Source organism: Ptychodera flava, chromosome 18 (assembly GCF_041260155.1).
Source record: "Ptychodera flava strain L36383 chromosome 18, AS_Pfla_20210202, whole genome shotgun sequence".
NCBI classification, from domain to species: Eukaryota; Metazoa; Hemichordata; class Enteropneusta; family Ptychoderidae; genus Ptychodera; species Ptychodera flava.
Window position 1 is genome coordinate 23,019,577 of NC_091945.1, and position 143,238 is coordinate 23,162,814.

At 36.1% G+C, this 143,238-nt stretch overlaps 3 protein-coding genes across 4 annotated transcripts; 2 read left to right on the forward strand and 1 right to left on the reverse strand.

Annotated features, from left to right (window-relative positions):
• Positions 1-52,212: 52,212 nt before the first annotated feature.
• Positions 52,213-73,619, forward strand: LOC139117185 (GDP-fucose protein O-fucosyltransferase 2-like). 2 transcript variants are annotated; one of them, XM_070680075.1, is made up of 8 exons: positions 52,213-52,403; positions 54,886-55,136; positions 61,239-61,491; positions 62,854-62,920; positions 63,954-64,083; positions 66,393-66,569; positions 66,953-67,085; positions 68,864-73,619. In XM_070680075.1, the coding sequence occupies exons 1-8, from the start codon at positions 52,249-52,251 to the stop codon at positions 69,021-69,023; spliced, it is 1,326 nt and encodes a 441-aa protein (XP_070536176.1). In that variant the 5' UTR covers positions 52,213-52,248; the 3' UTR covers positions 69,024-73,619. The 2 variants fall into 2 exon arrangements, with proteins under 2 accessions (XP_070536176.1, XP_070536175.1); XM_070680074.1 differs by lacking the exon at positions 62,854-62,920 and adding an exon at positions 63,018-63,084.
• Positions 73,620-76,540: 2,921 nt separating this feature from the next.
• Positions 76,541-102,868, forward strand: LOC139117186 (excitatory amino acid transporter-like). The gene is made up of 12 exons (XM_070680077.1): positions 76,541-76,679; positions 82,535-82,841; positions 83,731-83,842; positions 84,592-84,793; positions 85,799-85,841; positions 86,732-86,843; positions 96,407-96,533; positions 97,358-97,591; positions 98,229-98,420; positions 99,330-99,464; positions 100,572-101,803; positions 101,866-102,868. Exons 2-11 carry the CDS (start codon positions 82,719-82,721, stop codon positions 100,801-100,803), a joined length of 1,512 nt encoding a protein of 503 aa, XP_070536178.1. The 5' UTR covers positions 76,541-76,679; positions 82,535-82,718; the 3' UTR covers positions 100,804-101,803; positions 101,866-102,868.
• LOC139117669 (somatostatin receptor type 2-like) lies at positions 79,933-80,613 on the reverse strand. Its single transcript, XM_070680911.1, has one exon. It carries the CDS (start codon positions 80,611-80,613, stop codon positions 79,933-79,935), a length of 681 nt encoding a protein of 226 aa, XP_070537012.1.
• Positions 102,869-143,238: the final 40,370 nt, after the last annotated feature.

Genomic DNA, 143,238 nt, shown 5'->3' on the forward strand with positions numbered 1-143,238 from the left:
AATTGACCTCTTTAATCTAACAATTCTCTGGTGGTTAATAAGCTCAGAACCCCCGTAAATTATATATTTTAGGAAAGTCTAGATATAGGGAAAGATTTTAGTAACCCCAGTGTTACCATTGTGTACATAACTATCACGTGACAGGTAATTTGCATAACCTTTCAAAAATCGGTTTTCCCTGTTTTGTCGCAATACTTCAAAATATCCAACTCAAACTTTCTGGAATGCAAGCTGTTACAACGCTCTTCCAAAGTGTGTCTCAGATTTTTTATATCTTGCTTAGTTTTTATTTGAGCACAATTTTGAAGAAATCAACTAGGATTAAATTCACCGCTCTGGAAGTTTTTCTGGCGTAAAATTTGTTTAAGAAGGTTTAAAAAATTCTGAGACACACTTTGGAAGATCCTTGAGACAGCTTGCACTCACACAAATTCGGCCACATATCTCAAAGCATTGAAACAAAACATAGGGAAAACCGATTTTTGAAAGGTTATGCAAATTACCTGTCACATGATAGTTATGTAAACAATGGTGACACTATTGTAACCAAAATGTTCCCCTATATCTAGGCTTTCCGAAAATATATAATTTACGGGGGTTCTGAGCTTATTAACCACTAGAGAATTGTTAGCTTAAAAAGGTCAATTTCTTGTCTTGGAACCTTAAATTATATTTAACAATTCTTGATTTGAATTTTCTCATTTAAATGAAAAGAAAACTTTGTGTTTGCGATATTCCTCCGTAATTTTGGATAAGTACAATAAACTTTGTCACTATACAAAAAAACTTTATCAATTTGACCAAATCGTACGCAGATTTGAATTTAAACACATGTAGTTTTCGAACTCTATGCTTATCCATGCATTTACTAAAACCAGCGCCAATATAATCGAAATCGAACAAAGTGATACATTTAAGCGAATATATATATATTAGGAGGTTATCTCTCGATATCACCTCTTGGTGGGGTCGTATTGCTGCGAGTGCGGTTGTGGGCCGCATCACACGAGTCGAAGACGAGTGTGATGCGGCCCACAACCGCACGAGCAGCAATACGACCCACCAAGAGTTGATATCGAGGGATAATCTCTTTATCATATACCTATGCCCACGTTATTGAATGAATAAATCTCGTATATTAAAATATGATACGTTTCACTGTGGTTTTTTTTGATGGACTACATTTGTTTGCGTCATCTTGCTACGGCGGATTGATATACTAGCGTCTGACGTAATCTATCAGCTGGCTCATTGACAATTATTTTACGGTTGAGCAGAGAAATGCTTGAACTCTGTCATCAAACATGTAGGATATCTACCGAATCCGTACGGTACATGCAAGTGTTGTGTTTGGTATTATTTTCCAGAACGCATTAACCATGAATACATGATATTTTTGAAAGTTGTGCTTTTGAATTTGCCGGTCCTCCGACATGTCCGATAGCACTTTTGCTTGTCGTCTGCGCGTCTGTGCTTATGCACGGACGGAACAGCTGGTCTGTCATCGATCTGTCAGTGCCCGTACGGTGTGATGCTCTGCTCTTTAATTTGTTCAAATTGGTAGCACTACTAGCAGGTTAATCCGATATCGACACATGTGTTTTATTTAGTTACCCCGCATTTCCCTATGCTTCAAAACCCTGCCACTTTTGAAGATCGGACATAATAATCGTAGTCAAAGTGAAAATCATAGACGGGCACCATGGTTTGTTGTGCTTAGGGCGCCACCATGTAAGTAGTCCGGTATGCAAATCGACAGGCCGTATCAGGCTTTGTTATGTAAATCAGCAGGTCGTATCACTTTTTCATATGCAAATATTCAATTGAATGAAAGAAAGGCGCGCTGATCATTCCTTTCATATGCAAATCAACAAGGCATATCACTTTATTGACATGCAATCAACATGATAAATCATGTCACTGAACTCAGTACAGACACAATACAGGGCATAGGTATATGATAAATATATATATATATATATATATATATATATATATATATATATATATATATATATATATATATATATATATATATATATATATATATATATATATATAAAGTGTAAGTACCTTTTACTTCAGTTCCATTCATCTCATTTACTTCAGTTTCATTCATCTCGCAATCTGCAGACCAGCTTTTCCTTGGGTCTTAGGTCTTTACTCTCATTTAAATGGATAAGAGTGCCATTATACCATGGATCAATTGAATTCATGTTTTAAAAACAAAATTTACTTAACTTTCAGCATACCAACCCTACTGCGAATTTACTTGTGATTAACGTTTTAGGTAAACCCATCATTTTTTTCGCATAAAAAAAATTTCGCAAAACATGGTTTATTTCTTTGTTACGTTTGTTCTAAATAAAGTGATCCGCGTTGACCGTTAACGATTATGCAGGGAAAGAGGTTACAACAGTGTTCGCACTAGCGCGCACGACTCTCACTGGCGTGTTTGTGAGTAATAACCCCCTAGATTTACCCGAAGTACGTCCCTTTTCCGTAAATTTGCTGTTGAAAAACCATCTAATCTAACTTATCACATTCAGTCCGGTTACTCTATCGGGCTTAAGTGTATGCCCGAGCTTTTGTGTTGCGGTTATTCTATACATCTCTTTGGAAGATTAGCATACTTAGTAGTTAGCGGAGTATAACTATAGAGCGGAGCGAAGTGCTTGGTACGCAAATTTAAAGACACAATACGGATGTATCACACGTATTGCTTGTATAGCAACCTAGCTATCATACAAAACGTGTGTGAATTCAATATACACAACAGAGAAAACGTTCAATTCAAAGGCTCCTGGTCTATTCCGTGTATAAGCATGTAAACATCGTAATTTTTATGCATACGTCTTTCACATATAAAACTCTACGAGATCTTAATTGCAGTATTAATGGTGCGATGTGAGATGCTCTTCATCATCTGGTCCGATGGCAACCTTTTAGTGAGGCACTGCACATCTTTTTGTGTTTTTTTGTTTCCTTTTTTTTGTTTTTTGTTGTTGTTTTTTTTGTAAATCTATATTCATTTTTAGCCTCAGCAATGTTCAATTAAGGTAACTTGATGTTGATAAACTAATGAGATTTCCTTACACGTCCGAAAGACTAAGCTGCATGTCTTCCATCTTAGATGTTCAGTATGAAGATACAGAACGTTAGAGAGATAATAAGACGTTAAGGTATAACTACAGTTACGTTACTTACGTTCAGTTTGTAGAAAACATTTCTTATCCTGCTCCAAAATTATTATTGTGTCCCAGTTATCAACACAGTCGATATGTGTTAATGTACAGGCAGTTAGATAAGGAGCACAAACATCATTTGCTGTATTTTTAATTAAATTAATAAAATTAATTATTAAGATTTGTTGTGTATACTTTCTGTTCTTATATTGTTATTGTGCCAGAATAACTATAAGGAAATTCACCCAGCTTATGATTGGCCTTAACAAACATCACCCTGTGAAAATATCTTGAATTTCCAATGCTTGTAAAAGCTAAAACTTCCTTTAAGATAGAATGTGACTCGAACAGAGATATTCAGACTCTCAAATTTGTCCAATGCCTCTCTCATCTACCGCCTTTTGGGCCTCGTTTTGAACCTCTTGGAGTAAGAAAGAGTGTCACCTTCTTAGTGTTTTCAAAAATCGAACATTTTACTTTTTTCCATAAGCTTAGAGTTGACACAGGGGTGGCTGTCTTTTGAATTTAAAATATCTGTCAATGTTAGGTAGTTTATCTCTAATACCAAAATTTGCATGGTGATCACTGATTTTTATTCTTGATCAGGCAAGACTACGGTTGACAGTTTTATTGAGGAAAGTTTGAACAACAGTTTAAGTTTTTCACTTTCGAGGCGCTTACTATCTTTAGACGAGCAATTTGTAAGTAAGGCGATATACCACGGCTGGCATACGCGCGAGCTCTCAGCTTGAGTAAAAATTCGTTTTTGATGTTCCACGCCATACTGTTATGACATAATAGCAATAAATCACACCAAGCGACAGTATATCACTCGATTTTGACCAGCTCACTTCATATATGCACTGGCTATCGCTCGTGCATATATGTCTCGAACTGGTCAAAATCTCGTGGTATACCGTCGCTGGGTGTGCTTTATTGATTAACCCTTTGAGTGCTGTAATTGTGCCCACTAAAATTTTAGTGCAACATTTTTACCAATTTTTATGAATTTTTCTGTAGTTTTTAAAATAATTTTTGATCAAATGGACATCACATTTCATAGTCTACAGTTGGTTATCAAAATTTTGACAAAAATCTGAAAAAAATTGACTGGAGTATATTTTCTAAAGGTGACAAAAATTGACTTTGGCGCTCAAAGGGTTAAATTTACATCAGCACTTCCTGTAATTGGGACTGGGTTCGACTTCAAACTCTGCAAAGTTGCTTAATTAAGATTCCTTCCTGTTCCCATGTGTTATTTTTAGCATCGTATCCATGCCACTTTATCAAATATTCGCGCTTTCCATTACGATATCGATTTTTTTCAGGTTTTTCCTATTCCGGAATACTGTTTCTTATCATTATAAGTTCATTCGTCATCATTCCATAAATTAGGAAGCCGGCTGGAAGGTGATCCACTGTTCTGACTCATCTTTATGAGCGAGCCATTAATATCTCTGACGTTGCTGGTCGTATTTGTTCTAGGCTTACAAACATTTCAAACTTCTTCAGCGATTTCTGTCAAAGTATCAATCTTGATCTTAATGCGTTCAGTAACTGAAGCTAACATATTAAGATGTCGGTTGTAAGCACCTCTTTAGATATTTGTTATACGACGGAAAACGCAACATTCCATGTCTCGAATTCTCTGTACAGTGCACATTATCTATCAAGTTATATACTTCTAAACTTAAATTACTGAAAAATTATCATCATTAAACAATGGTCCTCACGTGGAAATGTCCGTCAGTCTTTGATTGTTTATTAAGATTGAACAAGATCACACCATGGAATATTCAGCTCTCAAATGTTCTCATTCAAGTTTTTACTAATAATGAATTAAAGTTGTGACGCTATCTCCTTCTCGTACGATATATAACCAACCAAATGCCTTGGCCACGTGAGCGACTCTTCGAGATAAAATGCTTACAAGAGAGAGCGTTGCGATGTCAGAGTTTGGCTTTGGCCGGAAAAAAACATCCTTCGATCAAGAGGCTGAAACGTAGGTATTTATCGAAACTAATTGGTTTATCTTGTTCAGTGTTGTCACTAATGTGATGAGACGGGTGTTTTCAAGGACCTGTAGCTGTTACTTTGGATAATTGCTTTCCGAATGTTTTTGTTTGGTTTTATGTCAACTACAGTTTCTTGTTCTACTTCTCAAAACATGTTGAGATACACACTATTCAGCTCGTCAACTCGACCGGTACTTGGGTGAAATGCAATGTCATTGTTAACAAGTATCTGCTGGTACAGACAAGAATTCAAATGTAAATAAAACTGAGCGTTACAAGTACTCATGTACATGTAGATACTCTGTTGACAAGATAAATATTGGGTGTTTCAACGTGCTTTCGGGAATAGAACTTGCAAATGACACATAGAACAAACTGTTGAAAAATCATTAAACGTTACAGTACTGTAAAGCATGAACAAAATTTACAGTGATATTGTCCCCTTTGGAGCTGTCCTACATGGATTGTATTAATCTTGTGCTTAGTACTAAATTTAGTTTTAGTATGTTATGTACTATAGGGTTATTCACAAAATACGGCCCTGTATGGACGAGGGCTCAGTGAGTGACGTATTGGACGAGCCGAAGGCGAGTCCAATACGTCACTCACTGAGCCCGAGTCCATACAGGGCCGCATTTTGTGTATAACCCTATTATTATACACCTCCCTCCATTAATCGTCCGTGTAAACTAATTCTATGGTAAATTTTGAGGGATGCGGCACGCGCGATATGAGTAGAACGCGCGCGATCTACTGATCCGTCCCTTGCGTTGGCACGAAGCCAATTAATTTTCAGTGCAGTACAAGCAAACTTCGCTGAATGTTTTCAATTTAATTAGTTTTTTAAAATAAAAATCAATTGCATTTAGACTCAGTTTTGTGTTTAGCGTGTTTTAAACCTTATACTACGAATACATTTTGGTGGAAGTTGTTATTATGTCTATAACTCACCGTAAAATAGTTTGTTTACATCCGATAATCGCTAGGTCAAAGGTCAAACAGGCGCGTCTCCCGTATTCGGGACTCCGCGTACTATACAAAATACGGAAAGTTATTGGACGGTCAAACTCCCATAGGTTACGGCAGTAGGTGTATAATAATTGTAATTACTCACTTTTTATATAATTTTCAAATTCTATGACTGGTCCATATTTACTCATCCTTTCCATGTCAAAAAAAAAGATCAAGGTAGTTTCATTTGATCAAGATGATACGATTGCCAGTGATATATTCTACCCCAGGGCAGGCAGAACTAAAATCAACTTTTCCTTTTCCTAGAGTCGTTTTACCCTCATGTAGACATATTGCCTTATATTAAAGCCTTCACCTAGATTAACATTGTACAACACGAACTTGTAAGAAAAGTGATGCAGATGACTATTTCTATCAAGAACACCTCACATTTCCCAGTAAGGAAAAATGCAAAAAATCTTTAGTGTCTTCGTAGAATTGAGTGGTACATATCAGTTAACATTTGATTGTTCACCTACTTAAGAGCGTATAGCAATCCTACCTGAAAACAACACTTTCCCACTAGAGGCCAGAGTCATCCCATACTACCTCTTATCAGAATTTGAAATATGCAGAATCAAATTGTTCATAATGAATTCTGGTCCCGACTAGAATCCGAATTTAAACAATAACATTGCAATCTGCATTGTCTAGACGCTGCGTTGGCACGCTAAATATAGTTTGTGTTTTAATATGCTTTTGGAAGTGGAAGAAGAACTTGCAATTGACTTACACAACAGTAACTGGCCCTTCAAACGGAGCAAATTAAGACCAAAGGTGAATTAATTATGCAAACGAACTCAGCAATAAGGGCAAAACAATAAGAGAGATGGGTGTAGACCAAAGGTGAATTAATTATGTAAACGAACTCAGCAATAAGGGCAAAACAATAAGAGAGATGGGTGTAGTACATTTTTGATAGGCAGAAACACGCTTCCGTACAAAAGTGTCCGTACAATTCACAATAAGGGCAAACGACAAAAACTTTCCCCCATAATCCCCCAAAACAATCTAAAATGTGTTCCTTAATTGACTAGTAAGCCTCATATCATGATACATTTACCCCTGACAACAGTGAAATATTATGTTTGCTAAAACGCCGTGTGAATCCCGCACCATACCATTTGACCGCTACGAGGCACCCCATGTGGATTTCTTTGAGTGTTCACCTTTAGACTATTTTAAGGGACCCGAACGATCGCCAGGACTTGTCACTGTATACGTCCTATATTAGCGCAGCTAGTAAAAATTGCCAGATATTTTTATGACAAAGCATGAAAATGGTCACCACTCTACCTATTTAATGCCTCGGTCACGAATGCATAATATTATGAGAGTATGATCAAACTATGAACGAGTCTAGTATGCAGCGCCAACGTTTAGTATACTCATGCATATTTTGTGGCAGTATTATAAAAACACAAAGCTGGAGAAGCTATAGTCCGATGTATCCCAATCACTCTTTAAAATCGGACAGAGGCTGATAAATGCTTCCCAAGTTCCATCACTAGATTGGTTTAGTGTAATTCTTTTTCAGTTTATTTTTGACTCAAGTGTAGTCGCTATGTATTCACAGACATCATATGCAAGATTCGATGACAATGAACGCCTGAAACATGGCAAAATTATGGGATTCTGGGACCAAAGACGGCACGTCCGATCAGTAGCGTGGCTTTTTTACATTTGCATAGACTTACTATAATTCTGCTTTTTTAGGGGAAGTTCCTGTTTAACATTATTGAACGAAAATCTGATCATTCACCTTCGTTCACTTATTGTTTATATATTTACGCTATCATTACAATTGAGTGAACGCGACATATAAGTATTCACATTTGCAAAATATAATACTAAGTACCGTTTGAGTTGCAAATCAGAGACAATGATCTTAAGCTTTCATAAATGGAGTTCATTCGCTTCGTGTGAATAGTGCAGTGTTTAGTGTTATTGCGTGTGCGCCCCCTCCTGTAAGTTTCATTGTGTTGTGGGTCTTGAGGTAGGATGTTCCTAGCATACTGTAGCGCTGATGGTGACGTGATCGCGAAACGAAGCGATACACTTCGGTAGACTCTCGCGCTGATTGTAGCGTGAAGAAAAGCCAAGCAACTAGTGGGCCAGCCTGGGACGAGATATGTAATAGCAAGACGGAAGCGCTTTCAAGTGGTTGAAAACCTGATAGCTTGTCATCCCTTCGTTGCCATGTAATGTGACACCTTCCATTTTCTAATTTGCGAAGGGGTTGGCACAAGTCTGGACTGTCTTTGCTTAGAGAATACTATTCAGTATCTCAAAGGCATTCGATCATCTTTTATTTTACAATTATATCAGCATATGTTGGCCTTTCTCTGTTGTCAAGGCAAAACTAAGTCTGCTACAATGCTGTTTGGTGTTTCTGACCAATTCTGTGTATAAACACACCTGTTTTATCTGGGAACTGCCACCTTTTACCTAAGTACTGAGTTTTTTTCGATTTGACTTTACTTGTTTTCTTTCTCTGTTTTTTTTCTGTTACAATCAAATTACTGAAGTGAATAAAACTATAATGTTCTCAACTAGTTGACGGGTATTATACCGCTAGTACGTTGGGAGACAATTCTTTAGCCCCTATAACTTTTTCACCAAGTATCAGATCTAAATAACATCGCTCTCAGGTTGGTCTGTCAATTCACACCTTACGTCCATGTATACTAGGAGGCACGAATACGAAGACAAGTACATGTATATTGTCTCGCCCCATCGATCCATCGGAAATTTGCTGAATAATAGGACGGAATACTCCTTCCAAAAACTTTGCACTATAACGTATACATAATTTGTCTGCCAGAGCTGATGCTACTGCTATGAATTTTAGAGTATATGCATTCAGTCCGAGTAACACGCAAGTGTTATAAATATTGGCGGTATGAAATGTAACGTAAGTATCATGGAGTGTCACGATGATGTAGTGACAGTCGGCCCTCCATTCTGCTTGGTAACTTCTAGGTAGTTTATATATAGCAACGAGCTTCGACTGTGACTGTAACAGTGAACGATATATAATGCTAATGAAGACGACAATGATGATGATAATTTTTACATGTAATTTTGCATTACGTTTTAACGTATTCAATGGGATGTAAGACGTGATGATGATGATGATGATGATGATGATGATGATGATGATGATGATGATGATGATGATGTTTATTATTATGTGATGATGGAGGTGGTGGTGGTGGTGATGGTGATGATGATGATGGTGATGGCGATGATGATTATGATTATAATGACGGTGTTGGTGGTGATAATGATGATGATTTCGGTATGTTGACTGGTTCAATTATTCATTATAAATAAAAAAAATATTGAGCGGTAAACACCTCTAAGTCTAAATAAAATGACATGAAATCAACATATAAATTTGATTGTCCGTTTGTAATCTCCGATTAAATTTCTCATCATTGTGACTGTTGTCAATTTGTCTTAAGTTATTCTTGTTCAAAATACAAATCACTGGCATTTCCTCGACCTACTTCCTCAGTATATTGAGATACCCAGGCTTCTCCAAACGCTTTGAAGATGAGAAACTACACTGAAAGAAAAGTGATCGATACCGTTACATGACTAAATACCATTGAGTAAAGGCGAACCGTCTGGCGATAAATCTGTCAATGTAAATGGAGACAACTGAGATGTGAGGAAAATTCATACTTGCAAAAAATATTCTTCAAGAAAAAGCTACCATAGCTAAGCTATGGACAAGGAGATTCTCATTGAAATACCCCGTAAAATCAATGAAATGGATCATGTATGTATAGTAAGCAACCTCGAGTGTCTTTTTTGATGGAAAAGTTGAGACGTTGGGAAAAATATATCTCAAACAAGAAAGGTGACAATCAAAAAAGAAAATACAGGCAGCAATTCAATCAAGGCTCTCTGATTTCTGAAAAAAAAACAAACAAACAAACAAACAAACAAACCAGGCAGACAATTTTATTACAGCGCCCTCTCTCCGTTGGATATGAAACATTGTTTACAGGTGTCATGATTGGAAGAGATCAATGTATAAGAAGCAGTAAAACAAACAGCTGATTCAATACTGACTTATGGACGTGTATATTTAAGCAATAGAGGACACCCAGGGACGGTAGGCTATACCACGAGATTTTGACCAGTTCACGGCATATATGCACGAGCGATAGCGAGTGCATATGTGAAGTGAACTGGTCAAAATCTCGTGGTATACCGTCGCTGGGTGTGATTTATTGCTATTATATCATGACAGTATATTGAAATTCTTGCATGGCAGGTCACAAAAAAAAATCTCTGCTCTTGCCGAAAGCTCGCTTGTGTGCCAACCGTAGTAAGCTTATATCGCGAATAAACCAATGTTATATTCACGTCTGCACCAATCAAATCGCTGCATCAATATACTGGTATGATATAATATTGATTGCCAAATTTGTCAGGCCGATTTCAATATTTATCCGCCTAAGTGTCTATCACTGTATACCAAATCAAGTCGATAGTTCGTCATTGATGGGCAATGATTAGTAGCTTAGACTGATATAGCATGCTAGGTCCTGTGGAGAGCAAGGTCTTAAATCTGTATAAGTCAGCATGAAAGTAGTCTCATTTAAAGTGTCTTCACACAATGACGTCGACGTTCTCAATATCACCGTAAGCCTATAATCCTCCACAGAGATCTTAACTTTTTCGTTGGCAAACTCAGCAGTACTGAAATTGATATTACAACTTAAGACCTTTTTATGCAGCCTTCACTCATGTTCTGCAATCCTTGGTCACGGCCTCACATTGCTATTATTAGTTCAGGAACATGACCTAATAACCTTATGAGAGAATATGATCAATCGGTCAATATCGCCCTGGAGGAGACCGTTGCTGATTAACATGTGTCTCTATTGAAAATATTACAAATTGTAAAGATAGAATAGGGTCATTCTCCAAGGTCGATATCCCAAATGGTTATGCATTGCTCATGTAAGAAGACAGCAAAGGGTTTGTCACGCCTATGCTGCTGAGGCACATTGTTAATTGTATCGAACGTCTCTTGTGCAACAGCCTTGTTTCCCTTTGAATCACCAAGTCGTCAGGTGCACAGGAGATAATTTGCTGTTCACAAATCATCATTGTGTAATAAAAGCCAACCGTTCAAACAAGACATTGATGGACAAAAATGTTTCAAAACTTTCACTTTTTACAATCTTTACCTAGTTCACCTAGATGTATCTTTGTTTTCACATCTTCTCTTTCATGGAAGGATACATGTGTATTTCTGTCTTGGATGCAGGTACTAAGCGCTAAGGTACTCTCTCTGTTCACGCCATGCAACGTCCTATACACTGTGACTTTGGAATTAACTACCGTTGTTGCCTAACATTGAATCGGTCTGCAATAAATCTTATACACATATAAGACCGATCAATTCATTGAAAAATTGGTTTCAAGAAACGCTGTTCCCTTGCGACCGATTTACATCTCGCAATAGTCGTTCAGTTATATCACACAGCTTGGGAGATGTGATTTTTATCAGACTATTACAAAAAAAACACTGCAAAACATAGTTTCTCAACATCTCTTTCTCTAAAAAAGCATGCATATTTTCTTTGCTATGATTGACTGTCAGGAGTCTATGCAAACGCTAGTCACCTAAGGATATATGAGAGCATGAATGCAAAGCCGCATCTAGTTACGGTAAAATGACAAAGTTCGTCCACTCTCGCAAAGACTTGTCAATTCTGGCGGACAGCCGATGACTATTCTAAAATCCACACTGATTATCCCTGCTACTGACAAGGATCTTCGTCACGGCCACATCGCATAGGCCAACGCGAAATCGAGCTATCCAGCAATTTCGCTATTTTCTAAAACCATACAAACGATCTTACGTGATACTTGTGTACTAATTGGCGGATTAAACTCTCAATTTTTTTTCTGTTTGAAAATATCATATCACAGCTGCTTTTAATATCACCAGTCTTCACGACAATGTTGTTCATTATCCATGGTACATTTACCCCATTTTAAATTATTAATATCTACTCTCTGGGATAAATCAATGGAGAACACACTTTCTCTGGTCAACATTTTGAGCGTATTTGCTTCAATATTATACACGCGACGTTGAGCATAAATGGCTTGATTTTGAAGCAGTCGTTTGTGAATAAAACACGACAAAAATTGATCTACATGCAAATATGCTAAAATGACGTTTCTGAGAAATTAACACACCGAATTTCACTTTCGGTTCCCGTTCAAATTATGAACAGTTTTCCGCCAAAGATTACTCTAGATTAATCAGTCTAGTGCATTTTATAAAACGGGATACCCTTGTTATCTGATGAAACATATTATGATCGGCAGAACCCCGGCGTTTATTTCCTACATCACTGCGTACATCATATATTATGAAGAAAAAATTAACAATTCTAATACAGCACAAGTGTCCTGCGATGTATCGTTCAACAATTTTACAATTTGACCGCAAAATGGTATTTCCATGCCAAAACACGCGCACTGTTATATTCTCATTCCAACATATGTATGCTATATTATTTAAAAATAAATGCCTGAAAGTGTAACGCAATACTGTGACATGGTATACGAAACGCGTGTGCGTCTTCTTAAATATTATTTACTGCACAGTCAAAACATGTGTACAAACGTGAATTATCACACAACATTAAAACGCGAAAAATGATATTCATGTTCTTTAATTATTTAAAATGTTTGAGGCAAATTGACGACATTAGAGACAGAGACTTTTGTCCGGATTTGAAATCTCATTCATTATCTCGTCTTCAGTCTTTTATCAGTCCGGTATGTCTGCAAACGACGCCTCGCTTTACGACAATAAACGGAGATACCCTGATTCACGCAATTGCAGGTCTTTCATTGGAGGTGCGCCACCAAGCGTGACGGTATTGATACCTCCTTTTACCATCAAAATTTTTTTGAGATCACCGCTGAGGGTGCTATGCTCAGGTTTCATACTGATGAAGGATCATTGCAACACGCAATGTTTCGTGCATCATGACAAAAGTAAGGTCTTAGCAAAGCGTTTAAACTATTTAGCAAAGGTTGCCTATTAAGCCGTAATATCGACGAAAATGTTAGTGTTTTTTCTAAGTGGATTTCATTCGAAAGCTTTGCATGTGACATTCCACATTTACAGTTGTCGATAGGGGACAACAGAAATTGAATGTGATTTTAAAGAGAGATTTGACGATAAAAATTTTACATATTAGGTTCTTTAAAATTGGTATAAAATACCAATTCAGGACTCGGTCATGACATTTGCTCAGCAGTCAAGAGCAAATCCCTATCTTGAATAACACATAAAAAAATAATAATATTTATTTCTTTAAAAAACGCCTTCCATGTCAATGATATCTCAAGGCGCGATGCACATTTAGAAAATTGAATTACACTTTTAAAGAGAACAGTAGAAGAGTTTAAAAATTGCATTCAAAACCTTTTCTAAAAAGACGTGTTTTACATAATATTTAAAAGTAATAAAATTGTTAAAACACCGGATTCATGGCGGAAGCCCATTCCATAGCCGTGGAACACAAATGGAGAAAGATCTACTCTCATAAAATGACGTATTGCCTATTGGCTGGTGCAGGAACTGAAGGGTCTGGCCAGGAGTGCAAATGCGTAAGAGCTCTTTCAAATAGCATGGAGTATTGTGACACCAAGATCTCAACAACAGGTGATAAATGAACAATGAATGCTGAAACTGCCAACTAGTATATCACAGGGACGCGAATGACCCCCATCAATAATCTTGGAGGAAAAACGTATCACTTCCGTTTTGCTGCTATTAAGGGCTGGCATGTTATTGCACATCCAATGACTAATCTGATTAATACAGTTCTCTCTGAAATGAGTTGTTGTTGTCTTTGTTGTTGTTGTTGTTGTTGTTGTTGTTGTTGTTCCTTTATTCCTCCTTCAATGAGAAGAGTTACATCAACAAAAACGTCTACAGAAAGAGAAAAATTAAATTAATAATAAATAAATAAGGAAATTAGCACTTGAAACAAAGTACCTGGAAGCTCTATGCTAGACAAGATTGAAATAGTTCCATAGCAGCGTGGAGAAGAATTTCTCTTTCACTCAATTGGAATAAGCGAATAATATTAGTGTTACCAAGCATAACTGAAACAAGGTCCTTATCAGTCAAATTGTATAAATGGACTGTAAACTCTACACTGGTGTTGTTAATAAGTTTTGACCAAAAGTAGTTTCTGTGGATCGCTGTCAAGGGACAAGTAGTGGCAATATATGCACAAAGAGATTATTGGTGTTTTCATCACACTTTTGGCAATGTACAGGTTCAGTTTCAATAATGACTCTCAGTATTTGTAACGCAATATCTTTGTACTCATAGAACGTTTTAGCAAAAACATATAACGAAAGTGGTTCAAGTTTGACGTGAATAGCATGAAAGAATTCAAGGTCTTGTCTCTGTTCAAGCCTAGCTCTCCAAAGGTCATTTTCTCTCTGGTAAACAGCTTCCTTAATAATAGATTTCCATATCTCTTTAGATGGAAAGAAGCCGGAAATGTAGAATCCATCTAAAAAACAAAGCAAATCATACTTTGAGAAAATTCTTACAATATCGGGAATGAAGCCCTTTTGTTTTTGAACGGCAGAAATTTTGAATTCACAAAGACGAATTAAGAAAACTTTCTTGCATACTAGGGTACTATTCAATCGACAAAGAGTGCCAAAGAATCTTAATTTGCATAGATCTAAATATGCTTCAATGGAATATAAACCAAGCGTGCTTAGAGGAATGTCTGACGAAGTTCTCGCGGGCAAACCTTGTATCAACTTAACCGCATAACGTTGACATCTTTCAAGCATTAGAAGTTCTGTGTCGGAGATGGTCCAAAGTTCACAGGTATTAAAAACTGCCGGAATACACATCCTTTTCCAAACATCTGCGCTGATAATAGGTTTGAGACCGTTTGGGCCGATACCCGAGCTACGAAGAGAGTTGATGATGGCTCTAGCTTTTTTACAGGCAGTAACAGTTCTCTCCATGGAAGATAAAGAGCTAGTCAATTTCATGCCAACGATTGTAATGGAGTCCGTTTCGGTGACTGCTGTATTGTTCAGGAGTAAGGTTGAATGGGTTGGCCTAGATTTGCGCTCAACGTTCGATTCTCCAAAAACAATTAAGCTGCATTTGCTTGTGGAAAGTTTTAGTCTCCATAGTGAGCAGAATTCACTGACACAATCTACATGTTTTGACAGCTAGACAGGGTAGGAGCAAGAATTGATATGTCATCTGCTAGTGCGGGTGCACCAGCAAACGATGATCAAACAAATCAGCCAATTTCATTAGATACTAGTTCGTTAAATAAATCTTCAATACAAACAAGGAAGAGTACTGTAGAAAGTACACTTCCCTGTCTGATTCCCTGAAATATAGGAAAATCTTTCGAAGTATATCTGCCAATGGCGATTCGGCAATTTTGGCCGTGGAACATCGTGCGTAGGAACCTCCAAAGTTTTGAATTTATGCCCAGTCTATAAAGTTTCGTAAAAAGTCCATTCCACCAAATTGTGTCAAAGGCTTTGTGTATATCTAAGCTGCACATGAAGACATGAAGACATGAGTGCAGAGTCAAGAGAACAAGTGACATAAAGCTGGGAACTTCATCAGCATAAAACATACTATCTTAACCATGCACTGTTATGAAGTCCTCAAGAGGTGCAGTATACAGACTGAATAACACACAGAGCTAAGGACTAACCCTACGGAACACCACAATCCAGCAACTGAGCATCCGACAACATCAACCCAACACTGAAAGTACATTAAAGGTGCACATTGTGTACTTTCAATGGCTCCCGCTGTAAGCATATTTCTTACAAAGTCGTAAATTTGAATCTCTGCAAAGGCAAACTTCAACCCATTATTAAGATTGCCAAACTTTTGCCTTAAAGATTGTAATACATTTTCTCTGAAGAAGTATGATAGTACGACAGTAAATTTGCCTCCTTTGTAAAGGTACCTGGAATGAATTTTCTTGTACGCCATTCCTTACTTTTGAATGGGCGCTAATGAGAAGTAAACATAAAAGGTAATTTTCTCATCAATTTGTGACTATTGAAGTGACACTCTTTCTATTTCTCTGGAGTTTAGCTTACGCTAAATACTATCCTTTGAACATTTTTTTCTCATCGTCTGTGTGCATACCATTTGAATTACGGTTTGTGGAGGGACTGCGCTTGAATGCAACTTTTGTCGTATCAGAGTTCGTTGCATTATGGGTGTAGAGAACGAGTGCAGTAACAGAGCTATCATCTTCAGGGGTGTGATGAATAAACCAAATGGATGTTTTGGACTACTCATGAAAGTACCCGTGTCATACATTTTATTCAACATACATATTGGCCCTGTCAGTGATTCTGGCGAATAATCTGAATACATGTATCCAGCGAATAAACTGAATACATGTATCCAGCAATAAAACGGGATAGTATAGGGATAGTTCGCGCGAAAGGGAGTAATGCCACGTGGATGCAACAATATGCCATGTGGGTAATGCCTAACCATGACCCTTTACACTGACTTGCCACTGTGAAACCAACACAACATAAGGTGCCTTAATGACGTCCCCGAGACGCGCGTAGTTGTTATGTGATGAAACGAGATCTATAGTGCTATAGATGAAAGCAGTAGGGCTAGGTCTAGCTATTAGTTAATTAATTATATTGACATTTTAGAAAGACAATATTCCTGTGGCTAAATTGATTTTAAGTAACTTTAAACAAAAACTATACTACGAAAACTATACTACAGAGACAAAAACTATAGACAAAAACTATATTACAGAGAAAAGGGCATTTCCGTGTGCGTGTTGCATTGCTACATAACATGTATTTCTTCTCTGTACATGAGTATTTTTGGTTGTATCCTTGACACCAACCATCGAGAATATCATTTGTGTTCATAAATAAGTGTCGATAAGCAACATTTGAATTAAAATAGACTCAATCAGATCATTGTGACGATTAAAGCGGTATACGACGAACTTCAATTTTTGCATCATTTCAACAAATGACAGTACAGTATTACTGTTTTCAAGTGCATAATTCAGTAAACTGCAATATTCATCGTCGTCTACAGTCACAGAGAAGAGATTAAGAGATGAATATTTTGACGTCAATTGCAGTAGGACAGTAACTTATCACGTAAATTCAGCGTGCGTAACATCCATTGGGTGGGCAGTGTAAACTTGCTCATGAGCAGAGCGAGCAAATTGTTGATGGGCTCTCGACGTCAAATCTTGTCGCCTAAATATCAAATATTGAAATTTAAAATGCAATTATCGTCTGCTTATGGTTTGTAAATATCTGAACATACACAGAGCTGTAAGAGAACTTTGATCAGAATATTTGATCAGAATATATGAGCATTAACCTTTTCCCAATCACTCAGGGATTTTTGTATTCTTTCTGTAAAGGTCATTAATACTACAATTTTTTTCACACGGTTTTGGGAATGGTTTGTTAATTTAAATCGATCTCTGAAAACTTACATTCCTGAGAATATCTTTGCATTTCGCCGATAAGCATAAATAAAACTGCCAGTTTTCCGAACCCATGTGTCACTTTCAAAAGTGACAAAGGAGCTTCCTGGACAGATGGAGATATCCAAACACGTTAAAGTTTAACCAAAGGTGAAACCATTGTCGGGTGTCGTTCAAGGTTATCGTTAAGAAGATGAAGGTCTTAATCTATTTACAAATTCTGTTCAAAAAGTGATTGTGCACTCTCAAAACCATAGAGTCATCACTTTATTTCAGTACGGAGTTTTTAATATTTGGTCACTGTATTAAGCTACAAAAGATATGTCCATAGGCTTGACAGGTCATATTTTAGTCATATCTGTATTATTTTAGGCATCAGTTGTGTTGTCTTGAGACAAAGAGTGTAAGGCATCTGTGGAGCGATTGTGAAATGTTGATTCAATCCCCGCCTTCTCGACTTTCTCTATTGCTTGTTAGCTAGAGAGTAGTGGCAGTTCTTGGTACCTGTCAGAAATGCCAAGCGGTAACAACCATGCAGATGTGACAGTGATGTGAAAATCCTTGCAAACAGGACGGCCCGATAGGGTCATCTTTCATGCAAATCGCACGACACACCAATGTTTGCGAGTTCATGGCTGGTTTCAGAAAGTATCTCTCAGTAACAACAATACAATGTCCTATTTATTTGTGACAATGGTGCATGTTATGTTACTGCGCTTTCCTTTCAGTTTGACTTTGTTGAGAGCTTTTTGTTTGTGGATCAAAATGCAGAGAAAGGACCGGTCAGCCTTACATAGCCTTCAATCACTACGAACAACAGTAACGACATCCCTTCCTATTTTGTCAACGCACAAGACAAAGAAAACAGATTTTCAATGATTGGTAACCATGAAAACATACGAATTACGGCAACTCACTGCTTTGAAGGCCACGCCCTCGTATATAGCAGTATTTTAATCGATACCAAAAACAGGATTGATCAGACATCCTTCACAATTTGATAGTAGTTTGTATAAAAAACTGCAATAATTGACAGTAAAAGTTTATACAAATACGATTCAAGATAAAACGGCTAATTGAGCCGAAATTTACACCTGAAGATCACCAGACAACATTTGCCTTATGATCGAAATCAGTGCTTGTCTCAGGGTTCCTCTCATGGTGACGAAATACGAATATGCCACTTAAGGTAGAACGCACCTCGGGGACAGACATTCGGACTCTCAAACTTTTACAAATTCTCTTCTGATATACCACATGTAGGGGTTCATTTTAAAGCTCTCGGTGAAAGAAAACTTTTCACCGACTTAGTTTTTCGAAATTCGAAAATTTTATTTTCTCCATAGAGTAAACACAGGGATAGCGGCCATTTTGAATTTCTAATATCGGTAAATCTTGGGTAATTTGTTTCTCTAGTACCAAAATTTGCACGGTGACCCCCTATTTTCATTCTTGATTTTGAAAGAGAATGATTGAAAGATTCCTTGAGGAAAGTTAGAGCAAAAGTTTAAGTCTTTCACTTTCGAGGTGCATACTACCTTACTAGAGTACTGCGGCTATAGGCATGGGCCGAGTATTTCGAGTCTCCCAGCTGTCATTATGCCTATGAATAAAATGTAGCAATCGCACTGCCATGCCTGAGATTACCAGAAGTTGGCAGATTCGTAAAACTGGTTTACTTTAAGGTAATGAGTTATAATCGAACAAAGCGCTCCAGTAAGTGACAAGGCACTTCCTGTGAACACGACGTTTTACGGGCGAGGTAAACACGCCGTCCAATAGGGGGCAGGTGTCCAAAACAGGTTAATTATAGTTTAAATGTCAGCTTCTATTTGACGCATCGCTTAATACTTTAACATCGGAGAAGCGGAAATCGCAAGATTTTACTGTGAATGTTAGAATCGACTGTATCCGTTGACTGATGCTTACGCTCGTATTATAACCTACATGCTGCGGGCCCAGAGATTGATGTATTGGAGGGTTTTTTACTTAGTGATAGGTCCCTGAGAAGTGTGACAATTTGGTGGGATCGTTTGAAAAAGCATAAAAAGAAGTCACAGGGAGTTTACCAATCCGCTTTAAAGATAGCCAACAATTCTACTGACTCTTTTAAAAAATACTATTTTATAGTTTGAAATTACAAACATTCGCAATCATATTTCTTTAATATTTAGACAAACGTATTTAACCATTTCCCCGAAAGAAGTGTTCAAGGTCATCGGTGGAAAAAACTTTCTCCAATAAATAATCACTTATCCAATATTCAAAAGTCATGGTCATATGAAAAGAGATATTTACACATTCAGTTAACACACGACAAATCAACGCACATAAAAAGAGGCATACAGTAAAATCAATGTAAGAAATCTATACGGTTATATGATAAGATTGAATGTCGGAGAGATGTGTTCGGTCATGGTTATGAAATATCAGGTATGTTGTAAACCATTTCTTAAGACAGCTTTTTGCGAGATGGTCCTGGAATTATTTCGTCTATTGTTTTCAGAATGAAAAGATTTTGTAATTTCGGTGGTTTTCCGGGTAATGACAGGCCTCCAAGCTCACGCCAACAACTATCGAAACACGTCATTTTAAAATTATAAATATATAATTTTAGGGAAGGCTCTCGCACAAGCGCGTGTCGATTATTCCTTCGCTTTCGAGAGCGTGACATCAAGTATTTGAATTGACAGGTGAAATACGCTAATAATTAATCTGATTTTCAAATCTTCCTTATTTTACCGCTCACTTTCTAAATGAGCAAGCGATACGGTAATGTAACTACCTCACAACATTTCAGACTCTGTCGCAGATTGTGCGAAGATATTGGGAGGCATCGCACATACACTGTGCGAAAGTGTTTGAATTTCGTTCATCGCCACATACTAATTCAATAAACCTTCGTATTGATAGAATGTAAACTTTACAAGTAAACGTTGTTCCTTCATGTCGACACAACCCGTTTCTGTGATTAGTTGGCGCCTCTAAACTGAAAGACTTAAACTTTTGTCCAAATTTTTGTCAAGGGAACCATTCCCTATCGATATCCAGAATGAAAATCGGGAGTTGCCGTCCAAATGTTGTACAAGCGAAACAAATTACATGTGCAAAATATTTACCAACACTTTAATTTAAAAATTGCCGCTATCCTTGTTTCAGTCTATGGTAAAAAAACAACTAAAATTTAGATTTACGAGAATAAGCAGATGAAAACTTTATTTACTACATGCGCTTCAAAATTATCCCATAGGTGGTTGACTAAAATGACACTTGTGTTTGATTGTAAAAATTTGAGAGTCCGAATATCTGTTTCCATTCTACCTGTATAGAACATGTTCCAACAACATATAGGACTAAATGTACTAACACATACAGGAACTGATGGTTTTCCAAAATCTTACTGTCAGCTTAATTATGTGAAGCATAATTTGCTCAGGAGTTCAGTTCGACACAGAAAGTTTTCTTGGAGAGAGCTTCCAGCCGGGCAGCTAGTCGATGACGTCATTTCCTAAAGAATGCTTCCCTGACGACTTCATGGCGGCTTACCCACCTGAACTAGTGATGTGGGCAAAAAGGTATGTACTAATTAGAGTGTTAATTCACTGAAAGATTTTAAGTCAAAATCTCTAAATAGATACTTTTTGTACTAAAACTTGTTTCGATCGATTAAACCTGCAGAGAAAATGAACTTTTAAGCGTTATTTTGTGAATAATTAAAACTTAATGTTTCCACTGCAGAGGGATGGAGATTTTAAAATACAACCAAGTCTTCAATCTCTAATCCAAAAACGTGAGTGGTGGGCTCTATCCCTCTTGATTGTTATTTTGATTATGCAGAAGAATTGTTAAGATCATTGTGATGACAAATCTGGACCAGGTAAAAGCTACTATGAAAAAGGTTAATATCAAAAATAGCTCTCATGAGAGTTCATCGACAGCAATTTAACATTTAGGGAATTTAACACATTTAACACTGTGGCTTACAATCAACGTAATGGTCTTAATTTGCTTATTCTGCTTTACATGACTTAAGGTTAACTTCCTTGGGTTTCTGGTGTTGACGTCATCAAGCATTCTTTATTCAACGAACGCGTGGCCGTTGAAATATTGTGTTGACGATATAACTATCGGCGCAAGCACAGTCGATCTTACGCCAAAAGAAGCCAACATCTTGCATTGTTGTGAGACATCATTTAGACATAAATCTTTCTTTCACGACTTTGTGTACTGTGTGCCGGTACTTTGTTCATAGTCTGTGCTGTACTGTGTTGTGCTGTGCTGTGTTTGTCGGTACAATAATCATGTATTGTGACTGTAACCTATGATTTGTGGATTGCCAATGGGTATGATTGCTATCAATACACACGGTACGTTCAGTTTCACAAATATGTTGTCACAGCGAATGGCGTCCTCTTGCCAATTCACCCACTTTCATCATTGCAATACGATGCAACAGTCACTTACCCATATCTTTACACATCACGTGTATCTTAATGCTGAGAATGTTAACTCCAATACTATAGGGGTTATTCACGAACTACGTACGGTAATGTAGAAACAAGGGACCCTAAGTCAATTGTGAATAATCCTATTACTCTACACCTTTCTTCTCTGAAAACAAAAATGCCGAAAACTGTTTTTATGAAAATTGGCAAAGGGAAGGGTCTATGGTGTAGCATCGTGTGATTAGAAACAGGAATACTTATAGATGTGCGCCACACCTGAAAGTGAAATTGCTACTGAAATAATTTCCATACTTCCGAAAATGGAGTTTGAATTCACGCATGCAACCACGTGATACAGAATACATGTTGGCAAGATTCAAACTTGCTTTTCTGACTTCGGGTACCGACAAATATTCTTATCACTTTATTCTATATAATGTTATGATTTAAACGATAATTTGTGTACCCGGGGAAATTATATGATAAGGTTCATCCGAAAATTGCGTGCGTATTGACTCTTGCATATTGTACAAAGTACGCTGTGACGTACTTTACGGATCGATCTCCATTGATAAATACATGCACACAACTTTATTTAGTTTTCTTTGTATCTGTTGTAAGGTTTAGAGCAAAACATTGTATGTACTCTTACGCCGGCTTCCTGACGCGTCTTGTACAACTCCGTAATCCAATGTGTGTGAGTATATTTGCCAGCAAACACGGCGGAAACACCGTTTTTCTTTGCTTACTGAACAAGGCAACAAATGCTTGTTTGTTTCGTGCTACGAGGATACTATTATGCACATGTCATTACACTTTGCAAAATTCAAAACTAAACATCGAATTTGTGACTGTTGAAGGTGTCTGCCAATCGATAGCAAACACATCATTTGCAAGCAATCTATTGCCCTGCTCCAAAGAAAAAATGCCCTGTTTTTACCCTGTGATCAATTGCAAATGTGCTGTTCTGGAATTTGAGGCAAAATTGCAGAAAGGGAAAAAAGAGGTCACTTTAATGTTCACTGAAAGTATTGCACGCCGCTGAAGTCAAGTTCGTCGTTGGCCAACACATGCACAAGAAAAACCAACGATAAGAACTGAGTAACAAGGAAATACCTATGCAAAAGACAGTATGGCATTTTTTATTCAGTCTATCATCCGACAGGCATTGTCCAATTACAGGATGAGGTACCCATAACCCACTACCCAATGGAGCCTTACTCAAGGACACAGCACCGTGTTATAGAGACTCGAACCTCACCATCCTCCAACAGTGAGTCCGTTACTCTGGACATACAGCATGTACGAACTCACCATCCTCTGATAGTGAGGCCGGTAACTTGACCATTGCCCCACGGTGCCTCCTCAATGTTACGAATGATCACGGCAAACAGTAACTGTCTCACCCCTATATGTTGTTTGAACATGTCCTACAGGTAGAATGGTCGAAATCATTCAACCTGGAGGACACCTATTTATCCCTGACTTATTAGCAACGTTGGCTTCACCGCAAAGTTAAATATGTCTTTCAGAACACACTTAGACGAATATGTTGAATGACATGACACGTCCGTACTTCGTTCAGCCCATCAACCTGCAAAAAAAGCGACGGCTATTCCTGATTTCCCCCTTCAAAGAACTCGAGCGAAGTGCAGCGTCCATTTCTATTGACAGTAACCAATCTGATCAGAAATAAAAGACCAAATACTGATTTGGAAAATAGCACTCCCGACTGAAGCAGGTGGCATCATGACCAATTACTGACTGTCAAGATTAAATGACTGCTGGAAATAAGACGGATAGGATCAATTTCGTCTCGGATGTTTTAATGAAGATTTTGCCGTGAATTCACTTGAGAACGGTGATAAATATGGTCGTAGGAGAGAGATTGGAATTTTCAATATGTCGTTTTCAGGAGAAACATGACGATGGTACAGTCGCCAGGATAGCACGGATAAATACCTAGATACTTTGCAGAGACAGGCAAGAGCTCTTTTATGTAGTGATGAATTGCGTCTAAAGAACGCTGACAAAGAATCGAAGCATTTCTGATTGGGCGCTTGAGATCGTACATTCATGCCGAAAAATTAAATTTTATCCTTTGGCTCAGATTCATTTGATCATCGGTGTAGAGTACTATTCTTCCTGTCATCTAAGTTAATGGCCCTTTCAGACCACAAATTTCTACAGGTGGTAATGACTGCTTCTTTAGTTGGAGACACGTCCGCCGAATCAATTTCACATCTCAGGCAGGGAACGAGATTAAAATATCAAATCCAGGACTAGGCAATACTGCTCTCATAATTTATTCTTGAGTCATTTGATATAATTTTATAATTCGCAAAGTTCGCGGAGAGCGTAATATGTAACTTATTACTTCTAAGTGAGTTCTTAAGACAGCTATATGATGTCATTACTCAGAGTAATACCGTTATGAATTATGATTTACATAAAAATGTCAGTCCTACTCCCGTCAGGTGGATATTCTTCTATCAAATCATATATCAATGCTTTTTTGTCATCTGTTACAATATATTCATTTTGGGGGGGGACATTAGTGCACTGTTCATTCTCGTATTACGTCCGCAGGAAGACTTCATTTATGCAATCAAAATTGAACAGTTGCGCGTTTTGACTTCCTCTGATTCTTGGATTGAGAAAAGCATTCACGTTCACATAAATGAAGAGATTGTTACAGGTGACAAAGAAGAATTAATTGCTAATGACGTCCGACTTACCACAAATTCATTAGCCACCATTTGCAACATTGTCGATTCGTTCAACCGTGAACGAGTTCTTTCGTCAGAATTTTATATAATAATACCTGTTCTGAGTTTTGTCAGAAACTGTGTTAAATTCTGTGTTAAATCTGTGTTAAATTCCCACTGAAGAAAACAGGATTGACGTTTGACATTCTAACCTTGAAAGGTGATTGGCACACTTTGTTTAAGTGATGCAAAACCGCTAGATATGGCGTCAAAGGCAAAAGAAAAATATCTTAGACCAGGGCTTCGGTCTTTTGCCTGCATGTTTGTACGCCCCGAAAATCCTCGGTGACGTATCATATCACCTTTGTGCTTCTTAAGGTAGAATGCACTTTAGCGACAGATATTCGGACTGTCAGTTTTTTACAATACTGTTCTATCGACCACAAAATGGGGTCATTTTGAAGCTCACGGAGTAACTAAAGCTTTCAGTGGCTTATTTTTATGAAAATCGAAAAATTAGTTTTTCACCATAGGTTAGTGCATATGGCAGCCATTTTGAATTTCCAATTGTTTGTAAATATTTGGTCATTAATTCTCTAGTACCACATTTTTTACGGTGATCCCTGCATTTTATTCATGATTTCGAAAAGGGAATGGTTAAAATTTCATTGAGAAAACCAAAAGCTAAATCGTTGAATTTCAGGGGACGTATCACCTTAATGCTAAAGGGCATGTAGAGAAAGTACATCTCAGAGAGAGAGAGAGAGAGAGAGAGAGAGAGAGAGAGAGAGAGAGAGAGAGAGAGAGAGAGAGAGAGAGAGAGAGAGAGAGAGAGATCTTGTTGTGGTGGGCGGACACCTCGGAAAGATATGAGCAACGTAATTCAAGCTTGTGCGAAGTCACTAGTAAACAAATAATGTATCGATATTTGAAATTCAAACTTGCCGCCATCCTTGTGTTAACTGTATGGTGGGAGGGGGGATTATATTTCACAAAAATAAACACTTGGAAACTTTAGCTACTTCATGAGCTTCAAACTGAGCTCTCACAAGGGATAAAAAGATACATTGTAAAGTTTGAGAGTCCGAATATCAGTCCCAAGGGCAGATTCAACCTTAATTAAGAAAATTATACCGTATGAACGATAGCATCAAAGTCTTGCAAGAAAATTACAATTTGACCATCTAAACAGAAAATTTTAAACTTAAATTTGCTACGACTTTCCCGCGTGAAACTTTACATAACCCTGTTTCATAATACATATTAAACGGCACAATTTGGAATTACAGAAGCAAATGACCTATAGAATTTACCGATATTTGGTATTAAAAAATGGCCGCTAACATGTGTTGATACTTTTAATTAAATTCGGTTTTCACAAAAACAAGACCCTGTAACTTACATTTACTCCGTCGAATTGAAAACGAGTCCATACCAAGCGGCAAAGCAAAAAAGCATTTTGCAAATTTCAGGGTCGGAGAATCTATCCCCATTTGAAGTTAATAACAGAATGCTGTCATTGTACGTTCTTTGTGTAAATCAAACGATGTCGTAAGACGCACTTAGTCACCAAAATTAATTCATTAATGGAAACATTCTGGTAAAACATCAGCTGTCTTTGTGGATAGCGTCCATTTTGTTTGCAATTCGACTTGGAATCCACATATAATAATGGCATTTTAATTAATAATATCGGTATTTTGCATTGATAAGTCAATGACTGCTAAATGTGTGAACCTTCGTGTAGGTACTGAACATGACATGGGGGATTGAGTTATCTCCTTACCAGAGTAAATGAAGTTTGTTTTTATCGTTTTGTTTTTGTAAAAGTCGAAATGCAAGTTAATCTCATAGAGCTAAAACAGGGTATAAATCAACCATTGTGAATTTCAACTGTGAACAAATTATAGGCAAGTTGTTACTTTAATCTAAAATAATTGCACGGGAACTTGATATTTATTTGTAATATGAAAGATAACAGTTTAAACATTCCCGAAGGATGGTTTGAGCAATAGTTTCAAACTTTCAGTTTCCAAGCTCACCTTTACCTTGACATCACAAATTAAAGAACACAGTATACCATTCCCATACGCATTTTGTTTTGTAACACAAGTCGTTCAAGCTCTACGTAGCTATTTTTTATTTTACAGTCACCTGGTATGCATCATTTTGACGCTGATACATGAAAAGAGCAAGTTATTAATCAACATTACAGTTTTCAAAACTGTTATTAATAACCGTTTAACAGTTCGGAAAATTTTAAACAGTTGACAGGGAAGTTTGAAGTGCCGTCTACGCATGTGTACATTCTAGAACGCGTAAAGAAGATTGCAATGTCGTCTGCGACCGAGAAGAGTGACGATTTTTTTGCGAGAAAAATGGGTGAGGTGTGTTGCAAAATATATATTGACGAACCATATTCTGGTAACAGCGTACGTTTGTATTGCCTCAGGCCTGATAGTTGCTCAAAACAGTTTGTTTCCCTGGGCCTACGGTCTCATGCAACAGACTATTTCGGGGCGACTTTCAGGCCATCGGGAAACATACATGTGTTTACCCTAATGACCAGTAAATATAAGTATACTGTTACATGTATTAATCCGAAGGTAATAACGGTGTCAGTGTACGAATAGTAGACAAGTGCAATCGAAATGCAAACTCTATATGAAAGTTTACAGCTGTTCGTCCCGATTTTATGATTTTTTAAAATCAGGATTTCATGTCGGCCTTGTGTTTCACCAATATTTTTTCGTCTTATATCTATGAATATTTTAAACGTTCCGCTATATACTTGTTGCCATGCAATGCATACACTGAACTTGAGTCACGTTATTTATTTAGGACGTACCACAGCAAACATATGGTCTCGGTCACTTTTCACCGTCTCTTGAAAGGGCTTAAAAGCTCAGGGTTTGACCGTGTCTTCAGTAAATGTTTTTGTCAAAATTTCAACAGTAAAATTAAACCCGTTATTATTGACTTTTCATGTTTACCCTTTCTAGAGTTTCTCACTAAGAATGGAGACACGTAGAATTTTACGGATACCGAGACATCCGACGATTGATTTCGAAAACCGAATGTGCCATTTTTTCATATCCATGACAACTTCACAATTTCCAGCCAGGCATACCATCTCAAGTTCTTCCAGAAATTAAACAGACGATACTCTTTTTTGAATCCGTAAACTTAGGAGTCTCAGACAATAAGTGGGTATTAAGTTTGTTTTTTCATGACATCGTAAATAAAGCAACAATCTTGATATAATGACAATAAGAAGTTTAAATAAAGCGTTAATTTTAAGAGAAAAGAAAGTTGTTTAGATTGTCCAAACACTATTTGAAAATTGAAAAAAGTGAGTAACAACATATAGTTAACATCAGACTTGGAATGTGACATCGGTTACTAGTTTTACGAAAGTAAATACCAAACAACTCAGGTAACCTAACGTCATAGGTCCAATTGTCTCTAATCAAATGCTTCATTATCATGACTCGTGGGCAACGGCGATGTCTAACGGTAACGTTACTGTATGTGGACGTTGTAGCAAAGTATAAGGAAAAATTAGAGTGACACCCCCGGATGGGGATTCGGTGAAGTGCTGATTCACAGTGCATTTGAACATATTTCTATGTTTTACGCAGAGGCCAATGTCAAATTTCATTTCTTGAAGATAGAATTTTTCCGATGGCGTGGATTTTTCGCACACACGGATATGTTCCTGTTTTATAATTGAAGAGGAAAAATGGAAATGAAATTCCATTGAACGGACGAAAGTAACTGTATCGCTGTACGTAAGACACTGACGCATTTTGTGTTGGATTGAATATTTACCGTTTGAGGTTTTGCAAATCTGATTTGACGTCATCAGCTATCAACGGGCGCAGATTTCCTGTATTTCGTCACCGCGTACCACCCGAACCAAAGAATATGATTTGTTACAGTCACAATTTCCCCCCAAAACGCAGTGGGCCAATCAGCGATAACAGCTAAGGTGGAGTAGGTGTATGGATCAATCATTGTATATATCACATCCTATTGTCATGGAGTTGTCACTTTACAACCTTGTACATTTGCATATCAATAATGCCTCGGTTTAAACCCACACTATATAAGCCTAGCTACAAGCACCAATTAAAGTAAGATTTGCCGCGTCTTATTGGCAGCTTTTTTATATTGGTCTTCGCGCACCGCTTTCACCAGATAAGCTCTAAACTTCAGACAAACAGGACGAAGCTTAACCATAGGTAGGTAAGTCGCCAACTTGTTTGGATTGTTTTTCATTTCGCCTTGACTTTCTCCATGCACAAGCATAATCATATCAGTTTTAGTCGTCGCTTTCTCCCACCTTGGCTTGGTTATTCCAAAAAATCGACTCAGTATGGGACTGATGAAACATCCTATCGACAAAGTGGGAGTTATAAAATTTCCAGTAAGATCATGACACCGTGCAATATTTGAAGTCGGTTTTAGTGTAATTTTACCTTCGAGCACAGAATATTTGTAACAAAAAGAGAAAGAAATATTTCTTCCGATCAGATTTTGGTGTTTTGACGGCGACGTTTGGAACGTGAGTAGGGAGGTTGAATAATACTATTGCCCGTAAAAATATATCTCTAGCGTGAACTGAGCAAATTGAAGGACATTTTGTATTTGTCAAGCAAGAATTTAAATGATAAGATTTCATCCGATGAAAATGCTAGATATGGTTATTTACTGCTCGGGAAGGACGGAAGATATTTGCAAGATTATTGGAGCGAGCATGATGTATATATGCCGTGAAATACCCTGGAGTATTGTTGAAATATTCTAATCGTTATTGGAGGTGATATTATCTGTGAACGATTGATGCAATTTAAGATAATGTTTAATACGTGCCATGTAACAACGATGTAAAATATTTACATCTCTTAAACTGTCTGAATTTGATATTTTATCCGCATTGCCGTAATCTTGTCGCTTCAATGAATAAAGGCAAGTTACTTCTATGTTAACCAGACAAAAAAGGCGAAAAAATTGTAGTTAGCAAACAGGGATATTGTCGAAAGAAGATGCACAATTTGTTCGGGTTATGTCCGTTTATTGTGCCGTCGGGAATCTTTCACAGTAAGTTTTAGAGCGCTTGCAAGGCAAAATGTAGGTACTAGATGATATGGAGTGTTTTCGTTTATTGTGAGTATCCAATAATTGTGTGAGGTTCAGCAGATGTAATGGAAGGTAGGTTTCCTTACATTAGTAATATTCTCATGTTACCTAATTCGGGATTTAATTGGTTTTGCCACCTCACTTACTGTACTGTAAATAGCAATGCAAGTTTGCCTTGCTACATTAGCTTCATGGGATACATTCATGATAATTTGAGTTACAGATTCAATTGGTCACCTTTTCTTCTCCTCGATTTGTGCCAGACTTTAAAATTCAGTTCGCTTGCCATTTGCTGACTACCATCTATGAAAATTGCCTTTACATGAAATCAGTTCAGAGAAATTGTCAATTAAAGCATGCCTTTCTCAAACTTCAAAGTGCAGCACTATCCCCACAATTCTTTTTTTCCTGGGATCAGTGTTGGTCAACGTAGGTCTCCAAAAACTGGTTTCTTAATAAGAAGCATAGTTTGAAGATGACATCTGCACGCTTGGCTAAATCCATGATATCTGCGTAAAATTTACAAGTACGTCTCTACGAAAGATCATGGAGACAGAAGATCAGCAAAATGATTAAGTACTGTTATCGACACAAACCAGCCCAAAATGCTCGATAGCGTTATACGGTAAATCTAAAAATATTGATCTCAAAAGTATTTTGTAGAAATGATTCCAACACAAATATGCGTATACCCCTAGATAGTATGATAGATATAGCATCGAAATAGACTGCTAAGAGTATATCCAGTATGGTATTCCAGTCATATCACTTAGTTGTCTCTGTTGTAATCAAGTAATTAACTTAATCAGAACAGCTTAGTATTGTTCAAACGTACGCAGCATGAAACACAGAAATCCCAAAGCACATTAAAGTGCAATTTTCTACAGCAGAATGTTCTATAATAGCAATTTACAACACCGACAATATGTTAACATTGGAACTACGGCCATTTTGGACCACTTCTACTATCGAAGGCAATTGTACTATGTGGAGCGAGCGCAGGTGTTGTGCCAATTTAGATATTGTAATTTACGATGAGTGTTCCGCGGGCTCAGGGATATATTAAAGTTAGAGACGACATGCGATTTAAGATATTTCCCCTGGTAGATTTCGTACCGTTGTGAAGATAAGTACAGTTCGAACAATGTCAAATTGTGGTAACCAACAGTTATAGCAAATCGAACAAAGATTGATCTAGAAGCAAACCCATTGGAGGAGACACAAACTAGTAAAATAAGTATTTCGATCACCGCCGTTTTATGAATTACCGTCGAATGTTAGATGCTGATTCCGGAACTTTTGAGACAAAGGCCAAATCTATGAATCTAGACTGGTTTCATGCATTTTATTGTGTCACCCTCTAAAATGTTTTGTATGCATTATCTTGATTGCGTATGTAACTTTTGCCAGTACAAAGAGTTTTATAATATCTGTATCACAGCGTTTTTCGATGCCTAATTTACTGGGGAGCGACAATCAAACATGAGGAACGCAGCCTGGCATTCAGCTCATTTAGTACGCACACCCATACAGTCTTCAAATTAATTGAATTGAAAAGCACGGAAATCTTGTTAAAGTCATCAAATAACATCAAGGGTAACCTAGGGTATCCATCTTGATATAGCAAGTTCAAAATTTTACCGCAGGTAGTTCTCTTACCTAGATATCTGCAAAAGCTATATTATGATTTTGTGGTGTTCCGACAAAAGAGGACAGGAAGCGGTGTTACTCTACAAGGATAATTGTCAGTAAAAGGTGTGGAAATATTCAGAAAGCCTTCAAACAAGCGTCTCAACGCTAAACTCTGTCGGTTGGACAGATATCAGATGAAAAATGTGTGCACAGCGTGAAGGTCTGACAAATGGGTTATAGATTATTGAAATTTCACAAATATTGTTCGGCATTTTAAGAGCAGTGGCATACAGAGGAGTCTGAGAACAAATGTAAATTGATTTACGTTTTATGATATGGACTCATGCTAGGTTCTCGCCGTATATTTGTATTATGATTTGTATTACCTCCGCGTGTACATTTGCCTTATTTCCTTCGTACAATCACGTTTGAAAATACTGAAGTTCATGCCTTGTGCGTCTAATGCATATTTTATCGTATGAAAGTTAATTTTGCGTTTTAAAGAGAAGGTCCAGCATTGAGCTCAGCGATCTTCACTTCGTACGACACATTTACCAGGCTGCGAAACTCAGCTGTTTTTCTCATCGAAGCAAAGAGACACGACATATCAAAGGGGATGATTTTCTCAAATTTAATGTGATAATTTTGGCTATGCAAATAAAAAGGATGACAACCTCCTGTGTCGAAAATAAACAATTTTTAGTATGCCGATACAAGAACGCGACTCCGTGTTTTTTCTTTATTCTTTTGGCCTCAAGAAAAATTAACTATTTTTCTTTGTTTTGAGTCCAGGAGACTCTATTGAAGAAGCAGTTTTGTACATTATCTTTAAGCGGCAAATTCGAAGTACACTTACGATATTATTTGGAAATCTGTCGTTCGACATGTCCAAGACATTATGGTGATAGAAAATATCACGGAAAATATTGAACAGCATATGGCCAGAGACACTTAATCGTCGAAAATTTTACGCTCCAGTACTTTAACATAGAATACAAATGCGACAAGAAAATCCTTCATCAACTTCCTTTTCTTAATCCTACCCTCTCTTCTTCTGTATTTGCATTTTATCCTCTTGCGATGTATAATTCATCAAAAGCTGTCAGACATAAATTGTAAACAGCATTTTTGAATCACTGTGCAGTAGTCTTCCTATTTTAAATCTCTGTAAATATCACATGACTGTATGACAGCGTTTGTCTTTTGACGACAGTGTAAAGTTACTTCACAGTATATTTGCTTACTTTGCAAATCGTAGAACTGCACACATCTAGCGTATGTTCTGTGAGGACTCGCACGTTCTTTACTCGTGCAAAATGAAACATGTGTTATCCGTGTACATCATATCACTATGCCAGTGTACGTCTCTGGCAAGTAAAACTAAACAAAACCAAAACGAAATCCATTGACTATTTTTCCGTAAATTCTGCCAAATTAATGAAGTGCATAGCTTCAATTCTAGCCAGATTGAGAACTTTGAATAGTTCAACGTAATCATGATAAATTTAAGTTTGCCGATTTTGAAGAAGATCACCGGTAATGACATTCTCGGATTATGACCGAGTAGAGTTCTAAAATCTGCCATATATTAAGGAATTCAAAAGAAATTTATGGCCACTTAAGTCAAAGCAGGCGAGTATTATAATTTCAAATGAGTAGCAGATAATGTACAAGTTTGAATAGTGTTATTTGCCAAAGGATGTTTCGCCTGGAACACCGCTTCTCAATACTTGCTTGAGATACAAGGAAAATATAAGTTTCAAACTGACGCTAAGAGATTAAATTATTAAACAGCAAGATATATGCGGTTGTGTGACGCCAGCGAAAGCAATCTCACCATAATTGGGTTGCTACATAAAAGTCTAACGGACTTTATACCTTCCTTCTTAAGGCAGATAGAACGGGTATCAGCGGTGTCACAATGAAGAACTGTCAGGTAATCCTCGTAGTTTGCGTCAGCTTATTTATTCACCAAGTAGCCTCTACCATAGTCTGTGGCAAGCAACCTAAAAAGGGCGCCAAACAATCCCTCGCAGAATACGTCTCAGATGTCGTCAGCTATCTCCGATACTGTGGTAAACAAAGGTGAGTCGGCGTTCCTTTGTATTTACTTGTTGTACCTTTCAACACCGATTAACTAGTAGTATTGTCAAAGAGGAGAGGGCTGCATCTGCGCCTTGCTGCAGTGATTATCCCTAGATGGATTGCGAGCCATCAAACATTTTCCACTGAAAGTTAGAATTCTCTGTTCCCCTACAATGTATTTATCCTTCATATGGGTGAAGGATTATTGATCGACGAGACAGATGTCACATGACAAATTAAAAATCGTAAATTCAGTGATTACTTTGCCATATGTAATGGATGATAAGATTTCTGATCGCGTATTTTGTGCCTGTCCCAATTGGACCCATCTGCTGGAGCACACATTTTAAACGAAAAGCGTCTTCATTTTCTACAGGAACAGGTGAACCTCTAATTGTTTTTTATTCTCTCGATTTCCACCGCATATTTCCATGACTGATATCGATATATTACCGTCGGTGATGTTAAGCTTCAACTTTCTTCTCCAATCTTTCGGAGGATCGGTTATTTCATAACGCTGTCAACTTTTACTCGATTTCCTGCGACGAAACATTTCTCTTTATAGCGGCGCTTGAATACTTCATCGCAACAGCTGTGTAGAAAGTGTTCGAGCAGGTAACACATATTGTTTGCCTAAGGATGTGTGAAAATGGATATTTCCCTTCAGATGTAATGTGGAAAGGACTGTTTCAAGTCGTTTCCCATTTTCCTTTTACTTGTTTTTTTATCACTATGATTTCTCGTTTCATACATGTGCATCCAATAATAAATTATCAAAGTCACCGATAACCCAGCCCCCAATCGTTAGATTTTATTTCATTTTCTTATTTATGCAGTTTTCAAACTATACAAACAATTGAAATCAGCAGCATGAAATTTCTCAAGAACTCTAGACTTTCTCTGAAGTTTCAAACTACACGTGCCCTGCCCTGAAACAAAGCAGTTCCTGTTCGTATTGTCTAATGGTATGGGAATGTTTGCTTCCGGCGTTAAAAGCTGAAATCCTTGAAATTATCATTTTGCGTGTGCATCGTACAACTCAACTCAATTCAACTATACAAAATGGACATGCTAAAACATCCGCTGACGGACGCACGAGGTCATGGCAATCATTTTCAAAAACCTAATTCGTAACTTGGTCACAAATGATATTCACAGCTAAATTTACATTAGGCAATCGATTTTCGATTAACACCGTCAACGGCTATCTTTACAAACCTACTGACATTTTTGGGGTGATCTGATTAGTGTACATTGAACGACAGAGATTCTAAGATCTGTCAACAGCTTTATCGTTAGACGATCTTCTGAATTCATCCGAAGACGTACAATTATTTCTAGACCAGGATTCCTTAATCGCATTTTTTGAATGTATTTTACATTCTTACTAAAAAGGGCAGTTTGGTGTATTTGTGTCTCGTCGATATCAATAAATGAAATACTTCAACGGGCTTTCTGAGGATTCTTTCAATTGACTTTTGATAACAAATGACGTTTGTTTAATAAGGGATCTCCTGTCATGAGACGATTCTTATGGAAACTGTACAATATTTTAAGATCTATCGTTTAGGTCTATAGTCTATAACTTTACTGATGCAGGAGATATCCCTAATCATGGAGAGATAGTGACATGGCCGTTGAAGTCTTTCCTATGACTACTCAGCGACATATCTATATTACTAACAGACAAGTGAATGTGATTATGTTGAAAAATTATAAATGTTCTTCTAAGACTTGCATCAAATAACTGACTACTACTAGTTTGGAGAGATATAAACAAGCCTTAGGCTTCACCAGGAATGACGATAATCATAAATCATCTATGCATAATTTTCTTCCGGCATGGGGCAATTCACTTCTGCCGTAAATATGTCACGTCGATGAAAGCCTACGGCATTCGGGAAGCACCTGCTAATGCTTGATACGTGATCCTGTATAACAAGTATACCCTATCAAAGTTTGATATGGATGACGGACCGGAATAGTACCCGTTACTTTCACTTCAGGAGAAACACGTTTGTCTCATTACATTTTGTTGGAACTCACAAGGTTTCCTGATATAAAAACAGCTTACAGATTGCCGCATATATTCTTCGAGCCTTCTTTTATCGATTTCTGATGCAGAAAGGTTTTACCATTTTAACACGTGCAAATGGGGATGACGATGTCACCAAAGCTCCTTATAGCTGTTGTGTTCCTTTGTCGTTTTATTATAGGTACGGCAGATCTTATGAAGGTCCATTTCAAGATATAGGCTATCCCTCAGAAATGGACAAGGATTTCGAAGGTATTTATCATATGAAAAACGAGCACTAACACTGTTATTATACGATTGACATTTCGTGAGACGGTATTACACATGTGAATGTCTGAGACTCAAAACAATTATAACTTTACACAATGTGTTAAAAACTTGCGAACTACCTTTTTCACATAAATAGGTTTAGAGAAGTCTTGTTTGTTACAAGTTTAACACTGTAAAATTGTACTCCAGGCTCCATTGAGTCAAAATACGTCCTTGTGTATGTGTAAAGGTGAAAATATGATACACTTTGAAATCATTTCTTTTCGACTTCATTATGTATTTTATGAAGTTAACTTTTAAGGCGCCTTCAATTAAATTCTTTGTTTGCTTTCACCAGATTTTCCTCAATTCTATCCTCCGGGCAGGTAAACAAACAAATAAATAAAACAGAATGGAAATACATACACCAATTTTCCAATTATTTCTCTTGGGCAGGGTAAAGAAACTAGCTATTTTTGATTTGTAATACCTTATACACTTTATTTGTTTTCCATCATTTTACGTGAAAACCTACCCGCCCACGGACGGCAAGCCAAATAATTTTGTAAGAGGTGTCTTATGGGCAAAACACAACCATAATTCTGGACTCTTTGTTGATAATATCCCGTGGAGCCTGGACAACCAACCCTTGCACTGGGCCTACAATAGCAATCTTTTCAAGACATCGTTGTCCACTTGGACTACCACATAAAGTTTATTTCGAGCGCTGATGATATATTCAATCTTTTCAGAAACATTGCTTTTTTCCAGACGCTTTGAATTAGACTAGCGAGTGGTATAAACTTTATAAGAAAAATTTCAGCACAGTCCCTCTATGTGGATAGAGGGACTGTGATTTCAGTAACTTAAGTTGTTACGTCTCTGATGATATAAAATACGTTAACAAGAAGGGCGATATGATCGTGAATACTTTCCTAAGACTCTTGTTACTTTCACTTTAATCCTAGTGATCATTGTCCAGACAGAACTATGAAAAAAGGGAGAATGTTCCTATTTGGCCATGCGTAGAAATTCTTCTTCGCCTACATTATCTTGTTATGTAGCTTCCCCTACCAGTAAATCAGATTTTCACGTCTCCCACGCGTATGTTGGTCCCCAAAGCGACTGTCTGAAGTTTAGCGTTTTTGCCTTTTCAAATTGCACCACTTTAAGCCTTTGGGGGCTTAACGTGCCTTTCAGAAAATCCCCTAACCGTGGAAAGGCATTAATAAGGGTAACCAAATTCTTCTTGACCGTCGCACTGAAATGGATATTACACAAAAGGTGAAAACAGAGTTCAATGTGGCATTTAAGGTAGAACGCACCTCGGGGACAGATAGTCGGACTCTCTAATTTCTTCAATTCTTTTCTGATGCACCACTTGTGGGGGCTAAATTTAAAACTCTTGGAGAAAGTAAAAACTTTTACCGTCTTAGTTTTTTCTAAAATCCAAAATTTTATTCCTCCCCATAGAGTTAACACAGAAATGGCGGCCATTTTGAATTTCAAATATCGCAAAATGTTGGGTAATTTGTTTCGCTAGTTCCAAACTTTGCACGGTGACTCCCGATTTTTATTGTTTATTTGATAAGAGAACGATTGAAAGTTTCATTCAGGAAAGTTTGAGCAAAAGTTTAAGTCTTTCACTTTCGAGGCGCATACTAACTTAACTTAACAGTGGGGCACCGTTTGCAGTTGCCCTTGCCGGTGCGCTAGGAATCATGGGAGTTCGAAATCTAGATATCTAGAAGAGCGTTATAATAACACAGAGCAGAAGGTCACAGTTATGTATTATACAACGGAAACACATTTTCGTTTGTCCGGTATCTAGCCGCCATTTCTGAACCTAAACCTGCCGTCCAGCGACTTGCACTCGGATTTTTCAAGTTCGAAACGGGAGATTTGATATAGCCTTAATTTTTAAGTTGAATTAAATCTATATCCTCATCACTTATTGAAAGTATCAATCTATACCTCTAAAGAGTTTTTATGTATTTTACGAAATACCTAATTCTATTTTTCTCTTCATCTCTGAGAATAACAAACACTTTCATTGGCACTCACACATATGCGATCTTATTAGCCGATAGAACTGCAGTGGGTGAAGGTGTATACGCTAGGGACATTGTTTCTCTGTTGAAGGGAAATCTTGCATTAAGACGAAAGTTATGCGGTAGGATGACGTTTAAAATGACCCTTACAATATTTAGCATCACCTTGCTGATAGGATCTTTTGTCATATTTACAATATTTAACTTTGCAACAATACCTGCGATACAGTGAGGAATAGATAAGCAAACACAGGGTGAATAGCAGTACATTGATTGCACATCATCTGATAAGTTGGCCATATAAGCATTAAAACACAGTGATTAATTTACGACAAACCCTCAATAATCACTACGCGAGTGCATAAAAAGTCGTGACGGTTTTCTGGTTGTGAATCACAAAAATGTATGATATGTCTATTTTTCTCGGAGATTAGTCTTAATTAATACAATCACACACTTCCCATTAGCAAGTTCTGGGTGTTTCTCTGTGTATCATGAGTTTTCATATTGGATGTAATTTCGGCCTTCACGCCAATACTTACTTACGCGATACACTGATCATATAACTACTGATTATGTACAGGCGAGTTGTTGCCCGATGCCTTACCGCTGTTTGCGTCTACTGAACTCCCATGGTTCTTTGTTGGCTCGGCCAGTTCACAAGATGCGCGATAATCATCACTGAGTAACATCCTACATTAGCCATAGTGGGCAATGGTCGTATAAGAGATAAATCTCTCGCATGGCTTCTTGCGAGTGAATTAAGTACTTCCTACTCTAGATCTGTCTATACTTTTGCACAGAAGATAAGTCAATCTATCAAATGCAAATGTTTTAATCTTTAGGTCTGGAGTTATTATCGGTTCTATCTTTGTAGGTAATTGATTCGCCAGATTAAAAAAATCAATATAGATGTTAATGAAACAGTAATACACTGAGCGCTTATATTGTGCGCCTTCATTCAGGTGATGACCAGGAAGTGAGAATAGGGTAAAGCGTTTTATCACTAGCTTTGAGTAGTTTTTAACAAGCGTAAGGAGCAGGACACGGAACGTCAGCAAGGTAACTGTGATCTTTCAAAGGGACAGAAAACAGACCTGATTTCCCCATTTGCTGCACCAAATAGCTTATTTTTATAACTTGCGGTCCTGATCGTAAGGGATCTTAATCGTGCAGCAAATCCAAAGTATTTAATATTAGTAGAGGAAATTTATAACGCGCCTTATAAAGTTGAACTTTAGAAGACATACAATCAGAGGCTACCATTTCCTGCATACTTCTGCAGGCGACTTTTGTAACCTTCTACTCCAACAGTTACTTACCTGTGAGTTTTTTTTCTATATTTTCTTTCAGATCAGTATGACCGCTTTCTTCAGCAGTTTTTCAAACGGTACCAGTGAACAATGCAGCCCTAAGACCGTGATTTAGGAAAACTATAGTGCCGGACAAAATTGTTGTTATTATTTTTTAGAAAATAAAGAATGGTTTTAATCTTATATTTCGACGGTTTCTGGTCATGGATAGTACAGGTGTTAATGTATATTTCGGATGTTTCTGGTTAAGGAACTTGAACACAAAAGGGGAGACTGCTTAATAATTTCGATGACTTTGCGTAGACAGCATTCAATTTTGCGGTACTATGTGCTGATCGGGAAACCGCCCCTTTCTTTGAAACCTACTCACCACATAATTATAGAGCAAGAAGTTGCGGATATGTGAAGTATCGACAATGTGCGCTTGGGTACTATGTGGCCTTAATCGATTTATTCTGCGGTTACACAAGAAAATGTAACGACGGCACGATTTGCGGTTCCCCATGCTGTGTATTATATAGTCATCGATGTCAGGACAATGACTTCTGTTGAGTGACTTATTAGTGTAAATTTTACGTGTTAATACACCGTTATTTTAGTGGTAACAACGAGAAATTAAAGCCACTTCAAATCTAGTCTAGTCATTATGTGTTACTTGTTCTGCTGGCGTTTATCAGTACACGGTTGAACAACCTAGTATGGAAGATTGTTAAGCTTTGAGAGATCAAAATAACTACTCGCATGTCCTTTCCGAGGTGTTGATGTATAACAATTTAATTAGGTATGTTTCATATTTTGCGGGAAATATTCTAAAATTAGGAAAATGGAGTCTTGCACAATGCAAAGATTTCGCATTGCACTTTCTACAATGCTAATTACGTATCTATTGTGTCGAATGGATAATGGGGAAATTATCCACCCTGAACTCTGAAGTAAAAATGATAAACTTTTTAAGCAAATCCTTGGTAAGTATCTCGGAAAGATCTCAGATTCATTCGTAAATTGAAACACCAGTCTACGTAACAAAACGTAAGCGGCATAATTTGAACTTTAACATTCGTCTGAATTCGTCTTTTCCCGCCCGATTACTTGTTATAATCAATGGACGCCAGGAACAAACTTACCAAGAAGAATGAAGCGGCAGCAACGTCGTATCTATCTATCTATCTATCTATCTATCTATCTATCTATCTATCTATCTATCTATCTATCTATCTATCTATCTAAACTCATTACAACCTGCCATATAACGTAAAGTATTAAATAACTGCATCTCATGTCCATACCACGGTACCGCCAACAAAATAGATCAAACAAAAAGACGTCTGATTCTGGGAACCCGACCTACCCAATATGAAAACCTCCGACTTGAAATAGTTTATTTTTACGTTTTTTAAAAAAATCACGTAATATGATGATGTTGCTAAATTTTAATTTTGATATTTTTATGTTAGCTCACCATTAGAATAAACAAGTTTGAGACCGACCTATCCCATTTCATGAAGGCATGTACACATAAGTCACATTTTTGACAATGTACGAATAGTACGAAGCCAATTCTAATCACTAATTGCATATATGGTAATGAATTCATTGTTCGTCATAAGACACGTTTCATCCGTCCATCCATCCGTCCATCCACTCATCAATTCATCCATCCATCCATCCATCCATCCATCCATCCATTCAACATAAGTATACATGTACACACTTACATACACTTACGCATGCTGCGTACACACGTGCACGCATACATGCCTACTTACGTACGTACATCAGTCATTCTAAGCCAGAACGTCATATTTACTTTGAAATTTGGAGACAAGCTATGAAATCACTTGGGTCGCTGTCATCTTTGTGTTCTCATATGCGACTGCGTCGGATGAGATGAACCGAGATGCGTTTATGATTTCGTCAGTGCCCTATAACATGTATGTTCCCGGAATGTAGGTATGATCGATCCGCACGTGTTCAACATTGATTGGCCCGGCCAAATAAAAACATGTGTTTCCGGCAACACGACCTATCTTAGACATTTTTTTCGCATTTTCAAAAAAACTCGAATACATTCTTTGAATGTTAAGGTATTTCATGGGTCTCAGCCAACAAACATAAAAACAAAAAATAAAAAATGTCCTCAGTCCTACCTTTCCTCATTTCCAGATGCATGTTACCAAGTGAACACATAATATTTTTATTCGGCCCCAGCTGAACGCCAAATTGGACTGTATTGCAAAAAATTGTACATGTCACAATAATGAATCACGGCCGGCTTCCAAATGTTGTTGTCTATTGAGTATTAGATAACCGAGCAGAGTTTAATTCAACCCCTTCGGGCATGTCTGAGGAAAGATGACATCAGACGCATGGATGGACGGAGCTTATATAAAACGCCCAAAGGAAATTAAATGGTTGTTTAAGAAATGTACCCGTCCAATGACTGTATCAAAAATTTTCTAGGGTAAATATTTTATTGAGAGAGCAAAAATATACGATAAGAACACACAGACCTCTACAGAACAAGTGTTAATTTACATACCCTCGGTCAATGGTTAGGACGGAGCCATTTCTAACCGAAACCTTGTTAATAATAATTGTCTATTCTCTGATGCTTATTCCGTCGATCCTAAACGTTACTCGAGCGATGTTAGAAAATGACAGGTCAAGAAAATGGCATGTTTTTCGAGGCATCTTGCGAGATAGTAACTCGTAGCAGAATTATACGAAACCGTCATGACACGACATAACACTCATATGCGATTCAATCAAATTGCTTATTAAGACAATTTCGCACAATTACCTTGTTTATACCTTCGGCTTTGGCGGCCACAATACATATCCATACTTTGTCCATCACTACAGAATATATCAACCACAAAACCCAAATAACTATCAACAAATCATTGCATAAAAAATCAATGACTCACCCCGAAAGGCATACATGCAGTGACCCCTAATCCCTTGCGCAAACAATAGTGATCTCCCCAATCCCCCAACTTCCCCGTAATGTCTATCCAGTCCCCCGCGGGTCGTAATTGATACTTTCGATGTAATACCATCAGTTTATGAAAACGTCTTGAAATCAGAAACGAAGTATAGGTAAAAAGAAATATTTGATAATTTGTAATACACTCTGATCTTCATAAATTGCTTTAAGATGCAGTCCAAGGGCGTTTAGTATTCACCATGGCTATAGTGTTCGTCAGATGGTTGATTTCAGTCTCGACACAGCTGAAATGAATTTACAAGGCCATCAAAACATTGTGAATAATGAAAAGAGGTGATGTATCAGACAAAATGTGTCAATGAAGAAAAAACAATGGGTCATAAACATTTTGATTAGGGCCATACTACATCAACAATACGAAATATTACTGACTCGACTCTATGGCATTGATTACCATCACCAATCATAGCATTCTAAAATAGCAGGTCTTTTGGGGGTAATAATGCATGTCGTAAAAATTAAAATTATTGATTTAGATTAGAGTAACATGTACTTCTACAATCTTGTGGCTATTTTTGTCAATTTAGCTCCAGTTTTTGATGTATTTTTAGGGAATGTTTATTCTGTTTGTGTAATAAACTTTTTGTTCGGTTTCTAAATCATGCAGAAGTGCGCAGTGTTCAACTTGTTAGAATACAATATCCAATGCTGATATTGTGCACGATATCGAATGCTGATCATGACGTTAAAAGTGGATTTTAGTGAGTCTGGACCAGAATTTATTTGTCTACAATATCATAAAGGTATGTGCCTCGGGCACACATATTCGGACTCCCGAATTTTCACAAATTTTTTCTGATCTAGTACTTTTGGGGGCTCATTTTAATGCTCTTGGTAAAAGAAAAAAATTCACCGTCTTAATTTTTCAGAACCAAAAAATTCCCCAGTTTGGAAGAGTCAACACATGGGTTGCGGCCATTTGAAATTTTAAATATCCATAAACGTCAGGTAATTTGTTTCTCTAGTAAGCTTAGTACCAAACTTTGCACCGTCACCCCTGATTTTTCACTCTTAATTTGGTAAGAGTATGATTGACAAATTCACTGAGGAAATTTTAGCAAAACCACTTTCCAGGTGCATAAAATGTCATGTACTACCCTAAATCGCACATTTTACCCGATCCATTGTCTCGACAAAGGTGATATTTTGTATTCCCGCCACGGCAAATCTCTGTCTTTGTGTTCTGTTCGATTTTCGACGAAAGCTTAATATTTGTTTAAATAACGATTATCATATTTGCAGTATTTCAACATGTATTTCGTACCTTGGTGCTTTCGTGTCGTCATGCATTGAATATATGTAAAACACACCTGCTTCTTTCTCGACGTAGCTGAGAAACATCGAACGTTCATTTATAGATGTTATTTTTCGAATCTAGGACTCAAAGGCACGCAAAATATGTTTTGAATAAATGAATACTGACTGATTCAAAATCATTCTATGCTTGAAGAGAGTTGTGCATTTAGTATACAATAACTCGCCAACAAAGTATACTGAGAGAGGCAAACAAACACTACGAAACACTGTCTCTTTAACTGTTAGGTCTAAGTTTATCGGGTCATTAGACTTAAATATAAAGGACACATAACCCGGAACAAATTAGAAATATTTGAATGGGACAATGATGGATACATTCTAAATGTCAAGGTTGTGATACCACGTGACATCATAGAAGGAACACAAAAATTAAAACCAACTGACAAGAACGCTTACAAATAAAAATAGGATAAATTCATGCGCTTATGATACAGCTCTGCTGAGTTACGCTGAACAATTCCTTGGCAGCATGTCTGACGGATATATATATATATATATATATATATATATATATATATATATATATATATATATATATATATATATATATATATATATATATATATATATATATATATTATATATATATATAAATATATATATATATATATTTCTGGTTGCGTGGTATACTATCATGCATGATAGATTGCATTCATTTTTTCCTTAAGAGCTTTCTTTGTTTGTATTCTAGAGCTGTATTCCTGAGGGGGTCAATTTTGAATGATAATGCAAACTGTCCAACCGCTGCGGTGTATCGTCATATTGCACTGGGTACTGATATCCTAATCTAGCTTTGCTCACATCGGAGTCAGTGGATTTTCAGGCATATTTACTGTTCGAGAAAATTGCTGCTCGTACAGTTTCAAGATGTCTGGGATGGTTCCCAGGGGTACAGGTTATTCCAACTCGCAGAAAGTACTGCTTTTTACAGTGATTTGTTCACACAATATAGCTAATGTTTTACATCTCGCTGTCATTTTATCATGGTTCTTTACGAGATAGTAACGACGAGTCGTGTCTGATTTATTGTGACAGTCGAATGACTTGCATGCTCGATCAACAATGTTGATAGTTTACAATTGAGTAAATTGGGGTCCAAAGAACTATTCCTATTTACGTGCTTTCACCAACGTCATGGGATCCCAATATGACAGACGTGCCGATTCTGCTATGAGTCAGTCTCCCTGTTACCTTATTCAATAGTACTTTGGCTCTTTTGAGTAAATCTGTTAGAAAGTACGAAGCTACACAGCTGCAGTCAAAGATGACATTATTTTTTAGGACCCGTTCTTCCGGGTTGATAACCTTCCTATGCAGTATCGTTGTCTTGAAAATGTATTATTTTAAGTTTCTATTTGTACTTTCATTTTCGCACATCTACAAAAATCAAAATGTTGTTTCTAAGCGCCACCAAAATGTTGTTTTTAAGCGCCATCAACATGCAAAATTCACTTACAGAATATCTTTCCCATTTCAATACATTATTAATATAAGTCTTATGGTCTTACGTATATTTATCAAATCAAATATCAATTTATCGCTCATTCAGTCTTCGAAATAACCTGATGTCCAGCTGTCTCAATTGTCCAACTACTATTCATTATGTAGGTAGACATAACAATCATTGCGTCCTTTTGAAATCAAGTGATTGAAAGTATTCGCTCTGCTGTGAATGGGAAGAACTAACTGTAAATTATATCTATCCATAACCCCAGTCCCTCCATCATGTCTGATGCCTGCAGGCTACGCATTAAAGGTCGTTGTGGTAATATCAGCTTTATATGAGTAAAAGAATTAAATCATATAGATCAATCGTATCATTCGATTTAGATATGGCTCGAGTTTCCTAGGATTATCTCACATATGTATATATATAGGCCTATATATATATATATAAGCTTAGGCCGCGTTCATAAAAAATTGGTGAGGGGGGATTCGAAAATTTTGGGGGTAGTCGAGGGGGGGGCTTGAAAGTTTTGCTCTGCCTATAAGGGGGGGGGACCTGAAAATATTGTGACTCCCAACATTTTGATGTCGTCCAATGTTCTAATGTTAGTAATAATTAAACAAAATCTAGAACCGTTTTGTCATATTTTATGTCTTTAATCTCAAAAAAGTCTAAAACTGTATGAATGCCATTAAATTTTCGTAGAACAAGTTTGCCTTGTAATGGGGCAGGAGCTACAACTGTTTATAATTTTTCAATATTTCTATGCAATGTATATATCAAACACAGTTCTTGGTGTCTCTCTACAGCATGCTGAAAAACACAATATTCAGTTTGTCAACAAAGCCCGTTGTCTAAATATTGGTGATAATTGAATGATGCAAATGCACGGTACACGTAGGCTGTGTTGGCAAGCTGAATACTGGATAGCTCAACATTCTGTAGGGAATAGAACAAGAACACAATTGTATAAACTGAATAAAAATGTTGTCAAAATAAAAAGTTAATACAACTACTGCCCTGCTACTACATACTGGCAGTGAGAGTGATACATGTAGTAGCTCTGACTCTGATGTAGTTTAAAAAGAGTTTTGGTTATAGGACACTCAATTGACAGTGAAACATACATCTACTTGTACACAAGATCCAGCCAGAGAGCAACACATAGAAGACTAGGGGACTAACAGTTACCATGGATTTTTGAATTCTGGCATATGAGAACAATAAAATATTAGAGAAAAAAGATGGGGTCACCATAATTGATCTTATACAAATATACGATGAAAAGTCAGTTTTTCTAAAATCACTTAAAATCAATATATAAAACCATTCATTTCAAGTTTATGCAGTGAATGAAATTTTCACATCTCATTGTACCAATAACACAAAAGTAAAACTTTGAATAGTAAAGACTCTAATTTAATTGGAAAAATGTGTGACTAAATGGAATCTTTTATTTTTTATCAAATTTGTCATTATTACACCCAAAATTTCTGAGATTAAAACATTAATTTCATGGAATATTTTAACCGTCCAATCCAGTATTGTCAATTTTGTAAAACATTTTATAAGTGGCATCTAAGTTGTATATGTCTTGTACTTTTGAAAAAAAAATTTGGTAGGTCACTGTGCTCATTTTTTCACAATTTGGTTAAATGTAGCTAGGAATACATAATTTTCATACTCTCTCATGATTGTCATTTTGTGTGCTTTTCAGCTGGTGCCATTGAACTGGCCAGAGTTGGATAAACTCAAGTGGGCTTAGACTGAGAAATCCAAAAGTTCACTGATGCATTTAAAAATGAATCAATTTAAGAACTTGCCCTAGGTATATGGCTCTACAACCTGCTGATAAGAGATAGTGTTGAACATTTGCGTGCAGAACGACACATTAGGCTACATGTTTTTTTTACTCTGGGTGCATTCCTAATAAATATGCGGCTATATGGTAATTTGGGGGGGGACTTGAAAATTTTTGAGGGTATTGAGGGGGGGACTTGAAAATTTTTGAGGGTATCGAGGGTGGGATCTGAAAAAAAATAAGATTTCAATCGCGATTCCTCCAGCCCTCCCCCTCACCATTTTTTTGAACGCGGCCTTATAGGCCTGTACGCTCTGTGCCCAAGTTCAGAGGTTACCATAAAGCCATTATGGGGATAACCGGGAGGGCACATTGTATACATTTTGTGACAGAAAATGCGTCTAAGACAACAAAATACTCATATTTGGAGGAAAGGGGCAGTGAATACACTGGAAACTCGAATAATATGATTTGTACTTTTCAAAGCGTCAAAACTTGAAGTCTTTAGGCCCTGACGGCTGTTGCAAGCTAAACGTGCCAAAGTGGGTTTTTGGTCCAATGCCCTATTTGATGTTCTATTTGAAATGTAAATGAAGGTTTATTTTTTAGGGATTCCTATGATTTTTTACTGGAGATAATTTAAATGCCAATGTGTAATTAATTTTTTTCCTGTACAGGTTCAAAGGTCACAAAAATGGTGTTTTTCAGTTGTAACAGCTGTAGAGTTTTTCCCATGACTTTTTATTAAGGTCACCTATACTTGAGGAATATGGAACAATTTTTTTTTCTGTGTCCATTGTGTTAGACAGTTCAAGGTGTTCTTTCAAAAAAAATCAGGGTCTGTTGAATTCATTGTGTGTGTGCAACAAATCACCCAAGTGCAATGTTGTATGTAATGTGTAACAAAAAACAAAAAAAAATCATGTTTGAAAATCTGTGAGATCTCATTTGCTTTGTGACCATGGTGAGTGAACATCAACCAAGAACAATGGTAAGCAGTCATGTTTCTTTTAGAATTTTATAAATACTCCTTGATCCTGAGCTATTCTCATGTTCATTTTAGGGCAAATGTAATCAAATCTATTTTTCCGAAACACGGTGTCAAATTGAAAAATGCTATCTGAAAATCCAAGAAAGTACACTGAGATAAGAATAGAAATTGGTTTGAATTCGGAGTGATGTCAAGAGTTGCTGTTTGTAATATGTAAATGATTTACATCCATAGACCTGAGTTACAAAAGGAAACCGAATTCCGAAACACAAAATGTGTCCCGTCCGAAGAGCTCTTCGGACGGGACACATGTTGGAATACCAGCTGGTTCTCCATGATACAATCCCTGTAAATATATCATCACAATTAGCAATTGCACATTGGTAAATAATTCAACATAGTTATAGATTGCTGAATTGTTTGTAGTTTCTACAAGGTTAGAATTATCTAGAAATTTAAAAATGTCCCGTCCGAAGAGTGAAACTTTATTTTGTCGCCTATACGCTTTTGTTTATGCATTTCAAAAAACTTCACCATGAAAAAAAAATACTATGAAGTGATAAATAATGCTGCATACATAATATCCTTGTGCATTGTTTCTACCTTGTAAAAATTAAAATTTATTCAAAAATTCAGACTGTCCCGTCCGAAGAGCAAAATGCACATAATACAAAATGTTAAGTAACACCAGAAAATTCATCCAAATTTTAGAAATAAATCACATTTCATGATAAACTATTGTTGTAATAGCTTTACAATATCTTGCATGGTTTCATAAAGTGGCATGTATATCAACTGTATTTTCTTAATCACTTGCCTGAGGCATTATGAAATGTTCAGTGTTCATCTTGTGAACACACCTGATATCAGCATTGTTATTGTTGACATTTGAATTTTAGTCCAGACTAATTCAATTGTAAATAATAAAAAATTTATTGGCTGAAGTAATAAGTTGAACTCTGGGCATTTCAAAACAATTTGGGAACCTGAACCAGGACAAGGATATGCAGTTGATTTACAGAACAGAAATATTTAAAAACGTCATCAAAAATTACATCAGTTCTATGTCCTTCAAAAGGCATTTGCAGACAATCTTTGAGTAAAAGGCATTTCCACTCACAGTGTAATGCCCAGAGATAGACTCTTGTGAATATAAGGGCCATTTCTTTGCCTTCTTATACTGTAGTTTTTGTCAAATGAACACTTGTCATTCTCTTTCTTATTTATAATTTGTGATGAATTGTTGTTACAGCTTTCATATTTTATAACTAGAATTGATCGATGTATTTGTTTGTTCGTACTTCAGATGAAAAAAACTTTTGGTGTTCTGATGTGCCACTTTCATGACTTTGTTGTTATGAAAACTATTTTGAAATTAGAGCAACATTATTGAATTCATATCACAAACAAAATACACGCTCATTAAGAGCTGAGCTCACTCAGAGCTGAGCTCACTCAGAGCTGAGCGTCCCATCCAAAGTTACAAAATATTGCTGAATGACTCAACTATTGTATGGATGATGTCAAGTAACCAACTTAACGAGACAAAGCCACTAACTTTGGACATTATTTCGGTCCTTTTAGTTTACTTGAAACATGCGTCATTCACAGTGTTGCCACCAGGACGCGCCCTTGCGACAATGTCCCCAAAACGGAACCTGTTGTCCCGCATTCTTGCTTACTGCGGGTCACCTCGGGCGCACTCGTGTGTCGACTGTGATGGGTGTAGTCTACAAGTAATATCTGTTACTAAACGATGGCCTTTGTTTTGCATAATTATTTCCAGGCTTGCACTTTAAATACGTACTTTCGGAGCTAGCCATGGTTAAAAGTAATTAAAATGTTGCACTTGATATCATAATTTGCTTGACCCTAGTCCGTCTGAGTTCTGATTGGCGACAGATACGGAGATACGGTAGGCTGCTACAATCGCCTGAAACTTAAGCATACTGACGTGGTCCTAGTAGCTTGAAATTTGTTCATTGAAACTAATTTGTTGTAAAATAATACAAAATTTGATTGATAACTGACGCTTGTCCCCAAAATGTGCAGAATGTCCCAAAAAATAATCTGTAGGGGGACACAGTGTCCCCTGACTTAAAATTCCTGGCTGCAACACTACATTCAGAATGACCACTTTGGTGTAGCACCGGTGTTGGCCCTGGGCCAACGTAAAATAACCAATGTGGAAATGCTGCGTTAGCCTAGGGCCGACATAGTTTGGTCTCGTCAAGAAGGGGGTTCCGGGCTGACACAAAATTTGGGCCGACGCAAATTAGCGTGTATGGACACTTTTAGTCAGCCTTGGTCCCAGTTGACCAGTTCTCCGCAATGGATGGAAGTTGAACTAGTCATCGTGTTCGCACAAAACAAACGACGTCTAAAACTAAAGTTTACACTTATCATCAGTTTTCAATCCAACTTTATCATCCCATGTACGCAGAACTATATTTTCCCATCAACCTTTGCTCCACAAGTGAGACCATATGTCATTCGATTCACAGTGCACATAAGAGACACATTGGTTAACAACGATGTCAAAAATGCCGCGCACTGATTATTTCTCCACCGCCGTCTTAAATATACCCTACGCTCATCCAATAGATAGTGAAGATCTCTCCGATGATTGAAAGGGCAAGTGGTGGTCATATATGCCCTTCTTGTGCATAAAAAATGCAGGAAAATCATGAACAGTAGAAACTGCGTGCTATTATTCAAATCCGCCATTTTGAACTTTGACAGGCCAGAGGTCTCAAAGGATGGTAAAAATTTATTTTGGCCCTAATCCTGGTACCGGGAAGTGTGGATAAGTGCGGATGCGGCCCAAATCTATTCCCAAAAGGACGATTATTTTACGTCGGCCAAAATTTCAATGGATTGCAAAAGTAAACAACTATATTCTCCTGTTATCTCTTATAGGCTCAATTACCAGTTGTAACAATTCACCTCACACCCCATACATGATTATGACATGAACAATGACATTATACACTTTTTACAATAAAGCAAAATATTCAATGAGTTAATCATGCACAATGTCCATTAAAGGGTGTGAGTTGAGTTGTAACAACTGGTCTTTGAGCCAATTTCAGTGAATAGAACATAGATAAAATTAAAACTAAAATAAACACAATAATGTCAAAAGTTGGCAACTTTGTGCCTTTGACATTCATCAGACATCTCATTGTCCCGTCCGAAGAGTTGAGTGTCCCGTCCGAAGAGTATTTGTACCATTCATTTCCTGATTGCAGTATAACTTTGTTATGAATACTAAACAGGTTTTTCACTAATTTTTGTTAATACTGCTTGCATTAAAGTTTTTTGACAGTGATTGATTTAGCAAATGTGCATTTTTGTGTTACTGGAACAAATGCAACAACGTGACACTTATATTTCCTGTGGATATATCTTCCTAAAATTGTTACATTATATTTTTATCATAATGAGAAGCTATCTACATTGTCTGAAAAATGGATTCCAGCCAAGACAGAGATATTCTAATCAAAATCACAATAAAAAAATAATTAATTTAGGTTTATTTTCGCTTCTCAGTGGAAATTTGTCCCGTCCGAAGAGTTCTTCTACCATCAAATGTTAATACATGTATTCCTATTCACAAACTATTTAAACTATCTTTTCAATACCCAAAACATGTACCTGAAAGACTAACCTAACAGATTTTATAAGTAGCCAGTTTGTTAACTGTTGTTCATTTTTCATGATTTTGACACCCATTTAGGCACGTTTAGCTTGCAACAGCCCCTATGCTTATAGGCCTAAGCTTACCCTACTTCATCGCTACGTGTGAATCGATATATATATACAACTGTGAATCTACAGCATTGTCACACTATATGGGTCCTGGAAATACCAACTACTTGGGTCGGATCGTGATGTCAAGGCCTTATGTGTTTGATAGCTAGTCATTTTCTCTGTTGTAATCGACCTGAGATATGAATTCCAAAACCGAAAATAGGCCTACGAGAAAAGTTCTTACGTCATTCTCGATACCTTATGCTATGGAGGACGTTCATTGAACTTTAGAATTGTTTACACATGCGAAATCATAAAACTATATAAATTAAACCTACCTCAAAGTCTGAAAATATCTCCATTCATTTTGACGGTATGCCCTCCTTTATACCATCTTAATCTACTTTGAATTTCCCACTGCGGGCAGACGACAATTTTTATGCTTCTTCAGTGCCTCATCCTCATTGGCAGATTGCTGTACGCAAGCGCAGTTTGAAGACAAAAAATTCAAGATGGCTTCCTTTGAGCCGAGAGTCTTCGGTCAGCTACTTTCGTTTGTGTTTATGCTCGCAATAGTACTTGCAACAGCTCATAATCCTGACCAAGATTTAGCATTTCAAGCAGGAAGTCAACAGACGCTGAAGGTTGGCGTTGCAAAACCTAAAAGGTGAGTTTTACAGTTGTGCACTGTTGTCATTCATACGCACTGCCTTCGTTCGACGTCGACTGTCTATAACTATGAGTGAACGAACGTGCACCATCGCAGCTACGTGGACGTGCACAGATGCACAAGCTCAACAACTGCATCTCTCTATAAGCGTTGATTCAGATTAGCAAGCCTGAACACGAACACAACCAGGTCTCAGATCGTCCCTGTTAAACGAGAGTAACTCTTAAAAGCTGAGCTGACATCTGTACGGCAGGTGATCAGACATGCATATTTACCAGTGCACCACTGCCAGCCAGTACTATGAATGCTATACATGTAGGTGTGAACAATAGGCCATAAGCCGATAGCGAGTATGTCTTTGCTTAGACTGTCTGTGGACCTTTAGAATGGACGTATCTTATTTAACTCCATGAGGGGACGAAACACGTCAGCTTTTGTGCTCAGCTTACAGGCTTTACCGCTTGGGAAAGCCAGCAGCTGAAATCGATGGCTGTTGGCCGCAGCGTAGACGATAATCTTTATTGTACCCGCGAGCCCCCAGAAGCAGTACGTGGCATTGATTAATCTCTCTGTAGTAGGGTATTCTTCTATTCAAAGTTCAAAGTTATGCAATCATTGCCAAACCTTATTTCCGGTATATAACAATGTTTTCGGTTTACTAATACTATTAGTAATAGCCCTGCGTACGATGCTGTGTGTTCCGCTACAGCTAATAGCCCCGTCACCACAGCCCTGCAAAGACCCGTACGTAGAGTTGGTGACTTCAAATCCATTTTGGACTTGACGTAAAAAGCCAAATTACTGCCGAAATTCAGCGTTCTTGGGCCAAGTCGTATCCCTGCCTACCTCAGCTACTCGATCGCTTCCAAAAATGCCAGTCTTTTATTCTTTTTTCGTAAATAACCGTCGATGTCGGCAACTCTCTCGCTAGCCCTGCGTACGTACGCAGTGTACGCTGTGTGTCAGGAACGCACACAGGGAATGCACAGCGTACACTGCGTACGTACGCAGGGCTAGCGAGAGAGTTGCCGACATCGACGGTTATTTACGAAAAAAGAATAAAAGACTGGCATTTTTGGAAGCGATCGAGTAGCTGAGGTAGGCAGGGATACGACTTGGGCCCAAGAACGCTGAATTTCGGCAGTAATTTGGCTTTTTACGTCAAGTCCAAAAATGGATTTGAAGTCACCAACTCTACGTACGGGTCTTTGCAGGGCTGTGGTGAGCGGGGCGATTAGCTGTAGTGGAACACACAGCATCGTACGCAGGGCTATATTAGTAATAGATCAAGTCTGTTGTTGTACCCAGACAAAATTCTGTCACAAACTGTGAAAAAAGTCATAGGCAGAGACTACCAGTTGCATATACCAGTATAATGATAACGCATAATGTTTAGTCTTTTGCACCGCAATTATCAGACATTTTAATGATAATGTGTTAGACCATGTGCCGGTTCATTTTAATGATTGATTTTACAGCTGTTTAATGTGTAATTTTGTACTTTCTAGGCTACTGTATATGCATTTCTCACTCTGGCACACTCCCCAAAATTCGTTGTAATTTCTATTGTAAAGTCCTATCATACTCATGTAAAGTACTTATTTATCTCCACCTAAGACCCACCAGACCTGTCCTATCAGTTCCAAAATATATTTAGTACTCAAAATGTTGTCTCACTAAATATCTTATCAATGAGCAAAATATGCTAAAGTCTTTGGCTAGGCTATGCATGTAGCATTTCTTCTTACAGTGGAACCACATATTGTGGAGCAAACTCCATGATACGATATACAAAATATATTTGTTAGCTCCATCGTTAGACATACTTTTTGAAAGAGCAATTAATTTGAATTACATGTACTTGTAGAAGAGTGCTACTTTTAACAAAATAATCAGTGATAATAAATACAATAAACAATGAAATGTGAATTCAGTACCTGCCATAGATACCATTAGCAGCAATAAATAACAAAAAACTATTGTCCTTGCTCATATTTTTGTACAGATTTAAAGGGCCAGTAGCTGTAACTTTACAGACTCTAAAGGTCTGTGCTATTATCAGTGATTTTTTTTAGTATTTTTGTTAGTTCTTGTTTTACTTCCAAAAGTGTGTTGAAGCATCACTAATTAGCTTGCCAATCAGCATCTACACATCTAGAATGCAATGTTATTGTTTAAGTATGAATTATGGTCCAGTCCAGAATTCACTTATGAATAATTTAATTCTGTATATTCCAAATTCTGATAAGAAGCAGTATGGGATAACTCCGGCCTCCAGTGGAAAGTACCATTTTCAATAGGATGACCACTCTCATCAGTGTTAACTGATGTGTGCCAATCAATGCCACTAAGAGACTAAAGATCCCTTTTGTGCACTAGTCGTTGAACTTGGAAATGTGAGATGTTCTTGATACGAATAGATTGACAGATACTGTCAAGATATGTGTTCAGTTTACACTCTGCGTCAAATTGCTTACAGGTTCTTGTTGTACGATGTTAATCCTGGTGAAGGCTTTAATTTGAGGCGAGACGTCTACATGAGAATTTCGAATTTGGTGAAAAGGCTCCGGGAAAAGGAAGAGTGGATTTTAGTTCTACCTCCCTGGGGCAGAATTTATCACTGGCAATCGTATCACCTTGATCAAATGAAAATCCCATGGTCATTGTTTTTTGACCTGGAAAGTATGAGTAAACATGTGCCAGTCATAGAATTTGAAGATTATATAAAAGGTGAGTAATTACAAGTACAGAATACGCTAAAGCTAAATTAAAATTATCAATAGTACAGCTCTTAAAGTGGCAGTCCTCAATCCCTGTTTCTCACATTAATGAATATAGACATTCAGTGATTATATAATTTCAGTCCTTTATCCTCCTCTGAAAGTTCTGCACAGCTAGTCAATTTGCTCAGAGATGAAGCTGATTAAAAAATGTGCCCCTTTAAAGGGACAAAGTCGGCCATTTTTCATGAATTTTGTTTGATGCAAGATACTTCTTATATTGTTTGACATGTTGAAAGATACTGAATAAATGGGTGACCATGCATATATTCGACTCTGATTTTAGACAAATGAAACCATCGCGAAAATGAATTAATGGTCATGACCATTAATTTATTTTCGCGATGGTTTCATGTATCATGTATAAAACTGCGGTCAAATATCGGCATGGTCACCCATTCATTCAGTATCTTTCAACATGGCAAACAATATAAGTAGTATCTCGTATCAAACAAAATTCATGAAAAATGGCCGACTTTGTCCCTTTAAGGGGACAAGAACTGTAACTTTTGATAATGCTCTCATTTTTTCAATGTGTAGAAAGTTGGACAAAAGACACCCCAGGCTGTGTTGACAAGTAGAAAGTTAGGTACATGTACATGTATGTCAACAAGATTTGATCTTGAAGAGTAGAACAAGGAAAAGCATTTCACAAGTCACAGTCAGAAAAAAATCATCAAAGATACAACTAAATTAAACAACAACTAATCAGCTTCAAGTTACACAACCACTATACTTGCAACAATTCTTACGAATGGCAAACTTTAATGTTTTTCTTGTTTAGGAATCACTACATGTCAGCAATACAATAAACTGTGTCAGCTATTTTATTGATTATGTCATTATTGTTTGCATTTTTCATACAGCTAATTTTCTGATACATGTTACATGTACTTTATTACAAAATTTGCAACAACAGTTTACCCTTGAGTACACATGGCTTGTATATGTACATTTGTGAAATCTTAATAGTCAATATGAGATTATTTTTGAGAAAAGTTTTGCATTAGGCATGTACATGTATACAAATGTAGAGGAAATTGAAAACTCTTTTCATGTATGAGAACATCTGAAATGCATAATGTACTAGTATTCAAGCCTCCATGTATAATGGATGAAAGCAAACTCTGCATGACCTAATATACTAGGTGAAGCCCAGTACATTATTGAGTGCAAAGTTTGCTTTAGTTCATAATGGACTGGGAGGAGATACATTATTGCTATTATTTTATAGTTTTGTTGATGCCAGTGAATTACGGGTCAGTCACAATCAGGGTGCGCTAGAGTGTGTCACTTAGGTCAAAATTTCAAGTTCATGATAACTGTCCAGTTAAATAATATGTTGAAAGGTTATGGTATGGGGCATATCTTCCTAAAATTTGGTGAAGCAAACGTCATTAGTTTTACCACAGTGCACATTGTTTTATATGGTCGACGCAGTGTCACGGACGCTACAGAAATGTTGTACATGAAACATAAATGTCATAATAAAATTTTAAACAATGATTTGTTAATGCTTTCTAATGTTACTACAATATAAAAGATGCATATTGGCATTAAAATAAGCTATACTTGGTATGATTTACTTAATTTTTCCATGAATAAACACAACCTCAAATTTAGTGAGAAATACAGCAATATTGATCATATTTTTTAATAGGACTTTCAACTTCTCTATGTCCTTCCGCTGGTATGCTGTACTTAAAAGTTTTATTGTCATGAATTAACCATGCTATAGCAACAATATTAATACCACTCAGTGTAATCAAAATGAACTTCTTTCTAAAATATTTTCTGTTTAGTATGACATGTAATTTTGTCACGGACGCTACCTAAATCAAACTTAAAAGTTAGGTCAATTTGAAATATAAAAGCAATCAACAATCTGGTTTTTTCTTTCTCTTTTCTCCAAAACCTTTCACTATCAAATATTTAAATTGTGAAAATTGTGTCAAAACATTGACAATTTCTTAAATTAAACAAGAAAGCTATAGCAACTACTGCAAAATCAGTTGGAGTATGTGAAAAATGTCTATACCAGTAATAAACTTTCAATATGTCAAAAAACACAGAAGTTAATATTGCTTGTGCCTTACTTAAAGTGTAAAACCAAGATAAAACTAGACACCTAAATCAGAAATCAGGCTAGAGCGACAGGTCCCACAATAAAATTTGCTACAATGTATCTGACACACCACCCAAGAAACCAAATGGCTTGCAGCTGTTCTAACACCTGTCAGGATGGGGCGCACACACACCTAGGTGAGGCTGGAGATCAGAGACGTAGTCTGCCAACCTTTGACCTCTGTTCTATAATATATCTGTACTCTCTGACGAGCGTAAAGTTGGCGTCATACTCATCCTCATCCTCAGCCTCAGAGGTCACGCGAAAATGAGGATGAGGATGACGCTACAGCGTCAGCTCCACCGGCGTCAGATTTGATTATTCCCGAATGCGTCTGATGAATGATAAGAGTAAAAACGACTTTAAAAATGTGCTTCAAGTTTCATATCACTGTAAATGTTAATTAAAGCACAGTGGGATTTGCATTTCATAATATTTAGTTACCTCTCCTCTCAATATCCGTTTCTCACGATGTAGTTATAACGCAACATTCTTAGCCCTTAATTTCCTTAAAGTTCAAAGGTTGTATGTTTAATACGTTGACTTTTCAGGCCTCAAGTCATAGTTATACCAGTTAATTGTTTTATATGTCCTCTGAATAATTAGGGCTTGCATATCGCCTCTCATGGTGGCAATTTTTACACATTTCAGACCATGTATACCTTTTTTGCACTAATTTTTGGAAGATCCTTAACGCAAGAGTTGAGAGGATACCAACAAACACATCAGCAGATGCATGGACTGAAAATTACGAACATTTCAAAAAAAACTAGTCTATATGAGATATTCTAACAATAAAATATTACCTGCGAACTAGTTTTACGATTCAAAAGAAAGTTGAGAAAGAATGGAGTTGTTATTTTCTTAAGTTATGGGCGAATTTTATCATTTATCCGTCATCGGGTAGCATAACTTCGGCAATCTTCAGATACGACGCTGAAGCTGACGCTGAGTAGCGTCATTTTAGCATCAGCTAGAAAGGTCACCTGAGGATGAGGATGACGCCAACTTTACGTTCGTACTCTCTGCCTTCATAATATATGAAAGTGGTGGAGACAGAGTTAAGGTGGTTGGAAAGGCTATTTTTGCACCAATTCTTTTCTCAGAGTTAATGTCAAGTTTCAGGTGTTAGAATCAAGATATTTAGTTCAAATTTTCAGGATAACTCCCTCAGTTAATATTTTCTCCAAAGAATATAAAAATTGTATATTTGCAGCCATGATTTTGAAATATGACACCAGTACATATCAAAATTTAATTTTTCATATTTTTTTTACATATTTGAATTTAATAATAATTGGATAGTATTAATATTACCAAATTAGTTATAAATATGTTGACACTATTTATTGTAAGATTTGTACGGCAGGATTTGTAAATAAAATTTGTTTTTATGATTTTACATGGGTTTATATATCAAAAAATTATTAAAAATTCTTTCAAATTTCAAAATGTGATTTTTCAAAAAGTACTTCAAATACAGGAAAATTGTGCCATACAAATCTTATCTGTAACCTTGTTAATAGGCTGTAAAAATTCCATGTCCATATCTCATTTCAAAGTTGGATTAAATTGGTACACAATTTATGTAGGAAAACTATTATTCTGTCAAAAATGTTGAAAACAAGCCATACTTGCACCCCTCTTTTGAAGTCATAGAGCAGTTTTTTTGGTTAATCTCACTTTTGACACCTCTTTGACACTCAAAGAATCTAGAAATGCATTTACAATAGCAGTCACTCACTCTGAATGCCAGCACTGCCTTGTCAAACTTTCCTGAAAAACAGCAAATAATGACTTTCCCTTTTCAAAGATTTTATTAAAAGTTAGGGGACCTCTACCATAGTTAATACACTAAGGACTCCCCAACTTCTTCTTATTTGGTCAGTTTTTCAAAAGTTTTAACAGGCTATAACTCTGCAATGCCTTTGTGCCCAAATGTCTAGTTTTTTTTATTCCACAGAGAATATTGACTACTTTTATATTTTAATAGTTTTGTTGAAATTTATAACTGACGCTCTAGCCTTTCCAACCACCTTAACACAAATGTCATTTCTTATCCCCTTGATTTTTTAAAATTCAAAATGTGATAACAAAACAATAAAATGTGGTGGTTATTTCACATTTAGATTGGCTTATAATCTGAAAAATAATGTTTGCATTTTATTGTAGCATCCGTGACATAATGAATTGAAATGGAATACACAATAATATATGCATATACATGTACAGCACAGAATTCATTGTTCTTTTCACTAGAATTCTAATAACATATTCAATATAATTACTGCATTCTTAAAAAACACCAATCTAAGTGTTAAAGTTGAGGCTCAACATAACTTTTTGAGTGTTTTATTACTTTTTAAAAAATCAGTTTTGTGCAAATTTACAATTTTATGCCTTGAAGACATTTTGTAACCCAACTCCATGTATGTACACACAATACACACTAGTATTTATATGTTTCAGTGGATTAACTGCTTTAAAATGTTTTAAATAGTTATTAATTATGACTATGTAGTAAACACCGTCACGGACGCTACACCGTCACGGATGCTACATTTCCATATTTTAGGAATATTAATAGTGAATGCAAGGGACAGTAATTATATAATTTGTTTATTTAAGGTAGGCACCTATTGACACTTAGGCCTGTGACATCAGATCTTTTATAACTCCTGTTGTCCTTAAGATATGAGTGTGTCACGGACGCTACAAGAAATTCCGACCACAACGATCTCCATTTTCATTTATTCACAAAACAATACAATATGCAATTTTATTTTAATTTTGGTGTATAAAATGCTTGCCATGGATGTTGAGGTTGGAATTAAATTCAATATTACAATATTTTACCCATTTTTCTACATATAAACTAAAGGTACATGTATATGTACTTATGGTCATAAAACACAAAAAACATCACGATGTTACAGTTTTGGTAAAAATACCACAGTTTCTGTTCTGATGCACATAATCACATGAAATAACTTGTGAAAGAAAGATTAGGTATTCTGCAATAACATATGTAAGCTAAAAATTCCACAATTTTAACACTGTGTTCCCAAAAAACATTTTGAAATTAAGTACATTTTGAAGTGAAACAGCATAACGCTACTTTTTACAGTTTTTAAAGGCATTTTTGTGGATGTACAACCAAACCTGCACAATATATGCAATATTTCTTTATGTGACCAAGTTAGTTACAACTATTACTATTTATTAGAAACAAATAAGCAATATAATATCAGTCTGAATAGCAGATATATGTCCATAACAAATGAAAATCATCTAGCGCACCCTGATTGTGACTGACCCGTTAGTATATGTAGAAAAGATGCTAGATAATCGGATACTTTATCAGTGATAATCTTGGGGATGATGTCACAAAATTCACTGTTATTGCCAAAGATATAATACATTGTATGGCTATTAATATTAATTTACCAATTGGCAAGGGGTCTGTTTACAGACACCACAAAAAGCAAATATAACAATTAAAACAATGAACACAACAAAGACAAGTTAGATAAGAACAATACAGCTAAGCATCAATATAGACAACTATCAGGGCATAAGGATACATTGGAACAAGTCGAAAGGATATTTTTCGAAGTACCGCATGTACATCATGAGTTAAACCTGAATAAGCTACATCAGTATGTAAGTTGGCTTCAGAAACATCATTAAAACTACTTCAATATCCTAAAACAACAGAGTACTTCCTTAAGTGACAGTCATAAATACACAAAATAACATGTTGATACAACTGGCTCAGTAAATATAAGTCACTGAACAACACTTATCCATCAACTATTTGAACAACAGTTAGGACTTCCGCACACAACAAAAATTTCATGGCTGCTTTGCCAGGGTGTGTAACTTGTACAGCATATTCACAGAGGAACTCGTTTCTTTTCAATTCAGAAACTGGAGAGCCAGCAATAGATGAGCTTTACTATCTACAGCGGTACGAAGAAGGCTGGAAGGATGGCAAATGGGAGGAAAAGTTGGATGAAAGGGAGTGTATAAATCCACCAGTATACAGAAAAGACTCTTCTGGAGTCTACAAAGGATTTTTCTGGGGATACAAGGATGCGTATGCAAGGAATTTTAAATGTATTTCAGTCCAAGGGTTTGCAGGCATTCTTGCTCCATTCCTCCTGAACACAACTGCCAGGTTAGTGCAACACAGTTTACTGTTAAGGTAATATGCACCTCGAAAGTGAAAGACTTAAACTTTTGCTCACACTTTCCTCAGTGAAACTTTCAACAATTCTCTTACCAAAGCAAGAATAAAAATCAGGGGTCACCGTGCAAACTTTGGTACCAGAGAGAAAAATAACTTGCGATTTCTCGATATTTGAAATCCAAAATGGCCGCCATCCCTGTGTTAACTCTATGAGAAAAAATAAAATTTTCGATTTTCGAAAAACTAAGACGGTGAAAACTTTTCTTTCGCCAAGAGCTTCAAAATGAACCCCCACAAGTGGTAGGTCAGAAGAAAATTGATAAAATTTGAAGGCCTGATTTTATGTCCCCGAGGTGCGTTCTACCTTAAGGTGAACTTGTTTCCAATGTTAAATTTTCAGAACTTTAGAAATGTAAAATGAATTTTGTATCGTGGTACACACATGTCATTCAGTGAGTCATTTATCTTTTCTCAGTAAAGTTTGTTTAACCCTTTGAGCGCCAAAGTCAATGTCTGTCGCCTTGATATAATATAACCAATGAATATTTGTTCAGATTTGTAAAAATTTTGATCAAAAACTGTAGCCAATGAAAAATGAGGTCTGTTTGGTCCAAAATTATCAAAAAAATTACAGAAAAAATCACAACATGTGGTAAAATGTTCCACTAAAATTTTGGAGGGAAAAATTACAGCTCTCAAAGGGTTAAGTACATTTACCACTTGAAGTTTAGGTAGAGAAGTATTTGCCTTGGGAACAGATACATGTATTTGTTTCCTTGTTTTCTGCTTGTGTACACTCACTTTGAAGCTTGTTGGGTAAATGAAGTTTGCACCGTCTCATTTAGGTGGAAATCGAAAATGTAAATTAATTTTCCTGTAGAACTGACACAGGGATGGCCTCCATTTTGAATTTCAAGTGTCAGTAATTGATAGGTAATTTGATTCTCTTATACAAAAATTTGCAAGGTGCCCCTTGATTACTATTCTTGTGTTTGAAATAGAATGATTTAAAGTTTTTTTGAAAAAAGTGTGAGCAATGTTTAGTCTTTGCTTTTGAGGCAAGGAAACTTGTACATCAATAAATATTCTGAATGAAATAATGCATGTTTATATGATATGCATATACACCAGCCTTTTTACTTAAGTTTCAGAAAAAAACTTTTAGATTGACCACAGCGTACTTACAGCAATAAGTATTTTATCGTTGAAATTTTTAGATTATTGTATGCTTTGCAACAGAACCCACGCTTTCTTCCTTTCAAATTATACAGAATGTGTACGCCATACATTAAACGAAAATGACATTGTTTCTGTTTCTTGTTGTGGCTGCTGGACCAAAATTTTCCACAGATCCGTCTTTATAGAAAGAGGAGAGGTAGTCCGTCATGACACATTTGGAGGCCAGGATTATTGGACTGTAAGTTTGCTGACTGTAATATTAATGCTTTTGTTTTGTTTTGTTTTTCTTTTCTGCTTTCCACAATATACCGGCACTGGTATCTCTTCTTCCTTAGATCTGTATTCATTGAACGGGCTGAAGAAGTTTTACATGATAGCTATGGCCAAAAAGATTACTGGGATGTAAGTCCTTATCCTCAAAGGATATTCCAGTTATTTATATCTTTGATTTCATTGCATGACATTGTCTTCGGAACCTGAAGTCACTTGCCATTTTAGCAATTGAAAGTTGGTCTGAAAATGATGTCTCAGAGGACAGAGACAGAGTTGGGGCACGTACCGCATAGTTTACCTTAACCTGTTCACCCTACTTCCCTGTGAACAGGTCCAAAGTGACCATTGATAACAATGGGTTTGGGCCAAACCATGGTGGTGAAAGGGTTAAATTGTAAGTTTGACTGTATTTGTTTGATGAAATAAGTAGATTCTCATGTTCTCCTCCCTTGAAATACAAAGCATTATTCTTACCAAGCACATTCAGTGCATTATGTCTTTATTTGTTGACAAATGAATCTTGGTTTTAGACTCAAATTCAGCTGTCAACAATAATACAGGATTATACTCATGCACAGCTTGTTACATATGGCAAGTGAAAAATGAGTCCATTTTATGTGATTTTAGGTGTATGAGGAGAAAGTGCATTTTACAAACGAAACAAAAGTAATGAAGAAGACATGAAAATTGGCAAACAGTGAAGCTTCAAGATATGCATATTCCATTCCTTGACCTTGAGAGTTAGAGTGGCATGCGTGTGTCTTCCATTTGTGAAATTTCAACTTGACGATGTTTTTGGAGACTTCTGATCACTGATGGTCAGATGCCAAATCATTCCTAATCAAAGTATTCTGTAAAGTGTGACTTTAGTACACGTGAGCTTATTCATTCCGTTGTATACATGGCATATTTTATTTTGTTTCCTGCCAAAACACTTTTATCTGAAATACATGTAACTTTTGAATACATGTCATTGAACATTTTGTGGTTTCCTTTAGGCAAGGCGAAGCATGAGGTTCTCCGAACCACTCAGGGATATCGCTGATGCATTCAGGAAACAGTACTTGGATTCAGATGATGAAAGAGACAAGACAGTACTGACAGATGATTGGCGTGACATGAAGGCAAGTTTACCACTATAAGTTTTTCTGTCATTTCTCATTACATAGGCAGTGCATCGGTCCGTGTGAATTACATAGTGTAAGGTTGATTGCCTTAATCTAAATCAATACAATGCAGTCCTCTCCTCTGAAATAGTTTCATAGAATATTACTGATGTGCTTAAATTTTGTTAACACTTTGAGCGCCAAAGTCAATTTTTGTCACCTTTATAAAATATACTGATTATTCCTCGTAATTTTTTTTCAGATTTTACCAAAATTTTGATGAAAAACTGTAGCAAATAAAATATGATGTCTGTTTGGTCCAAAATTATCCAAACAATTGCACAAAAATTTGCAAAAACTGGTAAAATGTTGTACTAAAATTTTGGTGGGAAAAACTTACAGCACTCAAAGGGTTAATATTTACATAGAAAGTGAGGTCTACCCTTATCCTGCAAAGTTCATGTGTCATCATCATGTCAAGTTGGTTAAATCCTTGGAGCCATAACAGGTCCAATATGTTGTATGTTATAAACAAGGACTTGAAAGTTTGAAGGCCCAGAAACAAAGATACTGTAAACATGATTTTTACTGACCAAACCTGCTGTAACACCCCTTGCCAAGCAAGTGAATATGCATAGATGTTTTGTTGTAGTTCAGTGCCACTTTTCATCGACTTGGCATATCAATACTACTTGGGAGGATAAGGTTTAGAGAAGTAAAATTTCTTTCACAAAGTTAGTTCGTTTTTTAATGGGTACATGACTCTTTCATCATATTTCTCAAAAAATCACTTAGCATTTACAAGTTCCACACCTCTTAGAGAGCAAAATATTCATCTTTTCAATGAAAGGACTTCTAATGCAAATCTTGTCAAAAAATACCATAAAAAATAGAAATCATGATAGATGTCCAGTTGTCACATTTACAATTGACCGTTATTAAAATCTTGGAAAGGATGTCTACATGTTGGAAATTTTTGAAATGTTACCACAGTAAGCCTTGCTGCTTTCTTCAAAAAGACAATTTCCATTTATAATGACCAACAGATGTAAACTGCCTCATGGTTAAACTGGCTAATGTTTCCATGATCGCAATTTTGAAGAAACACTGTTTGACTCTACAAGATGTTGCATGGCTATAATTTTTGCAGGACATTACACTGTATATGTGACAAACACAATATCTCTATACAGTTTGAACTGCATAAAGTTGAGTTATGGTCAAACTGTAAAAATATCAACTCTTTCAAAAATTGATGTGGTGCATATGGTCGGCATTTGACTTATACATTTGCCTATATGTCTTCCAAGACCTCTCCAGCAAAAAAATGCCTGTATTGCTTGTTTCTATGAAGGCTGGTGATTGTTTTTAAAATTCCACAGTATACTGATCCACAAAGATTTTTGTGTTCTACATTTTACACAAGACTTTGCAAACCCTTGTTTGTCAGTGGCGACATTTACTACGTTCAGACTGGAAAAAATCGGAAACGTTTCTGTGACACTATTTGTGATTTGCAAACAGAAGGAATTTGATACCAGTAGTTTGAGTCCGCTTCGGTCCGCACACACAAAATTGAGTCTTTGTTTTGTTGTTCAAGCCGGCTTAATGCGCCCTCTCGAGTTCAAAACGTGTACCCGGGGTATACAGTATGGCCAAGCATACATCGTTGTAACAACATGGCGGACATAAACGATGTCATACTGTTGTACTGCTTGCCACTTGTTGCTGTCAACAACTTCTTTGTACTTACATGTAAGTTTCCGTGCCTTAATCTTGCAGTGGTACTAATCATCTGTCCAGTTTTAACCCTTTTGTAGAGCACTTTCAGCACTTTTTTGTAAACGAGGTTGTCTCTACAGGTTCTGTTCAGCATTCTCTGTACACTTTTGTCCGCCCAGACTGAGATAAACAGACTGATGTCATCGTCAGATCAGTTATTGCCACGAGATGTAATGCTCTGTTTGGCAGCCATGGTAAAAGGAAATTGAATGTCAGTTGTTGTTTGTTATATATTACAAATGCCTGTGGCACGAGGGCATTTAAGACAGCTCTGAAGCTGCTCAGTCTGTTCATACAGCGAGTTGCGGATAGAGTTAATCCCTATACTGGCTCAGGTCTGGCCGGCTAAACCATCTCAAATTTGAAAACGTTTCAGACCCACTTCGGAGTGTCCACACATAACTTTTTATGCCAGTATTGAACCAGAGCCGTTTCACAGTCATTTTAATGGCTTGTGTGTGAACTGCGCTATCGTAGTCACCATTACTGTGGAGTAGGATTATAAGGATCACATCGTTGATCAAATCTCTTTGTCACATTTCCAGCCAGCAGAAGGATCAGCAAAGGGAGGTCCATACATGGCTGTGCATCTCAGGAGAAAAGATTTTGTAAGCAGCCACAGAAAGGATGTGCCCTCACTCAAAGAAGCAGCCAAACAAATCAAGAAAGTTTTGAAAGCGGAAAAATTAGACAAGTTGTTCGTAGCCACAGATGCACCAAAGGAAGGCAAGTGTACATATGTTGTGTTCACTGATAGCTGCAAATATCAGGGCAGTCAGTTAATCTATCAATTAAACAGCTGATGTTGTGATCCTCATCAATTACATATAGGAGTCCTAAATGCTGTTTCTATTTGTATCGCTGTCAAAATAGGTTGGCATTTATCCATAGATTATTAAAATACTTAACGGTTGAAATACATATAGTATTTAGATTGTATCATGTACCCTACAACATCTGCAAGCTATATCACAGAATTTACCAAGTTCACTGTGTATCAAGTCAGGGAACTCATCAGAGCTCTTTGACAGATCTATATAATTTCATTTCATAATCAAGTAAACACACTTTGATCTCGTTTTCCTGTCTCCTCTTTTCATGATTTGTAGAGTTAGATGAGCTCAAGAAACATTTCAAAGGCAAAACTGAAGTGTTTAGATACATGCCGCCGACTGAGATCCATGAGAAATACAAAGACGGTGGAGTGGCTATCATTGACCAGTGGATTTGTGCTCATGCAAGGTAAGGTCATTTGCTAGGCATTCATGAAAGTACTTGGATTAAGGTAGTACGAGCCTTGAAATTGAAAGACTTAAAACTTTGCTCAAACTTTCTTCAAGGAAAATTTAAACCACTGCCTTTCAAAATTGATTATAAAATTAGGGGTCATGACCACTGTGCAAATTTAGACAAAAATTACCATTATTATACTGACTTTTGAATTCAAAATGGCCACCATCCTATGGTGGAAATTAAATTTTCAATTCTTACAAAAATGAACTGGTGAAAACTTTATTCACTCAATGAGCTTCAAAATGAACCCCTACAAGTGGTAGACCACTACCATTAATTGTAAAAGTTTGAGAGTCTGAATATCTGTCCCCGAAGTGCATTCTACTTGAAAATAGAAATTAAGTCTGTTTCACCTGAGGCTGTTCACAGAAAAAAAGAGGCTCCAGACTGTTTGATTCACATCACTGGTGTGATGTGTTCTGTAAGAACATGGCATGTGTTAATATGATAGTCTGTGGGAAAGACTCATACAAAATATGAAATTTGGATTTCCATATAAGTATCTGCAGTCATTAGAGCTGTGTATTTTAATTGGATTGGCGTCACCAAATAATCATCAATACAATACTGTGTGATTTTTGTTTTGATATTTGAAGTTAATGTAAATATAAGCAGCTATTTTCCTTTAAGAATATAACAAACAATCAACTTTTGTCAGATTAGTTAGGAATGTATGCTAAGTGTGGGTGGTAGGTTCTGACTGGCCTGATGCATAAAATTTTTTTATCATATACCTACATTCATTTGCCTGTGTAAAGCTATGGGAGAAAGCGCCCTCAGATCCCAGCATCACGCCCTGGCCCGGTGCCCAAATATGGCAATTGCGTGCATTTTTGAACTATCTCAATTCTGGTTACAACGCGCATTGCTATCCACAGACGTTCCATTCGTACACAAAGCCAGCGCGAGATTAGGAAAACGTCTGCTCGCTCAGATCGTAGTTGCGCGTGGCGACAGTGGAGCCGCGCTGGTGACATCGGCTTTTATTTCTAAATTCTAGTGAAATCCTGTCTATACTAAGTGCGTGTCTGTTCAGTATAAATTACAAAAAATTGACATCACGCTTTTGTCCTTCTTACACCTCGATTTCAGCCTGGATCTCTGTTGGTCACGTAATAGTACGCATGCTGCTTTGCGTGTTCTAGAATTCTGCAGGTAAACAAATGACGTCATTATGTATGTCAATCCGCAATGGGAAGCGGCAATCGTATTTATGAAAACTTACACAAATGGCGATGAATTTTTGATATCGCACGCATTTTTATCTCCTAAACAATGTTGAATATTATGTAAACTACATATTTATCATTCCATAAGGTATATGATAAAACCTTTACGGCCCTGATACGGCTTTTGCGGCCCTTGGTCGTACGGTGTACAGGCCCTCGCACGCTCGGGCCCTTCCGCCATACGACCTGGGGCCGCAAAAGCCATATCAGGGCCGTAAAGATTAGTAGTCCAAGGCTCATTAGCATACCGAACTACTGTATTATGTAGACCTATCAACACCTTGATCAGGGCCTTCTCCAACCAGCTGTCTTGCAGCCTGAGATAATCTTCACTCAACTAATGCAGTGCATAGTGATACTAATTTTTTTAAACCCCAGCATAGATGGGGCAGTTTTTCTCATGACAGGCATAGATTAATATCAGATATATTATTCAAAATCAAGAACTATGCATATTGATATCACGTAGACGTTTGACTCTTACTCCTTCTCTTGCAGATTCTTTATGGGAACATCAGTGTCAACATTTTCATTCCGTATTCAAGATGAGAGGGAAATCTTAGGATTCGATCCCAAAACAACGTACAACAGATTCTGCGGAGACAAACAAAGCAAAGAAGAGTGTGAGCAACCCACCCACTGGAAAATTCAATACTGAAATAGCTTTAAATTCAGAGACGGTAAAGGCCTTGTCTGATGCTTGTTTGGTGTATCACATACATGTGCCATTTTGGCAAGATATGAGAACTCTGGGGCCGTACCAAGTGAAAGTACAATTCAACATTATCCTCTATGTGTGTATTTATTTATCGCAAAAGGCACCCATAAACAAATGCCAGTGTCTGTATGCATCTAGAAAGTCCTTGAGTTTCAAAGCCTTCTGGAAAAAGCTGGAAAAATCCTTGAAAATGAAAATGTGTCCTGGAAAATTGATAATCCATCCACCATTTTCAAATATGACTAGATGATCAGTCGTAATATTGTAAAAATGATGGGTCATGTGATATATATAAAAACTTTACATCAGAGAGGTTTAGTTACACGTAATTATGTTCCATCAGATTGCTTAGTGTCTTTGACGTTGCGTACTTGTAGCACAGACGTTCAGAACAGCAAATGACACTTCTACACGTAGTCATAATTACATGTTGTATTTTTTAGATGTTCTTGATTCTTTCTGTGAATTTCGACAAGCAACCTTGTAAAGTATCATTATAAATTTAGCAAACATTAGATTCTATGATATCAGAATTTTTCCTGGAGTTTGCACCAGTACAAGAAGTACTTTCTATGATTTCACGACATGAACGAAATGTTAGGTCTCATTCCACTTTTATCTGATTCCTGGACAAAATTTCTTTAAACCTTATCAATGAGTGTACCAGAGAAATTTGCTGATTTAATTGTGAGGTAGAACGAGGTATAAGAATAGTTTTCATATAAAGAAATTAATTTTTGAAGGAAATTACACAAATTCCACATATTTTTTGATAAAAAATGCAGCCAAGTCATCAGGAACGCACAACTAAACCAAACAATTCACATGTAAGCATGGAGACACGTACACCACTGTGCTGACAGACGTACCCATAATGTGTGTAACTGATCCTCTCTATTGTAAAAATGATGTCTGGAAAATGATATTTTGGATGTTAGAAAGTCCTTGAAAAATAGCTGATAATGTTCTTGAGAATCCTTGAATTGTAAGTGACTGTGAGTGTATGATCCCTGTGTGTACTGATCAATGCCATTGGCCAGTAGTAGTCTGAGATGTGCCTTAATTTGCCACACTGTGCAGCAGAATCTGTTCATTTATCATTATTGAGCCTTTCAGCTCAGCTGTACCCCGGTATACCTGAAGTGGGCGATACTATTGTTGGCAGTGACTGTCCATCAGGATTTAAGTCAGAGTGGACAATGCATTTATACTGACGCATGTTGTACTTACAGGGCCGACACTGTCTTCAGGCACGGCATTGGATTAGTCATTGTGCAAGAGGCATACTTGCAGCTGAAGTCAAAAACATTGTTCAATGTCAATACTTTTGCCAGTATTCCCCTTTACCCTAATACATGAGCATTAGCCATCTGTCAAGTGCATCGGCCATGAAGTTCAATGATAAACTTCAATTAACAGATCAAGATGCTAGGGTGCTGTTCACTCTCAAAAATGGACGTTTGAGATTTTTTAACAATTATTTTAAAGCAGGTTTTTGGATACACACTGTTTCCTGAAGTAGAGATTGGCATCTATATTACTCTGAAGGATGATCTTTTGGGAAATACCCGAATAATTTTTTTATATTATTAAAGAACTAATTGCCAGGTTTATAACATATTCTTTCCATTGACAATGTAGGAGTTAAAATAATTAGTTTCTGTCAAGAGTGAAACGAACTAGCCGTCCCGTATGATTTTGCTTCTGAAATATGGCACAAACTATTTTAGTCAGAAAAACATTGTGTTGTTCAGAACAACATTGAGTTGTTTAGACATCGTCAAAAGGTGACTAACCACTGCGCTCTACTGTATTTGTTTACACATCTATTTGTTGATTACAGTGTTGTGTTGAGCAAATGATCCTTAGTCAAGTCACAATGTCTACCAGCTTAAAATTATTATTATTGTCAATCTCCTTCCTTCCCAGGAATCTCTACATTAGTACAAAGCAAATCTTTCATTTGAAAGGAAATTACAGCCTTGCAAGCACAGATGTGTTATCTTTTTATTCCATTTTTAATTCCAGAGCTCATTTCACTCACCGCACCAGTGAATTCCTACATTTGAAAACAATGAATTTATTGTATATTTCTGTAACCCATCTTCCATGAGTACAGCTTTTTTCATTGCACTTTCTTAACTTTTGATGCAACGGTTTTTGTATAAAATCAAATAATTAGCATGGCGGTCTCTATTTTATCTGCATGACACAAAGCTAGATAAATTGTCCTTAGATAATTCAGTGACCATCATTGTAGCTGTTATAATACTGTTGATTTCAAATTTGTGTTTTTTTTTTAAGTTTCTGAAAACATCTTGTTTTACATTCAGAGAATAGCCTATAGATTTCATCAGTCTCATATTTACTTTCAAACGTCAACCAAGAAATATCGTTAACATTAGTATGTGTACTGTCTCTCTGTTGATACTGTTTCCATTTACGTTTGATTTTTTTATCAATCTCTACCCTACCTCACTTGACAATAACATTTTAACACTGAAACTGTAAAGATAAAATTCCTCACAAATCAATCACTGCCAAGTTTTTGCATAATCCTTTTTCTGACCATAATCTGCCATTGAGATTTCCATTTCCTTGGCTTAAGAGTCTCAGGGTCTGGTCTTCCATCTCCAAAGGGCACTGTATGTACTGTACTGTACTCTGACAGCTGTGACCAAGAAGTGTATACGGTACATGTACATGCTACTCTGAAAGAATACTCTTTCATCAAACAGTCTATGTATATAAAGGATCTAGCAGAGCCAAGTAACTGTAACATCTGATGATTTTTTTTCACTATATTTGTTTTGTGCGTCAGTTACAGCAAAAAGCATGACGAGATACACAGTATTCAGCCTATCAACTCAGCTTGTACATGTGTAAACGGCATTGCTATTGCAAACATGTGAATTCTGCTCCAGACTAGAATTCAAATGTAAACAATAACAGTGCATGTTACAGGTATAGACGCTGCATTCACAAGCCACATAGTAGGGGTTTCAACATGCTTTGGGCAGTGGAACAAGAACTAACAATTGACATACAAATAAAAAATAGTGAAAAAATCGTCAAAAGTTACGCGCAGGGTTAATTGTTCTTCCCTTTTTTTTCACAAAAAAATACATCTTTAGCCTGCTAATGCGTATCAGAAGTTATTTTGCCAGAAATAATCTTCGGAGATGGGTAACTTTAAAACTGAATTGTATTAAAAAGTGAATTTCCACTACAATGAACTTGTGTGTGAAAGCCATAATCAAACTTGTGCCTTGCGACTGTAATATACAATTTTTCTTACTATGTAAGTTATGCTTTCCAAAGGCGGTGGGCTTCTCATGATGTACATTTGAAGATGTTTCTCTCTCTAGTTGCCAGTTAATTGAAATTACTGTACATACAGACATTGTGTGTGATATACCAATGATGACTTTATAAGTTTGCTTTCAAGTACTTACAATTTCAGAGGTCTTTGAAATCAGTTGAAATTTTCAGCAAACTTTTCCAGTGAGTCTTGTATAAATACATGTACTGCATATGCTTTGCATCAAAGATTTCTTCACCACAGAGGGTTTATGCATCATCATGAATGCGAAAAGTGCTGACTGTTCATTTTTGACCCTAGTCAGTCACCTCACCAAATGCAAATTTGATACTTGAGTCAGTTGACAGATATTTAAGATCTCTTTCTTCCACTCAGAATACATTCTCTTTTCCCACAAAACAGAGACCAAACTACGGCCAAGAAAAATAAAAAGTTTGTTTCTCATCCTAGACATATTTGCAGAAATGATGCGGTGATGCCTTTTTTTTCCTCTCAATTTTTTTATTCTTAAACCAACAACAACGTGCAAAAAAATAGGAATGCATGCAGAGATAAATGCACAGCAGTGTTGCTTGAGTATTTTTGTATAGCAACATTTGTGCAGTTTGACGTTTAGTGCAGGAAAGTAGTTTTGACAGCTGAATATAACAGTGACATATGTTTACAGTTTTAAATAGAATGTTAGTGTCAGTTATTTTGTTTACAGAACTTTATTCTGTTTTATACAGCACTTTGTTATGCACAATCGTCATGTAAGTTTGCGTTTCTTTTTTTTTTTCATTTGATTTCCTCATGAGCAGAAAAAGTTGAAGCGGAGGGCCTGAATTGATGCGCATGAGGATGAGAAACAAACTTTTTTATTTTTCGTGACCTAATTAGCATTATTGCATAAGAGTACAGTTGAATGTTTTTTTCAATATCATGAATGATGTGAAGGCAATTGAGGTATACATGATAATGATATTGTACCTGCATACATTGTTCATTCCCAGTTTGAGAATTATAATTTTGTTTAAGTGATAATGGGACAACTCCAAGTAAAGTTTGTTTGTCAATGAAAAAAAAAATGAAATTGTTAGTCTTATGTAAATGTCTGTATGAGATCTACCAGGTCTATACGCAAAACATTTTCTTCCAGAGCTTTTCCTTGTGTCATTATTTACAATTTTACTCAAATAAACTTGTTGGCAGTTTTAACCATGGTCTGAAAGATAGTTTACTAGTCCCTTGCTGTATTTATTTCTTTCAAATCTCTCCATTTTCCATCCCCTTGATGGTTAGGGGTGGACTATTTGAAATCTGAGGGTTGGGGTAGTAGATTTTTTGGGGGGCAGAGGGAATTCCAAGAGGTTGCCTTTAAAAAGAGACATATCACCACAGATGGGAAGGAAAATGAGAAAGATTTAAATCAGACATAGTAAAAAAGTAAAAAACATAATTCACCTACAGATACCTTTCTTTTTTCCTTATCATTGGCACCCATTTCATAACACCTGACGTCATCACATTTTCACCAGACCTTAACACCCTTTTTTATGATCAATATTTTAACCCATACTTCACTTTTGTTTTACATTTACCTAGTTTTTTCAATTTGACATTTTTAGTAGTATTATTTACTTGTGCATCTGCCACAGTTTCTCTGTCTCCTTCCCGACTGCAGTATGCTGTGATACTCATTATTCAGCTTGTCCTGATATTGTGCTCGGTACATGTGATGACTGCTGTTGTTCTTTGCAATGATGGCCCAGGCTTACCATGCCTAGTCAATAAAAAGTTTTGTTATACATGAAGAGGTTCCGTCACCAACCCCAAATGCTGAATGTTTCGTGGAATAACCCTTTTCCATTTCAAACAACTTTCATCAAAATACTGATGACATGTCTTTCAAACCATGTTGCAGCTGGTATTTTCCAAGTAGAAGCTGCATTCCAACATGACTAGCCATACTCTGAATTAAAGCCTTTTTAGAATTTTAGAAAATACCCAAAACCTTCTGTAGCACATACATATATACAGAAGCTGCATTTGGATTTCTTGGCAACTAATAAAATGGGTGCTGGAAACAGTTGAAATTCCTATTTAAGGTGCAGCTTCTGAATAGAAATTCTTTGGAATTGCAATCATTACTCGTCTCAGTTGATAAGGTAATGCCAGGAAATCATTTTGTGGCCAATGTAATTTTGAGTCGCCATGAAAACTACATGTTTTGAAACGCTCCAAAATGGCCACCCAATGGCTCTACATGCAATGATATGTTATATTCAAAATTTTCTGTCAGGAGAGGGACTCTAACCACACCCTCCCCCCCCCCCCCCCCCGAGTAATTGATTATTTGTGTCTCTTCAGTGCACGTAATTCCCCTAACCACCATGCATTGTGCAGTTTCTCAAAACTAGTGGTTCCAAATGCTTTTAGCCTACTACCTAGAATAAACTTCACTGCTAAAAAGTGGTATATTTTTCTTAAACTGAGTCCACAATGACAGTCAATTGCAATCCCCTTGTCCTTTATCAGTAATCTTGTTGCAGTATACATGTAGGCATATTCTATTCTGTTCACAATATTCCAACTTCTTAAAGCAGATGCCTAGAGGGAGATTTCAACTTTGCACCGCTGCACATTTCTTTCCCAATACACTTTTGTAACTATTTTTAATATTTTCCTCTGAAGGGGGAAAATGAAAAACAAATTATCATAATTTGCCTAGTGAAAAAAATAATTCCAAGAAAAAAATAATTCTCCACACTCAGGTATGTTAATGCATGGGCATAGGCTTGCATACATGTAAAATCAGTTTGAACATACTTTTTAATCAGACCTGGTCAGAAAATTGTGAAAATTGTCAAAAGTATGTTTCGCATTTGATTAAGCTGAAATTTATCATAATATATTACCCAAGTCAGGTCACGTGACCATAATCTGTTATTTTCCCGCCAAAATTGTATATTGCAAATAACTGAATATTCCAACCGTTAAACATTAAAATATTTAAAATATTATGACCAATTAATGTAAAATGGGATTGGAACTTGTGTTAGAACTAGTGGCAGATGCAAAATTATTGAATTTTGAATATTATTTCTTCACAAAAAACAACAAATACAATATTTTTGACGTTTTACATGAATATTTTGAATATCAGAAAGAAGTATAGATAGAGTTTCAAGAGTGCCATGTATTTTTGAAAGAATATGATAAATGTCGTTTCCAAAAGTGCAAAGAAAATCAAGAAAATTTAACGGTTTACGGTTGGAATATTAAAATTAATAAAGACGTAAATTTTGGCGGGAAAATATCAGATTTGGTCACGTGACTCAACTCGTCAAGATTTAGGCAGACTTTTTTTTAAAGAATCTAATAATTCCAATAATTAGGCCAAATATCAATCAAATCTGGTGGTTTTTAAAGATAATTGATCATTTTCCTACTTTTGGGCTTGATGGGTACAAACACCCATGCATTAACTTACTTGAGAAAGTCAATCTTCCAAGCCCCCTCCGAATATCAAATTGTGTATCCCTAACTGTGATCTAAAGGAAGGACCGTTCGGTGACTGTACGTACACGTTGATAACAACTCTCATAATTGTACATATCTATACATTATTTGTCACATACTTTATGCAGTCGTCTGTATATTTGTTGACTTGTTTGTTTGTTTACTTGCTTGCTTGTTCATCGCTTTGTCTCGTGTTTAGTTGGTTTGTATGTCGATTGTCGGTTTATCTGTTTTTGTGCTTACTTGTCTATTGTTTTTCCTTTATATGCCCCTGTGGCGAGTATTCAACATATAGACATGTATATAGACAGATATAGCCTGCCCAAAGTGTTTCGAACCATTTTTTATCCTGACGAAATGAATTTCAATTCAAACTGTGGTTAACTTTTTCCAAAAAGTTTGATTAAATTTTATTCATAGCAGAAGCATTGAGACATCCCGCTATCAACATGATAATTCATGGCTAGGTAACCGGAAAAACAAACACGGAAAATTTAAGAGAGCCAATGTGAAAGGGTTAAAGAGCCACTGAGTTTAGAGATACGATAGCGCCCTCATTGTTAGTTTTCGAGATCATCTTGGGTCACTCTGATGTTAGGTCATCAAACTTTTGCTCTGCTCTGGTCATCAGGTCACATGCGTTTCACTTCCTGTTTATGTCCCCCATCATGTCGGTCGTTCTCACCTTGGCGCACACTGTAAGATGTTACGCGGTAGGGAGCAATAAAGCGCGCCTAGAAACACTGTATCACAGGCTTTGAGAGCTGCAATAGGTGAGCATTACAATTTCCAAACGTAATATTATGTGAACCGGCGACGACTTTTACGAGTGACTATCAACTGCATCGAAACTGCACTCGTACCCAGGTACATGTACTCGAAACGTCGCGCGATCCTCAGCGTTTCCCGTAACTCGAGATTTTGTCAAAAAGTTGTAGATCATGGATGTTGGATGGGTTTGCCGTCTTACCCACAACCCCTGGCAAAACCTGGAGCTGCTATACTGCATCTAGGTAGTACAATGGACGTACCCAGTGGTACGCGTCCTAATATAGTTGTATCAATATCATTGCATGCACTATATACGGTCTAATAAATAGAGAAAGTGGGCTAGCTCTGCCGTATTGGCGAGGTAAACTATGAAACCTTTGACAAGAGTCAGTGTTGGTTCAACAATGAAACCTTTGCAACCCCTGCCACCTCGCAGACATAGGTTCATTTTGGAAAGTGCATGCATCATGGGCTTCCTAATGACTAGGGTCCCACTGAGTGATAAGTATTACTATTACTGTATTGCATTGTTAGGAATACCCAACCTACTGTGATTTTTAAGGGAGCCTTCAGTAATTACAGGGGGGGCCGGGGGAATTTCGCGAACACCTGTACCGTAAAATGTGACCCTCCCCCCTATCCTCCTGTCTAAAATGTGACCCTCCCCCTTGTCCGACATTCTAAAACTTGACCCTCCCCCCCCCCCCCCCAACCACTGCGGTATTCTCCCCGGGAATAACTAAAACAGTATCAGCTAATTTACATAACAATTGGTTCAATTGTTATGTTAGGGACAAATTACAGAGGGGATACTTGAGGGCTGGTGTTTTGGAGGGACAATCGCAATTTATCACGCAAGAATTTTTGAAGAGATATGGTATTTCATACAGTTTAGGGAGGGTCACCATATTTTGTGCAACTATAAGAAGGCAAGATGTAGCTGATTTAGTGCTTCATCCAAAAATATCAAATCATAATACATGGAGTCTATCAGGCAAATTATTGACAATTTACCCCACAAAACATGCTATATCTGTATTTTATATATGTTTGATAATGTATTTAATGTACTTTGCTTGAATAGGGAAGTAAAATGAACATTTGTGTACAAGAAATTGATTTCTGAATTTCATCTAAAAGTTGGTTCACTATCCATGGTGTTTATGATGAAATTATGAATAGTTTTTTCCAATACAAAAATAGGTAAATCTTTGCATTTGTGTACTCTTGATTATTGATATTAATTTTCTTGATTAGACTAGAGTGGTTACAAGTCTATGGTTGTGTAAGAAATTTGATTTTGGAATTTCACCAAAATGTCATTCAATACACTATGCATTGGGGTCTATTATGAATAATTTTTTTTCAGTACAAAATTAGAAAAATCTGTGCATTTATGCATGCTTGATTATTTAGATTATTGTTCTTGATTAGACTACAGTGGTTACAAGTCTATGGTTGTGTAAGAAATTTGATTTTGGAATCTCACCAAAATGTCAATTCACTATGCATGGCGGTCTATAAGTGTGGTCGTATTTTGTTTGTGATTTCCTTTTCAAGAAATATCACACGGACAATCAAAGTTTTGGCCATAATATCAGCTTCTGTCAAAAGTGACCCTCCCCCCAAGATAGGTTTATAAAAAGTGACCCTCCCCCTTGAACTGTTTTCTAAAAAGTGACCCTCCCCCCAATTCCCCCGGCCCACCCCCCCTGTAATTACTGAAGGCTCCCTAAGCAGTAACAGATCTCTTATCTTACTTTTGAGAGTCTATTTGATGCCCATTTGTCTGAAGGAACTGATTGATACCCTGAAAAGAACTAAAAGAGAAACTTCGTTGTGGGCCCATAGCTGTGGTATTTTCAGATAGGATTTCTGCATGCCTTTTACGGGCTGGTTTTGACTTTTACGATTTTAACCCGCCACCATAGGGTTAAAATCATAAAAGGCAGGAATCCCGTCTGAAAACACCACAGCTATGGACCCACAGCTAAGAGAAATTGTGCTTTTTGTAAACAAAATCATCAAATCTTATTGCCATAGTTTGATTTTGTTGTATGTGTTGTTACAATATGTAACATTAACCCTTTACCTACATGTACCATACAGTTTCACAGCTACATCTGCCAAGTTAGAAATAAGAGGTATTGATCCAAAATCATATATATTTTCACTTACATGCTTGGCCTATTGTAGTAGCTTTAGTCTATAAAAATCATGTTTACAGTATCTACGTTTTCAGGGGCTTCAAAATGTTCATTATGTCATTAAAGTGCACCATGGACATGCTTTCATTCACACACAGTCCCTCAGACTATGATTCACTAGCTTTAACCATGTTGAACTGATGGTGAAATATCTTCATCTGCAGTAAAAGAGAAGATGTGGTAATGGGATAGAGCAAGATAAAACAAGTGACAAACAACCAGGACAAAACATGAACCCAAAAGAAATACTTTTAGCATATTTTTTGTAACTCGAAGCACCACATTAAATATTGACAAACTTCGACTAAAGCTATTATATAGCCTCTGCAGAAAAAGTGAATCGCTGAATCGTAAAATGTTCTTTTCTGTCTAGTTGATCGCTCCAGAATATGTAAATTGAAAATTGATTGACAATCATGAAGAGAGTAAATTGATTTATATTAAAAAATACATTCAAAATGCTTGGTAAAAGCAAAAATAGCATAACTTGGTTATGCTTGTTGGAATACATCATAGGGACAGTTCATAATTGTTGCAACAGAACTTGAACCTGGACACAAGTTTCAATATAAGATATCCAGTGCAGTACATGTGTTTGGCACTGATGTCAATGTTTATTGTATCATATGTTATTACTTCAGTGTTCCAATATGTAAGTGGACCCAAGGCAGCAATCATCTTCAAGTTAGATCTTCATATTGTCACAAACTCATCTACATCACAGTGGTAATTTCACTTGAAGGAGCGGTCATTCCGTCGCTGTGAGCCGAGAGATTTTTCCACTCACACTTCCATCCCTGAAAGGCCTTCCAAAATGCTTCCCTGTACCTTGCACAAGTGACATTGTAAATCAGAGTGTTGACGGCAGAATTGAGAAAGAGCAGCGTTTTAGCCAGCATCTTGAATGTTACATACGGTTCAGTGTCATCGGACTTTGCGTCCAGTGAACACAGCGTCATTTCAAAATAGATGATGTACTCCGGAGAGACACAGACAAAGAAGATGGACGTTGTCACTACCAAAAGCACAGTTACTTGCCTTCTGTCCTTCAGTGCGGCTGACTTGGTTTAGCCAGGACTTGCTCATCTCTTCTCAGTTTACAGATGATCATGGTGTAGAGTATGAACACTGTACACATGGACACCACAAAGGTCACTATCTCACAGATGAGGATGGCAGTAAAGAGATCGGTTGACACCACAATGGAGTTCATAGTGTGTGGCAGGGACATTAGAAGTCCCGCCAACCAGCAAGCCATCATAGAGATCCGTACGCGGTTCTTGGTACGGAAGTATCTGGCTCTGAACGGATGGCATATTCCCATGTATCTCTCAATGCTGACTAGAGCCACGATGAAGAGTCCGGCAAACTGCGGAATAACACTGAAGATGCTGTGAAAGAAGCGCAGGATTTTTTCGTTGACTTCCTCCATATGAATGAAGTAGAGCTCAAGCGGTATGCCTGTCACAAGAAAGAGAGTGTCGGCAACACACAGGTTGATCAGATAGACATTTAACACCGTTCTCATGGATGGCACTTTCAAAGTCACGTACACGAATGCCGAGTTGCCCACAAGACCTAGAGCCAGGACCATCACCAATACCAGGCTAAATGTGCTCACAGAATAACTGCCACTGTGTCTTTCATGTTTGTCATATCCTTCTGAACTGTCGTTGCCGTCGTAGACATAGTCTTCGAAGGCAGAGGAAACAATGGATCCATTCTTCATGTTGATACAGCAACGTCAGACTCTCTTCTTTTGAGACAAGATGTAATTCCCTGTCACATCAAAACCTCACAAACAAAAAGTCTTGAATCAAAGAAATGACATTTTTTCAGGATAAACTACCCCGAGAGACCAGGCAAGTTCCACTTTCAAGCTGGACATGCACAAACTTCTCAGTGTTGTAGCAAATCGTTCTACAAATGTTGAGGAAATATTGATTGGGATGTGAAACATTCAGTGATTCACTGGTCTTAACAAATCAACGGATTGCATAAACAATAATGTAAAACTAATATCATATATATCCTTTCCTAGTTTTGCAATTATCACAGTGAATATCACAACCTTACTTACAATCAGGAACCGGTCCTAAATAAGATTCACGTGATAAACTTTTTTTCTTAATCTGATTCTGGGCTCAGATTCTATGGTGATCGTTTGTGCTCATTTGGTGCTGACAGTTACAGTACCATGTGGAATGGACTGCCAAGTCATATTTGTTCAGCAGCAAGTACTGAAGTTTTAAAATCTGGACTAAAAGACCTAACTTTTTGAGAGAGCATATACTCATGCAACACTGTATACAGTGCCAAAGACCATTTTGATTGATACCAGAAATATATTGTATCTTATCATATCATATTATACAGGGATATCATACAGTATAGTATTGTAACAGGAAATTATGGGGAAGTATTTTTAATTTACCAAACAAAAGTTTAGAATTTTAATCAAAGCAGTTTAGTCCCAGCATCTACTGAAAGTGAAAATGTTTCTGATAAATGCTTACACAAAACCAGGCCATTTAAAGAAAATTGTTTGTTTGCCGTCCTTGAATTTTGAAAAACCTACCAGCCAGCCAGGTAAAAAACAAACACAGAAAAAAAACACAAGTGTATTATCCTAAGCTCATTTTTATTTGGTTTCTTTTGGAAATAGAATATTTCTATTTGTAATAGAGTTAACATTTTGTTTGTTTTCTTCATTTTAACCTTCCGGCATGAGGACGGTAAACACAGAATTTTATTTAAGGCGCCCCATGTGTATAACTGTACAGCTGATGTTCAGGAGATTGACAGGGATGTGAAACATTCACTGGTCTTATCAAATCAACAGGTCACATAAACAAGATTTAAACTTTTATTACAAATACCTTTCCCAGGTTTCTGATGCCATGACATTAATAATGAATATGTACAAGTGAAACACGTTTCATTTCTTCAAAGGTGAAGGAGCAATGACCGATGATAAAAGAATTTGGCTGACATTTTCACTGCTTCAGCTGGCCATGAAGGCAAGGGAAGAATTATCTGTTGCAATATTCAGTACATTTTTAATCGTAAATCTTCTCCATTTGCATTCAAATTGATGACCTTTGAGTTTACAGCACACAAATGACATGCATGCAGGAACTCTCTTACTGTGCACTGTTTACCAGAGGTCACTGACCTTGAACAATAGATCAAACTTTATGTAATAATGAAAGTATAAGTAAGTAAATAAATAAATGAAAAATAATGATAATAATAATAATGATGACACTATCTTAATCTACATGAAAGGTTTTGATCAGCAATTCTGTAATTTAGATATACAAAACTGTAATAGAAAAACATTTTTGTAAAATATACAATTACGAAGCTCCAACAATTAAAGCAAGAAAGTTGACTAAAAGTGCTAAGACAATTCAGTTTCTCTCAGATTCTGTCATTTTAGAAGTTGCACTGTGACTTATATGATTAGCCATGGAAGTTATTCATCCATGGTTTTTTTATCTGTTGCGTATTTTCATGAGTTCCACATATCATCCATGGTTTTAAATCCTTCAAATCCTTTCATGAGCTCCACACACATGCAGCATGTTCTGATCGTAAAAGTTCACAATGACCACATGTAAATTTCTTCTGCTATATTTTTGTTTCAGAAGTTCCAGTTAGCATCCTTGAAGAGTGCAATATGGAATGTCTTTGGTGTCTTTGACAGCCGATCACTGATGAAAGTCACCTTGGCGTTTTTAATCTTTTGGTGCATACATGTATACCGTTTGGGTGGTCAGTTGATCTGTATATCAAGAACATTGTAACTACAAACAGAGCTGTACAGAAATTATGGCTCCACCAAGGTGTGTCTGCAGCAGGAAATGTGTGGTAAAAGCAATCAAGGACAACCTCCTGCTGATACTGACCCTGGTTGGTGTTGTTGTTGGTTTCATCATTGGCGTTGTTGCCAAGGTACCGTATATTAATACTCTCACCAATCACACATAAAATAAGAGCACTGTTTTATGATCTTTTCAGTTGTTCAGTATGTTCTGATGAACTATAGTCAGCTCACTTTATTTTTCATGGCAACAAGAGTGTTTGTACTGTGGTTGCTATGTTGAGAAGAATAAAATATCAAACCAATAGGAGACAAAAGATCCATCTGGCCATTTTGAAAGCTGTGTTAATACTTAACCAATTACCATTTATCATCATCCAAAGTATTAAAATTGAAAAAGTTAATATTTTTTACATTCAGTAATATGGGTACAGGCAATGTGTGGTCAAAGTACCTGCTTTGGGTCAATTACATGTATTCTTAGCATTTGTCAATTAGTTTTGTTTTTCAGTCCTCGCCCCATAACAGAGGTTCATAATTTCATAACAAACAACAGGGTTGTACCAATAAATACATAGCAACTTAATGAGTGAAGTGTTGTAATGGTTACACTTCTGGCCACGTCTACATATTGAATATCCAATGAACAGGAAAACCTGCCCTAGCTGATACGTATCTAATCAGGATATTTGTCTGGGATTAAAGGACAGGCTTTGATGCAAAATTTCACAAGATGAATATAGCTGTACATTAAATTATATTGTTATCAATGATATCTATTAGCATTCTGAAAGGTGACTATATAATACAGGTTGTACTGCAATTAAAAATATAGTGTACATATACACCAAGAGAGAGAGAGAGAAGAGAGAGAGAGAGAGAGAGAGAGAGAGAGAGAGAGATGTATATATAATATGCATTGCAACTACACAATTTTTATTAGAAAAAAAGATATTTTATTTTGGCATTAATCAATTTTATTTTCATGACAAATTTTCATGTTATTTTTCCACTACTTAGGGAGCAGACCCTTCCAATGATGCTATCATGTGGGTCAATATGCCAGGAGAGTTGTTCCTTCGTGGTCTACAGCTGGCTGTCATACCTTTGATTGTATCAACTGTTATCACAGGTAAAAATCATCTGCCAGCTACATTTACACTTGCACTGCAAAGTTCAATGTTCAAAGTTCAATCAGAGGCATTTCAGTTCTCCTATATAATATGGTATGTGTTCTTCATCATCTGATTAACCCTGTGAGTGCTGTAATTTTTCCTACCATTATTTTAATATAACATTTTATCAATTTTTATGAATTTTTTTTTAATTTTTGTGATAATTTTGGACCAAATGGACATCAAATTTCACAGTCTGTATTTTCCTATCAAAATTTTTGCAAAAATCTGAAAAGAATTCTCTGGGGCACATTTCACATAGGCAGCAAAAATTGACTTTCGCGCTCAGAGGGGTAAGGTACATGTGAAAATGTGCCTCAGGTACTCAGATTTTAAAAATGAGTTTCTTTGATTTACTTTTGCGTTGGCTATTAAGTCCTGTTTAATTCAGTAGCATCAATCCAATCTTCTTCTTGATTCTAAAAGTTTGTAGTCGTCTGCACACAAGCCTTGACTCTATCCTTGTGTAAATTTTGAACAAAAGAAGCCATGCAAAAGGGAAAATTTCTCAAAGCTTCATTTCAAATGTTGCTTGATAATGCACAGGCTTATCTTGTTCTCTTCAAGTGTATGCTGTATTGACTAATAACAAGTTCTATCGTCAGCTAGGTTGACAAAGCATGTCTGATTTGATAAGATTCCAACACCAAATATATCTGTCTCAAGCTTCATTTCTCATTTCCATTGACTGCATCACACTTCACAGCCGTCGCTACATTGGATGTCAGAGACAACGCCAAGATGGGTGGCTTCAGTCTACTGTACATTGTCATGGCAACCTCATCAGCTGTCATCATGGGATTGACCTTGACTGTGGCGATTCATCCTGGCAAACACAGCACTGATGGTGGAAAGGACAGTCCCACATCAAACTATGAAACTCAGGATATCTTTGCTGATCTTTTGAGGTATTAGGTTTAAATCATATCTGCTTCTACAAACAGAAAAGATCAGAGTAGATCAGGAGGTGGTGAGGAAATTTAAACAGTACATGTACCGGTAGCTGTAAGTTTTGATGATTTTTTCAGTTTGTTCTCAAACCTTTGAGTGCTGTGATTTTTTCCAACCAATATTTTAGTGCAACATTTTACCAATTTTTATGAATTTTTCTGTAATTGTTTTGATAATTTTGGACCAAACTGACATCACATTTCATTGGCTACAGTTTTTGTCAAAATTTTGGCAAAAATCTGGAAAAAAATTGAATGGAGTATATATTGTAAAGGCAACGAAAATTGACCGTCAGCGCTCAAAGAGTTAATGTCAACTAGTTTCTTGTTCTACTCCTCAATACATGTATGGACACACAGTATTCAGCTTGTTCATTAACTCAGTATGTATAGACTGCATTGTTATCGTTGACATGTGAATTCTGGTCCGGACTAAAATTCAAATGTAAACAATACCACACTGCATTTTACACACATAGACGCTGTGTTGACAAGATAAATGGTTAGTGCTCCAACATTATTTTAGGTGAACAAGAAAATGTAGCTGACAGTAAAAAAAAAATAATGAAAAAAAGTCATCAAAAGTTACAGTTACTGTCCATTTAAAATTAAATAAAGCAAGAAGTACATGTAGGGCTGATTTCTATTATTCTGTTTAAACAAATAGGGATAATATCTGTCTTTTCACTTACACAATTAATTCAGATAAAGCATATTTTTGATTTTCAGTTAATCGCAGAAAATCTTGCCATCGGTCAGATTTTTGACATACATGGTTAGAGATTGAAAAATAGAAAATTTACATTACATGTAAATGTACCAGTATCAATAACAGCAATTTTATTGCACCTTACTGTTGCTGATTTTTTTGAAATTTTTTTTCCCCAATCAGTGTGTTTTCTACGATCACCAGTTAGCAGGTGTAAAGAACGTAATCAGTCATTGTTCATATTTTATTCTCAGAAATCTTATCACTGACAACATAATTGCTGCCTGTATACAGTCGGTATGTAAACACATAGCAATGTCTTTTCTGCTGTTTTCTCGATCAACTTATAATACCAAATGTATGAACAGGAAAAGCAATGCCAGTATAATACAGAGTCCATTTGCGCATGGCAAATCCTTGAAAGTCCTGGAATTCCAAAGCCTCCTTGGAAATAAAGTTTAGTCCTAGAAAATCCTGGAAAATTGATAATCCACCAACAATTAAAAAAAATAACAAAACGATTGGTAATGATATCATAAAAATGATATGTAAAATGATTTATAAAAATGATATATACATGTACCCTAACAATGATACCTGGAAAATGGTATTTTAGACATCAACTCCTACAAAATTGCTGAAAAAGTCCCTTAAGGTCCTTAAATTTGAAATTACTTTGAGTGTATGGACCTTGGTATTAGAAGATCGTAGAAAATAAACATAGTTACAGATGACAAGCCAAATAAGCCATTAAATAGCTACAACCATATCTTGCTCTGTTTATCAGTCTGCTGTGGGATAAACTGTAAAGCTCACAGTATTTGGATAGCTCAGACTATGGTGAAGCAGAAGAATACAGTCTAGCATATTAGAAATTTGTCCACTTTAAAGGATGTATCTCTTTGAATACAACACTGTCACTGTATGGAATTCTTTAGTCCTGCAAAACAATATCATAGAACATACAAACAGATAATGTGGCATACTTACATTTTAATTAATGACCTTGTTCGTCATTTCAATTTGTGCTCACATACATTAAATATCGCATGATAAAAAACACACCCACCGTTGGGACTACACAATTTGAAATAGCACATTAGTCCAGAATCATCGAGTTCTTTGTTTTACGTCCACTCAACTTCCTGATCCTTTCTTCTGACCAAGACTCAACTTTTATGTGTCAGGCAATTACACTGTATACTAAGGAGGTGAGCATAGTCTTTATCAATGGGACAAATGAGACTCATGTTGAGCTGGAAAAATCCCTTGGAAAATCCAACAGCACAAATATGCTTGGTAAGTAAGAAAATCTGTCCATTTCGGCATGACCTACAGCTCAGGCTTTGTCAATTCAAAGTTAAAATCTAAGGAAATCTACAAGACGTGCTGCGCTGTAGTCATGATTATCATAAACAGCCTGTAGTACATTCATCCAATCTTATTATAATATTTTCTGAGTTTGTCCTGTATAATTTTATTTCCATCCTTAGAATTAAGAACTTTCATTTGGTTTGCAAAAATGTGATTTTTACCTCCCATTTGCCATACATATATGGCAATTGGGAGGTTAAAATATATGGTTGAAAAACGTCTGTATGTGAGATGTATGTATGTATGTTAGTATGTATGTATGGATTGATGTATGGATGGATGTCTGTCCGTCCAACGCAAAAACTCAGGAACCGCTGCATTATTAAGCTTATTTTGGTGTAGTGATGCCATATATGGTGTAGATGTGACGTTGTTAAAATGAACTTTTTAGTCTCATAGATATGCAAATGAGGTAGAAAAAACAGCGAAAATGGTCAAAAATCAATAACTCAGGAACTACTCATCTGATCATTGTCATATTTGGGTTTTAGGTACCTTAGGCCCAACTCATTGAACATATAGATTTGATGTCAATATTTGATGCTTTCTATCTTTAATGAATTTTGTTCTTTCTTTTTTGCCATTTTAGTAAAAAATCTTTTCTCTTAAACCAATGGTCAGATCGCTTTAAAATTTGGCGTGCAGGTGCCTTGTGATAACTCAAAATAGAATTCATCAAAATTATGGCAAAATTTGCATATTTGTATTTTTGGGCAATTTTTGCCATTTTTGGTTAAAAAATCTTCTTTAAACTGTGTATGCCATTACTTTCTAATTGGGTGTGCAGGTTCCTAGGAGTGACCTGAAGATGACTCTGTGAACTCAAGCTGAAATTGCAAATTTTGTGGTACTTTTTGCCATGCTTTCAAATTTGGTACATAGGTGAAATGTAGTAGGTCATTCAAGTCATCAAGTACTGCCTGTGTGAATGAGCAGATTATGATTGTGCTGTTCCAGGCTGAGGTGTTATTTATAGGAATGATGCAATGTTAGACAGTAATCCATGTTTTCACTGAATTTGACTTACATTGTATGTAACTCTTGTACTGTATAAACCCTATCAATTCACCCAGAAAAAAATTAAATAATATGACTTTAAATAATTGAATTAATTCGGAAATCAACAAAGCCAAAATAATTTTAGTATAGAATTATTAGAAAGTTCAATTTTTTTGACAGTTCATAGTGCACTGTGTACCATCTTGGAGGATTAAAACATGTGAAGGCAACTTTCCTGAATCCCAACTTTGACATATTCTGAACCGTCATATGTTGTGCTCTGTATGTTATCTGAAAGAAATTTCTCATAATAGTTTGTCATGATAGGTTGGTCAAATATATAGAGATAGAGAAAGTTCCAATTTCCATTTATGGTTGACTTGGTAAGGATAAAATAAAATTACTTTTTGATGAAAAAATAGAGTGGTCAATTAAAAGAGTAGTAAAGTGATAGGGTTTTTATGGTAAAGCTAGGCTGTAAGATTCCTCATGTGCTATTTATAGCAATTATGCAATCTGTGTAAACAGTGCAATGAAAGTGTTACATGATTCCTTATAATGCTTTTGATGACCTTGAACTTCTTAAGTTGCAAACATTTGTCTCTTCTGTGTGCTTTCTCTGAGTACCTACAGGCTCAACTTATTCAACAGAACTTACTTGCAATGTTTGAAAGTTAAATGTGCTTGGTTAATAGGATGAAAATACTGATAAAGATATCCAGCTTAAGATTCTTTATAACCTGACAGATATGCTGTTTTTTATGACGTAAATCTTGATAAATCTTGATATGTAATTAACTCTCGTTATATTATTATAAGCAGTAGTATCAAGTTGAACAAGCTGATATTGACAAGTTGGTCGGCTGTTGGAGGTTAAAAGCTGTAAAAATAAATGTATGCATGTATGCATGTCTATCTGTTTGTCTGTCTGTCTGTCTGTCTGTAAGTATGTATGTATGTATGTTAGTTAGTATGTGCGGATGTATGTCCGTCCACATTAAAAACTCCTAAATCGCAGCATCTAACATCTTAGTATTTGGTGGACAGGTGCACCCAGGGGTGGAGATGTGAATTTGTTGAAATAAACATGTCAAGGTCAAAAATATGCAAATGAAGGGGAAAAAAGGAAAAATCCTGCAAATTGCTAAAACTCTGTAGTCCGTGGGCTAGAGGGGGTTTACGTGCACCCCCCCCACAGGATAACAAACTGTATTTTTCAGAACCCTTGGGATCCCTAGAATACGAAATGGAATTTTAACAGGAAAAATATAGGGACGCAATAGCTGTTATGGTCATGTTTTGAAGGGTACCGCAAAATCACGATTTTCCAAGCCAAATGCATTTTCGTCAAATCTGTCTTCTTGTAAGTCATGTGCTGAGCTCATTTTTAACATAACCTCACTTGTTTGGTATCATTAGAAAGGGAATTTATTCCTCTTTAAGATGACATATTGCACTATGCAATATCTTCTACAGTTTTTGTCAAATATAACCAAAACTTACCCCTTACCCCAAAATTTAACATTGCAAATTACAGTAAAACTCAAATTCTACCAATTTTTTAGCTGGGCATAATAAAATATGCATTGCTTTGTCTGAAATCTGTTTTATTTGATACAGGGACATGTCAGAAATATGAAATAGACTTTTAACAGAAAAAATATTGGGAATCTACAGCTGTAACAGTCATATTTTGAAGGGTACCGCAAAATAACAGTGTTGCTGATTTGCATGCATTTTTGTTAAAACTGTCTTCCTATAAGTTATCTGCTGAGCTTGTTTTTGAATATAACCTGGCTTGTTAGGTATCATTAGAAAGATAATTTACTAATCTTTGAAATGACATATTGTAACATGCAATATCGTGTGTAGTTTTCATGATATCTAACCAAAACTTACCCCATACCCCAAAGTTTACATTGAAAATTTCAGTCATAGCTAAAACCAAATTCTACCATTTTTTTAGCTTGACACAAAAAATCTGGCCGTTTTTGCTATGAAATCTATTTTATTTGGTACAGGAACATGTCAGAAATATGAAATAGACTTTTAACAGAAAAAATATTGGACTCTACAGCTGTAACAGTCATATTTTGAAGGGTACCGCAAAATAACAGTGTTGCTGATTTGCATGCATTTTTGTTAAAACTGTCTTCTTATAAGTTATCTGCTGAGCTTGTTTTTGAATATAACCTGGCTTGTTAGGTATCATTAGAAAGATAATTTACTAATCTTTGAAATGACATATTGTAACATGCAATATCTTGTGTAGTTTTCATGATATCTAACCAAAACTTACCCCATACCCCAAAGTTTACATTGAAAATTTCAGTCATAGCTAAAACCAAATTCTACCATTTTTTTAGCTTGACACAAAAAATCTGGCCGTTTTTGCTATGAAATCTGTTTTATTTGGTACAGGGACATGTCAGAAATATGAAATAGACTTTTAACAGAAAAAATATTGGGAATCTACAGCTGTAACAGTCATATTTGAAGGGTACCGCAAAAGTAATAGTGTTGCAGATTTGCATGCATTTTTGTTTAATTTGTCTTCCTATAAGTTATCTGCTGAGCTTGTTTTTGAATATAACCTGGCTTGTTAGGTATCATTAGAAAGATAATTTACTAATCTTTAGAATGACATATTGTAACATGCAATATCTTGTGTAGTTTTCATGATATCTAACAAAACTTACCCCATACCCCAAAGTTTACATTGAAAATTTCAGTCATAGCTAAAACCAAATTCTACCATTTTTTTAGCTTGACACAAAAAATCTGGCCGTTTTTGCTATGAAATCTATTTTATTTGGTACAGGAACATGTCAGAAATATGAAATAGACTTTTAACAGAAAAAATATTGGGAATCTACAGCTGTAACAGTCATATTTTGAAGGGTACCGCAAAATAACAGTGTTGCTGATTTGCATGCATTTTTGTTAAAACTGTCTTCTTATAAGTTATCTGCTGAGCTTGTTTTTGAATATAACCTGGCTTGTTAGGTATCATTAGAAAGATAATTTACTAATCTTTGAAACGACATATTGTAACATGCAATATCTTGTGTAGTTTTCATGATATATAACCAAACTTACCCCTACCCAAAGTTTACATTGAAAATTTCAGTCATAGCTAAAACCAAATTCTACCATTTTTTTAGCTTGACACAAAAAATCTGGCCGTTTTTGCTATTAAATCTGTTTTATTTGGTACAGAGATATATCAGAAACATGAAATAGACTTTTAAAAGAAAAAATATTGGGAATCTACAGCTGTAACAGTCATATTTTGAAGGGTACCGCAAAATCATAGTGTAGCAGATTTGCATGCATTTTTGTTAAATTTGTCTTCCTATAAGTTATCTGCTGAGCTTGTTTTTGAATATAACCTGGCTTGTTAGGTATCATTAGAAAGATAATTTACTAATGTTCAGAATGACATATTGTAACATGCAATATCTTGTGTAGTTTTCATGATATCTAACCAAAACTTACCCCATACCCCAAAGTTTACATTGAAAATTTCAGTCATAGCTAAAACCAAATTCTACCATTTTTTAGCTTGACACAAAAAATCTGGCCGTTTTTGCTATGAAATCTATTTTATTTGGTACAGGAACATGTCAGAAATATGAAATAGACTTTTAACAGAAAAAATATTGGGAATCTACAGCTGTAACAGTCATATTTTGAAGGGTACCGCAAAATAACAGTGTTGCTGATTTGCATGCATTTTTGTTAAAACTGTCTTCTTATAAGTTATCTGCTGAGCTTGTTTTTGAATATAACCTGGCTTGTTAGGTATCATTAGAAAGATAATTTACTAATCTTTGAAACGACATATTGTAACATGCAATATCTTGTGTAGTTTTCATGATATATAACCAAAACTTACCCCTTACCCCAAAGTTTACATTGAAAATTTCAGTCATAGCTAAAACCAAATTCTACCATTTTTTTAGCTTGACACAAAAAATCTGGCCGTTTTTGCTATGAAATCTATTTTATTTGGTACAGGAACATGTCAGAAATATGAAATAGACTTTTAACAGAAAAAATATTGGGAATCTACAGCTGTAACAGTCATATTTTGAAGGGTACCGCAAAATAACAGTGTTGCTGATTTGCATGCATTTTTGTTAAAACTGTCTTCCTATAAGTTATCTGCTGAGCTTGTTTTTGAATATAACCTGGCTTGTTAGGTATCATTAGAAAGATAATTTACTAATCTTTAGAATGACATATTGTAACATGCAATATCTTGTGTAGTTTTCATGATATATAACCAAAACTTACCCCATACCCCAAGGTTTACACAGCAAATTACTGCAAATCTGAAACTCTACCTTTTTTTACAATTTATTAACTTTATATACCAAAGGCAATGCTTGTATGCAATCTATGAAATCTGTGATTTTGTTAAAAAAGTATGTCACAAATATGAAACTAACTTTTAACAGGAACATAATATGATTTTGTAGCCTTTTGGATCATATTTGGAAGGGTACCCAGGTATCAGGGCAAATTTGCCGAAACACATACATTTGCAATATATGGGTTCCCCCTCCAAAAATGATCGAAATGGCTACTAAATTGTATCATCTTCCCGTTATAAGTTAATTTTATACTTGTGACATACTTTTGTAACAAATAAATCAGATTTTAAACAAGAATTGCCTTTTGTATTATGTGCAGCAAAAATGGTAGAATTTAAGATAAGCCGTAATTTGCGATTTGAACTTTTTGGGTATGGGGTAAAGTTTGACCATATTCTTGGAAAACTATGAATGACATTGTATATGACAATATGTCATCTTAAAGAAAAATAAATTGCCCTACTAATGATACCTCACAAACCAGGTTGTGTCACAAAATAAGTTCAGCAGATGACTTACAAGAAGAAGAATTTAACAAAAAAGGTGCCAGTTTGCGGTACTGCGATTTTGCATTTCCCTTCAAAATATGGCTGTTACAACCATACAGTCCAAATATTTTTTCTGTTAAAAGTCTATTTCACATTTCTGACATGACCCAGTACCATATACAACAGATTTAATACCGAAACAAAGCTATTTTTATCATGTCTAGCTAAAAATTCACGGAATTTGATCACGTTATCTATGACAGTACTTTCAATATAAACCTTGGGGTATGGGGTACGTTTTGGTCATATTCCATGAAAAATATACAAGATATTGCCTGTTACAATATGTCATTGTAAAGAATATTCAATTACCTTTTCAATGATACTAAACAAACCCAGTTATAATCAATAACAAGCTTAGTAGACGACTTATAAGATGACAGATTTAACAAAAACGCATACGAATCAGGAATACTGAGATTTTGTTGTACCCTTAAAAATACAGCTGTTACAGCTATAGAGTCCTAATATTTTTTCTGTTAAAAGTTCATTTCATATTTCTGATATGGCAAAATACAAAATAAAACAGATTTCATACAAAAAATTGTCTAATTTTTTATGTCTGCGTAAAAAATTGCTTGAATTTGACAGTAGCTATGACAGTAGTTTTCGATGTAAATTTTGGGGTATGGGGTAAGTTTTGGTCATATTTCATAAAAATCTGTACAAGATATTGCATGTTACAATATGTCATTTTAAAGACTAGTAAATAATCTTACTAATGATACCTAACAACTTATATTATATTCTATAAGAAGCTCAGCAGATGACTTAAAAGACGATAGATTCAACAAAAATGCACACAAGTCAGGAATACTGAGATTTTCCTGTACCCTTCAAAATCTGACTGTTACAGCTGTAGATTCCAATATTTTTTCTGTTAAAAGTCTATTTCATATTTCTGATATGTTCCTGTACCAAATAAAATAGATTTCATAGCAAAAACGGCCAGATTTTTTGTGTCAAGCTAAAAAAATGGTAGAATTTGGTTTTAGCTATGACTGCATTTTTCAATGTAAACTTTGGGGTATGGGGTAAGTTTTGGTTATATATCATGAAAACTACACAAGATATTGCATGTTACAATATGTCATTCTAAAGATTAGTAAATTATCTTTCTAATGATACCTAACAAGCCAGGTTATATTCAAAAACAAGCTCAGCAGATAACTTATAGGAAGACAGTTTTAACAAAAATACATGCAAATCTGCAACACTGTGATTTTGCGGTACCCTTCAAAATATGACCGCAACAGCTGTAGAGTCCTAATATTTTTTCTGTTAAAAGTCTATTTCATATTTCTGACATGTCTCTATACCAAATAAAATAGATTTCATAGCAAAAACAGCCAGACTTTTTGTGTCAAGCTAAAAAGTGGTAGACTTTGGTTTTAGCTATGACTCAAATTTTCAATGTAAACTTTGGGGTATGGGGTAAGTTTTGGTTATATATCATGAAAACTACACAAGATATTGCATGTTACAATATGTCATTCTGAACATTAGTAAATTATCTTTCTAATGATACCTAACAAGCTAGGTTATATTCAAAAACAAGCTCAGCAGATAACTTATAAGAAGACAAATTTAACAAAAATGCATGCAAATCTGCAACACTGTTACTTTGCGGTACCCTTCAAAATATGACTGTTACAGCTGTAGATTCCCAAATTTTTTCTGTTAAAAGTCTATTTCATATTTCTGACATGTCTCTGTACCAAATAAAATAGATTTCATAGCAAAAGCGGCCAGATTTTCTGTGTCAAGCTAAAAAAATGGTAGAATTTGGTTTTAGCTATGACTGAAATTTTCAATGTAAACTTTGGGGTAAGGGGTAAGTTTTGGTTATATATCATGAAAACTACACAAGATATTGCATGTTACAATATGTCATTTCAAAGATTAGTAAATTATCTTTCTAATGATACCTAACAAGCCAGGTTATATTCAAAAACAAGCTCAGCAGATAACTTATAGGAAGACAGTTTTAACAAAAATGCATGCAAATCAGCAACACTGTTATTTTGCGGTACCCTTCAAAATATGACTGTTACAGCTGTAGATTCCCAATATTTTTTCTGTTAAAAGTCTATTTCATATTTCTGACATGTTCCTGTACCAAATAAAATAGATTTCATAGCAAAAACGGCCAGATTTTTTGTGTCAAGCTAAAAAAATGGTAGAATTTGGTTTTAGCTATGACTGAAATTTTCAATGTAAACTTTGGGGTATGGGGTAAGTTTTGGTTAGATATCATGAAAACTACACAAGATATTGCATGTTACAATATGTCATTTCAAAGATTAGTAAATTATCTTTCTAATGATACCTAACAAGCCAGGTTATATTCAAAAACAAGCTCAGCAGATAACTTATAGGAAGACAGTTTTAACAAAAATGCATGCAAATCTGCAACACTGTTATTTTGCGGTACCCTTCAAATATGACTGTTACAGCTGTAGATTCCCATATTTTTTCTGTTAAAAGTCTATTTCATATTTCTGACATGTCCCTGTATCAAATAAAACAGATTTCAGACAAAGCAATGCATATTTATTATGCCCAGCTAAAAAATTGGTAGAATTTGAGTTTTACTGTAATTTGCAATGTTAAATTTTGGGGTAAGGGGTAAGTTTTGGTTATATTTGACAAAAACTGTAGAAGATATTGCATAATGCAATATGTCATCTTAAAGAGGAATAAATTCCCTTTCTAATGATACCAAACAAGTGAGGTTATGTTAAAAAATGAGCTCAGCACATGACTTACAAGAAGACAGATTTGACGAAAATGCATTTGGCTTGGAAAATCGTGATTTTGCGGTACCCTTCAAACATGACCATAACAGCTATTGCGTCCCTATATTTTTCCTGTTAAAATTCCATTTCGTATTCTAGGGATCCCAAGGGTTCTGAAAAATACAGGTTTGTTATCCTGTGGGGGGGGTGCACGTAGACCCCCTCTAGCCCACGGACTATTGTAACCGCTGGCCAGATTTGTTGAAACTTGGTATGCAGCTCTTTATAGTCACTTAAGTTACATTTCTTCAAATTGTGGTGAAATTTTGAAAGTTGTATTTTTTGGCGATTTTCCCATTTTTTTTGTCAAAAATCTTGTCTGAAAGCGCTCATCCCGTTGCCTTGAAAACTTGTATGCATGATCCTATGGTTGACCTTTGTCAGATTTGTTCAATTGGCCTTTTTCAGATTTGTTCAAATTGTGGTGAAATTTTCATATTGTATTTTTGGGGCAATTTTTCCCATTTTTTGTCAAAAATCATTTTCTCCCAAAGTATTTGTTAGATTGCTGTAAAACATGATAGTCTTGATCCTAGGGTTGTTTTCTGTCAGATGTGTAAAGGTCATTATGAGATAGAGCATTTCATATTGCTTGAGTATAAGATTAATTTGGGCTTGCAATGAAATAGTCAACCTGTAAGAATGCAATGTCATGTGTGTACTAGTACTTAGTATCTCTGTAAAATGGGAGGACAGTGACATTGACACTACTTTTTTGTCATTCTATTCACTTTCTATTTGTTGTTTGTTTTTATCTGACACAGGGTTGGTGTTGTTCTGTGTAGCCTGTGGCATTGCAATGAGCATTGAAAGAGTCAGGACAAAACCACTGCTAGATTTCTTCTGGGCTGTCAGAGTTGTTATTTTTAAGTTATTCGGTGCTTTTATATGGTAAGTACGATAATTTCCCTCATTTCTTTCTGATAAGTCATTCAAACTATACATCCCCTCCCCACCACCCCGTACTCCACCCCCCACTCTCATCTATGCCTTTCAATTCCAGTCTCCCTTTTATTAACTGAAAATTCTTGCTGAGAATCTCTGCATATTTCCACCTTCTCATAGCGCTCTAACTCTGTAGCCACTGATTTTGCTGTACATTTCTCCTTTGTTATTTATTCTCAGTCAAGTGCTTGTACATTCTTGGCATCAGCTGCTTGTCAAAAATAGGGATGTGAAACCCAACAGAATAAGTCTTCAACAGAATAATTTTGACATCTTTCCTGTACTTTCATGACATGCACCAAGTGTGAATCCACAACAGTATGAAATATTTTGTTTGAACATAGAAATCCCTGTAGACAAGCAGAATGCCAGCCTAACAAGGTTATTAATTGCAATAGCAATGTTCATAGTACATGTACATGTGTAATGGTGTCAAATTGTAATATTGCAGTGAACATCTAGCATTTTAATGACTAACAGGAGCAGAAGAAGAAAGATAAAGCTGCTCAAATAATATCAGCTGTTCTAAAGTTACACTCATACATTCAAGAAAGAGAGATAAACATTTCAGAAGTCAAAAAAATCTTTTTTCATTTCCATGGCAATTCATGTTTTTATAAACCAGTTACCAGCAAATGAATATGTGTACTTTAATAACTTGTGATTTATTTTTTTTATAAAGTAAAAAAAAGGATTTGAAATTCTTTTCCTCATTATTCCTGTAACATGATGTCTCAATCAATGCTATGCACATACTTTCATCGTTGCAGGACTCTTCCAGTTGGTACGGCAAGCTTGATTGCAGCGTCCATTCTAAAAACAGACAGCATAGCTACACTCTGGCAGGAACTTGCAATGTTTACCGTAGTTGTCACCGCTGGACTGGCAATCCACATGCTGATCACAATTCCATTGATTCATCTGTTATTTACATGCAAGATAGCCCATCGTATTTACTGGGGAGTGCGTAAAGCTCTCGTCACTGCCTTCATCATCCGGACAAGGTGAGTTCTTTGGTCTCTACATCAGTATGCATACTTTTTATAGATGACAGTGCAAGTAAATCCTGTGACCTGAGACTTGTGTATACCCAACATTTTGCTCTGTATAATTTATAAAATTACCATATGTTGATCTGACAGATTAGAGGACAAATGTTGCATGTATAAATGGGACAACCAGGCCAGCCTACAACACTACCAAGATATGCATACTGTAGATATTGGTTGTAGGATGATCATGTACTGAATGGCTATGCTTACTCCGGACATGCTTTCAATATCTCAGCAAATGATGCACTAGACAGTTGAGGAAAACACTGTCAACTCATATCAACTCATATCAACATCACAAGCCTAGCCTATCCCAATCACCACCAAAGTGTTATACTCATTAATTCAATGCCATGTCAAAGTTTAAACCTTTGATGCCTGAATATTAAAATGGGGGTCAAAGGTTGAAACAATCTGGTCTTGTGACTATTAATGACCATGAACTGGCACAACAAAACTTGTACAAAAACCAGGTGTCAAGAACAATTTGTCGAGGGAGAGGGGGTATCATCCCCCAATTATGTGCTATTTGTTGGAGTACCAGTCACAAAGTTGATCAATGTTGTTTTTATCTCGCTTTCACCAACAGCGCTGGTAGTTTTCCGTTTGTATTGCAAGGTTGTGAATCCATAGGAATGCACAAGAGTGTGACAAGTTTTGTCCTGTCACTGTGCCTCTGCTTCAAGGGCGATGGCTCTTCGTTGTTCATCGTGTCAAGCACTATCTGGCTGGCACAGAGAACAGGAACTTACCTCAGTGTCGGCCAGTATGTGGCTGCCGGGTAAGTAGTGAAATGATTACAGGGATTTCAAGTACTACCCGATCCCCAACCTCAAAGTTGTTTTTCTATCTCTCTGTACACAAAAGTCGAAGTCACAAAATCAAGGTGTATAACTACATGTATGCAAACGTGTGGGTATGTGCATTGTGTCTGATTCAACACATATTAGTGCCTATTACTCAGTATTAAGTCAGTATTTTAGCATCTAGGAGATCATATTACAACCAAACGAGTTTGACTTGACAAAACTTTTACTTTAATTTGCAGACTGTTTTTATGTCTTCTGGAAACAAACCAATGTTTAGTCTGTATAATATATTTTGCCAGAAAAAATAATAAGGAATCATGTACTGGTATCATTAGGAGATTGAGCATATTTGTAAATTTGTGAATATAAAGTGTGATGTTTCATTCCCTGATATTTTTTATATACCTCAAGAAAAATATCTGTGGTAGAAACTGACGTCGGAAAGCAAACACTAATTAAGAAAGTCACCAGAGTGCCTGTTTTAGGACATTTTTGCATTGAGTGGGTGTATTTAGGAAACCCCCACTAGTGGTAGATCAGAAAAGAGTTAAATTGAAATTTTAGGGTCAGAATATCTGTCCCTGAGGCACATTCTACCTTAAGAAGTTTCTTGATTATGTCATTATAACCTAGAGGACACACTTAAAATCCAATAAATTCAATTTGGTCATTGATTGTATACAGGGAGCTGTTGAATTGACGAATTGATAGAAAAATGTAGAAACATTCTCGATTGGAGTCGCATATGTGTAGACTTAGACCATGAGTATAACTGTTTATCAAGGTTAGTATTTAAGATGGAAAAACATTTTCAGTCCTCGTCAATGAACCACAATCGTAAATGAATAATAATTTTGGTCACTTTCCTCTCTCCCTGGCAGAATCTTATCCGCAGCGCTGTCCATGTGTCTTCCAGCTGTGCCAAGTTCAAGTTTAGTTGTCATTGTTCTCATATGCAATTCACTGGGAGTGCCTGCAGGTGGGGTCGGTTTGTTGATGGCCATGGACTGGCTGCTGTAAGTATGTTTTACGTAGATAATTCACAAATTCTTGAAAGCAGATCACGCATGAGCAGCTCTGAGACAGCATTGCACATCCTGTTTGGCAAGCATGACAGTTTGCAGCATGTGGATGACAAATTTTTGAGAGGCACATTGTGAACAAATGATTAAGGTAGTATGCACCTCGAAAGTGAAAGACTTAAACTTTTGCTCTAACTTTCCTCAAGGAATCTTTCAGTCATTCTCTTTCAAAATCAAGAATAAAAATAGGGGGTCACCGTGCAAATTTTGGTACTAGAGAAACAAATTACCCAAGATTTACCGATATTAGAAATTAAAAATGGCCGCCATCCCTGTGTTAGCTCTATGGAGAAAAATAAAAATTTTCGAATTTCGAAAAACTAAGACGGTAAAAAGTTTTCTTTCACCAAGAGCTTTAAAATGAACCCCCACATGTGATACATCAGAAGCGAAATGTAAAAGTTTGAGAGTCCGAATGTCTGTCCCCGAGGTGCGTTCTACCTTAAGTCTATACTTGATTATGCAGAAATACAAGCAGAAGAGAATTGATAAGCAGATACATGTGTACATGTATGCAAAACATGAAGGGTCATTTATGGTAATAAAGAAACAAGATCAATCAGTATAAAGGTATAAGATCTTAAACAACTGCATATGTGCAAAAATACATGCAGTTTAGTTTTTGAAGGTTTAAACCTGTACGTTCCAAAATTCAAAAAGTTATAGCAAATTAATGTTGTTCTTGGAGTGAAAAATGACATGAAATTTACAGATATACAAAACTAAAATCTGAACTTTGTAGGGAATAACTAAATTTTCAGTTTTCTGGCAATGAGATGGTGAACTCTTCATTCCTCCACAAGCTTCAGAGAGCATCCACACAATCAGCAGATCAGAATGGTATTATGAAATTTGAGAGTCCGGAAATCAATCGGCAAGGTTCATTATACCTTAAAGCTGACAGTTTCATGTCCACACTACTAAGAAGAGTTTAGACCATGGTGTGTACAGAACTAATATCTATCACAGTCCCTGTGGAGGGAATGTGCATAAATGAAAGGATAGCGTTTTCAAAAGTTTGAATATTTGTCCTGGTTTCAGAGATTGCTTACGAACTGGTGTCAACAACAGTAGTCACGCAGTAGGGGCTGGCACTGTGAACCATCTAATGAAGAGGGATATCGAGCGAAAAGCCAGCGAACAAGAAAATACATCAGTTCAGCAGAGTAGGACTGAGGAGACCAACCATTCAATGGAAGTGCTATCAGATAGTGACATTGACATTGAGGAAAATTTACTTTGCAATGATTCAGAAAGCAGGCCTCTAATTTAGTAGTGTTTAGAAAATTACTATTGAAATATTTCATACATATATAGGTCATCAATTCTGCAGTTTTACTGAAAATGCGATAATTTTGTTTTATCCAAGTACATTAAAATGTACTCTTGATTTAAAATTTGCCACCCCTTCTCATGACAATGAAATCATCAATTTTGATGCAACTTTTTATCCTTGTTATAAGTATAAATGCCATATTTGCAAACTTTGCCCCAGCAAGCATGTTTGCTCAGAAAGCAAAGTTGCTATGCTAAAACTGTTCAAAAAAGAACAGAAAGAGAGCTAACCATTTGGTGAGTACAAGTTTTATGTTCCAGGCAATAAAATGTAAACAAATAATGTGGAGGAAGTTTACTGCTCATTCCAGTGAACATAATGGTTGCATGCCAACATTTATTACACTTTTTGGTTACATGAGGGCGCCATTTTATCAAATTTTCATCCAGGATATTAAAAAGGTGTATCAAAAATACTAATTTGAATAATTCTTCAGAAAAGGATGAACGTGCCATGACAGACTTTTTTGTAAATATTAAAGCATTGTAACTTATTGTTCTGTATATCGTCATATAGAGAGAAAGACGAGTGGAGGGAAAAGACTGAGACAGTCAAATTTCAGTAGATGTGTAACAAGTACTGTAATTCCATCCTCCATCAACACAACAACAACAGTACTTGTACGGTATATATGAAGAAGTTTTTAAGTAGACTCTATCACTATTATCTCATTCAGTAAATTTGCATAGGATATCTTGTACTTTTAAAAGCCCTCGACAAAGACAACTTAGACTGGTCCAGCTGTGGTGTTACTACATTGTATGTGCACACTTGCTGTGGATGAAATACCACAGACTTGTCAAATGGGCACAAATTCTGTTAATATGAAATATTCATATGATAAGGTACCTTTCTAATTTGCATACTTGATTGAATTTATTCACTTCTTGGTCACTGATTTGACACTGGTGGACATTGTTATCTCAGTCGTACAACAGTATATATATGTTCTACTTATTTGCATGCCCTGTATAAAAACAGGGACATTAAATTGTGCAGATCAGACCATTCTACGATTTTGTAATCACATCCTTATAATGTCACACCCGCTTGGTGATGCATCTGAAAACTACAGCCAGGAGCTATATGTAGGTTAGACACATTAACTCTATATGGAGATCATGGAAATAATCCACTGCTGTAATCATAGAAATCCACAATCTTCATCATGCTCGTACATGTACCTTCAAACTTGTTCGGTGTACTTTCTACTTTGAAATGCAGGTTGGGCCAATTCTGTCAACTGTATGAAACATATTGAAGGGGTGTTCTGTAATACGCTCATCAATTTCTAGCCATGCCAAATGTATAAACTTGTCATGGAAAGCATTAACCAGACTTACTGTTCTGATGCAAAAACTGTGGTTACTTTGCTCGTATCCATTTTGCCATAAGTAAAGATGTACTGTATCTTTAAAACATAAAACTTTCCGATGAATGTTTTTGAAAGAATTTTGTTCGATATAGCACAGTCCCATGGATAGAGGGACTGTGAATATAGATATTATTTTGGGCTTGACTCTCACGGGATATTGGCAAAACTTTGTGTCATATTTTATGGTTATATATCATATGACTGTGAAAGCGCACACTTACACATTGACAACAAAAAATGGGACATATATTTTTCTATAGATCTCAAGGCAATATAATCGTAAATATCGATAATACATAATTGTGTCTATGCATACCTTTTTTCAAAACATATATGATGTATTTTAAGTCTGGTAAAATTCTTTTATGAGGCATTGTACACTGTCATTATACTTTTTAATTACATGAGTCAACTAGTCATTTAATAAATTTTAAGTACTACTGATCCAGTATTCAGTAATACCTGCAGCCTTCCTTTCATTTTCTCAAGAAAAATTCTTAAAATATTGTGAATATTTGAATTATTCAAATTAAAAATGATCCAAATACTGGGTTTCCTGTTTTAACTGTATTATAAAATGCAATGGGAATTATTGATGATGAGAATAAAAATAAATTTCACACTGTATCTGTGACTGTTTTCTGTGTGTCTTATAGAGCACATGCAAAAGCCTCGTCAACTATAATGTTCCCTATACTATCTGGAGCATTGTAATAACATGTATGCTTGATATGAGATATTTTTTTGTAGTGAGTGGTGTGGTACATGTACCTGGTGTTCAGAATGGGTAAGTTTACTCTGCTAGCATGCTAGGATTGGTCCAAGATTGATGAATTTGTGACTCAATATAATGAATCACTTTTCGGGGGGGGGGGGGGGGGGGGGGGGGTTTACATACAAATGACAATCATATGCTTTATTTCCTTGTTAGACGAAAATCTGTCAAAAAGGGAACGGTTTTCATCATCGAATGGCACAATGATATATTTATATCACTGTTAAACAGTAGTTCGTATGTACAACATGTAATTTAATCCTTTTTTAAATCCCACAGTTGTCAAGTTGAAAATAATTCCGGTTCACTTTCAGTCAAATAATGACTACGTGGTCCATGACGTCATCAACAAGTTAACATTGAATCCTATGGAGCGCGCCACATTATATGAGGCATTTCATGAATATTTCTGTACACACCATGATCTACACTCTCCTTAGTAATGTTGATTCACACCTGATACTGATAGCTTTACGGTATAACACCATTGGGACAGATTTGACAGATTTGACTCTCAAATCTCACGATACCATTCTGATCTGCTGACTGTGAGGGCGCAGTGTGTAGCTTGTGGAGGAATGAAGTTTTCATCGTCTCATTCTTGTGAAAACTGAAAATTTAATTATTCCCGACAAAGTTAAGATTTTAGTTTTACATATCGGAAGCTTTTATGTCGTTTTTCTCTCCAAGAACAAATTTACATGGTGATTTTATTGGTCTCATAAATAGAATAGTTTAAAGCAAAGATTCGAAACTTTTAGTTGCAAGGTGTATATACTGCCTTACACAACATACATGTTCTGTCCCACGTACGCCCTCCTCTACCTTACACCTTGGATGGTAAATTTTACATTAATGTTATATGTATGTCTGCATATCAATTCTCTTCTGCTTGTATTTCTACTTAATCAAGTATAGACAGAATATGTTGAGAAACGTTATACAAAGATAGCTACTTCCTAATTCCTTTACAAGTGAAGACGGATTGTCATCTCTTCAGTTCCTTCCCAATATCCTGTGTTTACACATACTTTTAATTCTTTCTGACGTGTGACTCATCTGTGACCAATCAAAGTCAAAGACACTTCTTACCTTCCCGCCAAAACCGGCTATATCACAGCCTGAATTAGCCATGTAGAGCAGTAATTTGTAATACTTTCATAATTTGTAATACTGCAGTAAATTGTAATAAACTTTGGAGTAATTTGTAATACTGCAGTAAACTGTAATAAACTTTGGAGTAATTTTTAATAATTGAACTAGCGCAATTTGTAATAAAATTTGGAATAATTTGTAATAACAATCACTACAGTGATTTGTAATAAATTTTGGAGTAAATTTTAATAAAGCTTTTTTGATGAACCAATCTCTAATTTGAATGGTGATACTAGTCAGTGAGCAGACATACATTACATATCCTTTTATTTCGAGCAACATGTTTTCTTTTAATCATTTTTAGCTCAGTTTTACGATGTAAAAGATGGATTTTCAGGTCACAGACAGCCTTTTATCTGTCTGGCAATCGTAGGGGGCGCCCTGCCATCCTTCCCTGAGAACGGAAACTTTGAATAGCGTATGCGGGGCTATAGCACACTAAAGGGTGGACTTGATTGGGACGCCCCGGACCGGAGTATGACCGGTTCTTTCCGTCACGTGGTCGGGGTCATCCGGCGGATCCTCCAATCAAGTGGCCGCCATATTGTATTCGTCGTCTGCCCCGACCAAAATCGATCGGGCCATTCGGGGATCCCCGAATAGATGCGCGCGCAGAATCCTCGACCCAATCAAGGACGAACTTACTTGCCCCGGGTGCACCGGTCTACACCGGTCGTCCCAATCAAGTCCACCCACTGTTTCGTTCGAAAGAATCAAGGAGTTCATTGGTTATGTTTTATACCTGGAGCGATAGTAGCTGACTCCTATATAAAAACGCCAGGTATACAACATAACCAATGAACTCCTTGATTCATTCAAACGAATTTTTCGGGTGCTATAGCCCCGCAAATAAGCATTCAAAAGTTTATCCCTTGTTTAGTATATTTGAAGAAATAATACAATTAGGGTATTGACCAAACCCTAATGATATAGTCAATCTGAAGCTTGGTTAGGTTTAGGTAGGCTGTCCCCAGTAATAATAATTTATTGTTTAAAGACCACTACACACCTTGTCTCAGTGGTCTGTACATTACAGAAAATTGCTGGAAGAACTAAAAAATTCGACGAAAATACAAAATAACTCAGGGGAAAGAGTGTAATTAAAAACCAATCGATAAAAACAAGCAAGCTTAAAAACTAGAATAAAGGATCCCACCTAAAAACAGCAAAGAAAGTATTTTAAAAAATCTCACTAAAAATGATAAAAAATAAATAAAATATAAAAAATGCGGGTAAAATTATATCCAAGTCAGCAGTAGCATTGACGAAAAATAATGGTTTTAAGAGACTTCTTAAAAAGAACGAATTTCTTTATCATCCGAAGTTCGGGCGGCAAACTATTCCACAGTTTAGGGGCATACACGCTAAAAGCTCTGTCACCATATGTTCTAGAAAGTTGTTTCCCGTGATCTTTGACAGAAAAGGGATTCAATCTTACACCGACACTCCTTCTCGTATATGTGTACTGGGCTATCAATTGTTACTAGTTCTGATAAGTAATTTGGAACCAATTCACCTTGATGGACAATTTTAAAAACCAGACAAAGAATTTTAAAACGGATTCGTTCTTCTACTGGGAGCCAATGTAACTCCTTGAGTGTAGATGTCATATCAATGTGACGGCCAATCTTCCGTCCAGTTACCAAACGAGCAGCAGAGTTCTGAATGTGTTGAAGCTTGCCCAATTTATATGCAGGTAGGCCAAAACGTAGACTGTTACAATAATCTAACTTCGATGTGACAAAAGCGTGAACCAATTTTTCAGCACTTGACTGGTCTAACAATTTTCGAATTTTACTTATCCGCCAAAGTGAATGAGATGCCACCCTACAAACGTAGCGAATATGCTCGTCCATGAGACCGAACCAGTCAAGCATTACACCAAGGTCACGTACAATAGTTGATGGCGAAATCATGGCATCACCTATTCGTACATTCATTGAACCAAGTTGTGGACCAACCATACAATTTCGGGGTGTAAATCAGACAACCTCTGTCTTCCCGTCATCAAGTGCCAACTTATTGCACATCATCCAATTACGAATTTCATCGACGCATGCCGCTATGCGCTCAACAATAGTGGAGCTGGCAAGGATGTCACAAGCAATGTACAATCCAAAATCATCTTTATATATAACAGAATTTAAGCCATGACGTGTGATAATATCCTCAATCGGAGTCATGTACAAAGCAAACACGACAGGACCAAATACTGAACGCTGAGGTACACCATACACCGAGCGGTTCTGTCTATGGCCTCTCAGCTAGGCGACTGATGCCGTATGTTGTGGGTTCGAATCCGATTGAAAACTAGCCGTATTAATGCATTTGTTAGATAACATCGACTTGACAGAGACCTTTTGTGTTCTACCTTTCAGAAAGGATTCAAACAATTTTAAAGCAACCCCTTGAATATAAAAACGAGAGCGTAACCTACCCAGGAGAATGTTATGGTCAATGGTGTCAAATGCCGCTGAAAAATCCAAAAGAACCAGGACGACACGACATGATGATATTTATCGAGAGCGAGCATGACATCGTTCAACATGCGTATAAGTGTAGTTTCGGTGCCATGCCCCTCGCGATAAGCAGACTGAAAACGACCGTACAGAGAATTTTCGGACAGATAACGATTTAAACGAACAAAGGCACACTTCTCCAAAAACTTGTCCAGAAAACTACAATTTGATGCAGGAAGATAGTTTTTCATTGTATTACAATCAAGTCCACTTTTCTTAATGAGTGGACGAACAATGGCTGTTTTGCAATCAGTTTGAAAAACATCAGACGAAAAAGAAGAATTTACAATACGGAGCAGAAATGGGGCTAGTTCATTTACACATTTAAGTTACTTAAGAATGTAATGAAAGTAGTTGATCACACAATCGTCATTGCTTCAGAATGGTGTCAATTTAAGTTTATTGAAAACGCTCAAACAGTGCTTGTTGATGACTCGGTTCTCAGGGAAGGATGGTAGGGCGCCCCCTACGATTGCCAGATAGATAGAAGGCTGTCTTGCACCTGAAAATCCTTTAATCCTGTTACATGTTAAAACTTTGCTAAAACATGATTAAAAGAAAACATGTTTGCTCGAAATAAAAGGATATGTAATATATGTCTGCTCACTGACTAGTACCACCATTCAAATTAGAGATTGATTCATCAAAAAAACCTAACTACAATTTACTCCAAATTTTATTACAAATCACTGCAGTGATTGTTATTACAAATTATTCCAAATTTTATTACAAATTGCGCTAGTTCAATCATTAAACATTACTCCAAATTTTATTACAATTTACTGCAGTATTACAAATTACGAAAGTATTACAAATTACTGCTCTACATGCCACCTTACTTTTGATAGTATAATGTTTATGCACAGTATAGTGTATGTGTATGCGTATACTCAGAGCACATCGCTCACCACTGGATCTGGTCATCACTTATCCACCCACTGATACATTATATTATTGTAGCGGTAGTTCAACGTATCTCTAGTGATAAAGTTTGAAGAAATAGAGCCGCCGCCTGTCTCCATCACTTGAACTCAAAAGATCTGCTTCATAAACACTCCCACGCGGAATCTTTTGTTCGCAATTTGCCTCAAAAATTGATCATGCTTGCCAAACAGGATGTGCAATGCTGTCTCAGAATTGCTGACACATGATCTACTTTCAACTCCACAGCCAAAGTTTGTCATTGATGTTGTGACAACAATTACGGGACAGACCATTAGATCTCGGGAGGAAGCGAACAGAAGGTTGATGTTCTGTCGTTAGTTTTTGCAAGGCGTGCATACTGCCTTTTCCATAATTTCACACCACTTTCAGGTAAGCTTCATAAAAAGATTGCTTCAAAAAAGCAGTATGGCTGCTATGTTGTTCCTGATGGGTGACGCCCACTATGAAAGAACTCAGATATAGAGAAGAAAACTATGTGAAACAAATTGGCCATTTCACTGTATTGTCTGTATATTAATTTCTATAATAATTTTTCAAACGATTGGTGTTGCTCTTGCTGCCAAAGATATTGACGTCAGCGAACCAGCCACACTTGACATTCTTTTTGGTACAGCTAGCGTAAGTATAATACGCCGTCAGCTATTATAACGATGTGTGAAAATACACATGGATGATTGTTTTGTCCAAGACATATCAAATTTAAAATTCATATATATATAAGAACATAATTATTTCTCGAGGAAAAAAATTCACTTTTTGAAACGGGAAATAGGTTTCAATTGGTACATTTAGACAATAGATCAGCTTGAGTGACACGTATGCAGTTGTGTAAAGAAAACACCGGGGCTTTATCAAAACTATGCACTATTAGAAACTCGGTCTGTCACATGATGTCATTGTCCAGATAAGTGCCTTTGATTTTCATTTCCTCATTTAGTATTAATAAAATATTGTACAAAGCACTGTACTCTCATTCGATACATTTCTTATGTATAGGCGAGTGATATATTGCATCAGTCAACTTTGACCTTATTACTTGTCAATTACCGACACAAATAAAGCCCATAAATGGCCCTCCTCTCCACTAATTTCTTTTCAGTGCATTCTTTTAAAAGGTGGTGGATGTCGTTGTTTCCAAATCTAACATCGAATGGTCCACCCACCCCTTAGAGTATTTGACCTTACAGTATTTGACCTAAGACGTTTAAGAAGCGTTTCAATGGACCACTCTACAAGTGGTACATGTATGTCAAGAAGTGATGACAACAAAGTTGTGTGTTTACTCATGAGAATACGTTCAAACGTTACGTTCTAAAAGGGGCGATAAATTATTTTGGTTTAGCTGACCAAACTGTCAGAGAGGAGCGAGCGTAAGAAGGGGATACTTGAATATGCACTTTGAATTTGTTATGAAGCATTTGAAAGAAATCAGAGAACCATTTTTGATTCTCCGCCCCCCCCCCCCCACGAGGTGTTTGTAAATGCATCCTAACTCATGCTCCGCTGTGCTTCACCCCATTTTGGCGATTTTGACGTCATCGCTTGATGGCGATATCACTTGTAACATTGCGCCGTATAGAATACTGCTGGAATGGTTTAGTAGTGTCATGAACCGTTTACTTAATTAAGTGACCTCACAAATAGAGTTGATAAAGCCATCTGGAATGGCCCTGCCCTCCATTAGTTTCTTGTCTGTCCATTCTTAGGTTGTGCATTTTGTGGTTTTCAAACCTAGCATCAAGAAGAAAACGTTTTGCAAAAATGCCGGCTCAATACGTTTTGCTGACTTTGTCTTTATTCGGCCTTTCATTTCATTTTTCAACATTCTGATACAGCCGTACTTTTGTCGAAATTTGTATATTATCGAGATTTCCATGAATTGCCGTTTTAATATCCAACTCACATACTCGTGAATTCTCTCTCTCTCTCTCTCTCTCTCTCTCTCTCTCTCTCTCTCTCTCTCTCTCTGTACACACACATACACACACACACACCTAAGCACCTTTACCTTGGGGTAAAATGTGAATATAGTGAGAATCGGGAGCCGTAAACCAATTATTATAATAAACTTTCAATATTTATTTATATATTGCATACAGGCTCTAGGAGAAGTCCTTTAAAATATACCATACAATCAATATTCATGTGTGTGAACTGAGAAAGGAGGACAAATCGATTCATTTAAATAAAAACTTTGCTATTCATAAAACAACAAGTTTAAAGGCCCGCGAGCTGCGACTCTGTGAAATTTGTCCAACCTCAAGTTACCTCAAATTTTCTCAGATATTCATTGTAATCTAAAAAACGAACGATATAGTCATTAAGTATGCCTCAACAACGTTGGATTGTGACAGGATTGGCAAAAAATTGAAGAGATTTTTGTTCATTTTAAATTTCCCGCCATTTTCAAAATCTTGCCAGGTTATGTGAAAAACAGATAATTTTTATCAAAGTGGAGTGAATCCCTTCCCTGTCCTTTCTGTAGGTTTCGCCGTTTTTTATTTGTTCAGATTCAAATGTGTACATGTACCATTTACGCTCTTTATTATGTAGTTGTATGGAGGCAGCCATATTTGGGTGGGACACCCGTTTATTATTTGTCTTACTGAAACCTCCATGCAGTCCCACTCAGTGGATAATTATATTTGAGTAAACATTTCTGAGTAGGAGCATTTCTATGTACTAGCTTTAATAAAAATATAAAATCATGAAAATAATGCAAAAATGTGCCTTTAACAATGCACTAACGACGTAAAAGAGCATCAACTGCTAGCTTCAGTAATGACATAAAAGTAAATAAAACACACTGCAATGTGATAAATTGTAGCTTTGATTTGGTAAATATTCTAGTGAAACACCGCCAAAGATTACATTACACGAAAGCTGTTTACAATGCCAATAGGAAAATGAAAAGAAATTCAACTTTTGAAGTACTAATTACCCATCGACAAATACAAAATGACTCTCAATGCCTACAACGCTACAGCAACATACGTTGTCTGCCAACTTAAAAGCAAGTACAAAAATAAAGAAAATTTATCAGAGAAATTGGGACAATCGTTTAGAATGTCTGTAAGTAAAACAAGTCTAAAAAGGCAGTACATGACAATAGTTATGCAAATGCGCACCTTTCACCTTGCCTAAATTTCTATAGTACCCTGCAAAGATTGTAGAACAAAATTGAAATTTAATGAAGAAATCATGGGCGTTTAAACGCTAAAAATAAGATTTGAGTCATTATAATTGTTTCTTTTGTTCTTATTGAAACAGTGGGGTTTTTATCCATAATTGTGGTGGTATTATTGCCAATTTACCGAATCTGATATATATCTTCACATTACCTTTTTTTCTTATTTGAAAGAGGACATTACATGTGATAACTGTACAGCAGGACAGAGTCATTGATGTATCATGGTACGAAATCCCATGTACTTACAAGTTAGCAACTTTGTTTACTGTAGAGTCTGATCTCAGTGCGACTTTCAACTTTTCCCAGAACAGCTTTCGACCTATTATATTTTTTGGCCACTTCAGATAATTTTTGTTCAGCAGGATGTTGCGTAAAATACGAGGCATGTCATCATCAGAGATTCTTTTCAGCAATACCATGATAATAATATCTCGTTTCTCTTCAACTAAATAACTATGCACCATCCTCGTTTCAAAGTAACACCATTCACTTGCAGCAAAATCTGGAGACAGTATCAGCATGGTTTTCTTGCTCTGCTCGATACTGTCAAGAATGTTTTCAAAAATATCATTACCGGGTAAAAAGTCCCGTTCGTGTATGCAGAGTTTGATATTAGGCGGATCAATATTCTCCAAATTGGGGAGCAATTCATGTATGACCCAGTCGCTGTCATGTTGGTTGTAAACAACAAAAGCGTCATATCGTTTATTCGGTGCTTGTTCCTCGTCATTGATTTGGAGCTGATATCCACCCAGTCTCAGTTTAATGAGGAAGTAAGCAAAGCGCATGCGCCAGTGAAACCGCTTTACCAATGCCGCAACAATTACCACTACAACTATGAAACATGTCAACGGTAATGAAATCATGAGTACTAAATTGCATTCAAGACCTAGTTCAACTAATTCAATTGGTACACCATATTTGTTTCGCGGTGAGGAACAAGTGTTTTGCCTGAGCCGAGTACGACCGTGAAAAACTTTGACTTTTTGATCCTTTCTCAACCAATCCTTAAATGGTTTCATTGTACAAATACAGTCAAAAGGATTATCGTAGACTTTTAATTCCAGTAGCGACGGAAGAAGTGTGGCTATTTCGGGTGACAAAACTGTGATTAAATTCCCTGACAAATCTAATCTTGCTAGTTTACTTAGCTTATCAGGTTCACCATAAATGGAAAATAGTTGGTTATTTGCCACTAACAATTCTTCAAGATTTTTAAACTCGTTCAAACTTGTGAAGTTGAGTCGCTTAAAATTGTTGTTTGGCAGTCGAAGAAATCTTAGACATTGCCGAGGTTGTACATTTATTACGTCAGTATTGATTATTGCTTCCATTTCATTACGGCTGATGAAATCGACATTTTTTATTTCTAAAAGTGTCAAATACTCAAGTCGGACGTTTTCTCGGAATAATTTTACGCAGCATGGGAGCTGACCATCTTTTATATGAAGACTTTCAAGGTGCGGGGTATCTGGTAAACCAATAGTTTGGAATGCCTCAGAATCTAACGTTAGCTTTGTGAGGCTTCTTAGGTTTTTTAACGGGTGATTGTCTAGTTCACTTTCTCTTTTATGGAACACACTGTTACCCTCCAATAGGAGTGTCTTTAAAGTTTTCAGAGCATTAAATGCCCCGTTGGGCACCGTTTGTATGTTATTATTGGATAAATCCAAATGTTGCAAGTTTGAAAGGAAACTGAAACTATTTTTGTCAATATGAGTAAACTTATTACCTTCAAGTTTAATAGAAGTTAGCGATTGATGCTTCTGAAAAGCATAATTAGGGATTTTCCAAATAAACAAGTTATAGCTAAAATTAATTTCCCTAAGATTTTTAAGTTCTGATAGTGCAGATATTAGCTTCGTAAAATTTTTAAATTTGTTGAAGCCTAAATTTATCGTTGTCAAAGTTGGTAGGCCAATCAATGATACGAAAGTGTCATCATTCAGGTCACAGTGATTAATAAACAACGTTTTGAGTTGTGTAAGCCACTGAAAGGTGTTTGGAGTGATTCTACCCAAATGTTCCTGTATAGACATCTTTTGCATGTTACTCCCGGCAAGATTTTCAAAGGTTGCATCCGTGAGACTGTGTCGCTTCTTTCGATCCAGTAAGTCTAACATTTTGAGAAAATTGATAGTTACATTCCTGAGGCCATGCAGTATGCACTTAAGTGATTGTTTATCCGTTTTTGTACTTGTTATAGTTATATTTGAAACCCTACTTGGCCACAAACGAGGACGTTCCTTAGCTTGCTGCCTGTTAGTATACCAGTCCACTCCAAGAACTAAATCACGTAAACAATCTTTCGACCAATCAAATATCGGAAATGGATAATCCATATGTATATTTTGGAATGTGACTCTCTTGAGTCGTACAAACTGTGAAAAATCCAGATTACAAACTGCTCCTGGCGTAATTTGCGCCAAGCGTATAATTTCAATGCTTTTTAAAGGCCAAAGTTTTTCAATATCGCCGCACTCAAGTTGATATATGTCAAGTTGTATGACTTTAAGTTGCACTAGATCCTTAAATAGTAAACTGGAAAGGTTTGCCGACGATGTGCCAAACGGGCCAATGACAGTGAGTTCTTCTAGATTTTCCAGGCCTCGAAATAGCGACGATGGTAGAAAGATAGGAGTCTGGTTCCCGTCATATATGGGGTTTATACGTATTTTAAGCTTCGTTAAATTCTTGAGGTTGGACAACAGGTCATCTGGCGTGTTCAAGAAAGTCTTGATTTGAAACTCAAGTGTTTTCAGACTGGGTATTTCTTTAAGCCTTCCGTTACCGAATGTTATGTAGCCACTGCCGGCGGAATACCAGCGACCGCAACATTTCTAGTCCTGTGAATGCATCCGCATCAATAGTTAGATCTCCAGAAAAATACATAGTCAGCTCTTCCAGTGAGTTCAGATTTCCAAAGCAGCCTGGTGTAAGACTGGGGATGGAGTTATAAGAGAGATCCAGGTGTGTTGTTGATGATGGCAAATTCCTGGGTATAGCCGTCAAATTTCTGTATTGGCAGTCGACATGAGTTGTCTGGAATACTTTACATGCCGCTTTCGCTGCAGTAGTGGCCCAAAGTAGCCCCATGATCAATATGCAGACTCGAAAGTAATAAACTTTAGTTAGAATGTACATATCCTCCATGGTTGTTTTCCTTCACCATTCGCCTTACAACCTAGAAGCAGAATGCAGTGATGTCAGGGCGTATGTATGTGACTGTTTTACCCCTGATTTTATAATCACAACTTCCAGCATTCACATATGATACTGTGAAGTCTGTGTTTACTCTAGCTGACCAATGTCCATTGACTTTCTAGTATGCCAGTGTGTTTGGCCCTATGACGACTTCAGTGCACCATGCAGTTTGACACACCCTGGGCGACTGTGCTAGAAGTAAATTACATAGTTAAGGATGTGTGGGCACAAAAACCGGCGTGACAGTGTGGAACTAATTTGAGATAATTGGATCTTCATATTTTTTAAATTTCACAAAAGTGTTAGGTGCCATACAGCTGAATATTGCAATATTACAAATTACGCATAAAAACAACTGTGTAATTTAAAAAGGAAAGTACATTACATTGCAGATTAAGTCGACATTACTTAACCATTCAATTATCCCAAATTAGTTCCTATAGTGTTTATGTCATAATGATAACTTCAAAAACATACAAATAAAATATTAAGCACAGGGAATTGCGTGCCCTTTAACCCTAAGTAATTAACAAATAGGGGGACAGGGACAGGCAATTGACACGTTGTTGACAGTTTTCCAGATGCATGCATGGTTTTTATTATACAATGACACATATTTGCCGGTAACATTCATGGGAATATATTATTTGAAAAAGCAGAACGGTAGCGTTGTGTTGGAAAGCTTTGCTCTACGTGTCTAATTTTTATTCGTTTTGACCACTAAGTCTAAGATCATCTGGTTATCGCCTACTTTAAAATAACTCGGACGAAAGATGTGACAAGTATGTTGAGCAAATCGTACATTTAACATTTTTGTCTTTAGTTGATTTCTGAGCGATTTTGAGCTGTAAATGACTTTTCATTACTTGCGCTTTTAACTTCCGCCTAGCATAAACGAACGAGAGAAAGGAGATAAAAATGTCAACCAAATCGTATATTTCACTTTTTTGTTTTTAGGTTAATTTTGGCATTAAATGTCTTTTGGTTAGTTTTATTTGTTGCGATTTTGGGCTTTTGATGCTATCAGATCGATCCACATTGTCCATATTTCTATGGCTTTGACAGGATAGAACTATTTATTCTTCCTATCATTTGTTGCAAAGCCTCTCTATAGTAGGCTGCGCCATCATATTTATAGCAATGTGAAAAAACACAAATGGACGAGTAACTCACCGCGTACTGTTTACTCTTCAGGTTCTCTGCAATGTAAAATAAAAGCTACTTTCAAACGACGTAAACATGCAAAGAAAGATAGAATACTTCGATTTTTCAAAATCGAGGGGAACGGTTGACATTTTGATGTGGCATATGCAATATAAATTGATGATTTATCAAAACAGCAATCATGACACTTAGGTTGTACTACTATACGGATAGTTACAGTTAACGTGAGTGCCTTCGATTTTCATTTTGCTATTTCGCATTAACATATATACTGAAGCAGTTATTAACTGCTTCAGCGACACTACTTACCATTTCAATAAAAAGATGGGATATATATAATATATATATATATATATATATATATATATATATATATATATATATATATATATATATATATATATATATATCCGATCTATATATATATATCCATCTATATATATATATATATATATATATATATATATATATATATATATATATATATATATATATATATATATGTATTATATATATACATATATGTCAATAAGAAATCCAGCCACCCTCCCTCCCCGATACAGTTGGGAAAGCGCATCTCCTCCATATCCAGCGATGAGAGTTTGTTCAACAAGGCATGCAGTGATATTTACAGTGAGGTACTTAATACCAGTGGGTAAAATGACCAGTTAAATTACACACGTGTTGACAAGCCGGCAAAGAAAACAAAAAGCAGACAGCGTAGAATTATATATATATATATATATATATATATATATATATATATATATATATATATATATATATATATATATATAATTAAATAAAATATATATCATAAATGGGAAGTGAGGATGGTCTCTGACGTTTAATTTTTTCAACTTGACACACTATTTTGGAGTAATATGTTATAGAGGGTTTACACATATGCGAAGCTTCTCTTTACTGATTTATTTTCCATATTCAGAAGTAGGCTTGTTCAGATCTTTTCAAATAATAATAAATGTCACCAATTAAGATGCATAAGAACCATCTGTGAAAGAGAATTTGGTGACACACTATCCCGAATAATCACAGCCAGCATTCACGGCTCACGCAAGCCCGATTTGGTTGAAAATTGTCTATACATCCTATGGATACATCTATGCCTAATATAAATATGCCTTAGATTGTTAAGAGGTGATAGTGCAGACATTAGCTTTGTATTTTTTTTAAATTTGTTGAAACTTAAATCTATCGCTGTCAAAGTTCGAAGGTCGATTAATAATACGAAAGTATCATCATTGAGGTGACAGTCGTGCATAAACAACGTTTGAGTTGTGTCAGAATCTGAAGGGTTTTTGGAGCGATTGCATTTAGATTTTCCCTTATAGACATCTTTCGTAATGTACTTCAAGCAAGGCTATCAAAAGATGTGTCCGTAAGATTGTGTCGTTTCTATCCACCCGGTAATTGAAGAATTCTAAGAAAATTGATAATTACGTTCCGAAATCCATTTAAAGTGCACTCGGGTGATTGTTTATACTTGTACTAGTCCTTTGAATTGGTATTTGATGCTGTACTTTCCAAAACAATAAAAAAGGTAATTTTCACGAAAGAAAATTATTCACGAACATTACAACTGTCAACATAGACACCTTCCATAACTGTGTACCATGTACTGACATCGAATATATTATACTAGCGGTCTGTCAACACCTGGGTGTAAAATGACCGATCTAATGTCTTCTATAACGACTTCGACAGGTTTCGGCATGTGTACACTGAACTTGGAAGTGGTTAATTTTGCAGTTAATGCGAAGTAGTCAAACGCATCCATGGCTGCCAGTGTCATGATTTAGAACAGGCGATAGCGACTTAGTCATATTTTAGAGCTTTCTTTGAACGACAAACTAACGAGAGTGCTTGCGGTACTTTTGTTTACTTTTTTGTGTACTACCTAGTTTTCCTGCATGAAATTAAGTGTTTCAGTATAATCTAAAAATGTCAAAACTTTGTCCTACAACTTAAATTTCGATTCTCTCTCTCTCTTCCTCTCTCTCTCTCTCTCTCTCTCTCTCTCTCTCTCTCTCTCTCTCTCTCTCTCTTTTCTCTCTCTCTCTCTCTCTCTCTCTCTCTCTCTCTCTCTCACACACACACACACACACACACACACACACACACACACACACACATAAGAAATTTTACAGCAATTGTAATGTAACCCCGACATGTTTTATTAAACATCACTATATAAGTTCGAATGAAAATCCTCACAATTGTGCCATAATAATTGATATCAAGGGGAAAGGAGACAAAACTACGTCAAAGCGATCCGTTAACATTAGAAGTCTGTGCAGATGTATTTAAACTTCTAAACGACGTGAAAATACTTTATCTAAAATCTTAAGAAATGAGACCAGAGATTCGGAAAACAAAAACAATAACTAGATGTGTTTCGTTGGGCTGATCATAAAGCAAATCAGCTACTCAAAAACTGTTAAAGATAACATTACTCAAATCCATCTGTTAACAATTCAATATAGAGAAATGAAACAAAATTCAATCTTTGTAATTGTGAATACACCACTGACGTAGATATTGTAAGATATCGTATATATTCTTTTGTACAATTTTTATCATATCTATATAAAACGACGAGAAAATCCTTTGTCTGAAGTCTTAAACATGAGACGAAAAAGTTAATAACTAGATATGTTGTACCAAGTATATAGCAAATCATAAACCTAAAAACAAAGTTAGTAACTAGATGTGTTCAGCTGTGCTCATCAAAAGCAAATCATCTCTAAAACACTGTGAAAGATAACATTACATAAATCCATCTGTTAAAACTTCAATGGGAAAATGAAACAAAATTTAATCTTTGTAACATGAATACTACAATGACGTAGATATTGTAAGATATTGTATATATCTTGTGTACTATATTTTACCATACCTGTAAAATGACGAGAAAATGTCTTGTTTATAAAGTTAAGAAATGAGACAAAAGTTTTAAAAAATCAAAGTTAATAACTAGATATGTTGCTTGTGCTTATTATATAGCAAATCATCTACATAAACACTGTGAAAGATTATATTATATAGCATATTATTATATATAATATATTAAATTCTATAATAATTTTTCAAACGATTGGTGTTGCTCTTGCTGCCAAAGATATTGACGTCAGCGAACCAGCCACACTTGACATTCTTTTTGGTTCAGCTAGCGTAAGTATAATACTCCGTCAGATATATTATAACGGTGTGTAAAAATACACATGGATGATTGTTTTGTTCAAGACATATCAAATTTAAAATTCATATATATTTAAGAACATAATTATTTCTCGAGGAGAATATTTCACTTTTTGAAACGGGAAATAGGTTTGAATTGGTACATTTAGACAATAGATAGGTCATCTTGAGTGACACGTATGCAGTTGTGTAAAGAAAACACCGGGTCTTTATCAAAACTATGCACTATTAGAAACTTGGTCTGCCACATGATGTCATTGTCCTAATAAGTGCCTTTGATTTTCATTTCCTCATTTAGGCGTCATGGGCGTTTAAACGCTGAAAATAAGATTTGAGTCATAATGATTGTTTCTTATGTTCTTATTGAAACAGTCAGGTTTTTATCCATAATTGTGGTGGTATTATTGCCAATTTACCGAATCTGATATATATTTTCACATTACCTTTTATCTTATTTGAAAGAGGACATTACATGCGATAACTGTACAGCAGGACAGAGTCATTGATGTATCATGGTACGAAATCGCATGTACTTACAAGTTAACAACTTTGTTTACTTTACATTCTGATCTTAGTGCGACTTTCAACTTTTCCCAGAACAGCTTTCGACCTATTATATTTTTTGGCCACTTCAGATAATTTTTGTTCAGCAGGATGTTACGTAAAATACGAGGCATGTCATCATCAGAGATTCTTTTCAGCAATACCATGATAATGATATCTCGTTTCTCTTCAACTAAATAACTATGCACCATCCTCGTTTCAAAGTAACACCATTCACTTGCAGCAAAATCTGGAGACAATATCAGCATGGTTTTCTTGCTCTGCTCGATACTGTCAAGAATGTTTTCAAAAATATCATTACCGGGTAAAAAGTCCCGTTCGTGTATGCAGAGTTTGAAATTAGGCGGATCAATATTCTCCAAATTGGGGAGCAATTCATGTATGACCCAGTCGCTGTCATGTTGGTTGTAAACAACAAAAGCGTCATATCGTTTATTCGGTGCTTGTTCCTCGTCATTGATTTGGAGCTGATATCCACCCAGTCTCAGTTTAATGAGGAAGTAAGCAAAGCGCATGCGCCAGTGAAACCGCTTTACCAATGCCGCAACAATTACCACTACAACTATGAAACATGTCAACGGTAATGAAATCATGAGTACTAAATTGCATTCAAGACCTAGTTCAACTAATTCAATTGGTACACCATATTTGTTTCGCGGTGAGGAACAAGTGTTTTGCCTGAGCCGAGTACGACCGTGAAAAACTTTGACTTTTTGATCCTTTCTCAACCAATCCTTAAATGGTTTCATTGTACAAATACAGTCAAAAGGATTATCGTAGACTTTTAATTCCAGTAGCGACGGAAGAAGTGTGGCTATTTCGGGTGACAAAACTGTGATTAAATTCCCTGACAAATCTAATCTTGCTAGTTTACTTAACTTATCAGGTTCACCATAAATGGAAAATAGTTGGTTATTTGCCACTAACAATTCTTCAAGATTTTTAAACTCGTTCAAACTTGTGAAGTTGAGTCGCTTAAAATTGTTGTTTGGCAGTCGAAGAAATCTTAGACATTGCCGAGGTTGTACATTTATTACGTCAGTATTGATTATTGCTTCCATTTCATTACGGCTGATGAAATCGACATTTTTTATTTCTAAAAGTGTCAAATACTCAAGTCGGACGTTTTCTCGGAATAATTTTACGCAGCATGGGAGCTGACCATCTTTTATATGAAGACTTTCAAGGTGCGGGGTATCTGGTAAACCAATAGTTTGGAATGCCTCAGAATCTAACGTTAGCTTTGTGAGGCTTCTTAGGTTTTTTAACGGGTGATTGTCTAGTTCACTTTCTCTTTTATGGAACACACTGTTACCCTCCAATAGGAGTGTCTTTAAAGTTTTCAGAGCATTAAATGCCCCGTTGGGCACCGTTTGTATGTTATTATTGGATAAATCCAAATGTTGCAAGTTTGAAAGGAAACTGAAACTATTTTTGTCAATATGAGTAAACTTATTACCTTCAAGTTTAATAGAAGTTAGCGATTGATGCTTCTGAAAAGCATAATTAGGGATTTTCCAAATAAACAAGTTAGAGCTAAAATCAATTTCCCTAAGATTTTTAAGTTCTGATAGTGCAGATATTAGCTTCGTAAAATTTTTAAATTTGTTGAAGCTTAAATCTATCGTTGTCAAAGTTGGTAGGCCAATCAATGATACGAAAGTGTCATCATTCAGGTGACAGTGATTAATAAACAACGTTTTGAGTTGTGTAAGCCACTGAAAGGTGTTTGGAGTGATTCTACCCAAATGTTCCTGTATAGACATCTTTTGCATGTTACTCCCGGCAAGATTTTCAAAGGTTGCATCCGTGAGACTGTGTCGCTTCTTTCGATCCAGTAAGTCAAACATTTTGAGAAAATTGATAGTTACATTCCTGAGGCCATGCAGTATGCACTCAAGTGAGTGTTTATCCGTTTTTGTACTTGTTATAGTTATATTTGAAACCCTACTTTGCCAGAAACGAGGACGTTCCTCAGCTTGCTGCCTGTTAGTATACCAGTCCACTCCAAGAACTAAATCACGTGAACAATCTTTCGACCAATCAAATATCGGAAACGGATAATCCATATGCATATTTAGGAATGTGACTCTCTTGAGTCGTACAAACTGTGAAAAATCCAGATTACAAAGTGCTCCTGGCGTAATTTGCGCCAAGCGTATAATTTCAATGCTTTTTAAAGGCCAAAGCTTTTCAATATCGCCACACTCGAGGTGATATATGTCAAGTTGTATGACTTTAAGTTGCACTAGATCCTTAAATAGTAAACTGGAAAGGTTTGCCGACGATGTGCCAAACGGGCCAATGACAGTGAGTTCTTCTAGATTTTCCAGGCCTCGAAATAGCGACGATGGTAGAAAGATAGGAGTCTGGTTCCCGTCATATATGGGGTTTATACGTATTTTAAGCTTCGTTAAATTCTTGAGGTTGGACAACAGGTCATCTGGCGTGTTCAAGAAAGTCTTGATTTGAAACTCAAGTGTTTTCAGACTGGGTATTTCTTTAAGCCTTCCGTTACCGAATGTTATGTAGCCACTGCCGGGGAATATCAGCGACCGCAACATTTCTAGTCCTGTGAATGCATCCGCATCAATAGTTAGATCTCCAGAAAAATACATGGTCAGCTCTTCCAGTGAGTTCAGATTTCCAAAGCAGCCTGGTGTAAGACTGGGGATGGAGTTATAAGAGAGATCCAGGTGTGTTGTTGATGATGGCAAATTCCTGGGTATAGCCGTCAAATTTCTGTATTGGCAGTCGACATGAGTTGTCTGGAATACTTTACATGCCGCTTTCGCTGCAGTAGTGGCCCAAAGTAGCCCCATGATCAATATGCAGACTCGAAAGTAATAAACTTTAGTTAGAATGTACATATCCTCCATGGTTGTTTTCCTTCACCATTCGCCTTACAACCTAGAAGCAGAATGCAGTGATGTCAGGGCGTATGTATGTGACTGTTTTACCCCTGATTTTATAATCACAACTTCCAGCATTCACATATGATAATGTGAAGTCTATGTTTACTCTAGCTGACCAATGTCTATTGACTTTCTAGTATGCTAGTGTGTTTGGCCCTATGACGACTTCAGTGTACCATGCAGTTTGACATCCCCTGGATGACTGTGCTAGAAGTAAATTACATAGTTAAGGATGTGTTGGCACAAAAACCGGCGTGACAGTGTGGAACTAATTTGAGATAATATTTTTTAAATTTCACAAAAGTGATAGGTGCCATACAGCTGAATATTGCAATATTACAAATAACTAATAAAAACAACTGTGTAATTTAAAAAGGAAAGCACATAAGATTACATTGCAGATTAAGTCGACATTACCTAACCATTCAATTATCCCAAATTAGTTCCAATATTGTTTATGTCATAATGATAACTTCAAAAACATACAAACAAAATATAAAGCATAGGGTATTCGGTGCCCTTTAATCTTAAGTAATTAACAAATAGGGGGACAGGGACAGACAAGTGACACGTTGTTGACACTTATCAGATGCATGCATGGTTTTTATTATACAATGACACATATTTGCCGGTTACATTCATGGGAATATATTATTTGAAAAAGCAGAACGGTAGCGTTGTGTTGGAAAGCTTTGCTCTGTAATTTTCATTCGTTTTGACCACTAAGTCTAAGATCATCTGGTTATCGCCTACTTTAAAATAACTCGGACGAAAGATGTGACAAGTATGTTGAGCAAATCGTATATTTAACATTTATACCTTTAGTTGATTTCTGAGCTATTTGGAGCTGTAAATGACTTTTCATTACTTGCGCTTTTAATTTCCGCCTAGCATAAACGAACGAGGGAAAGAAGATAAAAAGGTCAACCAAATTGTATATTTCACTTTTTTGTTTTTAGGTCAATTTTGGCATTAAATGTCTTTTGGTTAGTTTTATTTGTTGCGATTTTGGGCTTTTGATGCTATCAGATCGATCCACATTGTCCATATTTCTATGGCTTTGACAGGATAGAACTATTTATTTCCTATCATTTGTTGCAAAGCCTCTCTATAGTAGGCTGCGCCATCATATTTATAGCAATGTGAAAAAACACAAATGGACGAGTAACTCACCGCGTACTGTTTACTCTTCAGGTTCTCTGCAATGTAAAATAAAAGCTACTTTCAAACGACGTAAACATGCAAAGAAAGATAGATATACTTCGATTTTTCAAAATCGAGGGGAACGGTTGACATTTTGATGTGGCATATGCAATATAAATTGATGATTTATCAAAACAGCAATCATGACACTTAGGTTGTACTACTATACGGATAGTTACAGTTAACGTGAGTGCCTTCGATTTTCATTTTGCTATTTCGCATTAACATAAACTGCTTCAGCGACACTACTTACCATTTCAATAAAACAAGCGACCTAGCGGCCGATATAGCTCTGCTGTGTTTATGTAGAGAATAACTATTTTTGACACATGTTGATGAAGAAGGTGGAAATCTTTGATAGCTCAATGCAATGGCCAGAAAAAAGTGGCTAAATAAGCTGCAAAAATACACAATTTCATCATACTTTGATATCACATCGAATCATCCCTAAGAACATGTCAACCAAAGCTATCCGATGAGTAGTGTTTTGAGAATGAAATTTTCTGACCAAAAATGGCAACATTGCCCAAAAAAATAAAAATTGCAGATTTCATCATAATTTCAAAAGATCAAATTTAGTTCATCTATAGAAACCTGTATACCAAATTGCAAAGCTGTTAGACCAGTACTTTTTGAGAAAATGGGAATAATAGCCCCAAAAATTCAAAATTGCAGATTTCATCATTATTTCAATACATATCATTCAGTTCATCTATAGAAACCTGTTTACCAAATTTCAAAGCTATCAGATGAGTAGTTTTGGAAATAAACATTTTTTGACCAAAATTGACAAAAATTGCCCCAAAAATGAAAAAGTACAGATTTCATCAGAAATTCAACATATATTACTAAGCTCATCTGTAGAAACCTGTATATCAAATTTCAAAGCTATCAGATCAGTACTTTTGAGAAACACACTTTTTTGACTAAAAATGGAAAAAATTTCCCCAAAATTACAAAATTGCAGATTTCATCATAATTTCAATGATATCATTTAGTTCATCTGTAGGAACGTGTATACCAAATTCAAAGCTATCAGATGAGCAATTTGGAAATAAACATTTTTTGACCAAAAATGGCAAAAATTGCCCCAAAAATACAAAATTACAGATTTCATCAGAAATTCAATATACAGTACTAAGTTCATCTATAGAAACCTGAACACCAAATTTCAAAACTATCAGACCAGTACGTTTTGAAAAAAACATTTTTTGACCAAAAATGGCAAAAATTGCCTTTAAAAATGCAAATTTGCATATTTCTGCACAATTTGAACAAATCTGAAATAGATCATCCCTAGGGACATATGTACCAAATATCAAAGCTATCTGACTGGTAGTTTTGAAGAAGAAGATTTTTAAAGATTTTTTTACCAAAAATGACAAAAATTTCCTTAAAAATACAAATATGCAAATTTCACCACGATTTGAACAAATCTGACTGAAGTCACCCTAAGTAAACTGCATATCAAATTTCAAAGCAATCGGACAAGCGGTTTCAGAGGAGAAGATTTTTTTACCAAAAACACCAAAAAATGCCCCAAAAATACAAATATGCAAATTTCACCACGATTTGAACAAACTTAAGTGAGGTCACCCCAAGTGAACTGCATATAAAATTTCAAAGCAATTGGACTTGTGGTTTCAGAGGAGAAGGCAATTGTTGACGGACGACGACGGACGACGACGACGACGGACGACGACGGACGACGACGGAAAATCAACCTATTTGATAAGCTCCGCGTCGCTGACAGCGGAGCTAAAGATGTGGATATATATATATATATATATATATATATATATATATATATATATAAACAGATTACTTCAAGTACAAAGTAATGAGATCTATCACTTAAGTTTCATGCATCTTGCAATCCTCAGATAGAGTGAAGGGATTACTAGATCGACACTCTTACATATATGATTGGGACGAACCATTCTATTTGTAGGTACTGTTAAAATTCGATAAATAATATTTGTTTTGCTGGCGACATTTTGAAACCAACTCAGAGCGTTTGTTTAACAGTGCAGATTTGTCAGCATTGATAATGTGTAGCTTTTCTGATATACAAAGATTACATCGCTTGTTCATGTTAGAGTAGCTCAATGCTTTATCAATGATTGACCATGAAATGTCAAAGTCTTGTCCCTTATTTCTTAAGTTCCATACAAATTTTGACAACTCGGTGTCGATTTTTGTATCTCTTGTTACGGAACGATTTCATGTGATTAGTGTAGCGCGTCTTGAAGGTGTTATCAGTGAGGCCGATATAAACCCTCTCTCCGTTGTCCTCCGTTGATACTTTGGCCTTGTACACCACGCCTTTGACTTGACAGTTACCCTTGAGCACTGTAATTTGCCAAGAGGACATCTGTATACTTCGATATATATATATATATATATATATATATATATATATATATATATATATATATATATATATATATATATATATATATATATATATATATATATATATATATATATATATATATATATATCGTGTCAATAAGAAATCTAACCACCCTCCCTCCACAATTAAACACATCCCCGATACAGTTGGAAAGCGCATCTCCTCCATATCCAGCGATGTGAGTCTGTTCAACAAGGCATGCAGTGATATTTACAGTGAAGCACTTAAGGCCAGTGGGTACAATGACCAGTTAAATTACACACGTGTTGACAAGCCGGCAAAGAAAACAAGAAGCAGACAGCGTAGAATTATATATATATATATATATATATATATATATATATATATATATATATATATATATATATATATATATATATATATATATATATATATATATAATATTATAAATATATATAATAAATTGGAAGTGAGGATGGTCTCTGACATTTAATTTTTTCAACTTGACACACTATTTTGGAGTAATATGTTATAGAGGGTATACAAATATGCGAAGCTTCTCTTTACTGATTTATTTTCCATATTCAGAAGGATAAGTAGGCTTGTTCAGATCTTTAGATGCATAAGAACCATCTGTGAAAGAGAATTTGGTGACACACTACCCCGAATAATCACAGCCAGCATTTACGGCTCACACTTGCCCGATTTGGTTGAACATTTTCTTTACATCCTATGGATATATCCATGCCTGATATAAATATGCCATAGATTGTTCAGGGGTGATAGTGCAGACATTAGCTTTGTAATTTTTTTAAATTTGTTGAAACTTAAATCTGTCGCTATCAAAGTTCGAAGGTCGATTAATAATACGAAAGTATCATCATTGAGATGACAGTCGTGCATAAACAACGTTTGAGTTGTGTCAGAATCTGAAAGGTGTTTGGAGCGATTGCATTTAGATTTTCCCTTATAGACATCTTTCGTAATGTACTTCAAGCAAGGCTATCAAAATATGTGTCCGTGAGATTGTGTCGTTTCTATCCACCCGGTAATTAAAGAATTCTAAGAAAATTGATAATTAATTTAAAGTGCACTAGGGTGATTGTTTATACTTGTACTAGTCCTTTGAATTGGTATTTGATGCTGTACTTTCCTAAACAATAAAAAGGTAATTTTCACGAAAGAAAATTATTCACGAACATTACAACTGTCAACATAGACTCCTTCCTTAACTGTGTACCATGTACTGACATCGAATATATTATACTTGTGATCTGTCAACACCTGGGTGTAAAATGACCGATCTAATGTCTTCTATAACGACTTCGACAGGTTTCGGCATGTGTACACTGAACTTGGAAGTGGTTAATTTTGCAGTTAATGCGGAGTAGTCAAACGCATCCATGGCTGCCAGTGTCATGATTAAGAACAGGCAATCGCGACTTAGTCTGATTTTCGAGCTTTCTTTGAACGACAAACTAACGAGAGTGCTTGCGGTACTTTTGTTTACTTTTTTGTGTACTACCTAGTTTTCCTGCATGAAATTTAGTGTTACAGTATTAATCTATAAATGTCAAAAACTTTGTCCTACAACTTAAATTTCGATTCTCTCTCTCTCTCTCTCTCTCTCTCTCTCTCTCTCTCTCTCTCTCTCTCTCTCTCTCTCTCTCTCTCTCACACACACATAAGAAATTTTACAGCAATTGTAATGTAACCCTGACATGTTTTATTAAACATCACTATATAAGTTCGAATGAAAATCCTCACAATTGTGCTGCATATTAATAATTGATATCAAGGAGAAAGGAGACAAAACTACGTCAAAGCGATCCGTTAACATTAGAAGTCTGTGCAGAAGTATTTAAACTTCTAAACGACGTGAAAATACTTTATATAAAATCTTAAGAAATGAAACCAGAGATTCGGAATACAAAAACAATAACTAGATGTGTTCCGTTGGGCTGATCATAAAGCAAATCATCTACTCAAAAAACTGTTAAAGATAACATTACTCAAATCCATCTGTTAACAATTCAATAGAGAAATGAAACAAAATTCAATCTTTGTAATTGTTAATACACCACTGACGTAGATATTGTAAGATATCGTATATATTCTTTTGTACAATTTTTATCATATCTATATAAAACGACAAGAAAATCCTTTGTCTGAAGTCTTAAACATGAGACGAAAAAGTTAATAACTAGATACGTTGTACCAAGTATATAGCAAATCATAAACCTAAAAACAAAGTTAGTAACTATATGTGTTTAGTTGTGCTCATCAAAAGCAAATCATCTACTAAAACACTGTGAAAGATAACATTACATAAATCCATTTGTTAAAAATTCAATGGGAAAATGAAACAAAATTTAATCTTTGTAACATGAATACTTCAATGACGTAGATATTGTAAGATCTTGTATAAAATGCCTTGTCTAAAAACTTAAGAAATGAGACAAAAGTTTTAAAAAATCAAAGTTAATAACTAGATATGTTGTGCTTATTTTATAGCAAATAATCTACCTAAACACTGTGAAAGATTACATCGCTCAAATCTGTTAAAAATTCGAATCGGAAAAAAACCGATCTTAGGAATATGAATATCATTGACGTGGATGAAATCACGCTCAATGATTGCATTATCTTATGCATCTTACACCCGAGATTATACAAATACAATGTCCGCTAACTGAAGCACGGGTAAAAATAGCAACTGTTATGGATGAAATTATGACTATATGTTTACACTGTCTGTAACTAAACTAACTGTAAATAAAGTACGGTAGACTTCTAGTAGAAGTATCTATTGCAAATTCCTCAGAACGTTAGAAAATTTATGGTGAGAGAATAAAGGACCATACCAGTAAGTACAATTTTTGAAGATTTATGTACTGTTTTTGTTAACTCTGTTAGTCATTGTTTTATTGTTCTACCCCCTGAAGGATGTAGAGATGCACTGTATTCAGCTTGTAAACTCTGCCTGTACATGTTAACCGCATTGTTATTGTTGACAAGTGAATTCTGGTGCGGACTAGAATTCAAATGCAAACAATAACAGTACTTTCAACATGGCGACAGACGCTATGTTGACCCGCTAAATAAAAACGGTTTCTACATGAGTTCATGCACAACGAAAATCTGCAATTGACATAAAAAAGCAAGGATAAAAGTCATCAAAAGTTACAGTTATTAGCCCTTTAATATTGACAATCTCGATAAGGTTTAAAACTTAAATTGTTATGTTATTGTTACTACGTTTTGTTCAAATAAGAAAGTAAGTATTATTACCGATAACTACGGGGATTATGTGGCAAATATGTCGATAAATACGTTCACATTGCGTTTCTCTTTATTTAGATATCAGGATATTGCATATTCCGATAACCGTACAACAGAATGCAGTCGTTAACTCTGATGTGTATGAAGTATTCTCCTGTATATACCTACAGGTTAGCCACTCTGTTTACTCTACTATCAGACCTAAGTGCAACTTTCAACTTTTCCCAGAAAAGCCTCCTACCCATTTCATTTTCTGGCCACTCCAGGTAGGTTTTGGTCAGCAGGATGTTACGTAAAATACGAGGCATATCATCATCAGGGATCTTTTTCAGTGATACCATTACAATAATATCTCGTTTCTCTTCAAATAGACAACTTTGTGCCATCCTCATTTCAAAGTAACACCATTCACTCGCAGCAAAATCTGGAGAAAGTATCAGCAAGGTTTTCTGGCTTTTGTCAATACTGTCGAGAATATTCTCAAAAATATCATTACCGGGTAAAAAGTCCCGTTCGTGTATGCAGAGTTTAAAATTAGGAGGATCAATATTCTCCAGATGAGGGAGCAATTCATGTATGACCCAGTCGCTCTCATTTTCGTTGTAGACAACGAATGCGTCATATCGTTTATTGATTGGTTGGTCCTCGTCATTGATTTGGAGCTGATACCCACCCAGTCTCAGTTTAATATGGAAGAACGCAAAACACATGTGCCTGTGAAACCGCTTTACCAGTATGCCAATGATGATCACTACAACTATGAAACATGTCAACGGTAATGAAATCATGAACATTAAATTGCATTCCAAGCCAAGTTTAACAGATTCTATGGTAGCACCATAGTTTGTTGGCGGTGACGCGCAAGTGTGTTGCTGTGTGGAACCATAATAAACTTTGACTTGTTTATCGTTTCTCAGCCAAGTTTTAAATTTTTTCACTTTGCAACTGCAGTCCCAAGGATTATTGTAGACTCTTAACAATCTCAACGACGGAAGAGTGAATATTGCAGACGACAAAATCGTGATCGAATTACCAGACAAATCCAACTTTTCCAGTTTTATCAACTTATCGGGTGCGCCACGAATAAATGATATCTTGTTATTTGCCACACACAATTCTTTAAGGTTTCGAAAATCGTTCAAACTTGTAAAGTTGAGTTGGTTAAAATTGTTATTTTTCAGTCGAAGAATTCTGAGATGTTGCCGGGGTTGTATATTTATTATTTCAGTACCGATTACTATATCCATTTCGGAGTAGCTAACGAAAATGACATTTTCTACGATTAAGACTGTCAAATATTCGAGTATCAGATTTTCTTGGAATAATTTAATACAGCATGGGATCTGACCATTATCAATGTGCAGACTTTCAAGATATGGGGTATCTGCGAAATCAAAATATCTAAATGCCCAATATCCCAACGTTACCTTGGTGAGGCTGCTAAGATTTTTTACTGAGTGATTGACCAATTCAGTTTCCCTTTGATGACGGAAAATGTAACCTATATAAAATATTTTATTGAAAGGTTTTAAAGCATAGAAGTCCGAGTTTGACACCAATTGTACATTATTGCCAGATAAATTTAAATATTGCAAATTTGATAGAAACCTAAAGCTGTTTTTGTCCATTGACTTAAACTTGTTACTGCTTAGATCAATAAACGTTAGCGACTGATGATTCCGAAAAGCATACTCTGGAATTTCACCTGAAAACGCGTTAAAACTCAGATCGATGCTTCTCAGATTATAAAGTTTTGAGAGTGCAGACATGAGCTTTGTTAAATTTTGAAATCTATTGAAGCGGAAGTCAATTGTTGTCAAAGTGAGCGGGCCATTCAACGATACAAAAGCTTTGTCTTTCAGGAAACATAAGTTAGCATGCAACGTTTTCAGCTGCGTTAGCCATTTAAAGGTGTTTGGAGCTATCACATCCAGTGTTGCCTGTATAGACATATCTTGTATGTTACTTCCAGCAAGACTTTCAAAGGTTGTCTCCGTGAGATTGTGTCGTTTCATTATACCCAGTTTCACATCAAGCTTTTTGATATTTACATTCCACAGACCATTTAGAATACATTCAAATGATTGTCTATCACCCTTTGTACTTCTTACAGTTAAATGTGAAATATTACTCGGCCGCAAAAGAGGAAGGGTCTTATTTTGATACCCATTGTTATCCCACTGCACGGAAACATCTAAATCTTGTGAACAATTTTTCGACCAATCAAATATCGGAAATGGAAGATCAATACGCATATCATCGAATTTGACTTTTTTCAGTCGTGGAAACTGAGAAAAATTAAGATTGCAAAGAAAACCTGTCGTCATTCGGCGGAAATGAATGATCTCTATATTTTCTAAAGATCTAAATTTTTCAATATCACGACACTTCAAATTACAAGTATCAAATTGTACGATTTTAAGTCTTAACAGATCCTTGAATGATACACTTTCAAAATTTGTCAACGATGAGCCCGTTGCGCAGATGACAGTGAGTTCTTCTAGATTATCCAAGCCTCGAAACAGTGACGGTGGTAGAAAGACAGAATGTTGGTTCCTGGCTCCAATGCTTACAGTAAGTTTTGATAAATTGATCAGATTTGAGAACATGTCATCTGGCGTGTTCAAGAAAGTATTGAGTCGAACTTCAAGTGTTTGCAGATTTGAGAGATGTTGAAATGTTCTTCTGCCGAATGTTACGCAGCCGTCGCCTTGGAAACTCAACGACCGCAGCTCCTGTAGTGCTGTGAATGTGTCCTCATCAATATTGAGATCTTCAGAAATCCACATAGTCAGCTCTCTTAGCGAGTGAAGATTATCAAACCAGCTTGGCGTAAGGCTTGTGATGTGGTTGTAGGAGAGATTCAGGTGTGTTGTTGATGATGGCAAATTCTTGGGTATAGCCGTCAAATTTCGATATGTGCAGTCGACATGAGTGGACTGGTAAACTTTACAACCCGCTTCCGATGCTGAATGGGCAGAAACGACGCTGATGAATAACACGCAGAAACAAAATTTGGCATCTTTGTTCAGAATATTCTCCATGTTGTATTCCGTCAAAATCCTGCGTACAGCGTAGTAGGAGAGCCACAGTGAAGAGAGTACGTATGTAACCGTTTCAGTAGTGATTTAACAATCCCAACTGTCCAATCCCAACTGTATATATGCACGTCTGATACTCGTGGACGCCAAGTGTACTCAAGCTGGCCAGTGCCCCTTCTTTTGGCTATCGGGTATATGCTGATATTTGAGGCTTGATTGAGACTTTAAGCACACGATTTGACACGCCTTTGATGTTTTTACATCTACTGGGTAAGAATTAGTTTCGCAACGGTTGTGAAAGTACTAACTTCATTATGACTATGCGAAATACAGATACTGTATCTCTGGATTACCGCCCAGGGACAATAAAACGTTACAACTGACAAAGACAATGGGATGGGCAGTTTCCTGGGCAAGCACCTGCGCAATTTCTTAAACGTGTATGGTAGTTTGCATCTTGGATAAGAAGTTGCATGCTATTGTCTATAGTAATTGTATTGCAGACAGGCCAAAGTGCACAGCGGTAAAAATAACGGAGAAAAAGACAAATTGGGTTGGTATAGCCGTGTTCACTTAGATCAACTAAACGCTTGGATTACACAACTTCTTGTTTTGAAAACCATTATTCACGCACAATCAAATACACATGGAAATCGCACCTGTAAAATGATAATTACCAGTCAGGTTTCAGGACCTCTCGTTTAGGTACTATTCAATAATTTCATACCACACGCACGCACGGAATTTATATATCTACATTATTAAAATGAATACTGTAAAAGTTGATTTTCATAACCGTGTGCTTCAGTACGGTTAAATAATTTCATATCAAACCAACCCATTAAATTCACATGTACATGTAATGAAAAATAAACAGTGTAGGTTTCGGAAACTGGTTCAAGTACCAGTCTGTGGTTTTTATCTCAATCACGCACAAGTATATAATGAAACTAAAAAGTCAGGTTTCGAAGCTCTCATTCAAGCACGATCACGCTTTATCAGTAGCATATTTTACAACCATAAAATTAAATGTTTTCAGCCGGTTGTCGAATAGCTTTTGCACGAACATTTGATTTTTCATGTTAGAGAAATATTCGGGATTTCACAGCTATAAAATGACAATTTTGGAGTCTGATTTGGTAAAAATTCATTATTAACTGTTGTGAATATTGGAAGCAGTAAACCAGTAAACCAATGGTATAGGTAATTTTACACTTGCATGCTTTATCCATATATTACTTGGCAATTTCGAAGGTCCGTTAAAAATTGATATAAAATTACTATTGAATAAAACAGGAAAGGAGCCCAGCTGATCATTAGAATAAGAATTCTCTGCTATCCTTTTAACCGGAACAAAAGAAAGCAAGTGCTAAAATTCGGCCAACGGACATTCCTTTGAACGAACTAAGTAATACATTTATGAACTTTTTTCAACAAAAATTGAAATGCTCAGGAAAGGTTTGCCTCCTGTAATTGATCACTGGGTTTTAACAAGACCTTTGATATGTTCATTGCAATCTTTTAGTCCTGTAAACGAAAATGATATTTTAAACTTAGTAATGAAATCCTCTTCTAAATCGTGTTTTTTAGATATTTTACCCACTGAATTTTTTAAATCCTGTATTCATGATCTTGTATCTTATATTACACACCTTTTCAATTCTTCACTCTCGACGGGCATTGTTCCGTTGGTTTTTAAAACTGCTATTATCCGACCTTTGGTAAAGAACCCAGGTCTAAATCATAATGTACTTAAGAATTGCAGACCTGTGTCGAATCTGTGTTTTCTGTCATAGTATTTAGAGTGCATTGTAGCCGAACAGTTGAAAAACTATTTGGCAGACAACTGTTTATATGCAAAGTGTCAATCCGCCTATCGCCCGCTCCACAGTACTGAAACGGCCCTTCTACGAGTGCATAATGATAATATGATTGCGTTAGACTCTCGAGTGCAAATATACCCCAGTACAACGTCTGTACTCTCGGTATGGAGTTTTGATATTATTGCACATATGTATGTTATAACGAAAAGCGCAAACACAGTGATGTCTAGTATGATGAATTTCGAAATATGAGTTTGGCGGAATGATATGTACATGTAACAAGTTCCTACATTTGTAGTCAGGTTTGATGTACAATGATGTCTTGGTTTCTGATCGGGTACAAACCCCTTACCCCGGTTCTGATTAGGTACAGTGTTATCTACAAATGTAAGTGTCAAAGGTTGATGTATTTGCGGAGCAGGTCTTACCTTTAAAGCCCCGAAAGCTGTATCTTTTAGCAATATTTTTGTGATTTTACTTCCAAACTAAAACAAGTTCGTGGGAATGTACTCACTGAGGGGTGTTTATACAAGTAGAATAAACTGTCCACTGGGACTACATGTGCAATTTTTAGCAAGATAAATAATAAATGTTTGCCAAAACATAAAAAGTTTAAATTCAATCGGTGTGTTTGTTCTGGAGGACAAGATTTTTAAAGATTAAATTGGTATTGTTCAAAAATCCAATATGCCCGCTAAACCACGTGACCGATCCAAATGATTTTAGCAAACTTGAAAGTACCTTGTATACAAAGGATGATACGAAAAAAGTTTCAGTCAAATCGCTGTGATTTTTCTCTTGAGGAGAAGATTTTTCACGATTAAAATGGTATTTTGAAAAACGATTTTCATCATTGAATGGCGCATTGATATATTTAAATCACTGTTAAGCGGTTTACCGAGTTTTTAATGCATATTTTTCTTAAAAACAGTTTTTCCTATGTAAAACATATGATTTGATCATTTTAAAATCCCACAGTTGTAAGTTGAAAATAGTTCCGGTTCATTTTCAGTCAAATGACTATGTGATCCACGACATTATCAACAAGTTGCCATTAAATCATATTGAGCGAGCGACATTATATGACGTATGCAATGAATTATTTCTGTACACATCATGATCTACGCTTTCCTTAGTAATGTGGATTTACACCTGAAATTGACAGCTTAAGGTATAATACACCATTGGGACAGATATCCGGACTCTCAAATTTCATAATGCCATATGATCTGCTGATTGTGTGGATGCAGTGTGAAACTTGTGGAGGAATCAAGTTTTTACCATCTAATTGTTGTGAAAACTGAAAATTGAATTATTCCCTACAAAGTTAAGATTTTAGTTTTAAATATCGGTAAATTGTCATTTGACTCTCAGATAACAAAATTTTCATGGTGATTTTATTGGTCTCATAAAGAGAATAGCATAAAGCAAAGGTTCGAAAATTTTAGTTGCAAGGTGTAATACTGCCCTACACAACATACATGTTCTGTCCAACGTATGCCCTCCTCTACCTTACACCTTGGATGGTAGATTTAACATTAATGTTATATGTATGTCTGCGTATCAATTCTCTTCTGCTTGTATCCTCTCAAAATTGGTCATCCACATGCTGCAAACTGTCATGTTTGCCGATCAGAATGTGCAATGCTGCTCTCAAGTCCACTTCAACACGTGAATTCTGTGAACAACTTTTTGGCCAATCAAATAAAGGACACGGATTAGCGTAATGCAAAGTATCGAAAGTGACTAACTTCAGAGGGAATTTGCTTGAAACGTATAATTTCTTTTTTTTTAAGCCGGAAGTTTTTAGATGGCGCCATATTCCAGATGATTGAAGACAAAAACTTCATCCTTAATTGATTCATTTGAAAAAAGCTTGCAAACGAAGAGCCTGACGATCTAGTGACAGTCAGTTCTTCTTAATATTCAGGCCTAGAAATAATGACGTTGATAGAATAACAGAATGTGGATTCTTCTTATCGATTTGGGTTTTACGTATCGTAAGCTTGGATAAATTTCTAAGATTGGCGAACAGGTCATCTGGCGAGTTCAAGAAATTTCGATTCCGAAATTCAAAAGTTTTCAGACTAGAAAGACATTTCAAATCATCCCCTTTCCGAGAGATACGTATCCGCCAGGGATTCTCAACGACCGCAACCTGTGTAGTCCTACGAACGTGTCAGCATCAGCATTTAGATCTTAAGAAGTCCACATAGTCAACTCTTCAAGTGAATGACTATTTTCAAAGTTGACGTTAGGGCGGTTATGTGGTTGTAAGAGAGATTAAAGTGTGTATATAGTTGGTGATGTCAATTCCGTGATACTTGTAGATGTTGAGGCTGGTCTAGCTGACTAGTATCTCTCCCTTTTTCACCTTTGAGTATGGCTATGCGTGTGGCTCGATGAGAGACGAAGCATGCCATTAACCTTTAGAACCCTCGGATAACTATGCTACAGTACATTTGCACACACATAAATAAGGGTAAGTTTCACAATGGATTTGTTGGTAAAGAACTCCATAACGTGAGTGTGTGATGCAGATAACGTCAATAATATACAAAACAAAGGACTATCAACTCATACCAAGCCATGACGATTTTATATACAGATTTTTAATAATAACATATCAATCAGCGTCATTCAGGGTTTTGCAATTAAACATAGGCATGAACTAAAGTGTTGGATCGACTTCATTTGTATTTTTTACGTGAATTCATGTCAGGGAATACATTTTGAAAATGTTACACATGTAAGACAAAGTCTCTCAATCAGGAGATGCCTTCATCAACAAGCAAACCATAATCGGGACAGCTGTCTCAAAACATAATGTGTGAGATATTTAGGTTTTCTCCCGGTAGTGGAAGAATGGGATTGGAGACTTAGCTGCCCTGGTATGCAGCACATATAGAAATACTCCGCGGAGACAGATTGACTTAATAAGCCTAATAACATTCACAGATCTCAGAAATACGCGTTGAAATAGATAAGTTTCAAGTCTGTGAATTGAAGATATAGACAAGGAATGCAATCATGTGGAAGATGATTCATTGATGAAGGAAATGAATATGACGATGATAGGTCACTGTATGATTTAGGGAAGGGAGAGTTCTGCTTGTATTACTTTGTGTAGTGAGGTCCGAACCGTATGTAGAAGAAACATGAGCCATGTGTAATCGATAACCAAGATGCATAGGAGGTACATTTCAGTTTTATCGCCATTCAGTTGTAGCTTGATGAGTCTCATCCATTTCTAGAGATCATGTTTACTTTGTTCTAATTATGTGATTGAGGGAGAGTTGTTCGTTCCGATGGATTCTAGATATGGTTGATATTATCATATACATATAAGTAAAGCTTATTAATGTAGATTATGTTCACGAATTATCTGGCCAAGTGTAGTTTATCTGTCGAGTTGGGAAAGCAGTGATCATAAGACTTGATGTATTATTATTATTATTATTATTATTATTATTATTATTATTATTACAAGTTTAGGGGCTATAAGTATTATATAGAAATCTAATAATAGTTCATTGAAGCTGTGTTGGAATTCTGAAAAAGATGTGTTGTTTATTTTAATTTTGTCAATGGGGTGACTTCCAATTGTTGTACGTGCAGCGCAGAATTATGCATCATACTGTTCGGAGAGAGGGGATATCATTAACCCAAGAGGTAATGCTTGTCGGAAAAGTGACATTAAGCAGTTTAAGCGATACCAGCAGGCCTAGACTTTTTACTTTTGTGCGAACTTTATGGATACACGTTCAATCAGTTCAATTTAATTTTGTTTTTAGTTTTCTTCCATCAAAACTCACGACTATGAAAAAGATTTCCAACATAAATTAACAATCTCTCTCTCTCTCTCTCTCTCTCTCTCTCTCTCTCTCTCTCTCTCTCTCTCCGAAATTTCTTTTCTGCGACCACCGAACCTCGTAAGCGTCATATTGGCATTGAAGAATAAACATTTTTTTACATCTCGCATGTTTCGCCCTGCCAGTGACGGTAGTCTGGCAGAGACCTGCGATTTGCGTTCTTTACTGTTGGAACACGCGCAATTCACGCGCACGCCCTTCAGAGAGCATGCGCAATTGAGTCTATGTGCGCGTGTCAGTTATGCTCGTGCTATCGTGTCGTTGAACAGTTGAATGTTGACAGAAACTGGAATTACTGCAGAGAACACTTTTCAGGATATCACATGTGAGTGTCTAAGGTACCAAGTAGGACGTTTAGGAAATCCTTTCAGAAAGTTCACGCCGCCTGTGGCCATTTTGTGGAGTATAACGCTTATAAGCTTACGTAACTGCAGCGTATTTCTACTGTACATATGATATTGCCGGAACATATGCGATGGAATTTGTGTTTCACATCGTTCAATCATTCAGATGGAAATGCCACCTTCTCCACACTTTGAAAAAAACAGGGTGACAGACTTTGGAATGCTAACAGTTTTGGATTCGCGAACTCTCATCATGGCGGATACACTGAAACAGTCAGTTATATTCTCAACAATCCAGAGGGTGAGTCGAACTTTTTCCTATGTCCATGTACACAGCACTTGTGCAAAAATAAGCGAATCCACAGGCCTTTGGCGAATCAATAAATGCGTTTTTCACCAAGCTGAAAGGTGGAAAGATTAATTATTTTTGTCGCATGTCATAGTTAATTAGTTTGATATGACTATCGCCTTTTACAATAATACTGGCTATTCCATTGAGCATATTGTGCTACAGGTCAAAATCTTATTCCCCAGGTTGATATACATGTGTAGAGATTTTTATAGAAACTATTCCATAGCTATTTACATTTCTTTATCACTTTTTGCGGTTTTGCGGTTTCCTGTTTTTTGTTAGCCGATTAGCCGGCACACGCCAAAACGACTAGTCTTTGCGGTTTTCTATAATTGTGAGTTGGCACACGCCAAAACGATTAGTCTATTGCGTTCGTATTTCTGGGCACGTTTGGTCTCACTGTTTACCTCCTGTTGGTTAGCAACCGCAGTTTAATTGACAGCCGATTTTTTTTTATATTTACGGTAAATTGTTGCAATAAGTGTTTCCTACGACGTTCGCACAAGTGAGAGCCCTATACAAGTAGGGCAGTATTAAATGTGAAACATTTATCTTTTAATATTTCCCCCTTGTCTTGGCCTGCTGGATTTAATAAAGTGTTTAAAGGTATACAGGCACCGTGTGCAAATTTAGCTGTTGCTACCATGGAACTTTAGGGATCTAGCTAATCATAGAATTTATGGGGTCACGCCAGGTCACACTAAAATAATGCACCACTACATGGTCATAATTTTACTATAGTTAAACAATCAGAAATAATTTGTCTTCATTATTCTTCCTGGAATGAGGGAAAAAAATCATTAATTGTAAATCCATAAAATAAATAAGTACCAGTGAATCATGTGTTAAATAAAAAAACTGTGCGCTACTGTTACTGCTTGTGATAAATAATGGTACACGGGGTGTCACAGGGAATAGGGTTCATAAAATTAATTTGAGATACTAGTAGAATTAATTTTATCACATAAAATTAATTTGAAGGCATAAACTTAATTCAGTGAATACATAATAAGTTAGTAATATACTATATAACACTTATTTGAGATGACTGCATGAAACAAAATTAAAACTGCTTGAAAAATTATTTCTGGTCTATATAAAATTAATTCTAACACACTAAAATTAACGGAAAACATAATTTTGACCAGAATGGCCCCAATATACATTATCTTTATTATTATTCACCTGCGCCTGCAATCTATGGCGTTTTCTTCGTACAGTAAATTTCGGTATCAGAGGACGCAGAGTCCAATAACTTTGACACGGAGTACAGCAACTTTTTGGTGTTATTGGACGCTATTTGACCTTTGACCTCAAAACACCATTACGTTAATGCGGGGAAATACTTCTAAACATTCGGTGCGGTACTTCACAACGTTGGTAGTGGTGAATCAAAAGCCTGTGAATTCGGGTGAATTATGCTGCCGACCTACAAATTTCTCACACACTGCGCTGCGCGGGTTTGAAATTTCGTTCTGTGCGCTTAGCGGACGCTCTTAACGCATTCTCAGTTTGCTCACGATCGCTCAGTGCAGTGCGGGACGGGCATCCCCAAAAAAGCTTTAATTTTGATTTTTTCGAGGTAAAATTGGATTTAAAAAGTGTATAATAATGAGGTTATTCCCAAAATACCGGGATTTATGTCCAAGTACATTTTTAATAGGAATTAGGGAAAAATTCTATTTCAATGACAAAATAGTTACCATGGCAACTTGAAACATTTAAAAATAAGTCTGGTTTTTGTGTTCTCTGACCCGAACACCCCCACTAGATAATTTTCATATCAATCAAAGTAACTTTTCATGGGATATTAGAAAAATTGAAATTTTCAACCCCTAAAATGGTTACCATGGAAACATGGGGCAGTGAAATCGATATCATTTTGGTCTTTTCGACCAAAAATACCCTTATGGTGAAATTTTCACGGAATTGAACCTATTATTATTCGCGTTATATTTCTATATAATACTTATATTAATTATTATTATTATTATTATCATCATCATCATTATTATTATTATAGTTCTTTATTTCAGACTGAAATTTCAATATACGGAAAATACGAAAGGAAACATCGGAAAAATTCACTCAGTCCCGTGGATACATCCTTTTGCACAGAAAAAGTTTACAATTTGAAAAAATTATAGAGGATACAATTGCTTTCTACAAAGTTTAAACAATGTACTATCGGTCCTTCTATCTGATGAACAGATCGCACGAAGTAATATATTTTACCCTTGATATTGATATATTGGTATGTCTCTGTGACATATCGTACAATGACAACAATGTCCAGGAAATATAATAGATGTCCAACGGTAACAGTCTCAGGTATGTTAATGCATGGGCATAGGCTTACTTACATGTAAAATCAGTTTGAACATACTTTTTAATCAGACCTAGTCAGAAAATTGTGAAAAATTACCAAAAATATCTTTTGCATTTGATTAAGTTGAAATTTATCATAATATATAACCTAAGTCAGGTCACGTGACCAAAATCTGTTGTTTTCCCAACACAATTGAATATTCCAAACCGCTAAACATCAAAATATTTAAAATATTATTACCAATTAAAGTAAAATGGGATAGAAACTTGTCTTAAAACTACTGGCAGATGCAAATTATTGAATTTTGAATAACATTTCTTCACAAACAACAACAAATACAATATTTTTGACGTTTTACATGATTGTTTTGAATGTCAGAAAGAAGTATAGATAGAGTTTCATGAGTGCCATGTATTTTTGAAAGAATATGATAGATGTTGTTTCAAAAGTGCACAGCAAATCAAGAAAATTTAACGGGTTACGGTTGGAATATTGAATTAATAAAGACGTAAATTTTGGCCGGAAAATATCAGATTTGGTCACGTGACTCAACTCGTCAAGATTTAGGCAGACATTTTTTTAAAGAATTTAATAATTTCAATAATTAGGCCAAACATCAATCAAATCTGGTGGTTTTAAAGATAATTGATCATTTTTTTACTTTTTGGCTTGATGTGTACAAACACCCATTTATTAACTGAGAATAGTGTTTCAAGAAGTATTGCATTGTCTGAAGGTGCTAACAATTGTAGCAGAGCAAACCAAGTGACATTAGATTCCATTATATACTATGAGAAGTACTGTTTCTGTGCCATGAAATTGTCTAAATGCGCATTTTGGAGGTTCGAAAAGCAAATTTTAGAGGGATAGGCTTGGTCTATGATACGTCAACAGGTTCATCGGTGAAAAGTTTGTCATTGATGTTCTGAAAACATTTACGGAACGGACCATTAGATTGGAGGATACAGTCAGTATGTTGACATTTTCGTGTAAGCTTTAGCAAGGCGTGCACATACTGTCTGTTCCTTAATTTCACACAACTTTCAGTTAACCTTCATGTAAAGATTGTTTCAAAAAGCAGTATGACTGATATGTTTTCAGGAAGTTTTGTTCTTCAATCCTGATTCTTAACGCCCAATATGAAAAAAATCTGACACGGAGAAGAAAAGTAAATTAAACAAATTGTGTATTTCACTGTATTATCTGTATAATAATTTCTATAACAATCAAGGCTATAAAAGCACTGCTCAACCAATTAGTGCTGTTCTTGCTGCCAAAGATATTGACGTCAGCGAACCAACCATAATTTGCATCCTTTTTTGGCGTAGTTAGCGTCGCTATAACACGTTGTCACACATTACAGCGATGTGTGAACAAAGTACACATTGATACAAGACACATGCAAACAGTTTACTCTTCTCGTTCTCTCAAATAAAGAAACAAATATATTTACATACATAATGATTTCAACAATGATAAACATTGACTCAGTACCTGCATAGATGTGCGTCCATTTCTGTTACTTCGAAATGAGATATGCATAAGCATGAATAGAAAAATAGCCTTCTCAAAACTCTATCAGAACAAGGAGAATATTTTTCTTTTTGAAACGGGATGTAGGTGTCAATTGGTACACTTAGACAATGGATAGGTTAGCTTGAATGATATGTATGCAGTTGTGCTTTATCAAACCTACACACTAGAGACTACGTCTGTTCCATGATGTCATTGTATAGATAAGTGCCTTTGATTTTCATTTCCTCATTCAGTATTAATAACAATCTTGTAAAAAGCACTGTACTCTCATTTGATAAATTTCTTATGTGTAGGCGAGTGATATATTGCATCAGGCAACTTTGACTCTATTACTTGTCAATTACCGACACAAATACAGCCCGTGGCAAAGGTTACCGTCATAGTACCCACCACTTGTAAACCCATAGGGGTTGTCTACATGTCCGTCCCCGGGTAGGGTGGGGGTTGAGGTGTCTTGGTCTCTGCACGTTTCTTAAGCTTGCTATTGTTTTTTTTAATACTACATAATGTGTATGACATGCATTGCCAATAAAGATTTATACTGTCAAGCTTTGGTATCTTGGGCTTATGTGAGCACTGGTTTTGCACACATTTCTTTTTCTCCTTCTCTGTTTTATGTTTTTGTCCTTTGACAGTTTTACGTACAGTTTTGTCACTGTGCTGCGTCTATTATGTGATGCGTTTGATTGCGTATTGCGCCAAAGCAAGCAAGGGTAAATTACTAATCTGTGCCGACGCTGTCACCAGTCAACAACAAGTGTAACCAGCAATGCATAACAGAAGAAAGGTTCTTCTGTTACTAAGTAATAACGTTAAATGAAATAAATTTTTCCTTTCTTCCAATCACTTTCACAATTTCCGACTGCTTAGTCTTTGTGTTTGGTGAACCACAGTGGGGGGCAGGAATTTGGGTTAGCTGACACAATGTTCGGAACGGCGCGAGCGTAAGAAGGCGGGGGAGTACACGAATATGCCTTTTTAGTTTGTTCGGGGACATTTGAATAAAAATCAGAGAACCTTTTTTGATTCTCCAGCCCCCTCCAGAGGTGGTTGTATATACAGCCTAACCCAATTCTTTGCCCAACCGTGCTTCACCCCATTTCGGCGATTTTGACGTCATAGCTTAATGGCGATATCACTTGTAAAATTTAAGTTGTACCCTAAAGGTTACTGTTGCCATGGTTTTAC

Excerpts from the sequence above, each read along its gene's own strand:
- LOC139117185 (XM_070680075.1), top strand. The coding sequence starts at position 52,249 with ATGGCTTCCTTTGAGCCGAGAGTCTTCGGTCAGCTACTTTCGTTTGTG. Across the intron at positions 52,404-54,885 it reads GGCGTTGCAAAACCTAAAAG|GTTCTTGTTGTACGATGTTA; the intron begins GTGAGTTTTACA and ends AATTGCTTACAG. Across the intron at positions 64,084-66,392 it reads TTGGCGTGACATGAAGGCAA|CAGAAGGATCAGCAAAGGGA; the intron begins GTTTACCACTAT and ends ATTTCCAGCCAG.
- LOC139117669 (XM_070680911.1), bottom strand. The coding sequence starts at position 80,613 with ATGAAGAATGGATCCATTGTTTCCTCTGCCTTCGAAGACTATGTCTAC.
- LOC139117186 (XM_070680077.1), top strand. The coding sequence starts at position 82,719 with ATGGCTCCACCAAGGTGTGTCTGCAGCAGGAAATGTGTGGTAAAAGCA. Across the intron at positions 83,843-84,591 it reads TGTATCAACTGTTATCACAG|CCGTCGCTACATTGGATGTC; the intron begins GTAAAAATCATC and ends CACACTTCACAG. Across the intron at positions 84,794-85,798 it reads ATCTTTGCTGATCTTTTGAG|AAATCTTATCACTGACAACA; the intron begins GTATTAGGTTTA and ends TTTTATTCTCAG.